The 144179-nt window shown below is 39.2% G+C and overlaps 1 protein-coding gene and 2 long non-coding RNA genes across 8 annotated transcripts in view; 1 reads left to right on the top strand and 2 right to left on the bottom strand.

Annotated features, from left to right (window-relative positions):
- Window positions 1–3438, top strand: part of LOC143854584 (uncharacterized) — a 4135-nt gene extending 697 nt beyond the window's left edge. The window contains exon 2 of the long non-coding RNA XR_013237550.1: window positions 2939–3438. This is a non-coding gene — a long non-coding RNA (uncharacterized LOC143854584). The remainder of the gene's footprint in view (window positions 1–2938) is intronic.
- A 26853-nt stretch (window positions 3439–30291) lies between these two features.
- Window positions 30292–114906, bottom strand: LOC143854189 (5'-AMP-activated protein kinase-like protein). Of its 6 annotated transcripts, none has more exons than XM_077364030.1 (12): window positions 114663–114905; window positions 114387–114521; window positions 103136–103281; window positions 102839–103048; window positions 77771–77912; window positions 64011–64078; window positions 63885–63955; window positions 63719–63772; window positions 62256–62375; window positions 61925–62049; window positions 58948–58999; window positions 30292–30560 (listed from the first exon to the last, which is right to left on the bottom strand). In XM_077364030.1, the coding sequence occupies exons 1-12, from the start codon at window positions 114818–114820 to the stop codon at window positions 30555–30557; spliced, it is 1287 nt and encodes a 428-aa protein (XP_077220145.1). In that variant the 5' UTR covers window positions 114821–114905; the 3' UTR covers window positions 30292–30554. The 6 variants fall into 6 exon arrangements, with proteins under 6 accessions (XP_077220145.1, XP_077220142.1, XP_077220143.1 ...); XM_077364027.1 differs by having other exon boundaries at window positions 30292–30619; window positions 114663–114904; XM_077364028.1 differs by having other exon boundaries at window positions 30292–30619; window positions 63885–63935; window positions 64027–64078; window positions 114663–114902.
- On the bottom strand, window positions 54181–58941 carry LOC143854191 (uncharacterized). Its single transcript, XR_013237452.1, has 3 exons — window positions 58108–58941; window positions 54831–54914; window positions 54181–54743 (listed from the first exon to the last, which is right to left on the bottom strand). It is a non-coding gene; the product is annotated as an uncharacterized LOC143854191 (long non-coding RNA).
- Window positions 114907–144179: the final 29273 nt, after the last annotated feature.

Raw genomic sequence — 144179 nt, 5'->3', positions numbered from 1 at the left:
GAAAACTTGAATTTTACATGAATTATCAAAACCCATTTAATTTGGCTTACAAAACCTCCATCTTTCAATTGATAACAACAGCCCCCACTCCAATTTGATAACAACAGCCCCCACTCAATCTCAAGAACCCAATATCCATACCCCACCTTGCCAAGTAGATAAAAACAACCCCTTTTTCAAACATCCCATTTGAATCTAATCTCAGGCCCATTCAAGCCATTTTTCATATTCACCGTCTTTTAATCACTAAAAAAATAAGAACTATCAAAAGAAAACATGGGGGTGCCAATATCATTCCCGTCATAGTGCTAGCTGTTAGACTTTAAACAGATTTTTCGACCTCTAAACAACAGAATCGTGGGAAATGGTTAACTACAAAGTCGTAGATATTTTCGTGCCGTTTCCAACGAGTATTCGTGCTAGATCAGACAGCGAGCGGTTAAAAAGTTAAGTCCAAAATGGTTGCGGCACACCTTTAGGCATTTCCAGTTTAATGTTGCTGTCCTTTTGTTTGCAACACAAATTCGAACCTCTAAATCACAGATTTACAAACAATGGAGAACTACAAAGTTGTAGCCCTATAAAAGATCTTTCCAACGCATGTTTGTACGTTGAATTTGGCCAAGCGGTTAAAGAGTTACGACAGTTTTAGTGGGCTGCATTTGTCAGATCTTTTAATGGTCAATGGTTTGTCGAATTTGTGCAATTGTCAAAACTTGGTTGTGTTAACGTCATTTTCCAAACCAAAATCGAAAGACATTAATCTAAAGTACATCCAACCTAAAATTAACAAAACTAAAATTCACCCATTTAAAATCCACTGATAAAAATCCGTTAAAAGCCATTAACCAAAAGACCACTAAAAATTTCAAATGAAACTAAAACCTTCTAAATAAACAACTTTAAAAGCTACCAAACACACTAAATACCTTCAGATAATAAAAGCTTCAAGAAAACTCTAAAAGTTTCCACAAACCCAAAAGAATTCGAGATTCCCAAGAGCCGGTGGATTCAAAATTCCTTTAGGAACCCTTAGAGCCCAATTTAGGAACACTGGTGTCGTGTCGTGTCGTGTCCTAAGTTTTAGGGAGTCTTAGGTTTTAGGGAGTCCTAGAGTCAGGAGTCCGGCCTCATCACGGACGCTTGCTATGTATAGCAACCGTGCCATAGGTCTAGTTACACTAGTCACCCAATCTTTCCCTAGGACAAGCCTAGTAAACTAGGATGTAAGGCAAACCTGCATTAGTCTAAGGGACCATTTGCATTTAGATGAGAATCATATAGCATCTTAGATGAAATCCTAAGATAATAAAATCTTCAACTTGAATTAAATAACTTCTCCTAAAACTGTTGAAACAGTCAATCCCGTCTAGGTCGGTGTCTTAGTTGAGTTAGGCATATGTAACTTAGCTTAGGTGCACCGAACTACGTCGACTCTGATCCCAGTGAGGCTTGGGTACGTAGGCAGCTTGGATGTCTGATGGCATACCACCCGCGAGTCGGCACCACAAACAAATTGTGGTGTTTTGTATATTAATTTTCTTGTAAATGCTTAATCAAATCACTTAGGACTTTCCATGAAATTAGAATTTTAGGAGAACTTTCACTTAGATTGAATCCAGACAAATTAATAAATCAAGATACACATTTAGGATTCACATTGAAATTAGATCATAGGATGCATGTCACTTAGTTCGCACATTAACATAGAGTTGAATGAGCCATTTAAAATAAATTTAAAAGAGTTAGCTTTTGGAATCGAAGACCGATTATCGGGCAAGAATGGTGCATGTGGTGGATAACTCCCCATACCTTCCATTCTCGTAACCAGGTAGCGAGTCTAGATTTCTGGTTAATTACGGGTCCTAGATCCCACATCTAGGTGGCGACTCTGTCAGTCTCTTTCGTGTGGAATTCGGATTGCCTTAGTGATCCCAAGTTCACAGGAAAGATTAATTCAAATCAATAATAAAATGCACACGCCAATCGCGTGGATACGAGAGACCAAGAGAGAGAGAGCGGCGGCTCGCGCCCCACACCCCTCTCGCGGGATCAGGGTACCACAGTTTGGCGACTCTGCTGGGGACCACCTAACTTCATTAAAATTTCAAAAGATAATTCATTTGAATTTAATTTAACTGGCTCATAAAAACTCTATACTTGTTAGATTAGTTTGTCTTGTTTTATTTTCTCATCACATTTTACTCGAACTTAACCTTACAAAACCTGAGGGCATCATAGATTGCGCAAACATATTGCACACACTTACATCACTTGCATCTAAACTCTTGCATCTCACGTGCACACACGTCCTATTTTAGGAACCCGGAGTGTTATCTAGCATGGTTGACTGGGATTTCATCACCTGGTGCCTCTGTGCTAGAGAAGCATTCCACCCTTAGCCTAGTACCTTTATGGTACGTAAACGGATCTCTTGTTCACGTACTGATACGCCGGACACTGGTACAGTATATCGAACAGGGATTCGCGCTAAGGGAACTCTTGGCCTTACCCCTAGATTAACCCACACATGCATGTAGTATACGAACACATGTGCATCATGTGTGTGAGCCTAGTTTAGGATATCCTACCCATTGGTGTCTAGATTAGGCCGTGGTCCATCTTCAAATGGTCACGATCGGTCCTTAGATACACGAACAAAGTCATGAGTCGAGATTCTCTCTCCACTCCGATAGATTAGGATTAGGGTTGATGCCTTCAGGTAACACTGATAAAATGTGAAAAAAAATAAAAAATAAATTTCCCTTTGGGTTAGGATATAAATCCCATAATTTTCAAAGATCTCATAGGATTAGTCATTCATGATCTATCCGTTGAAAGCAATCTTATGCTATCTCATCTAATCTTTTGATCGTGCGTCTTTCGTTCTTCTGTCATACGATTCGATCGTATCTTCATGCCATCCCCTAACTGGCAGATGCAGAATCTCACAATCTTTCGATTATGCGTTCTCATGATCTGATCATGCCTGGTCCAGATAATCCAATCTTGCTTGTACCCCTGGTCTGTTCCTCCTCTAGGGGCTACCTTTTTCAAGATTATTTTGCTAAGTCCTTCAGAGTTCACTCTCAGAATCATTGAGCTAGGGGCATTTCCCTATGCGAATCAGTCATCATTGTCCAAAATTGAAAGTATCAGCCATGATGATGTTCAGAACGAACCAGCCTTCGCCGAGCCTTCAACGCCAAACAGTTGCAGCAGTTAAAGTTTTAGTCACTTACTATTTTATGTTGAGTCAGTCATCATGGTCAGTATAATTGTTGAGTCCGGTCTTACAGTTAAAGGTCAATGCCTAGTCCAGGCAAGTTATCTTCTGTTTCCCTTTCTTATTTAGAGTTGTGAATCCTGAGCATGTTCAGGATAGGTCGTCTGATGTAATAGCTTTTGTTTAAATAAAATTTCAGTCAGTTCCAAAAAGTTCACTTGTGTCTGTTCTTAAGTGTGCTTCTGATCTTAAAATAAGACTCCCTCTTCAAATGAGGACAAAATTGACGAAACTCCACTTGAGTCACAGCAATTACTTGAACGAGAGGAGGAGCGCCAATCCCAACCTTTCAAAGATGAAATTGAAATGATAAACACTGGCACTGAAACTTTGATTCAGTGAATGCCGATTGAAAATACATTACCCTCTAAAGAGTGTGAAGAATTGATAAAATTATTTCAAGAATAAGAAGATTGTCTAGAAAAGCTACAACCGATACCAGGGGCAAGACATAGATGGAAAGCTCAAAGAAAATGAAGAAAGTGAGAAGATATATGCTATACAAGGGGCATAGAGTGGAAACAACTTTCATATTTCCAATCAATGACCTTGGTTCTCAAATTCATAAAGCCAACAAATTCAAGATGAAAAGTTCAAAAGCAAACAATGAAAAGTGATCATCAGATATCGAGAGTACGAATCCATAGATGGAGGATGTCAAAGAACAAGTTTCGCTCTATGAAAGTCAAAAGCACGTATTAGAATCTTGAAAGAAGAAGATCCATTATCTCTTACCTGGAAATGCCGTCAAACTCCGCGAAAAAAAAAAAAAAACAAAAGAGAAAAAAAAATAATCAGTACCAGAGGGACTCTAGTAACCTAGATCGATTCCCAATCTGAACATCGAAAGGCCTCCTTTGGCCGATTAAATCCCAAAATCAAAACCCAATGTCAAAAGAATACCGATTTGCAAACCCTTCGAGCCTAAATCAAATTTTCTTGAAAACCCATCAAACTTGGGGCATTCCCCCGAACTACGCGAGACCTGATCCCTATACTGGGGTACGTAGGCAACTCGGTTGAACCGAGTTCGGTCGATTCAAAAAGGAAAAGAAATTCAATCCTTTCAAAAAAAAAAAGAGAGGGACAAGTTCCAAAAGAAGAGAAGTTAATTGTTCCAGAAAGAAAAGAAAAAAGGAAAAAAAATCAAACAATTTATCTTCAAACTAGGGGCATTCGCCCTGAACTACACACGACCTGATTCCTACCTTGGGATATGTAGGCGACCTGTTCACAGGTTCGGTCGAAATCTTTGTTGAGCCTTAAGCCATTCTTTGAAAAGCCCTATCCTACCTATAAAAGTCCTTCTGGTGTTCAGAACTAATGAGCTAGGTCCTGAGATACAATAAAAAAATGAAATGATGATGAATAAGAAAAATAACGGAGTTTGAAGATCTGCTAGACTGAAAACCTGAAAGGGCGGTCTAGGCAAAATTTAAGATCATTCCCTTGCTAAGTTGAAAACCCGAAAGGGCGGCTTAGGCAAAAGCTAAGGGGATAGCCTGCTGGATCGAAAACCTAGAAAGGTGGTTCAGGCAAAAGTTAAGGCTAGCGCGGTCCGCCAAGTTAAAAACCCTGAAGAGGTGACTTGGTCACGGTAAGAGAATCAGTATAAGAAGGCAACAGCCGGTATCAAGACTGAAGATCAACTGAAGTTCAAGCAAATTCAAGTGATATCCTCAAAACTGGGGGCATTGAAGCTAAGCAATCTTAGGGGTCGTAATTAAATTCTTGAGGCATTACTGTTTCGAGGAAGAAGTCCGGTGTTTACCAATTGAAAAACTATTCCTTGAAAGGATAGACTTACCAAACAAAACATTAACTAAGTCAGAAGCATCACTATGTTTGTCAGTATAGTCAGTCAATCTTTATTATTCTAAGTTCACTCCTTCAGGGCTGCTCAATCCTTTGAGTAGTGCCTTTCATCTAAGTTTTCTCTTTAGAAAGAGTCAATTGTCGTTCCTATGTCCAAATGATGTAACTGTCTTGGTGAAGGAGGCCAGGCCTAGGCAGCTCCCTGCAATTATACCTGAAAGAGCTCGAGAATTTAGTCAAACAACTTCATTTCAAAGAAGATCAGCTCAGAAAAATTCAGAAGTAGAAACATCAGAAAGCCCAGCTTCCGTAAAAAGATCATACCCCAGGAAGGCACCTTAAGCTTGGAAGAACCTCAGATGCAATGGTGGTTGAGCCAATTTCTCAGAAAGATGAACCATTCAAATTCATAATTCCCTTCCGGTTAGTTATCCTGGTCAAGAAATGTTTATCTAAACACTTGTCAAGAAGCAGATCCCGCTTTTCCATGTTAATATCCAAGAGAGTCGTTGTTCTAAATTACCAATCTCAAATGTCTTGTTCAAGGTTTCAGTTATCAAAATCCCCAGAAGACAAGACCAGCAGTCTCTTTGAGAAAAATCTTGTTGAAGTTTCATAAAAATGTTCCTAATCCATTCTTGCTAGTAATGGTTCTTCGTTCCAAAGGTTTGCCGTTTCATCATTCGTCAAAGTCCTAGTTTCCAACATCTTTGTCGGGCACGATCCATAATATCCCCGATTTCATTGAGTTCAAAAAAATAAAAAATTCATCAAATCCAATCTTACGTCAAATTCAAGTTCATGGAAAATCTCTAAATTCTTCGAGCCCGTTTGTGAACGGTACCTCTTTTCTCGAGCCCATTTGCAAATGGCCTCGTCTTCTCCTTGAGCCCGTTTGTGAACGGTGCCTCATCTCTCGAGTCCATTTGTGAATGGTTTCGTCTTCTCCTTGAGCCCATTTGTGAACGGTGCCTCATTTTCTGAGTTCATTTATGAATGGTCTCATGTCCTCCTTGAGCCCGTTTGTGGACGGTGCCTCATTTCTCAAAAAATCAAAAATTCATCAAATCCAATCCCCAATTCAAAAAATCCAATCCTACGTCAAATTCAAATTCATAAAAATCTCTAAATTTTTCATTGTTGAATTCATCAATCAAAGCTATCTTGTGTCGTCGAGCCCGTTTGTGAACGGTGCCTCATTTCTCGAGCCCATTTGTGAATGGTCTCGTCTTCTCCTTGAGCCCGTTTGCGGACGGTACCTCATTTCCCAAAAATAAAAATTCATCAAATCCAATCCCCGATTCAAACAAATCCAATCTTACGTCAAATTCAAGTTCATGAAAAATCTCATGTCCTCTTTGAGCCCTTCTGTGAAAGGTGCCTCATTTCTCGAGGCCGTTTGTGAATGGTCTCGTCTTCTCCTTGAGCCCGTTTGCGGACGGTACCTCATTTCCCAAAAATAAAAAATTCATCAAAACCAATCCCCGATTCAAACAAACCCAATCTTACGTCAAATTCAAGTTCATGAAAAATCTCATGCCCTCTTTGAGCCCGTTTGTGAACGGTGCCTCTTTTCTCGAGGCCATTTGGGGATGGTCTCGTCTTCTCCTTGAACCCGTTTGTGAACATGTTTCTCATTCTCTGAGTCCATTTGTGAATGGTCTCATGTCCTCTTTGAGCCCGTTTGTGAACGGTGCCTCTTTTCTCGAGGCCATTTGTGAATGGTCTCATCTTCTCCTTGAGCCCGTTTGCGGACGGTACCTCATTTTCCAAAAATAAAAAAATTTATCAAATCCAAATCCTTAATTAAAAAATAAAAATAAAAATCCATTCCTACGTCAAATTCAAGTTCATAAAAAAATCCCTAAATTCTTCGAGCCCGTTTGTGAACGGTGCCTCATTTCTCGAGTCCATTTGTGAATAGTCTCGTCTTCTCTTCGAACCCGTTTGTGAACAGGTGTCTCATTCTCTGAGTCCATTTGTGAATGGTCTCATCTTCTCCTTGAGCCCGTTTGTGAACGGTGCCTCATTTTCTGAGTCCATTTGTGAATGGTCTCGTGTCCTCTTTGAGCCCGTTTGTGAACGGTGCCTCATTTCTCGAGTCCATTTGTGAATGGTCTTGTCTTCTCCTTGAGCCCGTTTGTGAACGGTGCCTCATTTCTCGAATCCATTTGTGAATGGTCTCGTCTTCTCCTTGAGCCTGTTTGTGAATGGTGCCTCATTTCTCGAGTCCATTTGTGAATGGTCTTGTCTTATCCTTGAGCCCGTTTGTGAATGGTGCCTCTTTTCTCGAATCCATTTGTGAATGGTATCGTCCTCCTTGAGCCCGTTTGTGAACGGTGCCTCATTTCTCGAGTCCATTTGTGAATGGTCTTGTCTTCTCCTTGAGCCCGTTTGTGAACGGTGCCTCTTTTCTCGAATCCATTTGTGAATGGTCTTGTCTTCTCATTGAGCCCGTTTGTGAACGGTGCCTCATTTCTTGAGTCCATTTGTGAATGGTCTTGTCTTCTCCTTGAGCCCGTTTGTGAACGGTGCCTCATTTCTCGAGTCCATCTGTGAATGGTTTTCTATCCTCCTTGAGGCCGTTTGTGAACGGTGCCTCATTATCCAAGTCCATTTGGGAATGCTTCTTATCCTCGTTGAACCCGCTTGTGAGCGGCGTCTCATCTCCTTCTAAAAACTGTTTGAGAGCGATCTTTGTCCTTTCCCTTCAGAATCCATTCGAAAATGATATCTCATTCTCTAATTGCCCGTTTGTGAACGGCGCCGCATCGAGTTTTTATTATTATTCAAGTTCTAGGGTTTCATCTAAGGTTTTGCATTATGTTAAGGTGCGTTGTATCTAGAGAGTCCTTTGTCGATTAAAACTACGCAAAATGGTTCTGTCATTTTTAACTTTGGTATTCAATGACTACGTCATCTCTACCAAAGAGGGGCATCTGTAGACACCCCATTTTGTTTTGTTTTAATCAACAAATAAATTAGTGTGTTAAATCCATGTGAGAACCCCCTCTATCATTGATTTATATGTTTTAGGTCATTAATATCTTGATCTGACTTTACGGATCATCAATCGGGACAAAATAAGCTAGGGTCACTTCATAGCCCGGACCCTGATTCCATTCCGAGACCCGATTTCCGTAAATCGTTAGATCAATGGCAGATCATGACCTGGGTCTAACCATCCAAAACCACCTAACCTCTCCTCTCATCCTAACCATTCAAACCTCACCTAACCTCACCTAACCTCTCCTCCCATCATAACCATCCAAACCTCACCTAACCTCACCTAACCTCACCTAACATCACCTAACCTCACCTAACCTTACCTAACCTCACCTAACCTCACCTAACCTCCTATCCCATTCTCCTATAAATACCCTCTCATCTCACCAAAGAAAAGGAAAAAAAAAAAGAAAAGAGGAGAGAACCCCTCTCTTAGAAAATTCAAGCCCTCTCTCTAGACCAAATCCCTCTTCTCCATAAGTTTGCATGGAATATCGTCTACAAAAAGGTATGTCTTTTGGAATTTTATTTTCTTTTCTATATTTGTAGGATTGAGTGTTGTTTTGCGTATATTTTGGTTGATGTCATGTTTAATTTTGTACTAGTTTGGCCTTGGTCATGTTCTCACTTATGCTAAATATAATTAATGTGTTAGGGTCATTAGAACCTATTTGCAATGGGATGTTGAAATCATTGGCTTGTTAGGGAATTTAGATTTCTTTTGGGAAAACAATTCATTAAAAATTTTGAACATTTACAAGAAAGAAAACTTGAATTTTACATGAATTATCAAAACCCATTTAATTTGGCTTACAAAACCTCCATCTTTCAATTGATAACAACAGCCCCCACTCCAATTTGATAACAACAGCCCCCACTCAATCTCAAGAACCCAATATCCATACCCCACCTTGCCAAGTAGATAAAAACAACCCCTTTTTCAAACATCCCATTTGAATCTAATCTCAGGCCCATTCAAGCCATTTTTCATATTCACCGTCTTTTAATCACTAAAAAAATAAGAACTATCAAAAGAAAACATGGGGGTGCCAATATCATTCCCGTCATAGTGCTAGCTGTTAGACTTTAAACAGATTTTTCGACCTCTAAACAACAGAATCGTGGGAAATGGTTAACTACAAAGTCGTAGATATTTTCGTGCCGTTTCCAACGAGTATTCGTGCTAGATCAGACAGCGAGCGGTTAAAAAGTTAAGTCCAAAATGGTTGCGGCACACCTTTAGGCATTTCCAGTTTAATGTTGCTGTCCTTTTGTTTGCAACACAAATTCGAACCTCTAAATCACAGATTTACAAACAATGGAGAACTACAAAGTTGTAGCCCTATAAAAGATCTTTCCAACGCATGTTTGTACGTTGAATTTGGCCAAGCGGTTAAAGAGTTACGACAGTTTTAGTGGGCTGCATTTGTCAGATCTTTTAATGGTCAATGGTTTGTCGAATTTGTGCAATTGTCAAAACTTGGTTGTGTTAACGTCATTTTCCAAACCAAAATCGAAAGACATTAATCTAAAGTACATCCAACCTAAAATTAACAAAACTAAAATTCACCCATTTAAAATCCACTGATAAAAATCCGTTAAAAGCCATTAACCAAAAGACCACTAAAAATTTCAAATGAAACTAAAACCTTCTAAATAAACAACTTTAAAAGCTACCAAACACACTAAATACCTTCAGATAATAAAAGCTTCAAGAAAACTCTAAAAGTTTCCACAAACCCAAAAGAATTCGAGATTCCCAAGAGCCGGTGGATTCAAAATTCCTTTAGGAACCCTTAGAGCCCAATTTAGGAACACTGGTGTCGTGTCGTGTCGTGTCCTAAGTTTTAGGGAGTCTTAGGTTTTAGGGAGTCCTAGAGTCAGGAGTCCGGCCTCATCACGGACGCTTGCTATGTATAGCAACCGTGCCATAGGTCTAGTTACACTAGTCACCCAATCTTTCCCTAGGACAAGCCTAGTAAACTAGGATGTAAGGCAAACCTGCATTAGTCTAAGGGACCATTTGCATTTAGATGAGAATCATATAGCATCTTAGATGAAATCCTAAGATAATAAAATCTTCAACTTGAATTAAATAACTTCTCCTAAAACTGTTGAAACAGTCAATCCCGTCTAGGTCGGTGTCTTAGTTGAGTTAGGCATATGTAACTTAGCTTAGGTGCACCGAACTACGTCGACTCTGATCCCAGTGAGGCTTGGGTACGTAGGCAGCTTGGATGTCTGATGGCATACCACCCGCGAGTCGGCACCACAAACAAATTGTGGTGTTTTGTATATTAATTTTCTTGTAAATGCTTAATCAAATCACTTAGGACTTTCCATGAAATTAGAATTTTAGGAGAACTTTCACTTAGATTGAATCCAGACAAATTAATAAATCAAGATACACATTTAGGATTCACATTGAAATTAGATCATAGGATGCATGTCACTTAGTTCGCACATTAACATAGAGTTGAATGAGCCATTTAAAATAAATTTAAAAGAGTTAGCTTTTGGAATCGAAGACCGATTATCGGGCAAGAATGGTGCATGTGGTGGATAACTCCCCATACCTTCCATTCTCGTAACCAGGTAGCGAGTCTAGATTTCTGGTTAATTACGGGTCCTAGATCCCACATCTAGGTGGCGACTCTGTCAGTCTCTTTCGTGTGGAATTCGGATTGCCTTAGTGATCCCAAGTTCACAGGAAAGATTAATTCAAATCAATAATAAAATGCACACGCCAATCGCGTGGATACGAGAGACCAAGAGAGAGAGAGCGGCGGCTCGCGCCCCACACCCCTCTCGCGGGATCAGGGTACCACACATTTAAGTTAAAGGCTCCTTACTCTTGAATCTGCATATTATCAACCCTCTTAGTTAGTTGTTCCAACTTTTCCATAACCGACTTATCAACTGGCAATGAGACCGGATTGTAGTTCTCTTCACCATATTGTTCTTCATCAGTAACATCAAATGGGCCATGAGGAATGGGAATCACCATAGGCTTAGGATGAAGCTCTAACATGACAGGGTTCATGGGTTCTTTGCCCTTTGAAGGTGAAGGAAATGATGAACTAAACTTTTCGGCGAATTGGGCTTTAAGAAACTGATTATCTTCTTTGATTCCTTTAATTTTCAAGGAGTGCGGCCATCAAAACTTCAAGGTTATTGGCCTGAGGGTTCTCAACGTGTTCTGCCATGGGTGTAGATGGAGAAGCTTCCAAAGGAGATGGGGGAGGTGACTTCCTTACCAGACGAGAGTCTATTCGAACCCAAGTTGCTTGAGCGGGATCATGGTGACTGCTCCTGACATGGAAACAATAAGTACAAGGTATAAGATTGAGATTCAACATGTATTTCTTCTCAATGATTAGAAATGACTGTAGCCTTTGCAAGCAATGGGATGACAGAATGAATCTTGAAATGAGCAAGGTATGACAATTGCGACATGATAGTAAAGGGGAATGCCACTAGTCTAAGGACTATGAAAATGAACACTCAATTATTAAGAGAGAAGATTTGAATAATGCTCTTAGTGCAAAGTAACATAATCCTATACTAGGAATGCAATGAGCTCGAACTCGGGTGTCATGGAATAGACTTTCTTAACTAGAATGAGACCAATGAGTTCTTCTAATACAGCCTTAGGTATGAGAGACAAATAGACAGACAATTGAGAGAAAATGATAACCGTGACAATGATCCGAACAAAGACTGATGAGGTAATGGACCGATGAAATGGGCTTTCTAAACCTCAAGATAATGAATATTAAGCAAGGGAAATTTAGAAGATGAAACTAATGAAAGCAACGAGATCAGATTTAATGGGATCATGAATATGGAGACAAAATCACCGTTCTTGATAGATGAATCATAAATGAAGAATGATACAATTAAGATGATATCGTACATAAGGGATAATCTAAGAAGATAACATATGAGATCTTGGAAAATGATGAGATTTATATCCTAATCTCAAAGGGGAAGTTTTTTAATTTTTTTACATTTTATGCAATGTAACCTGAAGGCATCAGGTCCTAACCCTGGTCTAGCGGAGTGGAGAGAGGATCTCGACTCATGACTTGTTTGTGTACCTAAAACTGATCGCAACCATTGGAAGATGAATTACGGCTTAATCTAGACAAAAATGGGTAGGATATCCTAAACTAGGCTCACACACGTGATGCACGTGTGTTCATATACTATATGCATGTGTGAGGTGATGGGGTATAAAAATAGCAGCCTATTAGCTGCCGACACGTGGCCAGAGGATGGCCCACCGCAGACCCCGCGTCAGCAGGGGTAGTTTGGTAGTTACAGCAGAGTAGGTGAGCTCGAACCTATAGCTGGCCGACACCTGTCCTGGAGTAATAACTCCCCAACTACCCCAGTTTTCCCTCTATAAAAGGGCTTCCAAAGCTCATAAAAAGGGTATGCAATAACTTCTCACCCACCACTCTTAAACTCGCTCTGCACTCCTGCTCATACTGACTTGAGTGTCGAAGGGTCTGTCCGGAGTAACACTCTGGGTTGGTCATTCTGACCTCGTTTGCTCTTTACGCACGACTCAGCTACTCAGCTCCCTCACCTCGGCTTCTCGGGTCCTCCAGCTCGGCTCTTACGTCACTGTCATATCTGTTACCGATTTTAGGCCTAACAGATTGGCGCCATCCGTGGGGCCGCAAACTAAAAGCTATTCGAATCCCCTTACAAAATGGCAGGACGAAGGACTGCTCGAGTACCAATTGCACGGACTGCCCGCGCAGTGCTACCTCGCAGGACCCGGAGTGAACGAATCGCCTCACAAGTGGTGGCTACTTCCGCTACAGCCGAACAGAGCCCGGCTCGTTCGGACCATCTCAATCCTACACCAACTCCGGATCAAGTGCAAGCTCTCTTTCAACAGATGACGGCCCTTGTCGGTCAGTACCAGCAACTACTCCAGGCGCCTCCCCAACCTCCTCCAGAGGCTTCGCAACCTGTCCAAGAAAGGTCGCGCGCTTATAGGGGAGAGTCAGCGCGCCACGATGAAGACCGGACTCACCACTCCACCAGGTGAGTCCATCACTCCAGAACAAGGCACGCCCACACAGGACCTCACAACCGCCGGAGATCGCGGTCCCGTTCTGCATGAAAGCATCGAGCCCAAGAGGACCTCGCGCTGCAGGAAAAACTCCGGCCTCATCGTAGGAGTCCGGAAAGTCAGTCCGGCTTTGCGGCGAGCCAATCGGTGGAGAGAAGTAGGTCACCAGACAGTAGAGCTGATCCGATGCTACAGAGGATGGAAGAAATGGACCACCGAATAGAAGAGCTGGCAAAGGATCAGAGCCGGCCCGCTTCGAGGGCGTTCTCAAGCAGAACGCTGTTCATCGACAATGTCATGGGTGCCCCAGCGCCCAGAGGATTTAAAATGCCAACTGTCCCGCATTACGACGGGACCACTGACCCTGTGGACCACTTGGAGACGTTCAGGACAATGATGCTCCTCCACGATGCGTCAGACGGCTTCCTTTGTAGAGCCTTCCCGACCACACTGACTGGTGTGGCAAGGGACTGGTACTCAAGGATCAAACCGAACTCCATCAGCAACTTCGATGACTTCGGGGAGGATCTGGTCCGCCACTTCATGAGCAGCCGTAGGCCAAGGAAAACAACAACATCCTTGATGGCCTTGCGGCAGGAGGATAATAAACCTCTGAAAGCCTTCGTCAGCCGCTTCAACAGGGAGGCACTCCAAGTACCGAATCTAGATCCCTCAGCCGCTACAAATGCGCTTCTCGCAGGTGCTAGATCTAATGATTTCCGCCGAGCAGTGGCCCGCCGGAATCCGCACTCTCTAGCAGATCTAATGGACGGGGCAGAGGAATATATATCAGTGGAAGAGACACTGGCTGCCCTGGACTCAAATCGGAGGAGAACCTCTGAAGACAAGAACCCTACTAAACAGCGTAGGGATGACAAGGCCGTCAGAAGAGAAAAGTCCCCCCAGAGGAGGGAGGAAAACTTCACCCCTCTTAACACCCCCCGGAGACACATACTGGCCGCTATCAGTAGAGAAGAGTTTGTGCGGTGGCCGACCAGAATGATCTCCAAGGGAAATAGAAGAGACAAGTCAAAGTACTGTCGGTTCCACAGCGACCACGGTCACGACACGGACGAATGCTGGCAGCTCAAGGAAGAAATCGAGCAGTTGATTGGCCGGGGCTATTTGAAAAAAAACGTCCGAAGTGACGGCCACAGAAGTGAGCGCAAAGGGAAAAGTCCCCAGGGCCGGAGCCCTCGGCGGTCACCGCCGCCCCCTGCCCGTGGTCAATCTCCTCCGCCATCCAGTACGCAACCAGAGGCACCGCGATCCCAGCCAAGGGGGGTCATCGGCACAATTATGGGCGGACCGGCGGCTGGGGACACATCATCTGCTGCAAGAAAAGCATATGCACGTCGAGTCAACCCCGTGCACACATGCAACAAGAAGATGAAGACGGACAATGAGATCTCCTTTTCAGACGCGGACCTCGACAACCTGATACTGCCACACGACGACGCTCTGGTCTTAACCATGCTCGTCGCAAACTGGGAGTTGAAGAAAATCCTGGTCGACAATGGGAGTTCGGCCAATATTTTGTACTATCATGCTTTCGAGAATGATGATAGGTGACGACCGCTTAAGGCCGGCGAACTCAGATCTGTTCGGTTTCTCAGGAGAGGTCGTCAAAGTGGAGGGACAGATTGAACTCCCAGTCCTCGTCGGAGAGCCGCCCTGCCAAGCTTTCGCCATGGTCAACTTCCTGATAGTGAGGGCCACTTCGGTCTATAACACTATCTTGGGACGGCCTGGCCAAAACATGATCCGCGCCGTCGCTTCAGCGTATCACCAGAAGATGAAGTTTATTACGCCTAACGGCGTGGGAGAAGTCCAGGGAGACCAGCCCCAGTCCAGGGAGTGCTATGCCATGGCACTCAAAAGGCAAAGATGCATCAGAATCCTTGCCGATTGAACTACTTGATCTGAGAGACGAAGCACAGGTGACTGAACCCGCCGAAGACCTCAGAAAATACTATCAGTAGTAGGCTACGCGGCGTGAAAGTGATTTTGTAAATATACACTGAATGTGAATGATAGAAGCTCTTTTGCAAATCTCTTCGTACAACTCAGAAACCCAGTTCGCTAAAACTCGGGTACTCATTATTTGGAAACCCAGTTCGCTAAAACTCGGGTACTCGCTGCTTGGTTCGCCACGGCTCGTCTCCGCAAAGATCGGGAGCCCACTCCTGGTCCGGAACTGGCCCGGATGCAAAAACCAACGCCGCTCGGAAACCCAGTTCGCTGAAACTCGGGTACTCTGGAAACCCAGTTCACTAAAACTCGGGTACTTGCTATTTGGAAACCCAGTTCGCTAAAACTGGGTACTCGCTGCTTGGTTCGCCACGGCTCGTCTCCGCAAAGATCGGGAGCCCACTCCTGGTTCAGAACCGGCCCGGATGCAAAAACCAATGCCGTTCGGAAACCCAGTTCGTTAAAACTCGGGAATTCTGGAAACCCAGTTCACTAAAACTCGGGTACTTGCTATTTGGAAACCCAGTTCGCTAAAACTGGGTACTCGCTGCTTGGTTCGCCACGGCTCGTCTCCGCAAAGATCGGGAACCCACTCCTGGTCCGGAACTGGCCCGGATGCAAAAACCAACGCCGCTCGGAAACCTAGTTCGCTAAAACTCGGGTACTCTGGAAACCCAGTTCACTAAAACTCGGGTACTTGCTATTTGGAAACCCAGTTCGCTAAAACTGGGTACTCGCTGCTTGGTTCGCCACGGCTCGTCTCCGCAAAGATCGGGAGCCCACTCTTGGTCCGGAACCGGCCCGGATGCAAAAACCAACGCCGCTCGGAAACCCAATTCGCTAAACTCGGGTACTCTGGAGACCTAGTTCACTAAATCTCGGGTACTTGCTATTTGGAAACCCAGTTCGCTAAAACTGGGTACTCGCTGCTTGGTTCACCACGACTCGTCTCCGCAAAGATCGAGAGCCCACTCCTAGTCCGGAACCGGCCCGGATGCAAAAACCAACGCCACTCGGAAACCCAGTTCGCTAAAACTCGGGTACTCTGGAAACCCAGTTATCTAAAACTCGGGTACTCATTACTTGGAAACCCAGTTCGTTAAAGCTAGGGTACTCGCTGCTCGGAAACCCAGTTCGCTAAAACTAGGGTACTCGCTGCTCGGAAACCCAGTTCACTAAAACTAGGGTACTCGCTGCTCGGAAACCCAGTTCGCTAAAACTTGGGTACTCGCTGCTTGGTTCGCCCCGGCTCGTCTCCACCAAGACCGGGAGCTCACTCCTAGTCAGGAACGGGCCCGGACAGAAAACCAAACCCTTACGAAAACCCAAGTTCAATAAAACTTGGTCATCCTAAGCCGTTCAGAACATCTCCAGCCAGACTGGATATAACGCGTGGGTAAAACTTAACTTGAAGAAGGTTCATCCATCATCTCCAGCCGACCAGGATATAGCGCAGTGCGCTACAGGACAAAACTCTAGTCATCTAAGGCCGACCAGGACTCGGTGCGATTCGCTATAAGACAAAATTCAATTTCGTCTTTTAGCAGATTGCACTATATTCAGTTCATCTCAAGCCAAACTGGATATAGCGCAAAGCGCTACAGGACAAAATTCAGTTCATCTCAAGCCGAACTGGATATAGCGCAAAGCGCTACAGGACAAAATTCAGGTCATCTCAAGCCGAACTGGATATAGCGCAAAGCGCTACAGGACAAAATTCAGTTCATCTCAAGCCGAACTGAATATAGCGCAAAGCGCTACATGACAAAATTCAGTTCATCTCAAGCCGAACTGGATATAGCGCAAAGCGCTACAGGACAAAAATCAGTTCATCTCAAGCCGAACTGGATATAGCGCAAAGCGCTACAGGACAAAATTCAGGTCATCTCAAGCCGAACTGGATATAGCGCAAAGCGCTACAGGACAAAATTCAGTTCATCTCAAGCCGAACTGGATATAGCGCAAAGCGCTACAGGACAAAATTCAGGTCATCTCGAGCCGCACTGCTTTTCCAGGCCGGACTGACGGCTTGGCCGCACTAATTTTCCAGGCCGAACTGACGGCTTGACCGCACTGATTTTCCAGGCCAAACTGACAGCTTGGCCGCACTGATTTTCCAGGCCGGACTGACGGCTTGGCCGCACTGATTTTCCAGGCCGGACTGACGGCTTGACCGCACTGATTTTCCAGGCCGGACTGACGGCTTGGCCGCACTGATTTTCCAGGCCGAACTGACGGCTTGGCCGCACTGCTTTTCCAGGCCGAACTGACGGCTTGGCCGAACTGCTTTCCAGGCCGAACTGACGGCTTAGCCGCACTGCTTTTCCAGGCCGGACTGACGGCTTGGTCGCACTGCTGAACTGACAGCTTGGCCGCACTGCTTTTCCAGGCCGAACTGACGGCTTGGCTGCACTGATTTTCCAGGCCGGACTGACGGCTTGGCCGCACTGCTTTTCCAGGCCGGACTGACGGCTTGGCCGCACTGTTTTTCAGGCCGAACTGACGGTTTGGCTGCACTGCTTTTCCAGGCCGGACTGACGGCTTGGCCGCACTGAATATGACACGTCCGCTAGATGAGAAAAATCAGATTTTCCGGGCGGAACTGACGGCTTGGCCGCACTGCTTTTCCAGGCCGATCTGACGGCTTGGCCGCACTGATTTTCCAGGCCGGACTGACAGCTTGGCCGGACTGGATATGACGCGTCTCGCTACACGACAAAAATCAGTCCGGCCCAAGCCGGACTGACAATTTCCGGACTGATTCCCAGGCCGGACTGACAAATTTTCGGACTGACTCACAGGCCAGACTGACAAATTTTCGGACTGACTCACAGGCCAGACTGACAAATTTTCGGACTGACTCACAGGCCGGACTGACAATTTCCGGACTGATTCCCAGGCCGGACTGACAAATTTCCGGACTAACTCCCAGGCCGGACTGACAATTTTCGGACTAATTCCCAGGCCGGATTGACAAATTTCCGGACTGATTCCCAGGCCGGACTGACAATTTCCGGACTGATTCCCAGGCCGGACTGACAAATTTCCGGACTGATTCCCAGGCCGGACTGACAAATTTTCGGACTGATTCCCAGGCCGGACTGACAATTTCAGGACTGATTCTCAGGCCGGACAGACTCCCACCGATCAAAGATGTAACTCACCACACTTCCCCAAGTCACCATAATGACTTGGAGAACTGGGGGCAACTGATGGGGTATAAAAACAGCAGCCTATTAGCCGTCGACTCGTGGCCCGAGGATGGCCCACCGCACACCCCGCGTCAGCAGGGGTAGTTTGGTAATTACAACAGAGTGGGTGAGCTCGAACCTATAGCTGGCCGACACCTGTCCTGGAGTAATAACTCCCCAACTACCCCAGTTTTCCCTCTATAAAAGGGCTTCCAAAGCTCATAAAAAGAGTATGCAATAACTTCTCACCCACCACTCTTAAACTCGCTCTGCACTCCTGCTCATACTGACTTGAGTGTCGAAGGGCCTATCCGGAGTAACACTCCGGGTTGGTCATTCTGACCTCGTTTGCTCTTTACGCAAAACTCAGCTACTCAGCTCCCTCACCTCGGCTTCTCGGGTCCTCCAGCTCGGCTCTTACGTCACTGTCATATCTGCTACCGATTTTAGGCCTAACATGAGGTAATCTAGGGGTAAGGTCAAGAGTTCCCTTAGTGCGAATCCGTGCTCAATATACTGTACCAGTGTTCGACGTATGAGTACGTGAACAAGAGATCCGTTTACGCACCATAAATGTACTAGGCTAAGAGTGGAATGCTTCTCTAGCACAGAGGCACCAGGTGATGAAATCCCAGTCAACCATGCTAGATAACACTCCGGGTTCCTAAAATAGGATGTGTGTGCATGTGAGATGCAAGGGTTTAGATTCAAGTGACGTATGTGTGTGAAATAAGTTTGCGCAATCTATGATGCCTTCATGTTTTGTTAGATTAAATTTGAGTATGATGTGATGAAAAAATAAAACATACAAACTAATTTATCAAGCATATAGGATATAAGATAGAGTTTTCATGAGCCAATTAAAATTAATTCAAATGAGTTATCCTTTGAAATTTTAATGAAGTTAGGTGGTCCTTGGCAGAGTTGCTAGTCCGTGGGACCCGATCCCGCGAGAGGAGCGCGACGCGTGACCTGCCTCTCTTGGTCTCTCGTACCCACGCCAATGGCGTGTGCCGTTTTTTATTATTGATTTAATTCATCTTTTCCTTGAACTTGGGATCACTAAAGCAATCCGAATTTCACGCAAAAGAGAATGACAGAGTCGCCACCTAAATGAGAGATCTAGGACCCATAATTGACCAGAAATCTAGATTCGTTATCTGATTACGAGAATGAAAGGTATGGGGAGTTACCACCACATGCACCATTCTTGCCTGATAATCCGGTCTTCAATTCCAAAAGTTAACTCTCTTGAATTTCTTTTAAATGGCTAATTTAACTCTATATTAATGTGCGAACTATATGACATGCATCCTAAGATATAATTTCAATGCATTTCCTAATGTGTATTTTGATTTTCTAAATTCGTTTGGATTCAATATATGTGAAAGTTCTCCTAAAATTCTAATTTGGGAAAAAGTCCTAAGTGATTTAATCAATTTTAATTTAAAGTTTTAAATGATGAAAGAAAATAAAAACTACCCTAAAAAACCCCACTGATTGTGTGTGGGGCTTACTCGTGATTGGTATGCCATCAAGCATCCAAGCTGTCTACGTACCCAAGCCTCGCTAGGATCAGAGTCGACGTAGTTCGGTGCCTGAACTACGCTACATGCCTAAGACATCTAGGACACCAATCTAGACTGGAATGACTGTTGAAACAGTTTAAGAGAGATTATTTAGTTCAAGTTGAGTAGATTTTACTATCCTAGGACTCCATCTAAAGATGCTATATGATCATATCTAAGTGCAAGACATCCCTTAGACTAATGCAGGTGAACCTACATCCTAGGTAACTAGGCCTGTCCTATAGGAAAAAAGGGTAATTAGTGTAACTAGATCTATGACTCAATTGGTAATAATAGCAATTGGTCGTGATGAGGCTGAACTCCATAACTCTAGGACACCCTAAAACCTATTACACAACGTGACATAAGTGTTCCTAATTGGTTTTAAAGGTTCCTATGAAGTGATACCGTTATCCAACAGTTCCAAAAGCATGGATCAAATGATCTTAATTTATTAAGTTAATGATTTTTAATTTTTCAAAGATTTTCGATTCCTAACATCTAAGGAATACCAATGACTCTATTATTGGCAAGTTTCAGCTTCGAGTTGCATTCATGGAAGAGAATCGTGCTTTCTACCCGTGCATAATTTAACACGTAACTTATAGTATGTTATTGCCTGTCATATTTCTCAGGATTTCCATGGAGAGTGGACCTTGGAGCCAACAACATACTATAATTTAAATGCTCAAATTATTAAGGGTTGATCACAATTAAGATACGATTATGAACGCTATCTTGGCGATTAAACTATCATAGCATTGCAAATTTACAAAGGAAATCAATGATTCCAAAGGTTTCTGTTTCAATAGTTTAAAGATTGAATACATGATGTGGTATTAGAATTCTCTGAAAATTTTTATAACAATTTGAATTTATTTCGATTTTATTAAGGATTTCAAAAATTTCAGTTCAGATTATAGATTTACACATCAACTTATAGCAAATCTATGCGAATTAGGCTGAAATGTTTACAGTAGCTTTTGCTTGACCAGAGAAGATTACTGTAAAATTTTCATAGATTATAAATATGTTTTGCTATCAGTTTTACAATGTTGAAGAGTTATGTCCAGATTATTGATTTAAACAATAACTCATAGCAAATCTAATCCAAATAAGTTCAAATTTTTACAGTAATTTGATCTTACCCAGAGAAGGTTTCTGTATAATTTCTATGAATTGTAAATGTGATTTACTATCAATTTTTTATTTTAAAAGTAATTGTCCAGATTATAAAATTTCAAAGAAACTCATAGTAAATCTAATCAAAATAGGATGAAAATTTTACAGTAGATGCTCCTGGACCAAAGAAGATTACTGTAAAAGGTTCATGAATTTTAAAGATGATTTACTATCAATTGTCGATTTTAAAATTATTTGTCCAGATTATGAATTTACAAAGAAACACATAGTAAATCCAATTCAAATCACTCCAAACTTTGTGAACACTTGTACTTACAACAGTAAATCTCAATAAAATATTTTCAAAATTTTCAATTGCAATTTACTATTTTTTCCGATTTAATATGGCATGCTTGAGTTGGCATAAAAAATCATAAACAAGTATCTAACAGCAACCAAAAATCTTGAAAAATTCAGAAGAGATTAGGTGAAGTCTTAGTTACTTGTCATTCAAATTTCATCACCGGAGACTACATATCTTTCGAAAATAAGTTTTTTCCAAAAATACCTTTAGGATTAAATAATTTTTTAAACCCCTTAAATTAAATCCAAAATTCTTCAAAAAACTCATACTGTTTCAAAACTTTAAAAGTCTATTATGTTTAAATTTTCATTGATTTTTTATCTGTTTTGACATCTTTTTAAATTCGATCTTGAGAATTTTACCCCTTTAAGGGTAAAGTTCAAAACGTCAAATCGTGGTCAAAACGGAGTCAAAATTTTTGGAAATTTCAGATTTCTATGCTTCTTAATACACCAAAGACTCAGAGATTGAAAAATTCAATAAATTTCAAAGGTTTATTAAAGTTGCTTTGTAAAGTGAATTTAACTCTCTTAATTTCAAAATTTAGATTTTAATATTAAAAAACATATTTTCAAAGAAACATTTTAGAGTATGAAATAACCTCAACCTGATTTCATCTCCTGAAAATTTCACATGAAAACAATTTCATATTCATAGCTTTTCAAAGAAAATCATAAATTCAATCTTAGCATGCTTCTAGTTTAAACTACATGAAAGAGAGTTTTGGAAGACCAACCTTGCTAGCTCTCCTAGTCTCTAGGGTAAGTAATCCTTAGATATACGCTTTGACTTGCCTTTTTAATCGCAAAAGAAACCCCAAAGAATCATAAATTAGCCTCCAATATGTTGAATGTATTGAATATGTGAAAGCACTTTGTGAAGAACCAAGTGGAAGAGATGAACACCAAAGCAACAAAAGAGATGAATGAATTCCAAGGAGGAAGAGAGAGAGGGATGAATTTTCTAGAGAAAGGCCAAAGGTTGTGCTTGCTTTGTTTTTATAGGAAAAGTTAGGGTTAGATTGGATTTGGAAATTTCCAATGTGAGAGCTCCCTTCTTTGGCTTGTTTCCAATTTGTGCTTTGACTTTCTCATCCTTTGATTTCCATATTGAACTTATTTATTGCCCTTATTTCTTGCAAGCTAAGCAATTGTAAATTACACAATGGAGATTCTTAAAGATCAATCTAGAAGCTTTCTCACATAGGAAACTAGCTTTTATGAATGATTTTCGTCAAAAAGGGATGCCCGACGTTTGAGCTTATTTTTAACCTATTTAAAGGCTGATTCAGGAAAAGTCATAAACTAGAAAGTTGTAGATCTTTTCGAGACGTTCGAAACAATTATATTTTATAAATTTTTTGGACGAGAAGGTAAAACGTTATGGCCGTTTTAGTGACCTAATCATACAAGCCCTTTCTAATTATAACTCTTCCTTTCTTTATTATTTTTACAAAAGAAATATGATGTCACCAACCACCTCATGCCATGTTGCACATTTTTGCAAGTGGCCTTCTCATGTGGGGCGTTGTGGGACCCGATCCCGCGAGATGGTCGCGAGCGCGCGAGGCGCCACGCTCTCTCTTGGTCTCTCGTACACACGCGAATGGCGTGTATTTTTTATTATTGATTTTAATTACCCAACCAAACAGGCAGCAACCAAGTTATAGGGTACAAACAAACGTGCAACCCAGTACCCGTAAGGGCAGGGGTAAGCCGTCGAGCCTAGCAAGGTGTGATTTAATTCATCTTTTCCGTGAACTTGGGATCACTAAGGCAATCCAAATTCCACGCAAAAGAGAGTGACAGAGTCGCCACCTAGATGAGGGATCTATGACCCATAATTGACCAGAAATCTAGACTCGTTACCTGGTGACGAGAATGGAAGGTATGGGGAGTTACCACCACATGCACCATTCTTGCCCGATAATCGGTCTTCAATTCCAAAAGTTAACTCTTTTGAATTTCTTTTAAATAGCTCATTTAACTCTATATTAATGTGTGAACTACGTGACATGCATCCTAAGATCTAATTTCAGTGTAATTCCTAAATGTGTATCTTGATTTTCTTAATTTGTTTGAATTCAATCTAAGTGAAAGTTCTTCTAAAATTCTAATTTCATGGAAAGTCCTAAGTGATTTAATTACTTTTAATTTAATGATTAATGTACAAAACCTCACCACTTATGTGTGGAGCCGACTCGTGATTGGTATGCCATCAAGCATCCAAGCTGCATACGTACCCAAGCCTCACTGGGATCAGAGTCGACGTAGTTCGGTGCACCTGAACTAAGCTACTTATGCCTAACTCATCTAGGACACCGATCTAGACTGGATTGACTGTTTCAACAGTTTTAAGAGAAATTATTTAATTCAAGTTGAAGATTTTATTATCCTAGGATTTCATCTAATATGCTATATGGTCCTATCTAAGTGCAAGACGTCCCTTAGACTAATGCAGGTTTACCTACATCTTAGGTAACTAGGTTTGTCATAGGGGAAAAGTGAGGTGACTAGTGTAACTAGATCTATGGCACGGTTGCTATCCATAGCAAACGCCCGTGATGAGGCTGGACTCCTAACTCTAAGACTCCCTAAAACTTAGGACACAACGTGACGTAAGTGTTCCTAAAGAGCCCCAACGGCTCCTACGATAGGAGACCGTAATCCAACGGCTCCTAAGACACAGATCGAGTTAATTCGATTTGCATTGTGGCTTATCTAATGGACGGTTTGGATCATCCTATTGTGGTTCTTAGTTTAGATGGCCTAATACTTGTGAGAATGACTGTATTTATATGGTTTTAAACACTCAGAAGTACTCATTATACCTAGGAACTACTAATTATACTTAGGAACCACTAATTATACCTAGGAACCACTATTTATCATTATATAGTGGTTCCAAGCTATAAATAGTGGTTCCAAGGTATAAATAGTGGTTCCAGAGTAGAAATATTACTTCACACAATTTAATAGTACTTCATTGGGTGTCAATGTTGCAATGAATTTATGAACAATGGGTTAAATAGTTTTCTAAACACTCGGATGTCATGGTGGTTCATAGTTTAGATTGCCTAATACTTATGAGAATGACTAATACTTATGAGAATGACTGTATTTATAGGGTTTTAAACACTCATTATACCGAGGAACCACTAATTATACCTAGGAACCACTATTTACCATTATGTAGTGGTTCCAAGGTATAAATAGTGGTTCCAGAGTAGAAATATTGCTTCACACAATCTAATAGTACTTCATTGGGTGTCAATGTTGCAATGAATTTATAAACACCTGTATGACGGAATGGTGGAAAGGTCAACCTTTTCACATGTTTTACACCTGTCTAACGGAATGGTGGAAAGGTCGACCTATCAAGGCAAATTCCCACATGTTTGTAGATATGCTATAAAGGTTGACCTATTATGGCAAATTCGCACCTGTTTGCGAAGAATGTAAAAAAGTCGACCTTCAAGTGTGACCCGTACAATACTATTTGCATTGTATTTCATTAGATCACCTTGTGGAAATGATTTTTTAGGCACAACCTATTTGCATTGTGGCTTATCTATTGGACGGTTTGGATCATCCTATGGTGTGACCCGTACAATACTTTTTTGAAAAATGCTGGAGTATATGGGTTTACACCATATAAAAACTATTTCTCATGAAGAAACAATATAGGTCTTCCCTACCACTAAGTCAAAAGCCAAAAGTATTTATGTAATTGAACACAATTTGTAGAAGGGCAGTGAAAAATCCACCTCGTATTTTTCAAAATGGACTATACAGCCCACACCATAGGATGCTCCAAACCGCCCAATTGATGGGCCACAACATAAATAGGCTCTGCCCCAAAAATTATTTCCATAGATGATCCCAACAGTCCAATCTATAGAAGTTTCCATAATCTAAGTCCCTCTTTAGATCGGATGGTTAGAATAATCCTATGGAAATGATTTTTGGGGCATAACCAATTTACGTTGTGGCCCATCAATTGGGTGGTTTGGATCATCCTATGGTATGGGCTGTATAGTATATTTTGATAAATATGGGTTGAATTCATCCTAGAAGGGAGTTGTACAATGGAGTTTTACCAAAGGCAAGACTTTCAACACTTGGCATGGGGAAGAAGAATTTAAAAAAGGTGAGCAGGGTTTGTGAAATGCATTGGGATCCGTTTCTAAAAAATGTAGAGGTAAAAGCAACTCAAGAGCATTCTTGTCTTTAAACATACCTTGGGATGCGTTTCACCCCTTTTTGAGAATTTAGCCAACTTAACCATTTTTTGAGATTTTCAATTAAAAATCACATTTTTTTGAGAATTTTCCCTAAAAAATTTAAAGTTAAATTAATTTATTTTATTTTCATATAAAGATTTAGTATTATGATTGAAAAAACTCAAAACATGTGGTAATTGTAAAATGGGATTTGCTAGCGTCCATCGCAAAAGGCATTTCGAGGCTGGTCTGTCGCATGTCAGACCATCCACCTCGTGAATGGAGACAACAGCGGTGTCCATTGCAAAAGGAATTTCGCGGCTAATCGTTCGCATGTCAAACCACCCACCTCGTGAATGGAGACATCGCAAAAGGCATTTCGAGGCTGGTCTGTTGCATGTCGGACCATCCACCTCGTGGATGGAGACAAAAGCTGTGTTGTCTCCATTCACGAGATGGGTGGTCTGACATGCGAACGATCAGCCGCGAAATGCCTTTTGCGAAAGACGCTCGCAATTCTCTTGTAAAACTATGGTTGTCGTATTCAGAAAAGGGATTTTGCTAAGAGCCATCGTGGAAGGCACTTCGTGGCACGGCTGTTGCACCAGAGAGAGAGAGAGAGAGAGAGCAGACACATAGGCTCAGATTTTGTCTTAATCATTTAATTCATCCGAGGTGGCTGCTCTCTGATGCAACAGTCGTTGTGCGAAAAGCCCTCTGCGATGATGGTCCCTAGCAAATCCCTTCCGGAAAAATAGATAATAGAGATAAAAAGAAGTGTCACAGAAAATCTTGACGTAGAATCCATGTAACATGACCGACAACTATTACAGTTATCACTTATACAACAATGAAAACCAGGGAAATGATATTTCCCCCCTAGCAGCGAACCACTCTCACAGAAACCGTTCAAGAGGGGGATTTTATCCGTTCATGGGGGCGGGGGAGTATCAGTGCCCTGAAAACCAATCAAAAGGATTTGGGTTCGGAGAGTGCTGGAGGAAGAATACCTGTCCTGCAGATCTTTGGCTCCCCTTCGGGCTTTTGGCTTGAAACTACTGTTGCTCCTACAATGGTTTTAAATTTCGTCTTAAATCTGAAATTTTGGATTTCGGTTCGGACCGAAACCAAAATTTCGGATTTCCCAAATTTTGGAAAAAAATGAATTTTTTTTTAAAAATTTACTATTATTCAGAAATTTTGCAAATTTCGCCCGAAATTTAATTAATAAAATAATACTTTTCTTTATTACTGGATTTTGGCCGAAACCAAAAACCAAAATCAAAATTTAAATCCATTGCTCCTACCACTAACCACCATCATCACCATAAGATCACCATTGAATCAAGCAAATTTGTACTATAGGTGCTAGATATCCAAGTTTTGTGTTGGGAAAGTTGCCTTATTTCCCACCAATCATGGGTTACTTGGGTGGGAAGGCAAGAGGCATAGAATAGAAATTGCCTTTTGGGTTTTTTGGAAAACCCTAGTATAGAGAGAGGGTTTTTCTCTCTTAGGGTGTGGCAAGAGAGTGTCGGGGTGTGTCGGCTGCCTCAAAGGAGAGAGAAAAAGAGAGAGAGAAGTAGAGGAAAATAGAGAATTAGAAGAAGAAAAGGGTTTATTCTTGTTGGGGTTCCTTCTCGGGGTTTTCTCTTGGGTTTTCTCTTGCGGGTTTCTCTTGGGTTACTCTTGTACGGTCTTGGGTTTGAGAGAGCAAGGAAAGGGTTGGGGGTTTGTGGGTTTGAGATTAATCCATTGTAATCCTTGTATTTTGTTTTTCTCATAGTGGAAGATCGTGTTTCTCGCCTGTGGAGTAGGCTTTGCCGAACCACGTAAAATCTTGGTGTTCATCTTGTGGCTTGCTTGTGTTTATTTTAATTTTCCGTTTAATTTGTGCACGATCGGATTGGATTTGCCCGACGGATTTTCTCAACAAGTGGTATTAGAGCTCAAGTGGAGCGATCGTTGAGGGAGTGATCGTCGAGGCCGGGTGGAGTGATCGTGGATGTTGTGGTAGGATCGCGGTGAGAGCGACTTTTTTGGGGTGGAAAGATTGCCAAAGAAGATTCTTGTTCGAGGTGGAACGATACACCGAGAAGTGAGAAGTAATTTGAGATGGCGGTAAAATCGAGTTCTACTCAGTTCAACATCGACGGATTTGACGGAAAGGGTAGTTTCACCCAATGGCAGATGGGGCTGAAGGACATCCTAGTTTAACATGGATTAGCTAAGGCGTTAAAGGAAAATGATGGGAAGCCGGAGAAGATAACGGGTGCCGAGTGGGAAGACATAGAGTCGAAGGTGGTCAGCACGATTCGACTATGTCTTGCAGATAGAGTTATGTTTAACGTTATGGAAGAAGAAGATGTGCCTAAATTATGAGAGAAGTTGGAAAAGCTTTATATGTCAAAAAGCTTGGCCAACCGGTTGTATCTAAAGCGGCAATTGTACGGGCTGAAGATGCAGGAAGGTGGTGATCTTCTGGAACACATCATGGTGTTCAACAGGCTTGTGGATCAACTCCACAATGGTGATGAAAAGTTGAAGGAAGAAGACAAGGCCCTACTACTTCTTACTTCACTTCCTAATTCGTATGACAACCTGGTGACGACTTTACTGTATGGCAAGGATACGATAAAGTTGGAGGAAGTTACGACATCGCTTTTATCAAATGAGATGTACAAGATACATGTTCTTGGTGTAAATGAAGAGCATGGGTTGGTTGTTGATGGTGGGAATCAAAGAGGAATGTCGTCTGACAGGAGATCTGGTAAAGGCAGGTCAAGATCCAGGATCGGCGGAAAGGGCGTGCAGTGTTACCGTTGCAAGGAATATGGCCACATCAAGTGGGATTGTCTAAAGCGAGCTGACCAAGCCGACAATGGTGCTATGAATACTGTGGTGGCGACGGATGAGCAGAGCGAAGTGTTTGGAGACATTCTAATAGTTTCCTCAGGTAATCACACTTCTCATGATGAGTGGATTCTAGATTCAGGTTGCTATGTTCATGTATGCTCCAGGAGGGAATATTTTGATATGTTTCAGGAGATAAAGGCAGGCGTAATGTCCTTGGGTGACGGGTCTACTTGTGACGTCACGCGAGTTGGAACGGTAAAAATCAAAATGTTTGATGGAGTGGTTCATACTTTGGGTGGTGTGGCGTATGTCCCAAAGATGCGAATGAATCATAGTGTCTGTTGGCCGGTTAGACTCCAGGGGTTGCAGGTATTCAGCTGCAGGTGGAGCCATAAAAATCACACGTGGTTGTATGGTTCTGATGAAAGGAGAGAAGTGTGGCGGATTATATCGTCTGGTTGGGGACACGGTGACTAGTGTTCCCAAGATCTCGATGGTTAGATGGAAACAGAGTGGTAGCGCGTGCACGAGTAGGGTCTCTTTTGCAGTTGGTGCAGAGACATGTTTCCAGGTTGCAAATAATTGTGAGAGGATGACAGTACCTGCGTTAGAGAGGATGGATCGAGATCCCTCTCCAAGGTTGACTAGGTGAGTCAACGGGTTGGTAGTTACACATGTGCATCGGCCGTATTGATCGAATCGGAACGAGTCAGAACCAGGATGATTCGAGGGTGTGTAGCTGGTACTTCGGAAGGCCAATGGTGGTTTGCGACGAAAGCGGACCTGTGGCGACATCGATGGAAAATCTTCAGATGGCTGGAAAATAAGCCAAGGTGGAGATTGTTGGGAAAGCTGCCTTATTTCCCACCCATCGTGGGTTACTTTGGTGGGAAGGCAAGAGGCATAGAATAGAAATTGCCTTTTGGGTTTTTTGGAAAACCCTAGTATAGGGAGAAAGGGTTTTTCTCTCTTAGGGTGTGGCAAGAGAGTGTTGGAGTTTGTCAGCTGCCTCAAGGGGGAGAGAAAAAGAGAGAGAGAGAAGTACAGGAAAATAGAGAATTAGAAGAAGAAAAGGGTTTATTCTTCTTGGGGTTCCTTCTCTTGGGTTTTCTCTTGTGGGTTTTTCTAGGGTTACTCTTCTACGGTCTTGGGTTTGAGAGAGCAAGGAAAGGATTGCGGGTTTGTGGGTTTGAGATTAATCCATTGTAATCCTTGTATTATTTTTCTCATAGTGGAAGATCGTGTTTCTCGCCCCTGGAGTAGGCTTTGCCGAACCACGTAAAATCTTGGTGTTCATCTTGTGGCTTGCTTGTGTTTATTTTACTTTTCCGTTTAATTTGTGCACAAACGGATCGGATTTGCCTGGCGGATTTTCTCAACATTTTGCATTAAATTATAGTTTGCTATAGGTGCCATATATTTAAGCTGTATAAACATTACTGCTGAGAAAAAAACCCAGACATGCGTAGGTGTGATTAGTGGTATCGGACCCATGTTTTCTCATAATCTACCTTAGACTGTCTCCTGACCCGTAGGTCCTGACAAATGATAGAATTCTAGCTGTTGTTATCTCACTGATGGCTCGGGCCCCATCGCAGAGGCGCCTTGTTTCATATATTTGAATTAGCCAAGAGAATTGAAAAAATAGGGGATCGGAGTATATTAGATGCCATTTTAGAAGATACCCATGAGATCATAATTGAGCTTCTGTAGTCTCACATCTGCATAAGCCCCTTTCTGTAATGAGGATGTTGTGCAGAAGAAATAAAAGGAAAACATTGCAAAGAATATGTAGCACCCATATCTAAAAAGACTAACTATTTGATCGAACAACATATATACAAGGAAATGTCAGAGAAGCTTAGACAGTGAATTATCAGTATCGATGGCCAGCTGTTTTGATAACAGTAACTTCGTAATGGACTGAATAGATGACTCATATCCTTCCTGAATTAGAGAGCCTCAACCCATTCTAGACGTTTTAGTAGTTTGGTTACCTCAGTAGCAAAATCTTTAAATCATCAACCGTATCATCTGCTGACTCTGAGAATATTGTTCTGTATGTTATCCCTGGTAATCAACTCTCTCTTAGGATCAATTCTCCAATGACCATCAACAATGAATTTTATCTGGTAGTAGATGACGAGGTCAAACACATAATTGCAATGACATATAGCATGCCTTCTGATATATTCATTTAAAGATTAAATTAAGTAATAAAAAACACCATACACCTAACACTAGAATGAAGGTGGAAAATATCAAACAGCACCATGAGTTGCAATGTGTACCCTGATTAAAATGGTTCAATAAAGACACGAGTTTCGGAAAGTTAAATAAACATCAATAAAAATGCTGGATAGACAAAACAATAGTTACCAACTTGAGAACAATGATGATCTATCGTCCATCAACTCATCCATTCAAAAGTTCAATTGTAAACAATGACTACGATGGAAGTATGGTTGGCGAAGAAATGACAGATTGATCAGATTTTTATTTCTATGAAACAATAGATTAATATGGTTTTGATTTCTCATACATCCGACATAATTAACAAGGAATATGACCTATTCCATTATTGCCAAAGTTTCATGTTTTGGATTCCGTATGCGTTTTGGATATGATGGAAATGAAAATGTGTCAATTTTGGATGGAAATTTGTGTGAAAATCATGTAAAATTATGGAAACGAATGGAAACATATGCAAATGATGAACATTTAAGACGAAACTTCCCAAAGTGCAAGAATAAACACATATACACACTAAAAAAAGCATCACATAAGCAAAACGACAATCTATAATGGCTCAACAAAATCGAACAGCTAGTGACATGCACATGCCTGATAATTTAGTATATACCACATTTCACACATAATTCATATAAATATTTATAATTTTATATACAGACCATACAACACATTTCACATGCAATTCATATAAATATAATTACGTAATACACACTTGTATAATATACCACGAATACACTCGAAACTATGGTTAAAATACTTCGGTCAGGTCCTACAAGTTAAATTATCAGCAGACCATGACCATTGTTTGGCATATGCATCCGTAAAAGTCATTACCAAAGATTGGAAGAACCTGCCACCATTCATTAACTTAAGATAGATGGTAAGAGCATTTTAGTGGAGGTTAAGATTGCGCATGAGGATAATGGCATTAATGAAACCTCATATATTGATGTCACTATGCCCAGCGAGAGCATTCAAGGCGATGAAGGCCAGAGGTCTGGTGAGAGGCAACTAGAGGAAAACCCTTTCCAGGAAAAGGAAAGGAAAGGAAAGGAAAATCAATTATCTCGCATGGACAGGAAAAAGAATTCCGACCCTTGCTCCAGGACAAATTCAAAATTAAACCAAGGCTTGACTAGCCTGAGATGTCATTGGCTGGTATGTAGAGGTCCCCAACTCAAGAGGAAGGCCGATTATTTAATTCAAATAAGCACGTCGTCTTTAATGCAAGGACACGTGTTAATACTGGAATGGATTTCCAAGTATCGAGGGGAAGGAAGATATGATGGTCAGACGCCTGCTGCCTCGAAATGAAGGAAGAAATTAAGTAGCTCAAAAGTATCGACTTGGAATACAAATAGAAGAAATTTGGAGAGAAGATCTCTTGATAACAAACATGTCAGTAATAATAAGAAGCCGAAAAAGGTTCCGTATAGATAAAGGAAACTCCATGCACAACCGCTGGTATTATCGAAAACATTATGACAGGCTCACAACCCTAGAGTCTTCTAAGGGTGGTTTTGCACTATATCCGAGGCTTCGAGCTAGGCATTCTATTACAAGCAGAGAAAAGATAAGGAGAAACATACTAACCAAAATCGGATTGATAATGGATGAATTTGAGAAGAGTGGAGACTCGGCCCCCTCAAATGAAGGTGGGAGAACTGACTACAAAGGGAAAAGAAAAGTAGAATGCTTGGGGGTAGAGAAGAAAGGGACTTTCTAAAAGAGTGGATATGAAAAGAACAGGGCAAATACTGGATCGGCAATGAAGAGTGAGATTGCAATGGAATATCTAAAACATCAGTGGAACAAATTCGAAGAGGAGGCAAAAGGAAAAGAAGAAGAACTATTTCAATTGAAAGGAAAAAGGTCGATTGAAGAGGTGTGTATTCCGGTGTACAAGCTACCGTTTTCCAAAAGCGTTTGGAGGATGAACGAAAGGCGCTCCGGGAGGCAAGTGGAGACGAAGAGGAGCATCAAGAAGAGGAAGGATCTGCTAATATAAGAGATTCGTTGGATAGGGATCTAAGAGGGAAGGTCAAGGATTGTCTTACAAGGGCGGAGCAGCTCCTTGAAGAGGAAGGGGAGAAAGTCTCTAGAGAGGTAGAGGTCACTACACAGGAGGATGTGGATCAATCTCAATCAGAATCATAAGGAGAAAGGACAGTTCTGGAGGAAGAGGAGCAAGCGAGTTCTGAAGAGTTCGAAAAATGGCTGAGATGGGAGACGTGTTGGGAATAGGCTAGAAGGAGGATGTTGAGGAGACGAAGAGAATGCTCTTTGAAATTGAAAAGAGAGATGTGGAAGAGAAAAAGGGCAAGACCCCTGGCCGTGGGACTCGAGCACTTAAATCTCTCAGGAAATGAAGGAGGGTCCATTTGTAAATATGTTGTTTTTGGGGTGTTGGTTTTTTTGGGAAAATGGTTATTAAGTTTTGTTAAGTTTAGGGTAGGCGATGGAATCTGTTTCTTGATGGAAGGTTAAGAGTGTTGGGGCTGAAGCGCAGGTTAAAAATTTCTTTGTGGAAGTTTAAGTGAAGTGTAGATGGTCTATCTGAGTGTGCTTGAGGGACTCGAATCTTCGCTGCTCAGGGGAGTTCTCTCCCCTAAATATCCATCCTACCTCTCAATTTACCAAGGTGAGTGAAAAAATGCTTTAGGTTCTTGATGTATTTCAAGACATAAAATTCCTTGGGTTCATTGCTAGTATCATCGTTGTGGAGGCCTCATGGCAATGCCTGGAAAGGTTGTTTCTGAAACGTTCAATGCAGAATTGATGGTATAAGTGTTATGTGAGGTTGTTCTGATGTTGAAAGCGTCCTGAGATGTGGATGGAGGAAGATTACATGCAGTTTTTATTTCTTATTTTATGTTTCTTTTTTGGGATTCAAGAGTATGCTCTTGGATAATCGGTATTCTGCTTCCGCACTTGATTTAGCTACAACTTCTTACTTTTACTTCTCCATGACACCAAGTTACCTCTAATAAATGTGCAGTATCCAGTAGTTGACCTCATGTCTGCTAGAGACTAAACCCCTCTAGCTTCTCATGACCATATTTCTTGAAACACAGACCTTCCCTGAGGTGCCTTTCAAATATTTAATGATTTAGATCACTGTTGCCCAATGAGAGGTACATGGAGAACTCATGAACTGACTGACCACTCCTACTACAAACGAGATGTAAGGACACGTGACGGTTAGATAAATGAACTTCCCAGCTAACCTTCTGTATCTACCGTGATCATCCAACAAGTCTCCTGATCTGGAAGAAGCTTTACATTTGGATCTATGGGTGTAGTTGCAGATTTTATCCCTAGCGAGCTTGTCTCCTCTAATATATCCAGCACATATTTCCTTTGTGGCAATGAAAGTCCACAACGAGAGTAAGCTACTTCAATCCCAAGGAAATACCTGAGAAGAACCGAGTCTTTAGTGCAAAACTCTCCTTGAAGGAAAGTCTTTAAACCCTGTATGTCGGTTTTGTCATTCCCAGTGATCATCGTATCATCCACATATACTATAAAAAATATACATCCAGCAGCAGACTAGTACCTGAAGACTAAATGATCAACTGCGCACTGCTTCATATTGAAGCACACAATTGCATCACTGAATCATCCAAACCATGCCTGAGAGTTTTGCTTAAGCCCATAAATTGCTATATGAAGACAACAAACTGAGGAGCACATCTCCCACTGAGCAATATGCCTAGGAGGTTGCTCTATATATACCTCCCCAGTAAGGTCACCATGGAGAACACATTCTTAACATCCAACTGATATAAGGGCCAGTCTCGATTAACAGCGTGGGAAATCAATACACGAACTGAGAGTATCTTGGCCATGGGCGAGAAGGTCTCTTTGTAATCTACGCCAAACGTCTGAGTATACCCCTTCGCAACAAGACGCGCTTTAAGTCGTTCAATAGCCCCATTTGGAAGGTACTTATGGTGAAGACCTAGCAACACCCAATAGTTTGAGCTCCAGATGGAAGAGGAACCAACTGCCACGTTGGATTAGAGTGGAGGGCAGCTATCTCGGCATCCATGGTAGCTCGCCACCGAGGATGAACAAGAGCATTTGAAACAGACTTAGGCACAGTGACATAAGACAAATTAGAAACAAAGGAACGAAATGAAGATAAGAGACGATCATAAGAGACAAACTGTGAAATAGGATGAGCAACAATACGAGAACGAGTACGAAAAGCAATAGGTAAATCAGATACAGGTGAATTAGGAGCTACAACAGGAGGTAAAGTACCTAAAGGTGAGCTAAAAGACTGGGGAGTAGGATCATTGGGTGGAGATGATGCCTCTGTAGTAGGATGCAGAATCTGTCGTGGTCCATGAGTATAAACCTGCTGTTGAGAAGTAGTAGTCTCTGGAGGAGCTGGCAGTTCAGAAGAGGCAGGCCATGCTCAGCAACAGGAGCAGGAGCTGCAACGAAAAAATAAGTAGACTCAAAAAAGGTAACAACCGTGGAAACGAAAGTTTTCAGCAAGAGAGGACTGTAGCACTTGTAACCTTTTTGGGTACGAGAGTAACCCAGAAAGATATACTTCTCCGCACAAGAATCCAACTTGTCAAGACCGGGAGCTAACTTTTGAACAAAGCAGGTAAAACCAAAGACACGGACAAAGGAAAAAGAGTCACCCAACGGATATAATACAGAAAATGGTGTCTGATCTGATAAGACAGAGAAAGGGAGACAGTTCCATGAGAAGCAGGCTGTGACAACCGCATCCCCTAGTATATACTGTGGGCACTCTCATCTAGAAGAAAAAGAGTCCGAGTCATATCAAGCAAATATTAAATCTTCCTCTCAGCAACTTCATTCTGCTGCGATATACATGCACATGAAGATTGATGGATAACACCACGAGAATCAAGAAACTGATGAAATCCATTACACATGGAGAAGTATTCCTCTGCATTACCAGTACGCAAGTAGTTAATTGATCGTTTAAATTGATTTGCAATCACATAATAGAATGAATGAAATGCATAGTCAGGGGTATCATCAGTTATCCCACAGATCTCATGTGCCACAACCATTATGAATTACATAACTAATAAAAAGAAGTGGTGCACCATTCTCTTCCTTTGTTCAACCTATGACACATAATCTAAACTTTCAGTTACGGATGTTGTGTACTTGGGATTTATGTAGGACTCAACTCAACTCAACTAAGCCTTTGTCCCAGACTAGTTGGGGTCGGCTAATGAATCCTTTAGAAAATTTTCATGAAGAAGGTGAAAGGATCTACCCGGCTCAAATTGACTAAGTCTAATCCTAACAGTAGTTGGGTTCGTCTACATGGATCATTTTCTTCCATTCTATCCTATGCAAGGTCATGCTCTCTGTTATGTTCCTAGCCCTCAAGTCTTTCCTCACTGTTTCTACCCAAGTTGTTTTCGGTCTGCCCCTAGCTCTTTTTACTCAATCAACTTGGCACGAGTCACTTCTTCTCACTGGAGCATCCAAAGGCCTACGTTGGATATGCCCAAAAGGGTTCTTCTTCATGAAGAAGGTGGGATTTATGTAGGACTGTTGTCCAAAAAATAAAAATAGAAAACTTATGTTATGCTATAGAGGGCATTTTCAAAAAAAAATTCTGGTATAGATGCATCCCATTTCCTTTCAGGAAATTGGCTATATCACAAGCCTAAAAAGATGTCACCAATAACTGTCCATGATTCTCCCAAACAGACCTGTGTAAGCCCCCGCAGTGTTGGCATATTAACCTCTTTCAACAACTGAAGAAATCTTCTACTCTATTGCTCTTGTCCTCCTTTAGATTCCATCTAATGATCAAGGCCAAAAGACCCATCACCCTGCTATCTCAACACTATACCTAATCACCACCCTCTTACTACTAGCCAACTGATGAAGGCTTGGGCAGACAACAAAATGTTGTTTCCTCAACCCCCCCTAGCAATACATCCTCCCAAAGCCTCACCTAACTCCCAACCTTTACCCTAAAGTAACACCTTCCTTCAAGCATATTTTCCAGGTTCACAATTTGGTCTGGCTTGGGATTAGTTTGAAGTTTGAAATTCGTGGGGGTGCCTAGTTAACCCACGAAAGTTGTATAGTTTCTTGAGAACGCAAAGCCGGATCAAAGTACAAAAGCAGTAAAAAAATAAAGGAAAATGAAACATAACAAGATTTGCTTGGTTAGACCATATGCCTGTGCCTATCGAGGAGCTGAAAAGAATTCCACTGCATATGAGATTAGGGTTACAAGCTTTTCTCTCCCTCACCACTCTCAAAGCCCGTACCTGAATTTATTTTTGGTATGGTAACCAAAAAGGACTACGCCCACTCCCCCAAAGAGAATAAAAATTTTAGATTGGTGTAAATTGTTAATTACTATCCCGGAGATCACTCACCAACAGAAGACAAGACATCAATCATTGGTAGTTAGTTGTAGGAATAAGATTAGACTTTCCATGTCTTGAGAAGTTTGAACAATTGAAGATGGAGACAAAACTTTAGCTTCATGTCATTTTTTTTCTTCTACTTGAATAGCCATCTTAGCCTGAGTAGGGACATCGTCCAAAGACTTGAATTGTGCAACAATTGACTATCTTGGCTTCATTGTTTGTGCCACTGATAGAAGGCAAAGATCATAACAGGTTTGGCATGATCTCATCAAGAGTCATGGACGAGCTTGGCCTTAGCCATGGTTTTAAATTTCAACTGAAATCCGACATTTCGAACTTCGGCAGGGACCAAAATTTAAAATTGAAACCGAAATTTAAAATTGAAACTGAAATTTAAAATTTCGGCCGAAATTATAAGATTTACACCAAAATTCCCACCGAAATTTACACGTTTTCGGCTGAGGCCGAAATCAAAACTGAAATTTCAAACCTTGGTAACAGCACAGTGCTGTTTGTGTTTACCTGAGAGGCAATCCTTTTTTTTTTTTCACTTTCTGTTTCATCGTCTTGATTTTTCTTTCGACTTGGACAATATGGTTTCTCCAGCATTAGCGGTACGCTTGATTGCTTTGAGGTCCGTTTTTTACGCTTATGGGTGATCTACCATCCTTCTTCAGTGGTCATATAATCAGGGCAGTCGGAACCCAAATCATACAGATTTGAGCACATCATAATCTCGTAGAAGGATGGTCTGCTTCATTAATGAGACGTTGAATTTTATTTTTGAGGATTTAGAAACCTCAAGAGTGTCGTTAAGCTGTTAACGGACCCAGTTCGGATCAGATCCACCTATGTCTATGTCACAATCCATTTGGATCCTAAATCGGTCGGGTCTGCAAACCATAAACTTTGTGTTTGTGTCATGGTCCCATTAAGAATCAAAGCTGCAGGAAGGGTTGTATGTAACCCCCGGACGAAATCGCTACGCACAGCAGAAATACAAATCGCGTATAACAAAAAATTTCTCGCCGATTTCGCCCGTTAAACCCAAGATCCTAGTGTCTAGATGATCTGATGGTGATTTAAATTAAAACAAAACATTAGAATTATTATCTTTGTGGCTATCCGCAATAATAGCCTCTGCTTGATCTACTCCTTCAAAGGCCACGGTTGATCTCATTGCCGCGGACCCGCAAGTTTAACCGATGGATTCTTTCAAGTTGTGCGAAGAGAAATTGAATAAGTTTTATTCAATTGTGTAAGCCGATTTTATCAGCACCTTTGGATGGGAAATATGAATTTTCTTGATGGAGCTTTAATGGTTTTTCCAAAAACTACAACTAGAAGTGGAGAAACTAGAAGAAATAGAAGAGAGAGAAGAGAGGAAAATTTTAGACGTTTGGGAACCGAGAACGTTTTTCCCAGCCAAAAATGTGTAGAAAACATTCTCAAATGTGTTTAAAAGTTTTTTTATTTCCTCCTTTAAAGTTTCCAATTAATTCTCCTTAAACTAGCTAATTTAGAAAACTAGCCTTTTATCTTTTTCACTAAATAGAAATAAGATTTAATAGGAAATCTTTTAATACTAATTAGGAAAACACCCTTTTCCCCTTTGAAAAACATTCCCAATTGGGTCAAATCAAATTCCAAAAAAAAATCTCCTAAAATCTCTCCGACATTCTCCCTCTTGTCACTTTCCCGCTGCAAAGCTGCTGGCCAAATTTTGACTAATAGATGGCCGAATTTGGAAAAGTCATAAACTACAAAGTTGTAGCCCTTTCAAAGTTGTTCGAAACGAGTATTTACACACTCATTTTGGCCAAGAGGTTAGAAAATTATGACTGTTTTAGTAAAACGAGTCTATAAGCTAAACAAAACACTTGTTATTTAATTTTTCTCATTAAATAAACTTATTTCCTCTCATCCAATGGGATAAAAGCTCAATCCATAATATTCTATAATTTCCAAAATACCCGTAAGCTAACAATTTACTCTTTGGGTATTCCAAATGCGTCCTACGGTGTGTATACAACAAAGGAACTGCGTAAAATCTTTTTCCTCGTATCAACTGCAACGAATCTAGTCCTTCCGTGCAATCTAGTAAATGTAGGATCCTTATCCAAAAGATATAAATGGGTCATTCGAGTTATGAGTGGGATCGTTAAAGGGATCCGACGATCGATCCTGCATATACCAATGATGGGCCCCACTGCGATCTTGCGCCGTAGTTAACAGCTACAATCGCATTGGATTAGTGGCCTCCATCGAGATGTAACCCTGAAGATGATTGTCAAATCATCATACCCCTAATCACATCTAATATGTGCAAATCCCTTCTCCATTCCACATCTACTGAGTTTAGGCCTACGGGGGGTGGACAACTACCAACCCTGGACTCACTCGTGGTATACCCTCCAGTCAAGCAGTTAGGGCTCGCAAATGCATTTGCAAAATCATTTCAAAAACATGTTTTAATAAAACATTTGATAAACCATTTATCAAATTTGCTTGGCCAAGCTATCTTTATAGGCCTAGTGCTCTAACCGAAACTATAGATGATATCCCCTTAGTTGGGGCAGAGAATTCCATGTCGGGTATCCTTATTAGCTTCGTGAGTTTGTCCAATACTCCAGTACTACCCTCAAGTGACCCATAGAAGGACCACGGTTAGATAGACCAATAATCTAGGCTGCGCCCACATACCAATATGACCCCTCAGGTCTAAGGACATGTAAAAGGGTCCTGTCTCATAGAATAGCCTTACAAACTCTTGTCCACAGGCTATTCTAGTGTGATCACGTTCAGTGTGTGATCCTATCATCGCACCCACTCATCTTGCTTAGGGTCCCACTACCCAAGTGACTGAGATAAGCCACTCCACGACACGTGCATGTAGGCAAGACTGAACTGGTTGTGTACGGAAAGAGATGTCCAATCTCGACCCCAACAAGGAACCTTTAAGGTCTGCAAAGAACTTGGATACCATATCTCCCTGCTCTCTAGGATCTGTGAATCCTTGAGCATGGTATTCCTACTTTGCTACCTAAGGGCGAATATGTGACGAATAACAAGCACATCACACATATTCAATCCTATATTATCCCTTAGATGTCATGAAATTAAACCTTTATTAATATTAAAGTCACATGATATATGAAATGTATTGGCTTTTAGGGCACTAACTCTAACAAAAGCATCTGTCAGAATGTCCTCTGTTGGATCCTACCGAACTGGGTATCCAATCTTGAAATAGCAGGCTCCCTCTCATGGATCCTCAGAATTTTTTTCCCAAGCCCAGTGGTGGGGGCCGCCCTACAATAATTCAGATGGGCTTCCTAGACAGACAGTCTCGAAACTTTGCACTTCTCATGGGCCCAATTGATACACCTGTCACAATTCCCAGATAATAACTTATCACTGGGCCCATCTTACCCTCTTCTTTAGAAATGTAGTAAAAAAAATTTGTTTTGTTGTTCCAAGAACAATATTTAAGGTCTATGGAAAATACTGGGAGGATATCTATTTAAAGTTAAGAATATATAACAATAAATAGTACAATATTTGCGTCATGGTATAATTATAGTACAATATTTAAAGTCTATGGAAAATACTATTATACTGATGAGTACATGAAAAATATTGTACAGATATTGTATTTGCGTCATCTATAAATTGTCATTGACGACAATGAAATAAACCCATTTTCAGAACCTAATGCTATAACTATATACTTCATACCTATTTACTTTTGTAAGAACCGGTAAAATATATATATATATAAATATAAAAATGGCCTCATAGGTGGGTAATCATCGGCCATTACTCATTTTCCCCAAGTTAATCGGGCATGAGGACATCTGGCATAATGGGGCGTACACGATTCGAACCCAAGTCTAAGCTAAGATTGAACGGCTTCCTACCACTAAGCCACCGCCCCAGATGTCAACAAAAACGGAATAGATATATATATATGTTAAAAATTTCCAATAGTCACTATTCACAATAGTCACTATGCGAGATTACTATGCAGAAATACTATGCAAGTTCACTATTGAGATACACTATTTAAAAGTATTATTCACAGTAGGACCCACCGAGTACTATTTACAAACGAGTCCCACCATCAGTAGGTCCCACATCAGCGGGCCCCACACCCGCAGGTCCCACATCAGCGGGCCCCACATCAGCGGGCCCCACACAAGTAGGTCTCACACAAGTAGGTCCCACACAAGCGGGCCCCACGACCAGCGGGTCCTACCACCAGCGGGACCCATCCCTAGTGGAAACGAAAATATCATCGCACCGACGAAAATAATAATAAAAAAATGCAAAAATACTATTGACCGACAAAATTAATAATAAAAAAATATTATTAACTATGCAAAATACTGTTAACCGACGAAAATAATATTTTAAAATAGTAAATAGTTTTTACTATGCAAAAGTACTATGCAAAAATACTATTGACCGACAGAAATAATAATTTAAAATAGTAAATAGTCTTTACTATGCAAAAAGTACTATGCAAAAAAATGTCTATAAATAGAGGAGGAGGAGGAGAAGAAAAGGAGAAGAGAAGAGAAGAGAAGAGAAGAGAGAGAGAGAGAGAGAGGAAGAGAAGAGAAGAAAGAGAAAGAGGAAGAGAGAGAGAAGAAGGAAAAAGAAAATCCACTACCAAGTAAGTCTTTTATAATAGTCTCTCTTTCATGGTTGGTTCTACCACCTAAAATTATTTGAAAGCAATGATCTCTTTCAATGGTTGGTTCTACCACCTAAATTACTTAATGATCTCTTTCATGGTTGGTTCTACCACCTACCTATATTTTATTTGAAGTAATGGTTGGTTTTACCACCTATATGGATAAAGTAATGGTTGGTTTTACCACCTATATACTTAACGGTGAAATGCTAGCATAGTAACCGTAAAGTAAACTTTATCAACTTATGGTGAAATGAATAGTGACATGATGAGGCCCACATGAATAGTGACATGCGGGGCCCACATAAATATTTCCATGATTTTTACTTTCTTTTGCTCGTAGCGACACGACGGAAATCGGGTCGTTACAGTTGTGGTATCAAAGCCCGGGTTTACGGAAACCCTGGTGCTTGTGGGTTGTGTCGTTAAGTAGGGTTAGATAGCTAATAGGTGACATATGATGTGTCACATTTCAAGGGTAAACTGGAAAAAAAAAAAAAAAAAAAAATTGATAGTGGTCCACCATCAAAGAACTTGTGCCCCCACTGTGGAAGGATTCACGTTGGGCAATGCTGGAGAAGAAGGGATTGCCCTAAGGCACCAGCCTTCATCCAAAACCGCCCACCTTCGCCACAATATCAACCAATGCAAACAAATCAGCAGAACCAGGGAAGAAGAAATCAGTACCGCCCTCTTACCCAAGATAAGAACGCACAGCCAGGAACTGAAAAGCGTTTCTTCGCCCTAATCAACGATGACAACGAGGTACAGGATGGGGCAACAGAAGGTCAGAAAACTTATTTATAAATTTTGGATTATGGGAAACAAGGGAATTCATAGGAGTCGAGGTACAGGATGGGGCAACAGAAGGTCAGAAAACTTATTTATAAATTTTGGATTATGGGAAACAAGGGAATTCATAGGAGTAAAATGTCTGCCTAGAATAGAAGATTAGTAGTATTTAAGAGGCAGTGCAGATTATGATGGATTTCACAAGACGTTAATTTCTAATCAAAATTAAGATTTACAAAGTAAAGGAGATGATCTTAAATTATCATGTGTCGAGATTCTGATTATCAAGATATCTAGGTTATGGGCGTAGGAATTTCGGGGACGAAATTTTTTTAAGGGGGGTAGAATGTAAGAACCGGTAAAATATATATATATATAAATATAAAAATGGCCTCATAGGTGGGTAATCATCGGCCATTACTCATTTTCCCCAAGTTAATCGGGCATGAGGACATCTGGCATAATGGGGCGTACACGATTCGAACCCAAGTCTAAGCTAAGATTGAACGGCTTCCTACCACTAAGCCACCGCCCCAGATGTCAACAAAAACGGAATAGATATATATATATGTTAAAAATTTCCAATAGTCACTATTCACAATAGTCACTATGCGAGATTACTATGCAGAAATACTATGCAAGTTCACTATTGAGATACACTATTTAAAAGTATTATTCACAGTAGGACCCACCGAGTACTATTTACAAACGAGTCCCACCATCAGTAGGTCCCACATCAGCGGGCCCCACACCCGCAGGTCCCACATCAGCGGGCCCCACATCAGCGGGCCCCACACAAGTAGGTCTCACACAAGTAGGTCCCACACAAGCGGGCCCCACGACCAGCGGGTCCTACCACCAGCGGGACCCATCCCTAGTGGAAACGAAAATATCATCGCACCGACGAAAATAATAATAAAAAAATGCAAAAATACTATTGACCGACAAAATTAATAATAAAAAAATATTATTAACTATGCAAAATACTGTTAACCGACGAAAATAATATTTTAAAATAGTAAATAGTTTTTACTATGCAAAAGTACTATGCAAAAATACTATTGACCGACAGAAATAATAATTTAAAATAGTAAATAGTCTTTACTATGCAAAAAGTACTATGCAAAAAAATGTCTATAAATAGAGGAGGAGGAGGAGAAGAAAAGGAGAAGAGAAGAGAAGAGAAGAGAAGAGAGAGAGAGAGAGAGAGGAAGAGAAGAGAAGAAAGAGAAAGAGGAAGAGAGAGAGAAGAAGGAAAAAGAAAATCCACTACCAAGTAAGTCTTTTATAATAGTCTCTCTTTCATGGTTGGTTCTACCACCTAAAATTATTTGAAAGCAATGATCTCTTTCAATGGTTGGTTCTACCACCTAAATTACTTAATGATCTCTTTCATGGTTGGTTCTACCACCTACCTATATTTTATTTGAAGTAATGGTTGGTTTTACCACCTATATGGATAAAGTAATGGTTGGTTTTACCACCTATATACTTAACGGTGAAATGCTAGCATAGTAACCGTAAAGTAAACTTTATCAACTTATGGTGAAATGAATAGTGACATGATGAGGCCCACATGAATAGTGACATGCGGGGCCCACATAAATATTTCCATGATGGGACCCACATAAATAGTGACATGCGGGGCCCACATAAATAGTGACATGATGGGGCCCACATAAATAGTGACATGCAGGGCCCACATAAATAGTGACATGATGGGGCCCACATGAATAGTAGCATGTGGGGCCCACATGAATAGTGAACACAGGGAACCTTATTTTAGGACATAAATGGACACAGAAAGGACAAGTGTTGTCTGTGTGATATTAAAAGGACCTAGACTAAAATAAGTTGACCTATTTCACTTATTTGCCTACAGGAGCCATCTCGTCCTACTGCGACTATAAGAAAAGGCAGGTGACAGCTAGACCTTGTCTTGTAATGGTATTCAATATAATTGTCTATGCAATGTAGCTCTGCTTATAAATTGCCTGATAAATACCTGCTTAGTGAATTTATACTCGCTTGCCTGGAATCAAATGAATTGAAATGAATGCTGGAATCAAATGAATTGAAATGAATGCAGGAAGAAAGGCAAAGGTAAGTAATTGCATACATGTTGCATACATGGGGGAGAGTGAAGGGGAACATAAGGGTGTGGTGGAATCATCCTGGGACCTAAGGTCCAAAGGCCAACGCGAGAAGCGTGTACTGCCTTTCGTTGGCAAACCAACCAAAAAGGGAAAGTATCCCCGAGGGATAGTATCCCCGGCTCGGCAAATGCGAGACCGTAATCCAAGTCCATAACGTCACTACCTTCAGACAGGGGTAGTGGTTAGCCGTGCGGCAAGGACACCGGCAGAAAAAAATAAAAGAAAATGAAAAAGTCAGAAAAGAACTGACAGAAAAAATAAATGGGGGAAAAGCCGGATGTACCTGGGGAATGTGCTGTCTCATTTTATAAAATTGTTGCATACATGCATACATAGCATACATTGAAATTATTGTCACTCCTTTGATTTATATTGCCATGGGCATTGTAATCTTTATTCTAAACATTATTGAAATGTGGATTTTATTGTATGCACTGTTATTATTGTCTCTTTTACTTTGCTCGGTCTTTGGATGACCCTGCTTTGACGTTGATTCCTCCACCACAGGGGTTGAGGCATTAGATGGCGGAGCATTTGCAAATGAAGGAACCATGGGATAAGGGACTGTGTGATCAGAGAGTTCGTTCCTGGAGTCCTTGCATTTTGACGTCTTACGTCATGTATCATTTTTAAGTTGTAATAAGATTCTATCGGGATCGTCGTTGATGCTTGTATAAAAAAAAAAAATATTTCCATGATTTTTACTTTCTTTTGCTCGTAGCGACACGACGGAAATCGGGTCGTTACAACTTTACACTTGGTTCAGGAAAATATAATTGCATGTAATACACAAGGTTTTAAATTTCGGTTTCGGTTTCAGTTTCGGACCTCAAGGAAATGGAAATATTTCGGTTTCGGTGGAAATCATGTAAAATCATGGAAATGCATGGAAACATATCCAAATGATGGAATTTTAAAATGAAACTTCAGGCAATGCTCAAACAAGCATAAATATACACTTAGAAACCATCACATAAGCAAGAGAGTCATCCATAATTGTTTAAGAATGTGAACATCTTGTGAGATGAGCTCATGTCTTAAAAACAGTCCACTATTTTCTACTTGGACAGCCCCTTATAGTGTAGGAGATGTCATTAATACACTAATGGGGGCTGTCCCAATTGAAAAACAAGGGCAGGTATAACACTTAATGGTAATTTTTGTTTTTTCATTTAGTGAAATCATATCAGCATAACCATGTATTAACGGTTGAACGGATAAAACACTTGCAGTGGTTGTGGTAATATCATTTCCCATCCCCTTTTTTATTTGGGACAACCCCCTCTAGTTTTAAACAATAGTAATAAATACACTTGAGGGGCTGTCCCAAGTAAAAAAGGACATATGGTTGTGGTGTTATCATTTCCCATCCGCTTTTTTTACTTGGGACAGCCCCTTCTAGTTTTAAACAATAGTAATAAATACACTAGAGGGGACTGTCCCAAGTAAAAACGGGGGCATATGGTTGTGGTGTTATCATTTTCCATCCCCATTTTTTTACTTGGGACAGCCCCTCTAGTATTAAACAAAAGTAATAAATATTCATTGGAGTGGGCTGCCCCAAGTAAACAATGAGGTTGTCCCAGTTACAGCTATAAATTTGGGGATTTTTTAAGAGATATGCACGCCCCTTTTTTTAACTTGGGACAGCCCTTTTTTGTGTATATGTGACCACTCTTTTACAGTAGAGGGGCTATCCCAGTTAAAACAGGGTGGATACAATCATTATAGTTAAGATATAATTAGATCAATGTCTCATGGCTTGGGGCAGAGAGATTCTGCCGAAACACAAGCTCTGTATTTGATTTTTGAAGATTTGACGTACGGGGGACAAATAATACACAAAATATCAGAGGGGTCTGGGTCTCTCGTAAATGACACATGGGGGTCAAAACCCGGTTTACGAAGATTGGCATGACGAAAATGCCCCTCTGGCAGAAACAGAAAAGCTGACAGTGATTTGACTTTGAAAATAAAAATACATTTCAGTTTTCCCTCCTCTCTTCCCTCTTCTCTTCGTTCGTCTCTGTTTTCTTTTCCTCCTCTCCTCCGACAACAGCGATCTCGACGGCGATCACGACGGTGAGGACGAAGGTGAAGCACGTATCAAACCTCCAAAACACCAAACCCTACCTGGTACGTCGTTTCCTTCCCTTTTTTTCTTCAATCTGTGTTTATTTTATTCAATCTGTTTTTTATTTTTTAAAAAAAGGAAAATCAGGTTGAGAGAGATGCAAAAGGGGGGGGGGGAATCCTTTTTTATTCAATCTGTTTTTTATTTTTTTCATTTCATATATATGTCAGTTACTGCATTTCCTCCTACAGAGTAAAATAGTTGTAAATGCTTGTAAATGCTGTTTGTTGGTGCTAGGGTTTTATGTTTTACATTAATTTGTGAAATGGAGAAATGTTATGCTGTTTTTTTATTCTATGGTTTTAATTTGTACATTAATTTGTGAAATGGAGAGAGGGGATTTCATTTCATATATGCGTATGTTACTGCAAATCCACCTACAGAGTAAAATAGAGGTGCATGCTATTTGTTGATCCTAGGGTTTTATTTTTTACGTTAATTTGTGGAATGGAGAAATGCGATTTCATTTCATGTACATATCACTTACCGCATTTCCATCTACAGAGTAAAATAAATGCAAATGCTCGTCTGCTATTTTTTTATGCTAGGGTTTTATTTTTACAATTTGTGGAATGGAGAAATGGGATTTCATTTCATATAAGATGTGGACAGAGGAAATCTTGCTATTATTTTTTTTTGTATGCTTTTCTGTGCCTGGAAGGAATGGCAATTTATATAAATGGCGTGAAGTAGATGTAAATGTTCATGTTAGAATTCTCATGTGGCGATTTAAAAAGAGGAAAAGAGCAGATTCAATGTGTAGGAGAAAATCACGATTTGAAGTCTGACGGTAATTCAAGTCATTTGAGATTCAGGAAGCCAAGTCTATGGTTCGCTTCTGTCAAAATAGCCAAAGAAAATATCCAGGTGGCTCGCGGCAATGCTCCAATGAAAAATATCCAGGTCCCCCTTTACTACTAGTAACCCAATTTAGGTAGTTGGAAACCCCTGAGTCTGAACTTCATGACCATGGTTTGTAGTTGATGGGCCCTCTATGGGGACTTCTTCTACCCCATTTAAAGGCCAATAATACCTTCTTCAATACCTTGTAGAGCTCCCCTATATTGCCCTTCAAAACCCTCTTTAGGTACTAGTGACCCCACCTAGGTACCTGAAAACCCTTTTGTGTGAACTTGAGGACCATGGTGGGCAGTTGATGTGCCCTCTATGGGGACTTCTTCTACCCCATTTAAGGACCCATAAGACCCCGTTAATACCATGTGGAGACCCATGTAATGCCCTACAGAATCCCCCTTTACCTACTACTAACCCAATATAGGTAGCTGGGAACCCTTAAGTGTGAACTTCATGACCACGGTTTGTAGTTGATGGGCCCTCTATGGGGACTTATTCTACCCCATTTAAGGGCAATTAATATCTTCTTCAATACCTTGTAGAGCTCCGTTATACTGCCCTTCAAAACCCTCTTTAGGTACTAGTAACCCCACCTAGGTAGCTGAAAACCCTTTTCTGTGAACTTGGGGACCATGGTGGGCAGTTGATAGGCCCTCTATGAGGACTTCTTCTACCCCATTTAAGGGCCAATAATATCTTCTTCAATACCTTGTAGAGCTCTCCTATATTGCCCTTTAAAACCCTCTTTAGGTACTAGTACCTCAATATAGGTTGCTGAAAACCCCTTTGTGTGAAGTTGAGGACCATGATGGGCAGTTGATGTGCCCTCTATGGGGACTTCTTCTACCCCATTTAAGGACCCATAAGACCTTCTTTAATACCATGTGGAGACCCATGTAATGCCCTACAGAATCCCCCTGTACCTACTAGTAACCCAATATAGATAGCTGGGAACCCTTGAGTGTGAACTTCATGACCACGGTTTGTAGTTGATGGGCCCTCCATGGGAACTTCTTTTACCCCATTTAAGGGCCAATAATATCTTCTTCAATACCTTGTAGAGCTCCCCTATATTGCCCTTCAAAACCCTCTTTAGGTACTAGTAACCCCACCTAGGTAGCTGAAAACCCTTTAGTGTGAACTTGGGGACCATGGTGGGCAGTTGATGGGCCCTCTATGGGGACTTCTTCGATCCCATTTAAGGGCCCATAATACCTTTTTCAATACCTTGTAGAGCTCCCCTATATTGCCCTTCAAAACCCTCTTTAGGTACTAGTAACTCCACCTAGGTAGCTGAAAACCCTTTTGTGTGAACTTGGGGACCATGATGGGCAGTTGATGGGCCCTCTATGGGGACTTCTTCCACCCCATTTAAGGGCCAATAATATCTTCTTCAATACCTTGTAGAACTTCCCTATATTGCCTTTTAAAACCCTCTTTAGGTACTATTAACCCAATATAGGTTGCTGAAAACCCCTTTGTGTGAAGTTGAGGACCATGGTGGGCAGTTGATGTGCCCTCTATGGGGACTTCTTCTACCCCATTTAAGGACTCATAAGACCTTCTTTAATACCATGTGGAGACCCATGTAATGCCCTACAGAATCCCCCTTTACCTACTAGTAACCCAATATAGATAGCTGGCAACCCTTGAGTGTGAACTTCATGACCCCGGTTTGTAGTTGATGGGCCCTCTATGGGGACTTCTTCTACCCCATTTAAGGGCCAATAATATCTTCTTCAATACCTTGTAGAGCTCCCCTATACTGCCCTTCAAAACCCTCTTTAAGTACTAGTAACCCCACCTAGGTAGCTGAAAACCCTTTTCTGTGAACTTGGGGACCATGGTGGGAAGTTGATGGGCCCTCTATGGGGACTTCTTCTACCCCATTTAAGGGCCAATAATACCTTCTTCAATACATTGTAGAGCTCTCCTATATTGCCCTTCAAAACCCTCTTTAGGTACTAGTAACCCCACCTAGGTAGCTGAAAACCCTTTAGTGTGAACTTGGGGACCATGGTGGGCAGTTGATGGGCCCTCTATTGGGACTTCTTCTACCCCATTTAAGGGCCCATAATACATTTTTCAATACCTTGTAGAGCTCCCCTATATTGCCCTTCAAAACCCTCTTTAGGTACTAGTAACCCCACCTAGGTAGCTGAAAACCCTTTTCTGTGAACTTGGGGACCATGGTGGGCAGTTGATGGTCCCTCTATGGGGACTTCTTCTACCCCATTTAAGGGCCAATAATATATTCTTCAATACCTTGTAGAGCTCCCCTATATTGCCCTTCAAAACCCTCTTTAGGTACTAGTAACCCCACCTAGGTAGCTGAAAACCCTTTTGTGTGAACTTGGGGACCATGGTGGGAAGTTGATGGGCCCTCTATGGGGACTTCTTCCACCCCATTTAGGGTCCCATAATACCTTCTTCAATACCTTGTAGAGCTCCCCTATATTGCCCTTCAAAACCCTCTTTAGGTACTAGTAATCCCACGTAGGTACCTGAAAACCCTTTTGTGTGAACTTGAGGACCATGGTAGGCCGTTGATGTGCCCTCTATGGGGACTTCTTCTACCCCATTTAAGGGCACATAATACCTTCTTGAATACCATGTGGAGACCCATGTAATGCCCTACAGAATCCCCCTTTACCTACTAGTAACCCAATATAGGTAGCTGGGAACCCTTGAGTGTGAACTTCATGACCACGGTTTGTAGTTGATGGGCCCTCTTTAATACCATGTGGAGACCCATGTTCATTGTTGAAGCAGTCATGGTTCACTTGTTTTATCTTGGATTTCATTTTTTTATTATTGGTCCAATGGTGGTCATTGAATTTCAATAGCTAGTGCTAATCTGCTTTCTTTCTCAAAAGGTCTGATGCCCATGTGGACCAAAATTTGTACAAACCTCCTAATCTATTTTGGGGGTTTGTCCTTGTTGTTGCTGTGCTTTGAGAAAAATCATATAGAACACTGATCTTTGCATTTATTGGTCAGCTCTTTTGTTTCTTGTTTGCTTTGTTTGATATCTAAGAAGCCAGACCTTAGAGGTTACAGACACGATACATAATTTCGGCTTAGTATGAGAATTGTAATAATTGTTGGTTTTCTTGCTAGCTTTTCTTCAAAATAGTAGTGATTGGGAATGAGTTTATGCTATGGGTTGGATTTTATTGATTTTCTTGCTAATTTCTTTTAGAGATGATGAGGATCAGAATTTAAATGATGGTCAGTATAATTGAGTTTTTGGGTTATGAATTGATCTTGGTGATTTTGATTTGGTTGTTCATTGCCATACAGTTTTTATCCGGTCAGGAGCCATTGCAAAGCCTTGAAAGATGTTGATGCGAAAAAGTGATAGACTGAAAGTAAGAAAGGCTCCAAGAAGGTCAGAAAGGAGTTTAAAAGGGGAGGAGAGGAAAATGGGAGCTGTGAAGAAGAGACGAACACATGTAAGTGTGTATGTTGTTAATTGTATCAATCATAGTAAGTTAATTCATTTACCACATATATTTTGGCGATGTAATTTGTTTTGCAGGCTCCATAAGTCCCAGCACGATGTTCTCCAGCTTCTTTCAAATCGGCAATGGACAGGATAAAGTTGAAGCCAGTCCATTCTGATGCCATAGAAAAGACTCATTTTCGACATCTGTTTGGCATGGAGGACATTATCATGCACAAGCCTCTCATAAGAGCTATCCACGATAAGTGGACTCCCGCCACTAAGACGTTCACGTTAGGGAGTATAAATGTCCCCTTCCTTCAAAGCGATGTTGCATTGGCATTAGGACTGCCACTTAGTGGAGAGAGAATGGAGGTGGTGAGGGTTCTCTCATACGAGTGGAGCCTCCAATGCAAGAACTAATAACTGTGCACACTTTCAATTAATCCACTTCTCCTCCTTCATCCGAGTGGAGCCTCCAATGCATTGTCCGTGGAGTAATTACGTGAAAAAAGGAGCTGCACAAGGTACACCCGACCTACAAACAGCACCACCACACCGAATAAGTATGGAATCGGGGAAGTTTGATACTACTTATTGACCTCCATAAATTACGTATGACGTACCTATTGAAAACGGGGGCAGAGGGTCCAATGGCAGTTTCATCGGGCAGTTGTCTCTCCATGGGAGGTTCTCAGCAAGTCCTTTTGTTGTGGCCAAGTTTTCCACAGATCGTACATTTGCGATGCACTCCACTCTGCAATTCGCGGTCAGATCTTCTCGTACGCGGCCGTCCAGGTGGTCTTTTCGCTATTGGAGGTAATACAGTGTTGAGAGGTTCTGGAGGCACTTCCCATTGAGTGTGATCTACTGTAGGATGAAGCACCTTAGAGTACGTTTCCCGATACATCTCTATACGAAACCATTTATGGCAATAATCGTACTCATCAAAATCCGTGATGGCAATGGCTGTCATGGATTGTCCGCACGATAGCCCAAGCGTTTGGAACTCACGACATGTACAGGTTTGTTGCAGCAAGTCTACGACATCATGATGATCACGGGACCTTACTTCAAATTCGTGCACACCTACTCGATAAGCATCATATCTGCGACCTTGCTTTGTTTCCCATTTATGGCCCATCGCTTGACGTTTCTGTATGTATTCAGAGCTCTTAAAACGAGTCAGCTCCACCGCAGCTGCAATCGGCAATTTTCTAGCATCCTTTAGCACTCCATTGTAACACTCCGATCTATTGGTCGTCAACACATCATATCTATCCCCCTTAAAGTAGAAACTAGCCCAGTTTTCCTTGGGAATAGCGGCTATCCAGTTGTGTGCATTTTCACTCCTCACCTTAATTTTTTCCATTGTGTCTATGAAAACACTCTCTCTCAAAGCCCTAGCAGCTCTCCAAAATAATTTCTTAAGTAAAGGGTCTTTGAAGTCGGTGTACAAATTAGCGGCGAGGTGACGCATGCAGTAGCTATGGTTTGCAATAGGCATTACTTTAGGCACTGCTTGCATCAACCCCTTTTGTCGATCGGAGCATAGGGCGAATGCGCCTATCCCCTCCAGCAATACGTGCTGCTTCACCAAATAGAGGAACCAACACCAGCTATCTTCGTTCTCAGTCTCGACAACTCCAAAAGCTAATGGAACTAATCCGTTGTTCCCGTCTACCCCAACTGCGATCAGTAAGATTCCAAGATACATTCCACGTAGATGCGTCCCATCGACCAAAACTATCGATCTGATTGTTCGCTGGAAAGAACGTATGCTGGGACCAAATGCCCAGAATAAGCGAGCAAATTTATCATCTCCCCCTGGACGTAGATCTCTCGCTCGAAAAACACGCATGTAGGTGCCCGGGTTTGTTCTCATCATCTCAACTATCAGTGCAGGCAGCAAGCGGTACGAGTCCTCCACATTTCCACACTTTATTTCAAGGATGATGTTCATCGCAAGGTGTGCTCTCCGGTAGGTCATGGTTATACCCCAGTGCGACTTGATGTACTGTCTTATGATCCTTGTCCCGACATCTTCTGGACGATCAAATAGGGGTAAGCATGTCTCGGCAACCCATGGTGATGTAGCTAGATGGTTATCATTGCCCTTTAAGTGAGATGTACACGTATGGTCGCTGACAAACTTCTTCACTAACACATAAGTTATACGGTTAATGCCTGATATACGCCACTTGCAACATGGTTCCTTGCATATAACGGCATACTTCTTGGGAGTTGACCGTGACTTCTTGAACATGAATCGCTGCCGAATTGCATACTCCTTAACGGCCTTCTTGAACTGCTTCATATTTGGATACATAGCCCCAACAGTTAACTCATCAAACCCAAGATTATCTGCATCTACCTCATCAGCCCCAACATACATGTTGTCTACTTCGACTGACCGACTTGTGCCAGCAGGTAGAAATGGCCGACCATTGCCGGTAGGGGGAACCACTTCTATTGCCTTAAGGTTTTCACCAGAATCTTCGTCGTGATTTTAATTTCCATTATAATTTTCATGATCATGGGCGGCCTCATCACCCTGCTCATCCTGAACCTCAGCCTCAGCCTCAGCCTCGTCATCATCCTCATCATCATCCTCTGCAGGATCATCATCATTGTCATCTTCAGTTCTAAATTCTTCCAAATCACAGCCGAAGACATGAAAATCATCCTTGAAAACATTAATATGCTCTAACGGCACATCTGCATCCTTCCCGGGGACAATGATATCTTCGGAGATATGGTTCCCATACATATCATCCGAGAAGTTTTCATTTAGGTCAACTCGAACCCTACACAGTTCAACAATATAAAATCAGGATAGTAGATTGAGTACTTGAATATAAATAAAATTCTACAAGACATATCTTGAACTAAATTGTGCCGAGTCACCTCCTATGCTTGTATTACCCAATTCTGTTTCATATTCTCTTTGTAAGTCTACTTCAAAACGAGAGTCGGGAGTGACAGTTACTCGTTCCGGTGGATATCTTAGGTGTGTAATCGGTGGAACGGAAGTAGGAGGTATGCTGCATTATGAGAGGGATTTTGAGAGGGAATCGGTGGTACAGAAGTCAAAGGTATGGCCAGGTTATGAGAGGGAGTTCGCGGTGAAAAGGAAGTAGGAGGTATGACATTGTTTGGGGGCAGAATAGAAGAATACGATGAATTTAGGCCATTGTCAATTTTTGTTATGTATAGCATCACAGAGTTGAAAGTATCTTTCTCAAGCACCTTAAACAACGTTTGGAAGATATCATTGCTATCGACTTCGATTAGAGTGCTTATGTATGGATCAACAACATATCGACATTTGATGGATAGTGACACCCGTCCTCTAATACTCCCAATTCGACTGTGGATTAGAGCCTCCAATTCTTTAAGATTCATTCGGGGACTTACCAACAAGAATTTCTTACTCCCACCAACATATTCCCAATTAACTTCATCCTTCAGTATGCCATCATAGTGTAACAGTAGAGAAAGCATTGTGCGTGCCAGTTTACGAAGACCTGCAAAGGGCCGACAAGATATCATAAGAACCACTACGTAAAGGGGGCTTCTCAAGGCGAATAAGTAGAGGCCGGCTTAACCAAAACCTTGGGAGGCACACGTTGAGGAGGTGAACCAGACAACTCTGGTTCTGAAAGAAGAAAATATGAGCTTCCTGATTGAGAACTTGTCTGCAAAAGGATTATATGATATGGTTAAGACTTACACATGACAAGAAGATGATAACATTTTTATTTAGAGTACATTTAATTTAGAGTACATTTAATACCAGACTAAGGCATGCAAATAATTGCACATAACTGAACATTGCATTTCAAGTATACAGGTCACAGTACCAAATCTAGATTAAAGACGAAATCTACCAGAAATTAGTTTAACATGTTAGATCTGGCAAGGATATAATATTTTCTTAATTAAATGACACCAGAAGGGATTATGGGCCCTTAAATGGGGTAAAAGAAGTACCCTTGGAGGGCCCATCAAATCCGGAACATGGTCCTCAAATTCAAACTCACGGGTTTTCAGCTTCATAAATGGGGTTACTAGTACCTAAGGGGGGCTTCTCATGGGCAATAGAGGGGAGCTGTGCATGGTATTACAGAAGGGATTATGGGTCCTCAAATGGGGTAGAAGAAGTACCCTAGGAGGGACCATAAATCCAGAAGATGGTCCTGAAGTTCAAAGTCATGGGTTTTCAGCTACAAAAATGGGGTTACTAGTACCTAAGGGGGGCTTCTCATGGGCAATGGAGGGGAGCTGTGCATGGTATTACAGAAGGGATTATGAGTTCTCAAATGGGGTAGAAGAAGTACCCTTGGAGGGTCCATAAATCCAGAAGATGGTCTTCAAGTTCAAAGTCATGGGTTTTCAGCTACAAAAATGGGGTTACTAGTACCTAAGGGGGGCTTCTCATGGGCAATAGAGGGGAGTTGTGCATGGTATTACAGAAGGGATTCTGCGCCCTCAAATGGCGTAGAAGAAGTATGTTTGGAGGGTCCATCGAATCCAGAAGATGGTCCTCAAATTCAAACTCAGGGGTTTTCAGCTACATAAATGGGGTACTAGTACCTAAGGGGGGCTTCTCATTGGCAATAGAGGGGAGCTGTGCATGGTATTACAGAAGGGATTATGGGCCCTCAAATGGGGTAGAAGAAGTCCTCATAGACGGCCCATCAACTGCCCACCATGGTCCCCAAGTTCACACTAAAGGGTTTTTAGGTACCTAGGTGGGGTTACTAGTACCTAAAGAGGGTTTTGAAAGGCAATATAGGGGAGCTCTACAAGGTATTGAAGAAGGTATTATTGGCCCTTAAATGGGGAAGAAGAAGTCCCCATAGAGGGCCCATCAACTTCCCACCATGGTCCCCAAGTTCACACAAAAGGGTTTTCAGGTACCGAGGTGGGGTTACTAGTACCTAAAGAGGGTTTTGAAGGGCAATATAGGGAAGCTCTACAAGGTATTAAAGAAGATATTATTGGCCCTTAAATGGGGTAGAAGAAGTCCCCATGGAGGGTCCATCAACTACAAACCGTGGTCATGAAGTTCACATTCAAGGGTTCCCAGCTATATTGGGTTACTAGTAGGTAAAGGCGGATTCTGTAGGGCATTACATGGGTCTCCACATGGTATTAAAGAAGGTCTTATGGGTCCTTAAATGGGGTAGAAGAAGTCCCCATAGAGGGCACATCAACTGCCCACCATGGTCCTCAACTTCACACAAAGGGGTTTTCAGCAACCTATATTGGGTTACTAGTACCTAAAGAGGGTTTTGAAGGGCAATATAGGGGAGCTCTACAAGGTATTGAAGAAGGTATTATTAGCCCTTAAATGGGGTAAAAGAAGTCCCCATAGAGGGCCCATCAACTGCCCACCATGGTCCCCAAGTTCACAGAAAAGGGTTTTCAGCTACCTAGGTGGGGTTACTAGTACCTAAAGAGGGTTTTGAAGGGCTATATAGGGGAGCTCTACAAGGTATTGAAGAAGGTATTATTGGCCCTTAAATGGGGTAGAAGAAGTCCCCATAGAGGGCACATCAACTACAAACCGTGGTCATTAAGTTCACACTCAAGGGTTCTCAGCTACCTATATTGGGTTACTAGTAGGTAAAGGGGGATTCTGTAGGGCATTACATGGGTCTCCACATGGTATTAAAGAAGGTCTTATGGGTCCTTAAATGGGGTAGAAGAAGTCCCCATAGAGGGCACATCAACTGCCCAACATGGTCCTCAAGTTCACACAAAGGGTTTTCAGGTACCTAGGTGGGGTCACTAGTACCTAAAGAGGGTTTTGAAGGGCAATATAGGTGAGCTCTACAAGGTATTGAAGAAGGTATTATTGGCCTTTAAATGGGGTAGAAGAAGTCCCCATAGAGGGCCCATCAACTACAAACCATGGTTATGAAGTTCAGACTCAGGGGTTTCCAACTACCTACATTGGGTTACACTAGTAGTAAAGGGGGACCTGGATATTTTTCATTGGAGCATTGCCGCGAGCCACCTGGATATTTTCTTTGGCTATTTTGACAGAAGCGAACCATAGACTTGGTTTCCTGAATCTCAAATGACTTGAATTACCGTCAGACTTCAAATCGTGATTTTCTTCTACACATTGAATCTGCTCTTTTCCTCTTTTAACATTGCCACATGAGACTTCTAACATGAACATTTACATCTACTTCACACAATTTATATAAATTACCATTCCTTCCGGGCACAGAAAAGCATACAAAAAAAAAAATAAGAGCAAGATTTCTTCTGTCCACATCTTATATGAAATGAAATCCCATTTCTCCATTACACAAATTGTAAAAATAAAACCCTAGCATAAACAAATAGCAGACGAGCATTTGCATTTATTTTACTCTGTAGGTGGAAATGCGGTAAGTGATATGTACATGAAATGAAATCGCATTTCTTCATTCCACAAATTAACGTAAAAAATAAAACCCTAGCATCAACAAATAGCATGCACCTCTATTTTACTCTGTAGGTGGATTTGCAGTAACATACGCATATATGAAATGAAATCCCATCTCTCCATTTCACAAATTAATGTACAAAATAAATCCCTAAAATCAAAAAACAGCACAACATTTCTCCATTTCACAAATTAATGTAAAACATAAAACCCTAGCACCAACAAACAGCATTTACAAGCATTTACAACTATTTTACTCTGTAGGAGGAAATGCAGTAACTGACATGTATATGAAATGAAAAAAATAAACAAACAGATTGAATAAAAAAGGATTTCCCCCCCTTTTGCATCTCTCTCAACCTGATTTTCCTTTAAAAAATAAAATAAAAAACAGATTGAATAAAATAAAAACAGATTGAATAAAGGAAGGGAAGGAAACGACATACCAGGTAGGGTTTGCTGTTATGGAGGTTTGATACGTGCTTCATCTTCGTCCTCACCGTTGAGATCGCCGTCGAGATCGCTGTTGCCGGAGGAGAGGAGGAAAAGAAAACAGAGACGAACGAAGAGAAGACGGAAGAGAGAAGAGGGAAAACTGAAATGTATTTGTTATTTTCAAAGTCAAATCACTGTAAGCTTTTCTGTTTCTGCCAGAGGGGCATTTTCGTCATGCTAATCTTCGTAAACCGGGTTTTGACCCCCATGTGTCATTTACGAGAAACCCAAACCCCTGTGATATTTTGTGTATTATTTGTCCCCCGTACGTCAAATCTTCTTGATTTTTTTTATTTTTGTGGCTTGCATTAAATGGTGTAAATCATTTTTTCATTATTTTAAATATCAAATTGCTTTGGGCAGAGATCTCTGACGAAAAGCAGCCTATTTTTTTTAATTTTGTTTGACTTTTGTGGCATGCATTGAATGATGTAAATCATTTTTTCCCTATTTTATATATCAACTGGCTTTGGGCAGAGATCTCTGACGAAAAACAACCTATTTTTTAATTTTGTTGACTTTTGTGGCTGCACGGAATGCATTTCAATACTCCAAATTTACATTTCCGATTCAACGAAATTTCGGCCGAAATTTGCTGAAATTGCCGAAATTTCGGCGACACAATGTAATATTTCGAATCCATGTACTTTCGGTGTTGGACTTGAACGAAACCGACACATTTCGGCCGAAATTTAAAACCATGGTAATACATTGGTGAAAGTGACTATGATTTCAGTCAGTTATAGAACTAGATCATTATGAAAAGCAAATCAAAAGTTATATCAGTGCACCTCATAAATCCCGGGATAAAGCCATAAGACCACTGACCACAATGAGGATTTCCTGCGACATATGTTTTAAGTGTGAGCCCATAATTGTATCAGTTAGTTCTTTTATGAAAATAAACAATGCCAGTTCAATTTATAAGAGAATGGAATAAAAGAGAGAAAGTTCTTCAGAGGTAGTAGTAACATTATTAAGCGGAAAAAATAAAGATATCAGCAACTCAGATTTGTTTCGTGTCGAAAAAATATCCAGGCTTGCTCATAAAGTATAGCCATAATCTCCACTTTCCGACCAAAAAACTTGAACAGTTACTAATTTACCTTACAATGCTTGCCACTTAAATCTCACTTAATCAACACTCCAAGATTAGATGACAAGATTAAGACTCATTCATTTTCTTTTCCTGTGATAGGTGAGCTGCTATTGACCAAGAAGGTAGATGTGTAGACTAGTACAGTGAATGAGGATAATTAGGCAATGAGGAAATGACATAATAACGGGAAGCAGTGGCATCCATAGGCATTCAATGGGTGAGATCTTTCACATTGATATAACAGGTGTGGTGAGTAAGAACAAGTACCAAAATTTTCTCCATCTACCATGACTTGCATGAATGTCTTACACAATGGAGAAGCCACGAATAATTTTCTAGCTAGAAAATTGTGCCACTGAAATCCAATGAGTTCCCATCACGATCAAGACAATTGTTATATTTTATGCTATTTACTGTTTTAGCCTTTATTGTAGCGAGTAACACACGGTATTTTTTACTTTATGTTTACCTTTCCTACTGTTAAGCACATGTGGCAATGATCTGGGCCGAACGGATCAAGTGGATTCAGTCATGAACAGGGAATCCTCCCTGTCAGATAGGGTATGGATACACCTTATGGATTGGGTGCATTTAAAAAATCTATTTCTTCATTGTTGGCTTCTGTGTAAACAGATTCAAAACAATGATGTATAGACAATGTAAACCACAATATTTCAATATTGCATGCAGCCTATTGGACCCTATTCTTATTTTATAGTGAATAACAAACTATGATGATTTGATAACAGATTAAAAAAATTAAATAATGAGTGAAATCCAGGATGGTCCAATCAGAATTCGAGTCAGATCAGGAACAAGCACATTGGATGTGATCCAATGAGGATTCCATTAAGATATTTACCCAAAAGAAAAGTCGCTGATTTGACTTTCTCTCGGGCTTTTGCCATCCCTACCATTAAGAGTTCAGAGTTCTATTTATTCCACTTATGAGCTTTAATGTAATTTAATATACAAGTTCAATAAATTTAAGTGTATCATCCTCTCTACATGATGGGCAAGAAGAATTTTGAAAATTTTTCACGTCACCAGAGGCCAAGAAGCCCAACAACCCACTGCTCCTTGCTTCTTTCTGACTAGAAAGAATATCTATTTCTTTACTTCTTGCCTCTCATTATAATTATTTTATCCAATCCCATCTTGTCGTGAGAGTGTTGTTTGAGTTAATCCAAGGCAATAATGATAATGAGAGAAATAAGAGAAAATTGAGAACATAGTAAAATGAAGGGGTTTGAGTTGCATTTTTATGCCAAACAAGACCCAAACAACATAATCTGTCCAATTTCCATCAACATACTCTTTCAGGACTGTTTTGCGCAGAGTTTTTATTCTATTCATTGTTCTTGCTTGTGTTTTTTTACCCTCAAGTGTAGATCCAAACTAGATCTACATCAAATTTGGTATCGAGGCCCTAATTTCTTGAATTTCTGCATATTTTATTGAATTTTGACACATTTCTTGAATTTTTGCACATTTTCAAGAAAATTTTCCAGTCTGATCATGAAGTTCAAAGTTTCTCCTGCTTAGTCTACATCAAATTTGGTATCAGATACAGAGCCGGAAGACATTCTCATTTCTCCGCGATCCGAAGCTTTGAATTTCGTTTGAATTCTCAACACACTTGAGCGATTTCTATCAGATTCCCAATTTGAACGATCTTTGTTTGATCAATCATCATTTTGTATTGAATTCATGACTTTGTTGAACTCTCTCATTATGATGTTATGAATTTATGCTGGTTCCAGTTGTGGTAATGAGCCTGAAAAAGATTGCAAAGGGTTTGAGTCAGCCATTACTCTATACTGTAGAAGTTATTAGGGTTTGAGTCAGCCATCACTTTATAATGTAGAAGTTACTAAGTGTTATTTCTTTATATTATGATGAGAATTTTCATGCTATGGTATGGACTATGTTGGGGTAGATTAGTCATTAAAATTATGTACTTAAGTGGGGTCAAGGATGTAATATTTTCCTTTATTGACTCGTGAAACTCAATAAAAGGGGGAGCTGACCGCCTTCCCCCAATTTTGGATGCCCAAACGCTTTACCACTACTTCTACAATTTCTTTGTCTTGGTATCAGAGTAGATCCTAGATTTCAACAGGCTTGTCCTCCTCAAGATCTAGATGTCAGTAACCAAGATAAGCATAGAAGGATCAAGGATCCTTAACTAAGGTTTGGATCGAGAAATTCTTTTTATCTTCCATATGACCAGCATAAGCAGTCCTACAACCAGTAGATTAGATGTGTATTCGTGTTTGTGTTATGAATTTCCAGTATTACTGAATTATCAGGAAGGATATTCCTCCATTTTTTTTGTAATTTATGCTGTGTTAATCAATCCCTGTGACTGAGAGGTACCACCAATGACTAATCTCTCCCTCCATCCCCTCTGTCTGTCTTTATGTTTGTCTATCTGTCTGACAAATAAGTATTCTCGCCAGGCTATTAGGACATAAAGTAAATGGAAGCACAATTGCCATATCATAAAATTCAAATTAAATGGGTAGACCAGTAAGGAAACAAGCATTACCCCATAACATATAACAAGTACAATTTGCCTATTGAGAAACATGGAATTAAGAATGACTGCTATTAAACAAACGCACACAAAAAAATTATATAGAATGAAGGGAATGGAAATGAACAACCTCGACATTGTTGGTTTGATCATTTTAGATGAAGGATTTAAATCCATTTTAATTGGATGATGCCACCCATTGAAGCTACCTGCTACCTCCACAATTTCACCATTCCCCAAGTATTCTATCTGAACCTATTTCAATCAAGTAACCAAAATCACTCCATTAGCCGACAAATATAAAAACAAATGGCTATAATTTGGTGATATATGTTCAAAGTTAGCGTTATAGCATTTCAATACATTCTAAGCAACAATAGCATTTCAATACATAGAATATAGCAAAAAGAGTAGTTCAAAAAAATAGGATTCTAGACATGTAACTTAAGCAAAGAACTTACCTCTTTTAGTCCAGAAAGACTTTCTTCCACTGCTTGTAATTCTGCATCTTTTGCTGAAATTATTTTTTGCGAATTGCCAATCTCATTGTTTGCCTTACTTTGCAAAAAGGATAAGGCAAGCTGAAGGGAAAAAAAGGCTCAGCTTCAAATTAAGAAATGTGGCAACTGTAAATGGTAGAGCACTAGACTACAACAAGGGTGTTCTGAAATGTTTCAAAACTAATATTTTTTCAAAATATATCCCAAGTTTGACTAGGCAAAGATATGACTGTTTGAGTTTGACCATTGATAACTGGAGAATTTAACCATGTTCGACCTTTGCAAAAGAAGTGTCTTGAAAAATAGTAAGGTTTTCCCCGAGAGTCACCTAAATCCTATTGAAGAGTCACTTTGAGATTTGTGAATATAAGTCTGAGAAAAGTAAAACAAGTTCTTAAACTGCTTCTAGTTTAATCCATCTGGATGTGTTTAAAAGTACAAGGTTTCCAAACGTTGCATGTCACTACTACATAGCGTTGTCGGAAACATACTCGCTTGGGTTCAGATAAGGCAAGATAGATTGAATGGATTGGATTGAAGAAAATGAACTAGTTAAACAGATCGAGGGATGGGATAGGAAGACACAACTGATTGATAGATTGTATCCATTGAATGAAAAAATACAAGCATCCCATTCTTTTTAGATACCCTAAACTTAATGGAATTCATAGGCATTTATTCAAGCATTTCCCATTGGACAGCAATACCATACCCCAAAATCTCTGATGAACTAAATTCATAAATTCAAGTGAAAAAATGAATAATGGGTCACAGTAGAACTTGAAGCCATTGAGTTTTACTTTTCACTACTTGATCTCAGTAAGAGTTTAGCTAGAAAAGCATGACATAACTAATTAGCAAACATGATTGTAAACAAGCAAATATAATTCATGTCTGACTCTATCCATATGTTTCTAACAACTAGTGAGACCTGCACCAGCAAGAGATTGGGAATATAAGAAAATAATCAGTTCAAATGTTCAAAAGAAGATTAATGGCCATGAATCATGATATTCACCCCTCAAGAACTCAAAGTTACAAAAATGTGGAGGGGAAGGCTTTATAGGGAGGTAATTGGGGGTGGTTTCCGAATGAGAGCCTTTAGCTTTTTCCGGGGGTGTGGGGACTCGGAAAACCTGATGCCAAATTTAACTATCGGCTGAAGCCGAAAATTTTCGATTTTGGTGGTAGCCGAAACCGACATTAAAATCTTGGTCTAATCCGCTACTTGGTACAAAGTTTTAAAATGAAAAAAATAATTGATAGCTTTATGCATAATTGTGAAACAATTCTATTACATTGTATATATAAGCATATATGTCACATGCAGGATAGATAATGAGAAATAATAGGTATTTGTCTATTTTAGATGGAAAACATTATGAAGGATAATTCCAACACCAATACAAGAATAGCACATATACCTTCTCACTCTCAATTTGTTGTTTTAACTGAGACAGCTCCAATTCCTTTTGATGCTAAGCAAAAATGCAATTAAAATTATTATGATACTCATATAAGAGCGAAATTTATTGTGCGCAAGCAAGCAGAATAGCACTTCAAGCACCAGAGAGCAAATAGGAGATATACCAGCATTGCTTTTAGACGATCAATATTGATTTGATTGTCATTAGTGCTGCCCTGCAGTACAGAATAGCAAACTACACAATCTATAAATTATAAAATCAACATCTGAAAAAGAAAACCCAAATCGACCTTGTTGGATGACTACCACTTTAAAAGCCACGTCCTCACTGTTTGGCCCTTCAGATGGCAAACTATCCCTATAAATCATTTACAATAACAGAAGAAATGCAATTAGATTGTGACACAAACTTAATTGTATTAGTGCTTTATCCATATACTGCAACATGAATAAGACTATCTGCAAATGTACTAAAGAACAAGTAGCAAATAACAGAATATAATGGAAGCACAGTTAGCATTCCATTAAAAAAAAAAAAGGAATCAAAGTTCATGAAAAAGAGGGTCAGTCGAGATCCAAAAGTAATCACGAAAGTGAATGAAATATCATGCTAGTGATACCATTCAAAAAAAAATATCATGCTAATGTCAAGAGTTGGCCACATATAGCTCCATTTGCCACAAAAAAGTGGTGGGCTAGATCAATGGGATTTACAAAGATTTTCAGTGAATTTTTGGATAAAGTTTAAGTAGATTTTAGTGGGCACTGTGTCATGAAAATGTGAATAGTGTTTTTAGAGCAGCAACATCTAAGCATTCTTTTTTTTATTTTTGACTACTCTAAGATAGAAATTGGGCTTTATTTAGGTTGATATAAGGGATGAAATTGATCATATACCAATGTCTAGGATTAAACTAGTGTTTTAAAGTGTTTTGGGCCTATATATATATATATATATATATATATATATATATATATAGAGGAAACTGTTGGTGAGCTTAAGCTCACCAAACTTATGGTGAGCTAGCTTGCCCAATCACATGGGGGTCCCACTTTGTTAGGATGATCCAAACCATTCATTTGAAAGTCCCTTACATAGATGGGGGGTGTACCAAAAATCAGCTCCATAGGATCATCCTAACCCCTCCATTTGTGGAGGACAAAAATGGACAGACACAAATCTGCCCCATTTTTGTCCTCCACAAATGGAGGGGTTAGGATGATCCTATGGAGCTGATTTTTGGTACACCCCCTATCTATGATAAGGCCTTGCAAATGAATGGTTTGGATTACTCCCCAAAATGTGGGACCCATGTGATTGGGCAAGCTAGCTCACCATAAGTTTGGTGAGCTTCAGTTTCCTCATATATATATATATATATATATATATATATATATATATATATATAAAGAGAGAGAGAGAGAGAGAGAGAGAGAGAGAGAGAGAGAGAACGGTTCCTACACACTTGTGTAGATAAGTAATCTACGCACTAGCGTAAAATACAATGGGGGCCCACATTGTTTGGGTGATCCAAACCATTCATTTTAAAGGCCCTCACATAGATAGGGTGTCCACAAAAAATCAGATCCATAGGATCATGACAACCCTATGTTTTGTGGAGGTAAAATGGACGTCTTTAAACCTTCACAAATTAGTCCATTTTTTGCATCCACAGTTTGAATGGTTAGGATGATCCTATGGATCTGATTTTTTGTGGACACCTTATCTATGTGAGGGCCTTTAAAATGAATGGTTTGGATCACCCAAATAATGTGGGCCCCCATTGTATTTTAAGCAAGTGTGTAGGTAACTTACCTACACAAGTGTGTAGGAAATGTTCTCTCATATATATATATATATATATATATATATATATATATATATATATATATATATATATATATATATATATATGTAGGAACTTTTGATGTTACTTTTTAGGAGGTTGATGAATGTCAAGAGTGTTCCCTTTCGAGGATTTTGGGTTCTACGCTAAATTGATCTTTTGTTGATCACGTCTGTTTTTGTCTTATCTCTATCTAGCTTGTTATTGAAGATTTATTGATTTTTTGTGTAGACATCAAAGTAAAGTAGAAGAGAGAAATGGAGGAGAAGAAGAAGAACAAGAAAGGGGAGAAGATAAGTTGTGAAATAGGATTAAGCTTTCCTTCATGGAGCATCCCTATTTTATTCATATTAGTGAAAATGTACTAAACATATAAATGCACTTAAGTGAATAACACATGTAACACATAAAGAAGCCAACGAATAAACACGAAAAATAATATATCTTACAAAACAACAATTGGATTAGTTCAGTTGGTCAGAGTGTGGCTGTTCTAGTCTTCAAAATGCCATTATAGAAAAAATCATACAACATTCCACCCGCAAATTGGTGCATACATGTAAAATTGTCTAGTTTGCAAAGTGCATCTTGATGTTGACCCCAAGAAACAGTTGGTGAGGATGTCAGAAAGGAGACCTTATGATCTCACACAGGCAATGAAGCACGGATACGGGTACAACACGATACAGGTACGTGGATACGTGATTTCTTAAAAAAATAGGAAACGGGTACGTTGGGGGTACGCTGAATATAATATATTTTTATATTTTATTATATACTTATAAAAATAAAAAATAAAATATTTTGTTAAAGAATTCAAACAATTTAATTGGAGAACAATCAAATAACAATAACATCACCAAAATCTAATATTACTTCACCAAAATCTAATATTACTTCTAAGTTGTTAGGTTTTTAATTATGGGATATATATATTATAGATATTTTGATATATTCAACCCCTCTTTTGGACACAACCCATATATTGTAAATCTGTAATTTTCGATTTAATTTGAACCGGGTGCGCACCCAATACGTACACAAACCCGGGTGCGTACCCGGTACGCACCCAAAGAGTACCCAAGAGCACCCGCACCCGATACGCACCCGACACGGGTACATGGACCTCCGGAGAGTACCCGTACTTCTTAGCACACAGGGAACAATAATAATCTCGGCATCCACCTTTACCCTAACTGTTAGAAATGGGAATTAGGTTAATGAGGAAGAAGAAGAGGAATCGAGAGATGGAGTATCCACTAGGGAGCTCCTCATATAAATGATGTATATATAGGCCCCAATTAGGGCAACAATATACAAAGACTACAATACCTCCTAAACTACATGTAATGCCTAAACTACCCTTACATGTTATTCAACACTCCCCCTCAAGCTGGAGTGTATATACTATGGAACTCAAGCTTTCTACAAAGAAACTACAACAAACAACTAAAAATAATAAAAAGTACAATAAGCTCATACTCATCCAGCTTGGTATAACACTCCTCAAGCTGGTGTGGTGAATACATAATTAAAGCATAATAAAAGATAATGGCCACCATGAGAGTACAATCGTTGAGATCAGCGGCCACAAAAAAGAAACAGCTCCCCCTGAAGCAGCACTACGGCAAGAACGATAAGAACAAGGCCTCCCTCTGAATGAGAGCTCGACGAATAAATCTGTAAACCACGAAGGTAGAATAGAGACACCTCAACAGGGAAATATTAGTGATCCAACGAGCAAAAAGGGCACACCAAAGGCGCGCACACGAGTAACGGCGAAGCACCCCGAGTGGGAACATCAGCTAAGCAGCACGGCGCCAATAAAAGAATAATAATAATCGGAAAGGTGATCGGAACCAACTCGCGATGGGGAAACCATCGTTTGGTGACAAGGTCGACGGCACGAACATTGTCGCCTGAAGAGAACTAATCAACGATGGGGAAACCATCGTCTGGTGATAAGGTCGACGGCATGAACATTGTCACCTGAAGAAAACCAACCGACAATGGGGAAACCATCGTCTGGTGAGACAAGGTCGACGGGGACACTGTCGCTTGGAGAGAACCAACCAACGATGGGGACACCTTCGTCTGGAGACAAGATCGACGAGGACACCATCACTTGAAGAGAACATCGACCAACGACGGCGGAAAGCACATCGCTAGGGGCAAATAAGGTCGACAGCCACGCTAACGACTAGGCATATAGCCGGACAATGAAAAGTGGATTGCAATGCAAATCACGATGAACACGTAAAACTACGCCAAGAACATGAAGGAACAACGAACAATGCGAAAAAATAACTCACAATACGAAGGACTGGCAATGAAAAAAAGAAACCAAACAACCGAAGAATGGTGAAATACAACAAATAGAGAAGACAACACGACAGACGAGGGAGAATAACCACCAACCAACCACAATAAGAAGGACGAAGAACATAAAGGAATCACCAACAACACTCCCCTCGGGCGAGACTACATGAGGCAGGAGACAACAAGTTAGGAAAAGTTAACAAAGAAGACAATACCAAGGCAATAACAACAAGACAACAAGAAAAGAATACAAGACAACACTAGATAACACTGACAAGACTCCCCCTCAAGTTGAAGGCCGAATACCTTCAACTTGCAAAGAAAAGAAGACTTTCAAGGCACAAAATTCCTCTTAGACATTTCATCAAACACTTACGGTGGACATTGGAGTTGGAGATGAAGACAAAGGCACAACAAAAAAATATATAGAAAAGATAAAATATGGGATTTGTTGTGGAGATTGGGAATGGAAAAGGGTCTAGAGGAGTAGATCTAAACCAAAAAAATATAGAAAAGAGAACGGATAGGGTGGAGTTTTGGGATGACAAAAAAGGATTTGGGAAGAAGTTTTCTTCCCAAAGGGGATGGTAGTGAGAAAGTATGGAAAAATAAGAGATTTGGGGTTGAGATTTGAAATTCAAAAGAGAAAGAAAAGAAGGAATATGAGATTCGGGGGGGGGGGGGAGGAAAAAGGGATCCATGGCAAAGTAACGGTCTCCAACTTGTGCAAGTGTGAGAGAAATCAGGGAGCTGAATGGAGAATGGAGAGTTGTCGTAATGGGGATTGACGCAAGGGAGAGAGAGAGAGTTTATGGAAAAAAAGAACAAAATGGTCTTGCGAAAGCCACAGAATGTGGTTTACGGAGAGAGAGAGAGAGAGAGAGAGAGAGAGAGAGAGAGAGAGAGAGGAGCAAATAAAGGGAGAGATATTTTAGGGATGTGAGAGAGAGAAGGAAAATATGGCAAAACTGAAAAAGGGTTAGCGCATTTGCGGAAAACACACAATACGGTGAGAGATTTTTGAGAGTTTCTTTTCTTTTTGTGATTTGCGGCAACAGAGAAAGACAAAAAAGAGAAAAAAAAGAAGCAAGGGATAGGGGAATTACGCGCGAGAGAAAGAGAGAGAATGGTGTGATGGAAATGAGAGGATAAAACTCTTCTTTTCTTTTTTCCTTTCCCTAGGATCTGCCATGAAAACTGAGAAATACCTTCTGGACAAGGATAAACCACGATGTGCAACAAAAAACACCAAAAGAACGATGCAAAGAAACACAATCACACAAGAAACACAAGATTTATGTGGTTTGGCACTGCCTACGTCCACGGAGGAAGATTTACGTGGTTCGACACTAGCTCGATCTGCGCATGCCTCGCGCACATTAGCCCGTCAATGGTCCTGTATAATGCCAAAATACAAGACATCTGCACAAACAGAAATGAAGTTAGGGTTAGAGAGGAAGAAGAAGGGAATGGACGGATGGAGAGTCTCCACTTGGGAGCTCCTCGTGTAAATGATGTATATATAGGCCTAAATTAGGGCAACAATGTACAAAGATTACAATACCCCCTAAACTACATGTAATGCCTAAACTACCCTTACATGTTATTATATTCAACACTAACAAAGTGACAATCAACCCCTATATGTTTGGTTTTCTCATGGACCGCAGGGTAATGGTTGTTTTGATTGTTACAGTAGAGCTTCATAACAGTGTCATTGAGCAGTGTTTGAAGCCACATGAGCTTAGAACTCGCATGAGCTATAGAATCTCTACTCCTATCTCTCTGAGAAGTGTTTGAAGTCTTACTTTTCCAAGTGACTGGATTACCTCCAACAGACATACAAGAGCCCATACTGGACTATCAATCATTATCTGCGCCAGCCCAGTCTACATCAGCATATCCTTCTAAATCCATATGTCCCGCTTTGCATATAGGACTCCTTTTCCAGAAGCCTCCTTGGGATATCTCAAAATTTTTTGAACCAATTCTAAGTAGAATGAGATCAATGCATAAACCGTCTAACTATGCTTGCCGTGTAGACAATAACAAGATGAGTATTCGTAAGGAAAATGAGCTTTAACAACAGGCCTTTGGTAGGATCCCATATCAGCGATCAACTCCCTCTGTCAGTCTCGTAGTTATTAATTCTGTTTTGTTTCGTCCAGGATGGAAGAAATGTTTCGCTGCATTTCAAAAAACGGAAAAAAAAAATGAAAGGTTTTGCTCAGAATTCCAGTCTAACCCGATGCATTTTGTTCCATTTCGTTCCATTCTGTCCGTTCGATTGAAAGCGCGTAAAACAACCTATTTTGGACAAAACCGCATGAAAAATCCAATTTCATATTTTTGTGGTATACTTATTATTGTTCTTTTTTTTACCCTCATTAATGAATGTTTAATGAGTGCTTGAAGGGCATTTCATGCCTTTTAAACACCACTCCCGACCCAAAAAAAGAAAAGAAAAGAAAAACACATAAAAACCATCATTATGTACTTTTGCAGAACCAATTTCTTTCCTAAAAACCTACTCTAAGCTTGAAGACAAGGCCTTTTCGCCATTTTGTCATACAATATCTAAGCAGTGATTTTGAAAGAGGTCGTATTTTAGCGTTTTCTTAGACTCATTTCGGGTTTTTTGTTGTATCTTCCATTTTCATTTATTCTCTTCTCAACATGAGTTTGGGACCTTCCAAAGGAGCATATTCCAATTGTTCTGCTCCCGTTAAATTGGATGATTTGGTATGGGCATATTGTTCATTGGTTCTAGGTTAACGAAATAAAACGATTTGCTTATTTTGGCAGTAAAGTTATATGTGGGTGGATGTATCACTTGATTAAATGAACATCTGGTGGGCCTTCTTGGCAAAGTAACGACATTTAAGAAGGTTTAATCGGATATAACATGACGATTTATGAAGCTTTAGGAGGATTTTAAAAATGAAAAATCTAGAAAGAATATAGTTATGGCAAAGATTGGTGCGTGAGGGGAAGAAATGTTGCAAAAGGTAGTGGAAAGAGGAAAATGTATCAGAAGAAACAATTTTTTGCCCCTTGGAACAACTGTTGGAGCTCACCTAGGCATAAAAGGTCCTTTGGCTATGAAAAAAACAATAGATCGGGCTGAAAGGGCGGTTGGCATGCTCTACTATGACGCCAATATCCCTTTCAGTGTTACAAATTCTCCTTATTGGCAACAATGTTTGATGCAGTTAATGCAGTGAGTCAGGGTATAAGGAACCCAATTTCCATAACTAAAGGGGAAAAATAATGAAGAAAACGGTACATGAGATAAATAAATGCTTAGCCAAGTTCAAATTATTTTAGATTGGCAGATGGTTCAACGGACACACAACAACTCAACTCAACTCAACAAAGCCTTTGTCTCAAACTAGTTGGGGTAGGCTAAATGAATCCTTTAGAAAAATTTATGTTGTTTTTCTTTCTGTGGATGCATCTAGCATAGTGTAGAATGTCGTTGATTTATTTTTTATTTGATCGTTACAAAACTTTGTCCAGAGAGTATCGTATATAACTGACAATGATCCTAGGTCCAAACATGCAGGGAAGATGCTGGTGATGAAATATGGAACTTTCTACTATACCCCATGTGTGGCTAATTGCATAGATCTTATGCTAGAAAACTTGGTCAAATGGAAGATTTTCCAATTATTGCTAGCATGATAGAGAGCTCGGAAGATAACCAAATTTATATATAACCATGAGTGGTTGTTTCTCTTGACGTGGAATGAGTTTAAAAAGGAGAGATTTGTATTGTCTTGGTTGAACGAGGTTTACAACAAAATTCTTGATCATACAGTCTTATGGTGCATATGAAAACTTTGTAGCAAATGTTTGGCAATCAAGCTTAAAAAGCTAAAGGATAACTTGAGGGAATGGAATAAACTTTCTTTGGAGATGCCATACAAAAGTTGGAGATGTAAAGAATTTAACCAACCTTGTTGAAAGAACAATATGATATGAATCCTTCCAATGAAAATGACAACAAATTGGTTGATGCCAAGCAAAGATTTGAACAAGCTCTTCTAATCTTAACGAAAAAAACACCAAATTCTTCCATGCTTCCATTAGCCACGGCAGAAAGTATAGCTCTATAAGGAAGATCTATAGTAATGACAAGTGCATGGAAGACCCCCATTCAAGAGGTTGCTTATGATTTTAGGAAGTTATGTTAGAGGAGGGGGGTCATTGAGGATGATGAGTTGTCGGATGCCATTCCTACGTTGATTAGTGAAGAAGAAAACAAAATGCTCCTTAGTATGCCGAATGAGGATAAGGTAAAGAAGGTCGTATTCAGTCTTCCTGAGGAATCACTCCATGAAATACGGGTGTGACAACCCAGGGGGGGTGAATTGGTCAATTAAAAATTTTGGGCTTAATTAAATGGATTATTAACATTAATTTACTAATTAAGCACTTATTAATCTAACCCTTATTCAAATATTCAAGATAATGAAATTTAGGGTTTAGATATTACTTTAAGCCTATTTACCCTAACCCTTGTTTTAATAAAACATAAATACAAGAAAGGGTAGAGATTACCAATCACCACAAAGCGCAAAGAGAAGGAGGAGAGAAAGCAACCACAAGGCACAAGATTTACAGTGGTTCGGTCTATCACAAGACCTACTCCACTCTTCCAAGTTTACCTCCTTGGGGCGCTCCACTAAAACAGTGAGATTCTTCAAAAGGCGAATCTCGAAGCCGTACACCCGACTCCTCTAACTCCAAAGGGAACAAACCCTTTCTGTACGAGGCCCTGACGAAGGGCACACCCTCTTACAATGTCTTCTCCTTTCTTAACGGGCTGAAGAGTAGACCCTCAAAATGTCCTCACCTTTGTTACTGGGCCGAAGAGAAGACCCTCAAATACAAATGAAGAAATAAAAGAAAAACTCTCTTGCCACTTAGATAGGCAGATTACAAACTTTGATAGCTCACCAACGCTCCAAGGAAAGATAAAATGTAAAGCCAATGGAGTTCCTTTTGATAAAATGTAAAAATCAAGTTCAAAGAGGTTTAGCTTTTGATAGAAGGTTTTAGCTCAAAGGAAAATGAGATTTGATCTTTCTAAAATGTTCAAAAGCTTGTTTAGATAGGTTTTAATAGTGTATATATAGTGTATTTGAAAATATGACTGTTTGGGGGTAAAACTGTAAATAACTGGGTTGAAAAAGTCAACTTGCAAAAGCCCCAACGGCTAGTTTGCCCGACCGCCGCGGTCGCCCGCCCCTATCGGGCGCCCTTTTATATTTTCAAATTTCTTACCGTCGCGGTCGACCGACCCCATGGCGGTCGCCCTGCGAGGGCTACCTGTTTGCTCAAAAATTCGGCTCATAAAACCTATCTCGGTCGACCGACCCACGGCGGTCGCCCGCCCAAACCCATGACATAATGGTTCTGTATCAACAGAATGGTTCTGTATCAACAGAACCCATTCCGCGGTCATCCGGATTGACCCGATCGACCAGCCCGTTATTTTTCCGCAAGTGCTGGAATTCCAACAAGCTTGCAGCGGTCGCCCGGGAGACCCCCGGTCGACCGGCCCTGGTTAAAATTCCATTTTTACTTTAAAGCTTAGGGGCTTTTGGGCCATGGTCTTTGAGCTTAAGTCCTAGGTTTTCCAAACACATTTTTGGGTGTGTGTATGGTTTTCAAAGATGTAAAAAGTTAAGTATGAAAACCTTTTGAAAACCTTTTGAAAGTGCATTTAATATAAAATCAAGAGGACTCTAAATACATTCTAAAAATAATAACCTTGAGTCTTTTTGGAATGTATCAGCTCCTTTGCACTTCCATGGACTTCTTCGGCTTGAGTGAACATCTTGAACTTGATTCGGCTCTTGTGACTTGTCTTCCAATCTTCAATGCATGTTGAGGTACATGAGGTGTCACCATGGCATGTTCAACTCCAAGCTCCTTCTTGACACTTGTTGGGAACTTGTGGAATCTTCATAATGAGCTTCTTGATTTGAACATCTTCAAATGATGATGTCTTCACTGTAGGTGCAAGCTCTTCGTTCCTTTGCTCCTTGATTCACAAGCCATGTGTTGTGAAGGGTTGTGTAATGGCGATTATGACATGAAATTCCTGTACACAACACAACACCTCAAAGCAACACATTAGTCCATAAATGCTAATCAATTTGGTTTGCTACCATCAAAACAAGAAGGTAAGGTGAATGATTGAACTCATGGGAACCCTTAGGCTTACACTCCAAGACTAGATGGGTTTGATGGTTTTTTATCCAGACATTGGTTGAATAGTATCAAGGATGGCCTTGTGAAGTGATGAGGACCCCATCACTGACATGGCCAACTGATGCAGGTGCATCCCTCCAGATCGCGCCGAATGATTGACAAGATTATCAGATCCCTGATCAGATTTTTCAGAACCCTTGGATCAACAATCAGGCAATCCAGATCGTCAATCAATCTCAAGATTATGGTAAAGAAGTTCCATTCATTGCCTGATCATCAAAAGATCGTAGATCAGAACACCGACCAGATCAACGACTCATGTTGATCAAACAGTTAAATAGAGTGTCTTTTCTTTATATTTTAATTTGAAATTTTGTTTTATCAGGACTCTTGGACGAATTTTATATAGAGTTGGTTGTCCAAGTAATCCAAGATTTTAGGGAGTTAGAGTTTAGGAGTCTGGGTTATTTTGGGCCAATCAAAAGAAGCCTTGTTTTAGGAGAGTTCTACAAGTTATAGGAAAAGTAGGAGTTAGGTGTTTCTTTCTTTCAATAGGATTACGAAAGCTAGCAAGTTCTACAAATACATGATTGTAAAAGAAATTCATGAAGCTTTTGATGAAATAAAATTTAGATTTATAGGAATTTATATTCCTCGTCCCTCAGAATTGTTGCCGGAAAAACAAGCCACCCGTTGCTTGTTGTTGCCCATCCGCGCAAGGCACCTGCTGCTTGCTCGTTGTCGTCGAAGTCCCTCGATGTTTCCACCAAAGTCTTTTTCAAAGTAAGCACACAATCAGCCCTTATTGTTGTTGTAAACCGATCCCAAAATCCAACACTTTGTTGAACCCGAACCTTCTCCTAAAACCTACCCACAACCATGGTTTGAAATTTTGGTTTCGACTAAAATTTCGGACTTATCCGAAACCGAAATTTAGGGCGAAATTTTGTACACGCTCACGAAATCCCGGATTTTTTGGATGAAATTTTGATCGAAATTACCGAAATTTCGGGCTCGTTCGAAATTCTTTAATGCATTAAAATATTATTATTTAAATTTCAATTTCGACGAAATTTCCGAAATTTCGAACGAAATTTGGTAAATTTCAAGAATTTCGGTTTCGGTACGTTTTTGGTTTCTGTCCTCACCGAAATTCGAAATTTCGGTCGAAATTTAAAACCATGCCCACAACCCAATCCCATAGCCGTAGGAAGCCATCAAACCCAGATTCTAAGTGTGGCTGAGAACTCCACTTTTAGCAGCCCTTAACCTGTTATTCTCAGACCTTATAATCAGCCTATCACCATGTTGAAGCCATCCTTACACCTTCGAATTTCAGCTACTGTCCTCTAAATTTTAGGCAATCAAAACCAGTATGTTCTGGATTTTCTTGGCCTCTTTCAACCTATTAAAACCTAGCGCAAAAACCTTAGCAATTAGTCTCCAAGACTTCAGCCACCTTAGTTAGTCGACCACCCATTGCTGCCTTCTCTCGTTGATTCAAATAAATAAATAAATACACACAACTTGCAACCTGTCTTTAATCGATTAACACCCACAACCTTACAGTAGCATATCGGCCACCTCTTATCTCTTTCTAACTTAGCCGATCACCCCAGCGCAGACAACCCCTTCATAAATCTTCCACCCCATTAACTCTTTCATCAAGCCATTCAAAAAACCTTCTTGAATCAAGAATCCAACCACCAATCGTAACTACCTTCCTTGAATCTTTAAGCAACCGGATCAAGAACACCAATAACTTCCATTCTTATACTTGTAACCACCTTCCACCTTTAACTAATTACCCATATAGCTTCCTTACACAACAACATCCTTCCAATTAAGATTTCTCTTAGTTTCAACTCTTTTGATACCCTTTTCAACCCTTCCAACGCCCTTTACAATTTTTCTTCTCCTTTCCTTAGCCTTTCATCCCTTTTCCCTTTACCCCTAAAGCTTCCGCCCGCGTATCAACTTGTATCAGAGCATTCCATTATCTGCCCCCTCATTATTTGGTATCAGAGTATTCCGCTATCTGCTCTTGCGTCATTTGGTGTCAGAGCACTCCGCTATCTGCTCTTGTTACCAACCAAGTAGAGGACGATGTTCTGAGTAGGCTTGATCATCCTAAAGCTTTAAGGAGATCAGCTAGACTGAAAGAGAAGGCAGCTAGGGGCATGGACAGGGAAGGTAAGGACATGGCACAAATGCAAGAAGGAGTGGTATCATTTGTAATTTTTTGTCTTAGTAGAATGTATTCGTAGGAGGGGCATACTTGTAATATGAGTGAACTTGAGGATCATAGTGAGGCCTTTTAAAATTGGGAGGGATATGGAGTTGGAAGCCCACTACAAGTAGGATTTTCATTTGAATTTTTAGGACTTTTGCTGATTTTGAAGAACTTGTAGACCCTAGCTTGGGGAGAGAGAATTCCAGTTTGTAAGAATAACTTTGAAGCAAGGTTTTAAATCTTGGTTTCAGAATGCATTTCGGTCCTCACCGAAAGCGAAATTTTTGCCGAAATTTCATTCGAAATCCATCGAAATCTAAAAAAGCAATATTTATCTTCCCAGAAATTTCGGGCGAAATTAATCAAAATTTTGGCCGAAATTTCATTGATTTCGCCCGAAATTTCAAGGAAATATTGAATAATGAATTTTAAGGGATTTTCCTAAAATTTCGGACCGAAATTTCGGTCGAAATAAAGTAACGTTTCAAGTTTCCCCAATTTTGATTTCGGTATCCACCGAAACCCGAAATTTAAAACCTTGCTTTGAAGGTGGTTAGAGAGGAATTCCTGAAATTTGAAGGCCTTCCACCTATTCTTCTTAGCATGATTTCATCACTATGCCTGAGTATCTTCTTGTTGTTTCCTATTAAAATTTAAATAAAATCTCAATTTCCATTCATTCTCCTCCTGTTTTTCATTTGAATTTCAGCTCAATTACAGCACATTACTGTTCATACTATGTTTTGAACAGTAATTGACTGTTTTAGGACTGTTCTTGCACAATTCTTAGTGTTCTTTCTTGTTCTTGATGTTCGTGATTGTTTGTTTAATTATCAATGTTCTTTCTTGTTCTTGATGTTTGTGATTGTTTCTTGATCAAATTCTACATTTCAAAGTTAGATCTACCTCTGATCTACATCAAATTTGGTATCAGAGCAAGGATTGGAATAAATTCTCATTTCTCCACGAGCCTCAAATCAAATTTTCGTTTGATTTTCACATCGACTATGTAATCTATACAGGATCCCTATTTCGGACAAATTTAATTGATGAGCATATTGCATATTTTTCCAAGTATGCTTTAGTTTGCTTGTCAATACTTGCCAGCATGATTCAAGCCAGTTAAAAAGTTCCTAAATGGCAACATCATCTCATAAACTTCACAAACGTAGAGGTTTATTATCCACAACAGCATTACTTTCCCTGGCAGGTCCTAATTTACAAGCAAGTTCAACACTTACTAATGATACCATGGAGGAAGCTAAGATAAATTAAAACAAGTACATCGAGCACGATTATAAAATATTAGAAAAATCTAAACTAATCCACTGGACTTAAAAAACGCAAGCAATTTCTCTGAGAAGTCCTTTATAGCCCCATATGTGCCTTCACTAAAAAAAACCCATATGCGCTTCACTAAAACACCAACCTGTGAGGGTGGTGTTCCATTGATGGAAGAGCAGCCTGTCCAGAAGTCACTGATGTTTCATTCAAGTTTGAATAAGTATTATTCCCAATTGCCTCACCTGTTGGTTTCCCGTTGCTGACGCTTCTATATTCACCCGAAGCACCTATTAGAAACTGATACTTCGTAAGACAACCCACAAAATTGAAGTTTCAGCTCATGAGATGCAAAGAAACACAATAGACTGATTAACAAATCCTTTTACAATTTGACAATGTTCGAAGAAATTGCAAAAAATGAAAAAAAAAAATATATGGGCCAATAGACTGAGAAAACAGACAAAGGTCAGCAATCAAAAGAAGTGGCTATTAGGCATTATTTCCTTCAACGTGTTGAGCATTGACACATGTGCAAGGACATACTTTTCAAATTCAAATTCAAATTCAAATTCATACTTTTTTTCCAAAAAAAAAAAAAAAAAACAATATATGATGTAGGAGCGTAAATACAAAGACGTAATGAATTGCATGAAATAAAACAGAAGAATCAAGCATATGTTACATAGTGGGTTCATCAAGCTTTGAGGTAGAACCAATAAAAATAGATGCAAGGATAAAGCTCAGACAGTATTTGTTCACTTTTCTTTCTATCAGTTACAAAAATTTGTATTAAATTTAGAAAATTAAAGTTCAAATTATGGTAAATCAGGATAACAAGAATGAGATGCTAAAACAAATTAATGGTCTCCCTAAAAAGCAAACAGGCCAATGAACTTGTTTCCAGATGAACATGTAAGGACACATGTAGAATGCTACACAAATATAAATTTATCTTGATTGGGTTACCAAGTTTCCAAGAGAGATTCACGCCCTTGCTAGCTCACCTAATAACTTATTGTGTCGGCCTCTATCTTAAGCAGTCTGGAAATATGAAATGAGAGCTTTGACACCTCATAAAATGGTAGCAATGCATATACCTTACATACAGTATATGCATATATCATAAAAGTAGCAAGCTTCACAATCGGACTAAAGGCCATAATCAAGTTGAAATCGGGGTGATCTGTTACGTGACCAAATGGGTCCCACTTGGCTGAAATAAATCAGTTTAGATTTCTGTTATTTTTAGATTTGCTTTCTAGTATTTTAGGATAAGTAGGAGTCTTATTGATAAGGGTTAGCTAGATTAGAGATTTTCAATAAATAAAATGGACACAGCCTTTTTAGAGGAATGAAGAAATTTGTTACAGAAATTGTGTTTTGTGCACAAAGGAGGATTGATCCTACCCTCGAAGTGGATCAAGAGGCTGATCTTCCCTCTAAGAAGATCAAATCTGGGGTGAATTTCAGGTTCGTAACTAGTGCTATCAGAGTCGTCGATCTTGCGTCATGGCTGCGTTCCGGGAGATTTTGGATTCTCTACATGATGATTTTTGAAGGATCAAGGAACTTGTATTGAAAATGATAGAAGGGCATAGATGGTTTGCGGAAGGTTTGGATGGAATCAGTCTAATGATCGAGGAAATGTGCAATGATGAAGAAAAGCGGAATGATGTTCGGGTCAAGGAAGCTGCAAGAATTGATGGCGACAAGGCTGAGTTAGTTGAACATATTACCGAAGAACATATTGATTTTTGCAAAGTTACATGGTATATTAACTATGGTAGCAAAGGAGAGAGAGAGAGAGAGAGAGAGAGAGAGAGAGAGAGAGAGAGAGAAACAAGAGAGATAAAGGGTGAGAGAGAACCAATTGAGAGAGAATAGGCGTGCGTGTGGGAGAGAACAAAAATTAGTTCTCTCCCTCACGCACGACTAATATTTATATATTATTGTATATACCCAATATGCCCTTACATATATAATGTATTTATTCCACACTCCCCCTCAAGATGTAATGTATATATCATACATTCCAAGCTTGTTACAAGAATCTTTCAGTTTTGCTGATCCTAACTGTTTGGTAAACATATCTGCGAGCTGGTATGTAGATCGAGTAAAAACAGTGCGAATTCCACCTTTCTGAATCCGATTACGAATGAAGTGACAATCTACTTCAATATGTTTGGTGCTTTCATGGAACACATGATTTGTCGTAATATGGATTGCAGACTTATTATCACAATATAATTGTGCTGGAGACATTGATGAGAACCCAATCTCTGATAAGAACGAGCGAATCCAGATTAGTTCACCACTCGTGTAAGACATAGAGTGATATTCCACCTCTACACTTGACTTGGAGACAACGTCTTGCTTTTTGCTTCTCCATGACACCAAATTTCCTCCTACAAATGTGCAATATCCAGTGGTTGACCTCCGTTCTGCAGGAGATCCTGCCTAGTCGGCATCACTAAATCCTTCTACTTTCTCATCACCATGTTTTTTGAAACACAAACATTTCCCCGATGTACCCTTCAAATACCTGATAATCTGAAAAACAGCAACCAATGGGAAGTACGTGGAGAGCTCATAAAGTGACTAACCATACCAACTGCAAATGATATGTCTAGGCGAGTAACAGTTAAATATATCAGTTTTCCAACTAGTCTTCTGTACCTACCAGGATCATTCACCAACTCCCCTTGATCCGAAAGAAGTTTAACGTTCTGGTCCATAAGGGTAGATGCAGGTTTCACTCCCATTGAACCTGTTTCGTCTAAAAGTCCAACACATATTTCCTTTGTGACAAGACCATAATGAGAATATGCTACCTCAATATCGAGGAAATACCTTAAAAGACCCAAATCTTTCGTAGAGAATCCTTCTTGGAGAAAGGATTTCAATCTCTGAATACCAGATCTATCATCTATTGTGATTACAATATCATCAACATACACTATCAGAAAAATATGCCCAGCAGTGGACTTGTGACTAAAGTCCAAATGATCAACAGCTTCAACAACAACCACCAGTAACGAACGACGATAACCCCTAGAAGAAACCAACAACACACCAACAAACAAAATTCATATGCGACAGAATCAGCAATGAACAACGATAACCCATAGAAGAAACCAACAACACACCAACGAGCAAAATCCATATGCGACAGAATCAGCAATAACGTAAATGAAGAGAAGGGAACAACTCACATTACGAGAGGACAGCGTCAGGGTTTGGATGAAGGGCTCCGGAAAGTGTATAGATTGGAATAGGGGGTGCGGTTAGGGTTATGGGTGTGAATAGCATGTGCGGATAGGTTTTGGGTCATGAATAGGGGTTCCGGCTAGGGTTTTGGGTGTTGGGGTGGTGTGGCTAGGGTTTTGGGGAGGTGCGGCTAGGGTTTTGGGGACCTTGGTTTGGGCGGTTGGGTGGGGAGGGGTAATAGGAGGTTGTGAGGTAAGAGGATTGATGATTAGGGTGTAGTTAAAAAACCCAAAACAAAAAACTTCAGTCACAAAAAAAGGCTATTAGGGTTAGGGTTTAGGGAAAGAAGAAGGAAAAACCTACCTTTCTTCACCCATTGCTCTGATACCATGTAAAGTAACATGGTATATTAAATATGGTAGCAAAGGAGAGAGAGAAACGAGAGAAATAAAGGGTGAGAGAGAACCAGTTGAGAGAGAGAATAGGCGTGCGTGTGGGAGAGAACAAAAATTAGCTCTCCCTCACGCACGACTAATATTTATATATTGTTGTATATACCTAATATGCCCTTACATATATTGTGTATTTATTCAACAATTTTTTTCAACTATTCCATCGTTCTATCATTTCGATGCGATGCCAAGAAAAATCGTATTTCTTTCCAACTTAGATCACATCGGATTTTGAAGGCGGGGTTTGAATGATCACGGTCTCTATTTTTTAAGAACTAACCAATAGGATTTGGGATCCCGGCGGAATAAAGCATTTTCACCATTAATCCAACCTTGAGAGGGCAAGGTTGATTCCAAGGGGTGTGGAATGATACGTGACCAAACGGGTCCCACTTGGCTGAAATAAATCAGTTTAGATTTCTGTTATTTTTAGATTTGCTTTCTAGTATTTTCGGATAAGTATGAGTCTTATTAATAAGGGTTAGCTAGATTAGAGGTTTTCTATAAATAAAATGTACGCAGCCTTTTTAGAGGAATGAACAAATTTGTTACAGAAATTGTGTCATGTGCACAAAGGAGGATTGATCCTACCCTCGAAGTGGATCAAGAGGCTGATCTTCCCTCTAAGAAGATCAAATTTGGTGCGAACCGATTCATGTTCGTACCATGATGTACCTTATTATATATTCTGAGGGTGATTTAGTCAGTTAATTCTTAGAGTAGCATTAATTATTCCTCACTACAAAATCAAGGTTTATACTTTAGTGTAATTTTTCGACTATAACTAATGCTTATCTCTCTAAGGCATGATGTGATGGGACCATCGTAGGGTCATATTTTAATGTTTAAGTGTGTTTTAGGTGTCTTTTAAGTCCTTTAGGTTATAGTAGGGGTATTGGAGTCTTTTTGCATCAAAATAACTTATGTTATGTGAGTTATGGTTGTTTTAAATTTGCCCCACATATGTATTTCGGGATTTTAAGTGGGAGCATGCCTTTAAGTCATTAGAAAAGGGTAGTTTGGTCCTTGGGGTTTTCTATTTGGTTTGATATGAATACTTTATGTTGGGTTTGTAAAAGAGAACACTTCTTTCATTTCGCTATGAGATATGGAGAGCTTCTTGGAGAAAAAGGGTTTCATCTTCTTCTTCATCTTCTTCGGTGAGATGCCAAGGATTCTTCGGTGAGATGCGAAAGAAACTCATTGTGTGAAGCCTTGAGATAAGTAGCATACTTTTATTACTTGTCATCTATTGATTTACTATTTTCTCTCCTCTTTTAGTTTTTCTCCCATTACCCATCTTGCCAAAACCCTAAACCTATCTGCTATTTTCTTTGTTTGCCTACCTTCTACCCCAAACCCCTAAAATATCCGTTAAAAAAATTCTCAACCATAGAAATATCATTCAAATCCCTCCACATCCCGTGTCTCTCTCGTTTTGTCCCAAAACTTATTTTACACCTTCCCAGCACCATTCGAAAACCTCACGGCATATGTCTACACCACCCCAAATCTATCCTAAACCCCGTGGAATTATTTACACAACCTAATAACTTATTTTAGGAGCCAAAATCCTATTTTTCACCCTGCATCAGATTTGGTATAGGAGAGAAATATGAGTTCAACATTCGATCGTCGAGCTTCAATTTGGTATCATCAGGGCTCAAGGTGGAAACATGTCCTTTAGGTGCACTGAAGATCGAATAGTTGAGATATTGGAAAACTTAAATGCAAAATTTGATGGGTTGCTGTCACTTGGATCGTATTCACCAAGATTTTTATGCACCTCTTCTAGCCAAGACTCCACAGGTTGCACAGATTCAGGAGTTTGTGTCATATTTTAACTGGGGGAGAATGATGGAGACCATCATAGGGCCGTGTCTTTTAAGTCCTTTATATTATAGTAGGGATACTTAGTCTTCTTACATCAAAATAGCTTAAGTTCTTTGAGTTATGTATGTTTTAAAGAGGTCATACATGTGTATTACGAGATTTTAAGTAGGAAGCAAGTAAGAGGGTAGTTTGGTCAAAACGTATTGGCTTTTTTTAGGATTTGAGAAAGTTTTAGTTCTCTTCTTCTTTCTTATATATTGTAAGCCTAAGGGCACTATAAAAAAAAAGAATGCTATGTCATGTTATGAATGAATGAAAAGATTTGAAGTTTTTTCCTCTTTTGTGGATGTGATGTCTACGCCTTGCAAAGGTGCGATGCCATGATCTTCCCTAAGGCGCGATGCCTAGGAACCCCTTGGTGTGATGCCTTGGGTTTTTGGTTTGTGAGATTCCGACCTTGCTATTTATCTCATTCATGTTTCTTTTTTCTAGTTTTTCTCATAAATCACCTTCCCGGGAACCCGAAAACCTCTCTTGCATTATTTTCGCTTGTCCTCAACACAAAACCCCTAAAATAGCCATTAAAAATATTTCTCAACTGTACAAACATCATTCAAATCCATCTCTATCCCGTTTTTCCCCAAAACTCAATTTACAACTCCCTGGCATCCTTCGAAAACTACCCGGTTTTTGTCTACACAACTCGAAACCTACGCTAAACCACGTCAAATTTGGTATCAGAGCGAAATTTTGGTTCAACAGTCTATCGTCATGCATCAATTTGGTATCAGAGCTCAGGGTGGAAACATGTCGTCTAGATGCACTGAAGATTGAATAATTAAGATATTGGAAAACTTAAAGGCCAAATTTGATGGGTTGTGTTGTGGCCAAAATCAGGGATCTATTGATGTGGCAACAAATAATAGAAAGATAGACTAGAATAGTAAGTTTTTTGGGATCCGAACCCCTCTCTTTGAGCATTAGGAGGCTATTTAAAGTAGTAGGCTGAAGAGGGGTTAGGAGTGAGATTACCTTAATGCCCCTGGACGAGTGTCGTCTAGTGATTGGGCAAGGGCTTGGTCTAGAACTTTCCAAATTAGGTAAAATTGTGCACATACCCTTTGCCACTTGGCGGCTTATGATTGGACCATTATTTTTACCCCCATCAGTTGCCCCCCGATTCCTCAGGTCGAGTTTCGAGCTGGGGAAGGAATAGAGCGTTGACGGGCTAATCATTTATGGCTGGTGTTGGTTTGTGTGTCTCGTTGCATTGTTTGTGCTTCAGAGGGAGTTCTAGTCGTAGTTTTAGTCACATTGGGACTTATAAGATTTTCACTTTCCTTCTCCACTAGTGCCCACTATGGGGCTTGGCTACCGTTTTGTATGAATTGTGCTCTGGCATTTTTTTCATATTTTTTAAGCATTTAAGCTCTGTAGGGAGTTCGGATTTCATTTTTGTATGAACTATGCGTTTGCATTTTCGACAAAACTTTAGGTACAAAATGAGGTAAAGTGAGTTCAGCTTGCTCTAAATAAGAGCTACGCCTTAGCATTTTTGAGAAACTTTGGGTTCACATGCTCACAAAATGAGCCAGGCTCGCTCCTCTTATGAGCTAGTGCTTGCAATTTTTCACGAAATTTTGGAAGCAAACGCCCTTAAGTGAGTTCGTCGGGCTCTTTATATGAGCTACAACTCTTGATTTTGACATTTGCATCTTTTGTGGGGCTGTGAGCTTTTGATGTTTTCACTCTTCATTATTAATTAATGTTTCTATATTTATACAATGCAAATGTCTGTCTTTTGTGATATTTCCACCCCCCAAGGGGCCATAGTGAGATCGGCTTGTGTTTTTGCCGAAGTGCATTTTATATGCTTTGGGTGTTTTTTGATATCACCACCCTCATGTTTTTGTAACATGTTTCTTTTGCTTTGAGTTTTTGATATTGCCACCCTTCTAGGGGGCCATATTGAGTTCTGATGTCCTTTTGCCTAAGGTGCATTTTGAATGCTTTGGGTGTTTTTTTATATTGCCACCCTCATGTTTTTATAACATGTTTCTTTTGATTTGAGTTTTTGATACCGCCACCCCCCTATGAGGCAACATTGAGTTCAGCTTGTGTTTTTCCGAAGTGCATTTTGCACATTTTTGGGCTCTTTTTTATATTGCCACGCCTCATGCCTTTATGATATGTTTGTTTATCTTTGAGTTTTTGATATCGCCACCCTCCTATGAGGCAACATTGAGTTCGGCTTGTGTTTTTGCCGAAGTGCATTTTGCACATTTTTGGGCGCTTGTTTATATTGCCACCCCTCATGCTTTTATGATATGTTTGTTTATTTTGAGTTTTTGATATCGCCACCCCCCTATGAGGCAACATTGAGTTCGGCTTGTGTTTTTGCCAAAGTGCATTTTGCACATTTTTAGGCGCTTTTTGATATTGCCACCCCTCATGCTTTTATGATATGTTTGTTTATTTTGAGTTTTTGACATCGCTACCCCCTTATGAGGCAACATTGAATTCGGCTTGTGTTTTTCCCGAAGTGCATTTTGCACATTTTTGGGCGCTTTTTGATATTGCCACCCCATAAATCGTACCAGTGGTAGATGAGGACAGGATTTTGGCTGGAGAAGAGTCGATGGGGGGGGGGGAGAAATCAAGGGAGCATACATGTAAGAATCGGAGATCAGATAATCAACCATCTTGAGGAATTTCTTATTCCTTTTGATCGATTTCTTCTGTACTTCCAACCCCTCTCTGTCGGAGTACCTTTTAGGGTTTTTCGACATCTTCATCCTTTTTCGCTTTTTAGCTCACTGCTCGAGCTAGGACTCCAGGGCATTAGAAGCGAGGTTTGGCCGTATCTTCGAGCTAAGTTTTCGTGGAGTTCTCCAGTGAATCTTAGTGATGCTTGAGAGCTAAGTTTTCATCATTTTGAGCTCAACTTCTCCTTTGGGTCGTGATTTAGGGCATGAGATTTCGAGGGTCGTGCTCCTTATATGAGCTAGAATTCGCAATTTTCCACAAAATTTCTGCCTCAATGCTAAAAAATGAGCTCGGCTTACTCCTTTCATAAGCTATAACTCGCAATTTCTCGCGGAATTTTGGAACCAAACGCCCTCAAATGAGTTCATCAGGCTTTTTATATGAGCTACAACTCGTGATTTCTTGTGAAATTTTTGGGCTCAAAGCGCCCTAAAGTGAGTTCGGCGGGCTCTTTATATGAGCCGCACCTTGTAATTTCTTGCGGAATTTTGGGCTATAAGGCCTTAAAATGAGTTCGGAGATCTTTATAAGAGTTGTGTCTACATCTGAGACTCTGGTTGAGGAGGTTGTTGTTCCTCAGGTAGAGGGGGAACAACGACCTGAGAGGCTAAATGTCGCTCCTGGTGATCGTTTCTAGGAGCGGACTTAGCGCGCTAAGCTGTGTTTGTGCACGCGCTCTTCCGAGCAGCTATGCTAAGATCAACTAACGGTTTTTTGTTCGAGTCCCACGGATGGTGCCAATATGTTGCGGCCAAAATCAGGGATCTGCAGATGTGGCAACAGATAATAGAAAGATAGACTAGAATAGTAAGTTTTTTGGGATCCGAACCCCTCTTTTTGAGCCTTAGGAGGCTATTTACAGTAGTAGGCTAAAGAGGGGTTAGGTGTGAGATTACCTTAATGCCCCTGGACAAGTGTCGTCTTGTGATTGGGCAAGGGCTTGGTCTAGAACTTTCCAAATTAGGTAAGATTGCGCACATACCCTTTGGTACTTGGCGACCTATGATTGGACTATTATTTTTACCCCCATCAGGTTTTACCCCCATCAGGTTGCTATGTCACTTGGATTGTATTCACCAAGATTTTTATGCACCTCTTCTAGCCAAGACTCCATAGGTTGCAAAGATTCAGGATTTTGTGCCAGAACAATCATTCCCAATGCCTTTTATGAAGAGCGCGCAATTAAAGCAACGGACCAAAGCCGTAATCGTTATCCAAAGCCAGTTCCGACGTAAATTAGCTCATAAGTATATGTTAGAAAGGTTGAAAAAACCGAGCAAAATCGCTACACGTGACAGAAAAATAAACTGTCTAGAACAAAAATTTTGCTGTAACCCAGAATTCCTAAAGACAATTGATTTTATTGTGATTTAATAAACACAAATATAAATACCTTTAGTTGCTGTAGAAAAGAACACGTCCGCTTGATCTATTCCTCGAAAATCCGTTGGCGATCTAATCGACGCGAAATCGCAATTTGAATCGATGGATTCCTTCTGTTGCGCAAAAGATATTGTGTACAACTCTTCGTTCACTTTATAATATGATCTGTATCAGATTATAATATGAGAATATATGTTTAGATCAATGGAGCTTAGTTGGATGATTGTCTTTGACCTTCAAAAGACAAAACTAGTTGATGGAATTAAGAGAGAAGAAGAGAAAGACTTTGGGGTGTCTTTACCAATTTCCAGCACATGGAATTATGGAAGAGCTATAGAAAACTCCAGCAATGTCTTGTATTTATAGAGTTTTCAAATTCCATAGGTATAATCCAAAGTTTCTAGAGAAATCCCCCAAAAACTAAGGAAACTAGTTACAATCAGAAGCTCCAATTGGGGAAACAAGCCACCCCACAATTGGAAACCCACATGGGGTGTCCCAAGGGGGATTGCTTGCTGCCGAAGCAACCTTGGGTTGCCTTGTGTGGTGTTCTTTGTTTCCGATTTTGTTTATTCAATGTTTCTTCTCTCTCCCATTCCTATTCCATCATATGTGTGGCTTTAATTAGTCAAAACAAATCAAGCAATAAGAATTCAAATATTATTTGAACTCCAAATTGATAATGGCACACCACATGGGGCGTGTGGGCGGCGTGTGGGCATGGGTCCCACCCAAATTCGTCCCATGTGGGTCCACTTATCCAATTCAATACTCCCATTGCATTCTTTATTTAATTCCTAATTAAATTAATGCAATCCAATCCTATCCAATAGGACTAAAGCTCCAATATAATTTATGATATTCCCAAATACCCTTATGGTTAATACTTAACCATTTTGGTATTCTCAGTGTATCTCATAGTGCATATACACTATATACATTGTGTAGATCCTTTCAATGCATCCAATGGCACGAAACTAGTTCGTGTAAGCAGCTAAATAAATGTAGGGCCTCTATCTAATATATTCTAATAAGTCGATCGAGTTGTGAGTGGGATCGTAGCAGGGATTTAACGGTAGATCCTGCAGAACCCACAAGAGGGCCCCACTGCGATTATTGCTCCGTAGCTAATGCTACACTCGCATTGAGTCAGTGGCCTCCATCGAGAAATAACCCTGAAGATAACCATCAAATCATTATACCCCTAATTACACCAAATGTGCAAGTATTTTCTCCAAGTCCACATCTACGGAGTTGAGTCCTACGTGGGGTAGACATTAATTACCCCCTGGGCTAAATCATGGTATACCTTTCAGTCAAGCAGTGTCGGCCCACAAATCCATTTGCTAAAGCCATTTCAAAACTTATTTTGTGAAATCCTTTTGATAAACTTCTCATCAAATCCACCTGGCCAGGTATTTTTCTAGGCCTACTGCTCTGACCAAAACCGTAGATGTTATCCTATTAAATAGGCAGAGAATTCCATGCCGGGTATCACTATTGACCTCGAAGGTTTGTCTAACACTCTAGGACTACCCTCTAGCAACTCCAAGAGAATCACGGTTAGATAGACAAAAAATGAGAGACTCGCCAACAGACCAATATGACCCCTCAGGTCAAAAGACATGTAAAGGGTCCTGTCTGGTAGAATAGCTCAACTGTCTCCTGTCCAGAAGCTATGCTAATGTGATCCAATTCAGTATGCAATTTCATTGTCATACACATTCTATCTTGCTTAGGGTCCACTACTCGAGTGATTGAGATAAGTCACTCCACATCTCGTGCATGTAGGCAAGATAGATGCTAGTTGTTACAAGAGGAGGTGTCCAACCTCAACCCCAACTAGGAACTACTAAGGTCTGCAAAGAACCGGAATCTCATATCTCTTTGCTCCCTATGATCTGTGAACCCATGAGCATGGATTTCCTACTTCGCTACCTAATGACAAATATGCGTCAATAACAACATATCACACATATTTAACTTTTAGTAGCCATTAATTGTCATGAAAAGAAACTTTTATTGATTAACATGCGAAATATACTGGATTTTAGGGCACCAACTCTAACAGTCTCCCACTTGCCCTCAAAGCCAGATGCATATATCTCAAACCCATCCCCTCAACATGCCTGTCAAACACTTTTTGACTAAGAGGCTTGGTAAAAGGGTCCGTCACGTTATCCGCTGAGGCAACCTTTGCAATAGCCACATCCCCTCCGTCAATGATTTCCTGTATCACATGATACTTTCGAAGTACATGCTTGGACTTCTAATGAGACCTTGGTTCCTTTGCTTGAGTAATCGCTCCGCTGTTATTACAATACAACGTAATGAGTCTCTCGACAGAGGGTACGACTCCAAGGTCGTCCAAAAACTTTTGCAGCCATACTGCCTCCTTCGCTGCTTCACTTGCAGCGATGTACTCAGCCTCAGTCGTGGAATATGTTGTGGGTCTTACTTGCAACTTCTCCATTACACTGCCCCATTCACTAACGTGAGCACAAAACCTGATGATGATTTCATGTCATCAACGTCAGACTGAAAGTCTGCGTCGGTAAAACCAGAAACGACTAACTCATCTGCACCTCACCGTAAACTAAATAATAATGTTTAGTTCTCCTAATATACTTGAAAATATGTTTAATTGATGTCCAATGCTCTAGACCTGGGTCCGACTGATATTTGCTAACCAGACTTACAAAGTGGCAGATATCTGGTCTTGTACATAACATAGCATACATAAGACTTCCAAAACCAAAGCATAGGGAATGTTATTAATAACCCGCTTATCCTTTGGTGTTTTGGGAGACATCTTCTTGGATAGCTTGATTCCATGCCTGAAATGAACTAATCCCTTTTTGGAATCTGCCATGTTGTACCTCGCCAATATCTTATCTGTGTAAGTTTCTTGTGATAGCCCAAGCTTCCTATTCTTACGGTCCCTAAACAATTTAAGTCCTAGAATGTATGAAGCTTCTCCCAGATCTTTCATAGCAAACGTGCTTGAAACGCATAACTTTGTACTTGATAATATTCCTACATCATTCCCAATGAGTAGAATGTCATCTGCATATAGAACCAAGAATGTTACCGTGCTCCCACTGACCTTTTTATAAACACAAGCCTCATCGACGTTTTGACAGAAGCCAAACTCTTTGACTTCTTGATCGAAACAAAGGTTCCAACTATGGGAAGCTTGCTTCAATCGATAGATGGATCTTTGCAACTTGCATACTCTTTGACTACCCTCTCCAGCAGTCTCAAAACCCTCCGGCTGGACCATATAAATATCTTCCTAAATGTTTCCATTCAAGAAGGCGGTTTTGATGTCCATCTACCAGATTTCGTAATCATAGTGTGCAGAGATGGCTAGTAAAATTTTAATGGACTTTAGCGTGGCTACTAGTGAGAAGGTTTCCTCATAGTCAATACCAGCCTTTTGACTATAACCCTTCGCCACTAGCCTAGCCTTATAGGTCTCCACCTTTCCATCAGGGCTTTTCTTCCTCTTGAGCATCCATTTGCATCCAATGGGTTTAATACCCCCAGGTGAATCAACCAGAATCCAAACCTTGTAGGAATATATAGGGTCCATTTCGGATTTCATAGCGTCCATCTATTTTCCCTCATCGATGTCTAGCATCGCCTCTTTGTAGTTAAGGGGATATGTATCTTATGTATTCCCTTCACCCAAGTAGACAAGTCTATCAGGTTGTCTGACCTCCCTACTACAACTTCGGAGTGTTGGAATAGGTTTAGTGGGTACTTGCTCAACGTCCTCTTCCTCATATCTCTTTATTGGATTTTCGGGTTGCTCTTCAAGCAATCCTATCATTTCCGTTCGCGTCTTGAATGAACTCTTCTTCTAAGAATGCGGCATTCTGGCTCACAAAACAGTTTTGCTCGCCAGGGTTATAAAACATATAACCCTTTCTTTCCTTAGGATATCCAATAAAGACACTTATTGGTTAGTGCCTCCAACTTTTCAACACCTATCTTTTTAACATGGGCAGGACAACCCCATATCCTCATATGATTCAATGTGGGTTTTCTACCCGTCCATGTCTCATATGGAGTTCTTAGTACTAATTTAGTTAGTACTCGATTAAGGTTGTAGAGCGTCATTTCCAGGGCGAATCCCCATAGAAACAGAGGTGCCTGTGCAAAGCTCATCATAGATCGAACCATGTCTAAGAGTGTCCGATTTCTCCTCTCTGACACACCGTTTAACTCTGCTGTTGCAGGTGGAGTCCATTGAGAAACTATTCCATTTTCTTTTACATAGTCTTTAAACTCATCCGAGAGGTACTCTCCTCTCCTGCAGGAACGAAGTGTCTTAATCTTCTTGTTTAACTGGTTTTCTACTTCACTCTTGAACTCTTTGAAGTTTTCAAAGGTTTCAGACTTACGTCGCATTAAGTACAGGTAACCGTACGTTGAATGGTCATCCGTGAAAGTCACGAAGTAGACAAACCCTCCTATCGCAGGATGAGAAAGAGGACCACATACATCGGTATGTATCAATCCCAATACACTTTCACTTCTTCCACGCTTGCCCTTGAAGGGAATTTTAGTCATTTTTGCCTTGCAAACATGGCTCACAAGTTGGAAAGGGTTCCACTTGGATTTAATCCAATGGACCATCTTTCACTAACCTTGTGATCCGCTCTAGTCCAATGTGACCTTATCGAAGATGCCAAAGATATGTTGGAATTATCGTGTCCCTTGCCATTTTGAGGTTTGGAACATCAACACTTGGAATATTCTCAACATTACATGCGTTCTCTAAGGCGCTAATTAAGTATAGGCCATGACTCATTGTACCTTCCACAATCAAGGAATTTTCCTTTTTAATGAAAACGGAAGTTTTATTAAAACTAATAAAATATCCATCATCAAATAACTTTGAAACTGAAATTAAATTCCTTCTTATTGAAGGTACATAGAGACAATCCTTTAATATTAGATAACCGCCTAAGAACGTCAAGACGTAGTCTCCTACAGCTTAGACCGCAACTGTTGCTTCAGTTCCAACCTGTAGGGTGAGCTCGCCCTCAGTCAACCTTTTGATTTTCAGGCAACACACCTGGAAAATACAGGACCAATCATATTGGTTTCAGCAACAAACACTTGCAACATACTTGAGGTAGGCTTGTTGCCCTACTTGGTAGCTAGATAGCTCATGCAGTTCCACTTCCAATGTCCAGTCTTTCCACAATGGAAGCAACCATCGTTGCCCTTGGTTGACTTTTTTTTAAAGTTCTTGCCACTGACATATTCTTCTTAGAGCCTTGGCCTTTTGCTCTTCTTTTTCCTTTACCTTTCGGCTTAGTTGCTGAGGGTACACTACCCTCTGCTAGGAAGGCACTTTTCTTATTACTCTTTTGCAGATCCTCAGTTGTCTGAAGTTGATTCATTAGCTCTATGAGGGTCATTATCATTTTGTTCATGTGGTAGGTCATAACAAACTCTTTGAGTGACCCACATAGGGAAGAAAAGACAATGTCGATCTGCGTCTCAGCATCCATGATGGCTCCCAAGATGTCGAGATCGTTTAGATAGCCCATCATATTTAGCATGTGGTCTCTAACTGGGGTTCCCTCTACTATCTTGGTGGATATTAGGCCTTTAATCGCCAACAGCCTAGTTGTGCGATATTGCTCTCCAAACATTTCTTTAATATTTAGCATTATATCTGAGGCCACTGCCATTCCAATATGTTACAGATGTAGCACATTGGACATAGAGCCAAGGATGTAACACTTTGCCATCTCATTATCCTCAAGCCACTTAGACTTTCTATCGTGGTCTGTTTGAGGCGCATCGGGACCAGGTAGGTCAGGCTCCTCAGTGGTAAGAACCCAATAAACTTTAGCGGCTGTGAGCACTAGCATTAGGTTCCTTTCCAGTAGAGGTAATTTGCACCAGTTAACTTATTTTCATCTAGAATCTTAGTTAATGGGTTGAATAAAGCTATGGTATCTACGTGCAAAGGAAAGAGGCATAATTAGCAAAACTACCATTTTAGTTAATTTCATGACATATCCATCGGATCCGAAATTTTGATCTACGATGGAACCGCCCACTGCACGTCTCATTCACAGACCCCTCAACCTCGTGAATCAAGAGAAATGCATAATTTCTCCAATGAGCATTGGAAACTTATTCAACAACTTTGAATAAGTGGATTCACCTAATCCTATGAGATCCGATTTATGTTCGGCCTCCAAGCATTGCAGTATGTATATCCTTTGGGCGTCAATAACCTTTGCTTGGTTAAGTTATACCTACCGCCTGGGAAAATTATGCAAATCTACAATAGCTTCTGCTTTGGCATGTGACCAATGTATCAGGTGCATTCTCCTTATTCTAGTTGGAATCTAACGGTTACTCTAGTCAAGAAACATGATCAGCTTCTGCTTTGGCATGTGACCGTCCTATTTCTTAGACTAGCCAACGGTTAGATGGCTATGGAAGGCCACGAGATCTTGTCCTATCTACTTAACCCCGTTTATCAACTTAATATTATTAAGAGGGTTATTTAATGTGGGAGTAATAATTATCATTGTGTATGTTTGATTAGGCAACCATTGCATAAAAGTAAAACATACATAGCAAACCAAACCATGCCATCCATCACATGAAAAGCAAACAAACCATGGAAATAAAAACACACCATCCAAGAAACCCAATTTGGCATCTTGGATCATAGAGATTCTCCCACTAACCTTACTTGAATAAGGGAATCCCTACAACACCATATTGCCAAATTGAGGGTGAATTATAGGCAACTTTGTACGACGGCACAAGGGGAAATTCGCTGACCTCAAAGCGAATTCCCAAAGGAGTGTAATCAGATTTGCCTCATTATATGAAGCATAATAACATCAGCAACATCAGCAGTTGCGTCCCTCTTTTGTTGGATCGAATCTGCCTCCATCTGCCAGTCAATCTGGAGCATTCCTATGCCGTAGTATCCACGATCCATCGATTGAGTTCCAAGAGAATGATTTCATCCTCAATTGGTCTTGGACAAATAAATATAAACTACCCTAGTGTCATACACTAGCCTAGATAATCTATACATCATCATCAATTTTCATGGGAAACCAGTCGCCCACCCAACTGCCCAAAGGGAGTACTTTAAAAGCTTAAATTATTAAATTATACTGTGGACTTTAATATTACAAACCATAATATAAACCATCAAATCATAAAATCATGCATCTCATGCATGAAGTGAGGTCCAATCTCCCTTTTGCCGATCTTTCACAAATAGCGATCAAGTCGCACAAAAACCGAGTTAATTCAATTTTGATTAACACCCAACCATTCTGATTTTAATTAGAAATATCATAAAACACTTTTATATGGTCTACTAAATCAGCGTACAAAATTTTGCGCGAAAACAAGATCGTTTGATTTGTGAAAAACAAAATTGTTCCATAATAGGAACACAATCCGGATAGCATAACCATTCGAGTAACTTTGAGTGGGATATAGTTACTCGAATGCTTTCTCAAGGATCAGATCATGCTGCATACACCCCAAGACATTATTTGAAAAATCTATGCCCGGGTTATAGGCTTTTCAAATCGTTTGGGGTGGAGAAACAAAAACCCAAATCAATTTTCAGAATTAATTTCCTGAATTCTAGCAACTTGTACCAAACTTTGAAAAATCATATCTCTTAAACCGCTTGTCGGATTTTGATGATTCTTAATGCGTTAGAATCGTATTCGAGTCTACTTTCCAACCATGTAAAGAGATCGGTCCAGAAATCCACCATGCGATTCAGTTTTGCTGTTTTTCAACAAACAGTCCTATGTCTATTAAAACACACAAAGACTAGGAACCTAGGATAGCCGGGATAAACGTCTGAACTCACAGTAGATCACCGCATGATCTATCTTTAGTTCGTTAGCCTCCTAATTTATTCCCTAGTTTGCTCTGATACCACTTGTTAGAAAGGTTGAAAAAACCCGAGCAAAATCGCTACACGTGGCGAAAGAATAAACTGTGTAGAACAAAATGTTTGCTCTAACTCAGGATTCCTAAGGACAATTGATTTTATAATGATTTAATAAACACCAATATAAATACCTTTAGTTGCTGTAGAAAAGAACACGTTCGCTGGATCTACACCTCGAAAATCCGCCGGCGATCTAATCGACGCGAAACCGCAAATTGAATCGATGGATTCCTCTTATTGCGCAAAGGATCTCGCGTACAACTCTTTGTTCATTTTATAATCTGATCTAAATTAGATTATAATATGAGAATATATGTTTAGATCAATGGAGCTTAGTTGGATGATTGTCTTGACCTTCAAAAGACAAAACTAGTTGATGGAATTGAGAGAGAATAAGAGAAAGACTTTGGGGTGTCTCTACCAATTTCCAGCACATGGAATTATGGAAGAGCTGTAGAAAACTCCAGCAATGTCTTGTATTTATAGAGTTTTCAATTTCCATATGTACAATCAAAAGTTTCTAGAGAAATCCCAAAAACTAAGAAAACTAGTTATAATTGGAAGCTCCAATTGGGGAAACAAGCTACCCCATAATTGGAAACCCACATGGGGCGTCCCAAGGGGGATTGTTTGCTGCCAACAGACCAATATGACCTCTCAGGTCAAAGGACATGTAAAGGGTCATGTCTGGTAGAATAGCTCAACTGTCTCCTATCCACAAGCTATTCTAATGTAATCCTATTCAGTACGCAATCTCATTGTCGTACCCATTCTATCTTGCTTAGCGTCCACTACCCAAGAAATTGAGATAAGTCACTCCATATCTAGTTGTGTACAGGAGGAGGTGTCCAACCTCAACCCCAACTAGGAACTACTAAGGCCTGCAAAAAACCGGAATCCCATATCTCCTTGCTCCCTAGGATCTGTGAATCCATGAGCATGGGTTTCCTACTTCGCTACCTAAGGACAAATACGTGTCAATAACAAGTAACACATCACATATTTAACTTTTAGTACCCATTAATTGTCATGAAAAGAAACTTATTGATTAACATGCGAAATATACTGAGTTATATGGCACCGACTCTAACAGTATTACACCAGGATTCAGAAAGCGGTTGTCATCCTTCAAAGCTGGTTCCGACAAAAGTTAATTCGTGAACATTATATGAGAACCAAGAGAGCAACAATTGTCATACAAAACGTTTGGAAAAGGAAAGTCGCCCGTCGTAGTCATCAGGACTTCAGATTACAACAAGAAAGTCATCGATCATAATGTTTGGACCCTTGCCAAATTTTTACTGGGTCGAGGATACACAAGTAGAAGCCTGCAGACTTAAGGAAGCGGAAGAACCGAGTTTCTCTTTGCCTAAGCTTACACGTCATCAGGAATACATCGAAAGCGCACATGGTTATCACACTACTTCAAACCACGACATGACTGCTTAAAGATGCTTGTGCATTGGAAGTACATAGTTAGTTCGAAAGGACTACGTATACGACAAGTGCGAGGCTTCCAGTTTAGGAACTCTTACTCAACATGCCAATCAGTTTATTCGACGGGGTTAAATCTTTTCAAGAGGAGGGGAATGACGGGGACCATCGTAGGGCCATATTTTAATGTTTAAGTGTATTTTAGGTGTATTTTAAGTCCTTTAGGTTATAGTAAGGGCATTAGAGTATTTTTGCATCAAAATAACTTATGTTATGTGAGTTATGGTTGTTTAAATTGGTCCCACAAATGTATTACGGGATTTTAAGTGGGGGCATGTCTTTAAGTCGTTAGAAAATGGTAGTTTGGTCCTTAGGGTTTTCTATTTGGTTTTGTTGAATAATGTATTAGGTTAGTTTAGACATTACTTGTATTAGTTAGGGGTATTGTAGTCATTGTATGTTGTTGCCCTAGTTTGGGCCTATATATACATCATATTAATGAGGAGCTCCCTAGTGGAGACTCTCCATCCTTCACTCATCTTCTTCTTCCTCTCTTCTAACCCTAATCTCATTTCTAACATGGTATCAAACCCAATGGGCTGATCCTTCAAGAAGGAAAGAAGAAGAGTATCTCCCTCCATGCCATCATCCCTTTCTCTCGTATCTCTCTCGTATCTCGTTTTCCTCTCTTTATCTCTCTATAGTTTCTCCCTCAATTCTTCTCCTCGCTCGTGTCCTTCTCTCCTCCTCCTCCTCCTCCCACTGCCCCTTTTCCCTTATCCCTAACGCCTCCATTCCCTGCTACAGTAAGCCACTACAGTAACTGCTACAGTACCGCTACAGTAAATCGCTACAGTAACCTGCTACAATACCCAAATAAATAAATAAACCATTTCTATACTCTAGAAATCTCACTCTTTCTCTTTCATTTCATCAAACCCATTTCGTTTTTAACCCATTTTCCCTCTATCGTATATCTCAAAACAAAACAAAAATCATGTTTGTATTACTTGTGTAAACCCATTTTGGGTTCTCCTCCACTCCAAAGCTCTCTTTATTTTCTCTTCTCTATAGCTTTTTTGGCCTATGGCCTTTGTCTTTCTCATCTCATCTTCAAGGTGCACCCCAAGTGTTTGATGAAATGTCTCATAGGGATTTTGTGCCTTGAAAATGTTCTTTTTGTTTCAAGTTGAAGGCCTTTGGCCTCAACTTGAGGGGGAGTGTTGTCTTGTATTGTTTCTTGTTGTTCTCTTGTGCTTGTCTTGTTGTCGTCTTCTTATCATCTCTTTCTTTCTATTACCTTCTATGTCTTTTATGTAGTTCTTCAAGGCGCTATTACCTTCTATGTCTTTTGTGTAGTTCTTCAAGGCGCGCACCAAGTATTTAATAAAATGTCTAAGAGAGGTGTGGTGCCTTGTTTGTCATCTTTCCTTTGTCTTCTTCTCTACGGCGCACACCAAGTGTTTGATCAAATGTCCGAAAGCGGTGTAGTGCCTTATTTGTCTTCTTTTCGTTGCAAGTTGAAGGTATTTGACCTTCAATTTGAGGGGGAGTGTTTTCATTTAGTTCTTTGTGTCTTTTCTTAGGAGTGTTGTCCACTTTGTTGTCTTTTCTTGAGGGAGAGTGTTGTTAGTGTTGTCTTTGTCTTCTTGAGGGAGTGTTGTCTTGTTTTTATGTCTTGTTTTTCATGTCTCTTCGTGTTGTTCGGCTTTTTGCCTTATCCCTTCATGTTATCTTCTTCCTCCTTTTCCGGGCGATGGCTTCCATATCCATCGTTAGTCGGCTCTCTTACAGGCAGTCTTTTCCCGTCGACCTCTACTTTCCGGGCGATGGTTTCCCCATCGTTGGTATGCTCTTTTCAGGCGACGATGTTCATGCCGTCGACCTTGTCTCTAGGCGATGATGCCCCCATCGTTGGTTAGCTATCTTCCTCTTCTTATCTTCAGGCGACGATGTTCATGCCGTCGACGTTGTCACCAGACGATGGTTTCCCCATCGCTGGTTGGTTATCCTCTTCCTGTCTTCTTATCTTTTCAGGTGACGATGTTCATGCCGTCGACCTAGTCTCCAGATGATGGTTTCCTCATCGTTGGTTGGTTATCCTCTTTCTCTCTATCCCTTCTCTCCAGGCAATAGTTTCTCCGTCGACCTTGTCTTCGATGGTTTCCTGTCAGTTGCTGCCGTCGACGTTGTCACCATCGTTGTCGACGTTGTCACCAGACGATGGTTTCCCCATCGCTGGTTGGTTATCCTCTTCCTATCTTCTTATTTTTTCAGGTGACGATGTTCATGCCGTCGACCTAGTCTCCAGATGATGGTTTCCCCATCGTTGGTTGGTTATCCTCTTTCTCTCTATCCCTTCTCTCCAGGCAACAGTTTCTCCGTCGACCTTGTCTTCGATGGTTTCCCCATCAGTTGCTATCCTCTTCACTTAGCGTTGTGCTGCTTCGCCAATGTTCATTGTGCGCACCTTTGGTGTGCCTCTTTTGCTTGCTGAATTGTAGCTGTTCTGGCCATGACGCCTCCATTGCCCTCGATATGCGGTTATGTTCGTCGTGCTCTCATTCAGGGAGAGGCCCTATTTGATTGCTCTCGTTGTTGTGCTACTTCAGGGGAGCTACTCTTTTGATGGACATTGATCTCGATGCTGTTCATGGTGGCCTTTGTTTTTTTTGTTTATGTTTTTCATTATGTATGTACCACACCAACTTGAGGATGAGTGTTATACCAAGCTGGATGTGCATGAGCTTCTTGTACTTTTTTAGTTGTTGACGAAGTTCTTTGTAGCAAGCTGGAGCTTCATAGCATATACACTCCAGCTTGAGGGGGCGTGTTGAATAATGTAATAGGTTAGTTTAGACATTACTTGTATTAGTTAGGGGTATTGTAGTCATTGTATGTTGTTGCCCTAGTTTGGGCCTATATATACATCATATTAATGAGGAGCTCCCTAGTGGAGACTCTCCATCCTTCACTCCTCTTCTTCTTCCTCTCTTCTAACCCTAATCTCATTTCTAATAGGTTTGATATGAATACTTTATGTTGGGTTTGTAAAAGAGAACACTTCTTTCATTTCCTATGAGATATGGAGAGCTTCTTGGAAAAAAATAGTTTCATCTTCTTCTTCTTCTTCTTCTTCTTCTTTAGTAAGATACCAAGGATTCTTTGGTGAGACGCCAAACAAACTCATGGTGTGAAGCCTTGAGATAAGTAGCATACTTTTATTATTTGTCATCTATTGATTTACCATTTTTCTCTCTTCTCTTTTAGTTTTTCTCCCATTACCCATCTTGCCAAAACCCTAAACCTATCTTGCTATTTTCTTTTTTTTCACCTACCTTCTACCCAAAACCCCCAAAATATCCATTAAAAAAATTCTCAACCGTAGAAATATCATTCAAATCCATCCATATCCCGTGGCTCTCTCATTATGTCTCAAAACTTATTTTACACCTTCCCGACACCCTTCGAAAACCTCTCGGCACCCTTCGACAACCTCCTGGCATATGTCTACACCACCCCGTGGAATTATTTCCGCACCCTAATCACATATTTTAAGAGCCAAAATCCTATTTTTCACCCTGTATCATCAGATTTGGTATAGGAGAGAAATATCAGTTCAACATTCGATTGTTTAACATTCGATCGTCCTGCATCATGAGGATTAGTTGCCTTATTCTAGATTGTGGATTGCTAAACATGGTAGCAGAGCACCGTGAATCTTGAAAATAGATCTATTATTTACCCAAAACAAAACAGGGGAAACAAACTTTCATCTGTCAATGGAACTGTTCCAAGTCTTATTACAATCCCATAATAAACCAGTTTTTGGTACTAGGAACCTTTACAACCATGTTGAGTGTCTGGAAGCTAGGAATTTTTTTTCATGATAAATTAGTGTCTCCAAGTGGTGAGAGAGGGTAGGGAGGGTGGGAGGAGAAAGATTTGAGGGGGCACGATTGAGATAAAGGTGAGAAGTGGCTAAAAATCAGGAAATAAAAAAGTAGTGTTTTTTGTTTCCTGATTTTTAGCCACCTCTCACCACTTGGGAGACACTAGTTTATCAACTCAACTCAACTCAACAAAGCCTTTGTCCCAAACTAGTTGGGGTAGGCTAAATGATTCCTTTAGAAAAATTTCATGAAGAAGGTGAAAGGAATCTATACGGCTTTAATCCTGGCTCTAGTTGGGTTCTTCTACGTGGATTATTTTCTTCCATTCTATCCTATCCAAGGTCATGTTCTCTGTTATATTCCTAACTATCAAGTCTTTCCTCACTGTTTCTATCCAATTTGTTTTCGGTGTGCCCCTACCTCTTTTTACTACATCAATTTGGCACGAGTCGCCTCTTCTCACCGGAGCATCCAAAGGCCTACGTTGGATATGTCCAAACCATCTTAAGCGGTGCTCTCTCATCTTTTCCTCAATTGGCTCCACCTCCACCTTCTTACGAATGTCTTCATTTTTAATTCTATCAAACCTTGTGTGGTCGCGCATCCATCTAAGCATTTGCATCTTCGCTACACTAATCTTATACACATGCTGCTTCTTGGTAGCCCAACATTCTGAGTCGTACAGCATGGCTGGTGATGGCGGGCGTCGGACAACTACTCTAACGGTGAAGAGAATACACAAAGAAAAAGCTAGAAAGGTTGTGAAGGTTGAGAACACTTCACAGATTTGGAGGAAACTCCAACAGTTGAGAGCAAAAACTCTTCACAAAATCTTTGGATGGTCCATCCACATCGTGTAAGCCTCTGCAATCCGATCATACGATCCTGCATTAGCTGGCGTCACAGCTATCGTATAAAACTTTCCCTTCAACTTGGTAGGGATTTTACGGTTGCTTAGAACTCCTAAGGCAAGCTTCCACTTCAACCAACCTGCTCTTATTCTATGGTTAACATCCTCTTCAATTTCTTCCTCCTTATGTAGAATTGAACCAAGAGAGCGAAAGATATCCCTCTTAGGTACCTCCTATCCAGTCATATTTATTACATCCTCGTCCCGCCTCCTTACATTACTAAAATTGCACTCCATATACTCTGTCTTAGTCTTACTCAGTCTAAAACCTTTGGATTCCAAAGTAGTTCTCCATAACTCTAACTTAGCATTTACTCATGCTTTGGTTTCGTCGATTAATACAATGTCATCTGCAAATAACATACCACGGCACCTCATCCTGGATACCCTCCGTAAGCTCATCCATAACTAGCGTAAAAAGATAAGGGCTGAGAGCTGATCCTTGGTGCAGTCCTATTGTCATTGGAAACTCACTAGATGTGACATCCGTCGTTCTGACACTAGTTACTGCTCCATCGTACATATCATTAATCACATCAACATATTTAGTAGGTATTTTTTTCCTTTCAAGGACCCACCACATAACACTCCTAGGAACCCTATCATACGCTTTCTCCAAATCATGGAGACACTAGTTTATCATGGAAAAAAAATCATGGTAGCCAAATGTGTGCCCTTACATTCATCAATGATTAAACTGTACAGCTATTGCATGTTTTCAAGCTAAAGAGAGGTGGTCTATGGGACAGCATGAATGCCTTCATACAAAGTAATGACATCTCCTCCCAAATCACTTATAAATTTGCCCCTTCCTATGCGTAAAATGTATTGAAAATCAAGGGTCTTTAGGAAGAAAATAATAACAGGATTTTTTATACGAGTAACCAAGAGACAAAGCATCTCTTTTCCCGGTCGCTAAGCTGGGTTGTAGTGGGGGCCTAGTACAAGGTTAGTAACATAAAAACAATTACCAGTCAACTACAACATATCGAGTGTCCTACATGATTTTAGTGAACAACCAACAGGAACAAAAGTTGTTCAAACTTCTAAGCCATTAAAAACAAATTGTAAAAGCCAGAAAGCAGGAACCGAACCCAGAATAGAAATTTCACCTAAAAAATGCAGGCATAATACGAGAGAGGATCATTTTAGTGCCAACTTTGAAGCAGAAATATATTGACAAGAAACAATTACGGTCAAGTAAGGGCCAAAGCAACTTCCTACAATTAACTACTTAGAAAAGAAAACCCATTTATCATGAGAAAAAAAAGGTCAAAAGGAAAGAGAAATGCATTAATTAGATATGACCTTCAAAAGGAAAGAGAAATGCATTAATTAGATATGACCTTCATTTCAGAATTACCTTCAACTATATCCAACTCCCCATTCCGAATAAAGTTCGCTGCCATTTCATGCAAAGATGGACTTATCGAAGATTCTACCGACTCATAAATTTGGATGCCAGAGTTAGTCAAAACATCATTTGCACTGGAAAAATGCATTTCCACCATGGAAGCTTTGGCTGAAAAGAAAGCATCTTCAGACAATCCATTCATTTGTTTGCCATGATCTTCTATAAATGGATGAAGCTATCAAGAGAAGTCTCAGAGTCATTGTACAATGAGAAGCTAATGTATGAAACTATAAGAGAAAGAAAAACCTGATGATTCATTTTCACAACTACTGCTAACATCTTGATTTTCATCTGAATTTCTCTCTGTATTGTTCTCAACTTTAATTGGGTTCATGAGAAGTTCTGCTATTAGCTTGTATCCCCTCCGCCTCACAATGTTTGCAAGATCTTTCCTACGAGAAAAAACGACATGAATTGAACCTTAGACAGGCTGCCAAAAAAGAAGGGTTACATTAATCATACATGATAAGGAACTTAATTATTAAGTGCACAACCAAAATTCTTAAAAACGGTTCCAATAACTTGTCTATAGTATCTATACTACAAATTTATAAAATTTAAATGCAGGGAAGGGTAATGATTGAGACTTGAGAATCACCATCGGCACAGATGGAAGAAAAATGGGCAATCAGTAAAAGAAAAAATATCGAAAAATATCCCTACGAACCTTGAATTTTTTTTCAAAACTTGTAATGAATAAACGGTAGCAGGAATTGACTCGTTTAAGTATCCAGAATCCAAACTTAACCAACCCAAGCATAATATGTGAATAAGAATATACGCCATTTACAAGAAGAATAAGATCTTGAAAGGGATTAGTCATATTTAATATATAATAGAACAGGACAAGCTCTAATAGGCTCACTACATTCTAATTACATTTGTTATATTCCTAAGAACTACTGAGCCAAAATTATCCAAACAGACACTCCTACAAACATACCCGAGGCGGCAACGAAGCCTAGTGTCCATAGTTGGCTAGCTTTGATAATTAAAGTGAACAGTGGGAATCCAATCATTTCTAACCTTCAAAAATGCTTCTCTTCAACAAGCTGGATCCTTGTGTAATCTTTTCTCACAGATTAGGAGATCACTGGCTAGAGAAGATAGTTTTGCAACCATTAAAAAAAAGAGTGAGAGTTTTGCAATAGCTCGGTCTAAGAAACTAATGTGGATGATGACCTTTTCAAGGAGAGTAGCGAATTTATTGGTTGATGATTCTCAATGCCTGCAACATATTTGAGTCAGAGTTTAAAATTTCAACCGAAATGGCACGTCTCGGCCAAAATATTTCAGTTTCGTCCAAGCCCGAAACAAAATTCACTATGAACTGGATTTTTACAAGAGTTCGCCAAAATTTCTTTTTCATCCTTATTTACAAAAAATTCTACTTAAATTTTAAGGATTTCCCCTGAAATTTTAAAAATTTCCACTGGAATTTAAAGATTTCCACCAAAATTGCTGAAATTTTCACCAAATTTTAGATATTCCATGAAAATTTTAAAAATACCAAAAAATTTAACCTAATTTTACATGATTTCGGTCAAAGTTTCCACCAAAACCAAAATATTTTTGTTTCGATGGTGGGTGAAACTGACACCAAAACAGAAATTTAAAACCTTGTTTGGAATACTCCTAAAAAAGATGGGAGCTTAGACAAGCATAAACGGAATCTCAGGCCGCATTAAACTCGAAAATATTTACTTTTTCAATTTGAATCTCCCAAATACCATGTTTTGATATAAGTAGACCCAAGTTCAGCCACTAACAAGCTTGAAAGAATTTAGTGATATCCCCAAAGGAGTGGAATATGTCTTAATAGGAAAATAATGTGCCAACCAAGGAGAAGAGTACTAGGATTTAAGAGGTCTAATGGATTTTGATACTTCCTAGGTTGCTACTGATGAATATGACTTGTGGATTGCCATCATCAAACGCTAAAAAGAATTGTTTGAGATCTGCTAGCTTCATCAAGTAGGCAGAGCAACTAGACCCAATATGGTGGACTTGAAGAGATAATTGAAATCCCAATAGGCAACACAAGAGGGGGGTGGGGGGGTGAATTGGGTTATTAAAATTTTTGCCCTAATTAAGTGTAATGTTAAAACCAATTTTAACACTTAGCAATTATAAGTTCAATTAGGGGATTTTGAAATCAATACAAGTCTAAATCTAACCCTTGTTCAAATAATTATAAACACAAAGAAAGGTTAGATATTACCCATCACCACAAGAAGAAGGAGAAAGAAGATAGGAGACGACGCAATCATGTATAGTGGTTCGGTCACAAACGAACCTACTCAACTACCCAAATACTTGGTCTTTCCTTGGGATTTTCTTTCACTATATGAGATTCCACACGCTGAATCTCCTGGCTTTACAATCAACTCCGCCAAGGGAACAAACCCCCTTTATATAAACCGCGTCCAAGGAACAATCCCTTTTCGCGAAACCGCCTCCAAGGAAATCACTCCTCTTTGCAAACCGCCTCCAAGATAGTGATCCCTCTTCGCAAACCGCCTCCAAGGAAATCACTCATCTTTACAAACCGCCTCCAAGGTAGTGATCCCTCTTCGCAAACCGCCTCCAAAGGAAAAGCTCATCTTCGCGAGTACAATGAATAATAAGGAAGTTTAAGCTCTCTCAAGCCTCTAAATAGGCAAATAATACAATGAATAGCTCACCAATCACTCCAAATGATTACAAATAAAAGCTATAAGGAGTGCCTCTTGACAAGAAGTAAATGCAAGAATAAGGGCACAAGAGGAAGAAGAAGTCATTTTGATTTTCAAGAGTATAAGCTTTAGGGTTTGAAAAATGATAGTTCAAAAGGCACTTTGGAAGGTCTTGAATGAGGTTTAAATAGCTCAAATGTTTTTATGACAGTTTGGGGGCAACACTGTAAATATTTGACCATGAAAAAGTAAGTCGCCCAAGCCCAACGGCTAGTTTTCCAGACCGGGCAGTCGACCGGGGTACGGCGGTCGCCCGCCCTTATCGAGCGCTTCTTTTTAATTTTGAAAGTTAAGCTTCCGCAGTCGACCGTGGTTATCGCGGTCGCCCACCGAGGGCTTCCTGTTTGTTTTATTTTTTCATTCAAAACCTATCCGCGGTCGACCGAGCCAGTGGCGGTCGACCGCCAAGACCTTTCTGGATTGCTCCAATAAATCTAGAAGCATATCCGCGGTCGACCGGGATGGCCTCGGTCGACCGACCAGCTTTCGAAAGGTGATTGCTGGAATTCCAGCAACCCTTCCGCGGTCGCCCGGGGGACCCCGATCGACCGGCCCTGCTTTGAAATTTAGTTTTACAATTTAAAACCATGGGGCAATGGGCTAAGGTCTTTAGGCTTCTTTTCTATGTTTTCAAATACCTTTTTAAGATTGTCAAAGTATGTTTGAAAAAGGTTTTGAAAACATCAAATCATGCAAATAACTCAATGTCAAGAGTACTCTACTAAACACTAAAGCCTAATGAACCTTAAGTCTTCTTGAATCTTCGTCTTCTATGTACTAGCATGAAGTACTCACTTGGAAGAGTCTTCTATCTTGCTTCTGTGCTTGTGGTTTCCTTGAATCTTCAATGGTTGTAGGATGACCACCAATGCTTGACTTCCTCCAAGTTGAGCCATTCTTCTCTTTGCTTGGCATGTTTGTAGGATCATTGACTTGAGCTCTTCCGAGGATGATGTTTCCAATATGTGTACAAGCTCGTTGGTTCATCGTGCATGTTAATCCGCAAGTCATGTGTTGAGTTGTGTTGTGAAAATGGCAATATAACATGTACAGTTCATGTCTAAAGCACAACACTACGAAACAACACATTAGTCCATAAAGACTAATCAATTTGAGTTTGCTAGCATCAAAACAACAAGGTAAAGAAGATTAGTTGAACCACCCTTGGGCTTACAATCTCCCCCTTTTTTATGATGGCAAACCAAATCGATTAGGAGGCAGGAGATATCAAACTAATAGACAAATACACATCAAAAGATATAAGCAATGAAGCATTGCTCCCCCTCACTATATGCACAAATGTAATATGGCAACATAAAGCTAGAAATGCATATAGACTATGGACTACCTAATCAATTCAAAATTCTCCCCATTTTGGCAGCAGCAAAAATGAAGGTTTTAACAGTGAAAGTTCAAGATATAGTGCCAAGCAGTGCAATAGCTACTCCCCCTATCTACTTATCATGGATATGAGATGATTCAAGTGAAATATGCATGATAAGAGCAATCAAACATAGAGATATAAGAAATCAGTGTAAAACATTCCTATGTTTGGTCTCAGGTAGAGCTATGTGGATGGGCATAGGTAAAGGATGTCAAAATACGAAAAGCTACTTTTATGGCCCATGAAACTAATGATGATATGACATTTAAGCTCATCTAATGCTTATCAAAAGGGTTTTACAAGTATCATACATCATAAGCAGTTTTTTTTTTTTATTTGATCTATAAGATGCAGATGTTAAGCACAACAAATGGGGCAATGGATATTATGAGCACATCACTATGGTCTATATAAACACAAGGATGAAACAATTTGGCTCTCCCCCTATGTATTTGTCATTGGCCTTTGGTAAACTTATAAGGCAAGGCATGACAATACAAACTGGCTATGGATATGACAGTGAGTGACTAGCCAGAGAAACTTATCATGGAAATTGGGTGCAAATGACTTATAATGCACATGATACGTGTATTAATTCATAGGAAATGAGATGATCAACTGAAGCACTATCCTATGAATGGGAGTTCTAGAGAGTTTTCAGAATTTGAACTCTAGAACAAGATACTTATCACTGGAAGAGATGATACATATGAGTTCATCCAAGATAAGTCTAAATCCTAAAATGATGTGACATTGAGGCTCAGGCTAAGGGAACTTGTCATAAATGAGAGCTGATCTCAGAATAAAGGCATGAGATAAGACCCAACTACGACACAAATGGAGCAATGAGGCTCCAAATGAGTATACTTATCATATGTAATGTAATACCCATATCAAACACATATGATAAGACAGAAAGAACAGATATTACATATATAGCTCCCCCTTTGTTAGTGACTCATACAGTGTATGAATCCAAAGGGCTGTCCAACATAGAGTCACCAAGGGTTTGAGAGGTGATTAGTTGAAAAATAACCCTTGGGCTACAATTACATGTTTGCTAAAGATGCTCAAATGATATCAAGTGTGGTGAGATATCGTAGGAACACATGCTCCCCCTTACTATGTGCATATAATTTATATATAGCAATTCAAGACACACATGACTTATCATGGTTAAGATGCTGGCAAGAAGCCAAAGTGGTTAGATGCATTAATTAAAGTGATGGTACCGTTCCTTCAAGAGAAGGCATGAGCACCTATTGAATAGCTTTTAACTTTAAAATTTAACATCTTTATCATTCAGCTAATACCATACAGGGGGTGGTAAATACATATAGAGTGTTATACTTTTTGTCACATGAACCACGCACCTAGGAAAATGAATTCGACCATCTAAACATGTTATCGTAGGACAAGCAACTCTATCATAGTGAGCACAACTAGTTCTTTTAAGATTTTCTATAAGATGCAAACTAGTTTGCATCTAAGTAGAGGAAATATCTAATTATATGAGATTTCCAAGGTTTGGATTCAATTTCATCTATCCCTCACAAGTCTTTCCAATGTGTTTTAATGGATTAAACTTTATTAACACAGCACATTTCATTACAAGTTTTCTTTTTAAAGCCAATTATATGCAAATCTTATTTTTAGCACACTTTTGGCTTTTTAGGCATAATCTCATAATTTTAATGATGTTCAACTTGCAATAAAGTCATGAGATACAAGTTTGAGTATATGATGGAAGTTCAAATAACTCAAACTTACAGTGATCTAGCTTGGGAGTCTTTACTATGATATACATACATCTGTAACTTTTTTTTTTTTGAATGATTTAAACATTGAAGTACAATCAACTAGAGTCAAAGAGATCAATTTACTTTAAAAGTATAGCATCTAGCATCCGAGATCACAAAATATATAACTTTTACGCACAAAGTGACTAGATACAAGATTTTTTTATCACAATCAAGTGCAAGGTATCTAGTAGCATGTATAAATGATACAACATTAAAGTATAACCCCTAAATCTACTAATGATATGAAATTGTTCAAATAGAGGGTTTTGGAACCCAAACCAACTTGGTTCCAACAAGGTTTGTTCTATGCAATGAGTTTTTTTTAATCCAAACAAACCTATATGATTTTACAAATCTAAACTAACATCTAGATTTGTAATGCCCACAATAATCATATGATAAGAAGCTAGTAGATGAAGAACAAACATCACTACAAGAATATTTATGAGCACAAGCATGTTTAGTACTTTCTTGTAGTTTGTGAGCTTCCAATAAAAGATTTTCATTTTGAGCTTTCATCTCTTCAAATTCGTTTTTCAATTTGTTCACTTCAAGAGATGTGTTAATTTTTAATTCTTCTTCTTTCATTCTCAAGGTGTAAAGATCTGCAATTATTTTCAAATTTTCTTCTTCCTTTTTACTGGATAGCTTGAGTTTGTCATTCAATTCATAGTTTGTAATTATTAAGTGCTTATTTAACTCAAGCAACTTGATTTCCTTGATTTTGTATTCTTCCAAATTTTCTTCCAATTTCTTTATTGTGCATAACATAGAGTCAACGGATTTTTTTATTACTAAATCCTTTTTGTTTCTTTCCATTAAATCTTTATTTAGCTCATCATACTTCATTTTAAATTACTCACTTTCATTTATGATATTTTCAGTGTTTGGTGAGACAATTTTACTTGTATTGTACTTGTAAAGATTTTCAAGTGTGTTCCACAAGTCCTTTGCATTTTACATGAAGATACATTATCATATACATTTGAATTTAATGCACAACATAATGTAATCATAGCTTTACAATGCAAGGTGAAGTTTTTGATGTCCTTTTCATTTGGCTTTTTGGTGTTGAGAAAAGTATATCCCTTTTCTATTGTTTGTCAAACACCAAAACCTAAACTCTTAAGATATGTCATCATACGGATCGACGAAGATCCATAATCCGAACCATCAAATATGGGTAGTCTAGATGCCATTGGTTGCCTTGGATCTTTTACTCTTGAAGGTTTTCAAAAGAAAGCCTATGTAAGAGCCTTAGCTCTGATACCAATTAAAATCCCAATAGGCAACACAAGAGGGGAGTGAATTGGGTTATTAAAATTTTTGCTCTAATTAAGTATAATGTTAAAATCAATTTTAACACTTAGCAATTATAAGTTCAATTAAGGGATTTTGAAATCAACACAAGTCTAAATCTAAACCTTGTTCAAATAATTATAAACGTAGAGAAAGGTTAGATATTACTAATCACCACATCAAGAAGGAGAAAAAAGATAGGACACAACACAATCATGTATAGTGGTTCGGTCACAAACGGACCTACTCGACTAACCAAGTACTTGGTCTTTCCTTGGGATTTTCTTTCACTATATGAGATTCCGCACGTCGAATCTCCTGGCCTTACAATCAACTCCTTCAAGGGAACAAACCCCCTTTATACAAACCGCCTCCAATGAACAATCCCTTTTCACGAAACCGCCTCCAAGGAAATCACTCCTCTTTGCAAACCACCTCCAAGGTAGTGATCCCTCTTCGCAAACCGCCTCCAAGGAAATCACTCTTCTTTGCAAACCGCCTCCAAAGTAGTGATCCCTCTCCGCAAACCGCCTCCAAGGGAAAAGCTCCTCTTCGAGAGTACAATGAATAATAAGGAAGTTAAAGCTCTCAAGCCTCTAAATAGGCAAATAATACAATGAATAGCTCACCAATCACTCCAAATGATTACAAATAAAAACTCTAAGGAGTGCCTCTTGACAAGAAGTAAATGAAAGAATAAGTGCACAAGAAGAAGAAGAAGAGTCCTTTTGATTTTCAAGAGTATAAGCTTTAGGGTTTGAAAAATAATAGTTCAAAAGGCTCTTTGGACGGTCTTGAATGAGGTTTAAATAGCCCAAATGTTTTTATGACCACTTGGAGGCAATACTGTAAATATTTGACCAAGAAAAAGTAAGTCGCGCAAGCCCCAACGACTAGTTTTCCAGACCAGGGTGGTCGGCCGGCGTATGGCGGTCGCCCGCCCTTATCGGGCGCTTCTTTTTAATTTTGAAAGTGAAGCTTCCACGATCGACCGTGGTTGTCGTGGTCGCCCGCCGATGGCTTCCTGTTTGTTTTATTTTTTCATTCAAAACCTATCTGCGGTCGACCGAGCCAGTGGCGGTCGATCGCCAAGACCTTTATGGATTGCTCCAATAAATCCAGGAGCATATCCGCAGTCGACCGGGATAGCCTTGGTCGACCGGCCCGCTTTCGAAAGGTGATTGCTGGAATTCAAGCAGCCCATCCGCGGTCACCCGGGGGACCCCGGTCGACCAGGCCTGCTTTAAAATTTAGTTTTACAATTTAAAACCATGGGGAAATGGGCTAAGGTCTTTGGACTTCTTTTCTATGTTTTCAAATACCTTTTTAAGATTGTCAAAGTATGTTTGAAAGAGGTTTTGAAAACATCAAATCATGCAAATAATTCAATGTCAAGAGTACTCTACTAAACACTAAAGCCTAATGAACCTTGAGTCTTCTTGAATCTTCGTCTTCTATGTACTTGCATGAAGTATTCACTTGGAAGAATCTTCTATCTTGCTTCTGTGCTTGTGGTTTCCTTGAATCTTCAATGGTTGTAGGATGACCACCAATGCTTGACTTTCTCCAAGTTGAGCCATTCTTCTCTTTGCTTGGCAGGCTTGTGGGATCTTTGACTTGTACATCTTCCGATGATGATGTCTCCAATATGTGTACAAGCTCGTTGGTTCATCGTGCATGTTGATCCGCAAGTCATGTGTTGAGTTGTATTGTGTAATGGCAATATGACATGTAAAGTTCATGTCTAAGGCACAACACTACGAAGCAACACATTAGTCCATAAAGACTAATCAATTTGAGTTTGCTTGCATCAAAACAAGGTAAAGAATATTAGTTGAACCCATGGGAACCCTTGGGCTTACAATAATTGAATTAATAGAAAAATAAAAGTATGAAGCAACATCAGCAGGAAAGAGTGTAAATAACTATTTCTTATATTATCTTAAATAAATCTAAAAAACTTTTGAAATCTATAAACCTACCTAAAATTTACTTAAAAATATCACTTGCTTTTGCTAGCCTAAAAAACTTAGTCAAATATCTCTAATTGCTAAACTCATTCCTCATAACTATAGAGACACAACATTACCCTATCTAACAGATCTATTCACCTTTTTTTCAAAATAAAACATAAGCATCTAAAACAGGAAAACTCCCTCCTGCTCTCCCTTTCTCTCACCTTTTTTAGAAACCATCTCTCTCTCTCTAAAAGTCAAAGCTACTCCCCAACGTCCCCCTCTCTTTCTCATCTTCTTCTACAAAACGGACAAAAACAAAAGAAAGAAAAAACTGTGTCCCATCTTCTCCTCCCTCTCCTCTCATCTCATTATCTCTTATAAGTTATAATAAAGAGACAACAACAAAAAAGAGGCCAAAGCCCTCAAGTATTACCATATTTTTCTTCTCATTTCTTATACAATCTCAAATTGGGACAACACATTGGATAGCGCATCCACAAGATCCTCACACTGGGCCCCTGCGGGACTCCACACTCCTCATTCACATCAACGTTGAATCCTCCATCAGCGACAGTTATGGCAGAATGCAAGGATCAGGGAAGCAATAAAGCCCTTTTATTGATTTATTTTATTATTAGTATTTGTGTACGAATAGTTCCTTTGATTTTATATATTTGGTTCAAGATTTAGTAGTTCACCATTTGTTTCGCAATTTAGGGTCGAAGCTTATCTTGATCCAGAACAGGCACGATCTGTGGACGATCATAGGTCAACTGCAAGATATCGCACCTTTGTCGTAAGAAATTTGGTCATATGGAGAATTACGAAATAGTCTATGGTAGCCAAATCAAGTGTCGAAGCAGAGTACAAGGCTATGCCCCATGAAGTAGCAGAAATCCTTTGGTTAAAGATCATGTTATTACATTGAAGGTATAATTAGGCAGTACCATGAAGCTTTACCGTGACAAGAAGGATGCTAGAAGTATAGATCACAGTCCAGTACGGCTTAAACACTTTGAAGTGGGCCAAGATTTTACCAAAGAGGTAGATTCTCAAGAAGTGTGTCTGTTGTACATGAAGATTGGAGATCAGTTGGTTGATGTAATGACAGAAGGGACGATAAGATCCAAGTTGGAAAATGTTTTGGGCAAGCTGGGCAGTTCTTGAGAGCGATGTTGACTTCTATCATATTGTAGACCTATGGGGGCATTTTAGTCTATTGTGTACGACTCAATGAAGTAAAAGAAGTAAAAAAGGGTTAAAGCCCCAAGTCATGTTTGACAAATTTTTCACTCTTCCTCTCTTCCCTTCCTTTTTTCTTCTTCCTTTCTTCTCCGAAACCCTTTTTTTATAGGTAAGCTGGGATCAAACCCCCGATCTCACCCTTTTTTTATAGGTAAGCTGGGATCAAACCCCCTGACCTCACTGTGAAAGAACACAGTCTTTACCAACTGAGCTAGAGGCTCAACCCGTTTAATTTTTTATTATTTTGATATTGTGGTATGCATTACAAAGCACGAACAAACCCTTGTAAACCAAGCTTGAGGAATTTTTTCTTTTCCTCACTTCCTCTCTTCCCTTTCTTCTCCTTTTCTTCTTCCTTTCATCTTCTTTGATCATCATTCACACAAGTTTCAATCATTCACACAAGTTGCAGTTTTCAACTATATGTACTGCTGAAGCAGGCTCTAACCTACAACACAATTTTTACTAAACACTCCTCAGCAGAAAAGCGATAGGCTGGCCTAGTAGGGTTCTAAAATATTCTATACAGCTTCTTCAGCACCTAATCCATCCAAAACTTGTGAACCTCGGTTTAAATCATTGTCCAACCAAAACCCATCATCTGCCTATTTTTGTTGGCCATATTCATTATGGCTGCAGGGTACAGTGAGTCCCCAAAGTTCTCATTTAGGCCCTGTTTGAATTGCAAAAAAAAGAAACATTTCTGAGCGAAAAAAAAAAAAAAATTCCTTCTACAATCTTGAGGGAAATGAGATCATTGTGGTTAATTTAGAGGGATGCCATCATAAATTGAAGGTCCCTCTAGATTAAATTTGAATATGAATGATTCAAGTTATCTTTCGTCAAGTGTAAATAAAGTAGGAAATTTTAAAAACATGTTTCCTTTCCAAACTTTTCCAAAAAATTCATGCCATCCAAACAGGGCATTAGAACAGACAACCCCAAAATTTTCACTAAAACCAGGAGAAGAAGGACAAAATATATAAATGTAACTACATATAAAATAGCATATTATAAAAATGCAATGAGCAGAAATATGATGCAACATAGAAGCAAAGATAGTAATCAACCAACCTTCCATGTTTGGATAGCTCCTTGAGCGAAGGGGCGCGATTTTCTGGAAGCCCATTCATGGATATGAATTCTTTGAGATCATTGCAAAGTTCTTCATTGCTTTTAATAGGCCTAGTTCTGGATTTCTTGCTTTCCCTTTTGCCCAAATACCATCAGAACATAAGACAAAAAATAACAAAAAAAGAAGAACAAACAAAACATAAAGACAAGCATCTTGGCAAGTAACTTTGAGAGAAAAGAAATGACTTGGGTTGAATAGAGAAAGATAAAAAAAACCTGGAATTGTTGCTTGAACAAGCAATGATTAGGTTTCTGCAAGATGGGATTTGAAGGGTTTCCCATTTGGGCTGTTCTTCTACCTTGAGAAAGGGGCCAACAAAGTAAGAGAGCCTATGTGAAATACATGAAAAGCTTGAGAAGTGACATAGGGCCATGTAAGAGACGAGGAGAGTAGAGTGGAACTAATACATAAATGTAAAGGAGGCGAGCTTTCTCCAATCTTTTTAGTTTTGAGGCTGCCGTCTCTCTTTTTTCTTTTGTTTTTTAGTGATCAGTAGCAAAATGATACTGTCTTGATGACCAAAAAGTGGCATTAGCCACCGTACACGTGGCATACTGGTTTACTCTCGTTTAGTGATCTGGATCGTTGATCTGGTGGGTCAACAGGGTGCTCATTTGTTAGAAGGAATGGCATTTTCATGATTCATCAACCTTGATTAGATGGCAAGGACCATTATATTTGACCCCCTTTCTTCCCCAGGCCACCCCTTGTAGGGTAAAATCTAGGGGTGCAACTTGGGTCGGGAAAACCCGACCCGCATCAACCTGACCCGAAAATAGCATGGGTCGGGTTTAGAAATCTTGGGTCCTGGATAGGGTTGGGTTTTAGTTTAAAAATCCGGCTCAATCTTGGGTTTAAAGAAAAAAACCCGAAATCCGAAACTGACCCGACTTATGTTGGTGTACTACGACATTTTAATTCATCTCTTGAATAACATAGCAAATTACTTTTCAACATATTGATATAATTGTTTTCATTGAGGTGATCATTAGGGCTTCAACTCGGGTCGGGCGGGTCGGGTTTTGAAGAACCCAACCCTACCCGAGAAATATCTCGGGTCGGATTTTTTTCCAGAAAACCCACGATTCCCAAACCCGGCCCTACCCATGATAAATCTAGGGTCGGGTCGGGTTTTTTTCATTGACACAATTTTTTAAGGAAAACTTTTGTTTGGCAAGGCAATTCAACTCATAGAAGTAGAAAAACTCAAGCATGGCAAACTCTTTAGTGCATTAACTAATAACTAGTCCAAAGAGAATAAATTGATGCATTACCAAATGAAAATGATTACACTCATATGAGATAAACAACAAACTATTTAATGCATTAACTATTTAGTTGAAACTTGAAACCCTAGAGCTAAAGGGGGGAAACGAACAGAAGATGGAAAGAGTCGTTGTGATTGCGTGTGTGCGTTCGTGAGTTTTCACTTTTAAAGTAACAAAGTTTTAGAAAAAAAAATACATACTATAACTTAAGTAACTCGAGTCGAGTCGAGTCGGGTCGGGTCAGGTCGGGCCCCTTCAAACCCGGCTCGACTCGAGATTCATGCGGGCTTTTGGATCATAAACCCGGCTCGACCCGAAACCCGAGAAACATGAACCCAACCCAAGCTATTTTTAGGTCGGGTTGATGCGGGTCGGGTAAAACCCGACCCAAGTTGCTGCCCTAGTGATCATGTTTCCTTCTTAAATTTATATACTTAGATTACATTAATTAAGAGATTTTTGGTGTGAGGATTTGTTTCTTTTTTCTACAATGCGTCAACGTGAAAAAACCCGACCCGACTTGACCCGACCCAAGAATTATCATGGGTAGGGCCGGGTTTGGGAATTGTGGGTTTTTCGGAAAAAAAAACCCAGCCCGACCCCACCCGAGATATTTCTCAAGTAGGGTAGGGTTCTTCAAAACCCGACCCGCCTGACCCGAGTTGCACCCTAGTAAAAAGTGTGGTCATAATTCATAAATACACTAAAGTGGGTGGTCGGGGGAGAAGAGAAAGCGAATATATCACTTACCTTTTACTTAATAGTGATTTAAATGAATAAGGCATTTCTCTTCTTATTATACAACAAGTGTCTTGATCCTTTTAAACTATCACCATTCTCATTAGGTGGAATGGTCACTCTTTTGCATGATCCCATCCGATGTACGTGGTATCTAGCACCTTCCAGGATGTCAGGAAGAACCAATCACCCTAGTCGAGCTTCGCGAAGAAAAACCTATTTTTCCATTCCTGGATGGAGCTCGGTGGCCCCATCAAAACACTTAACCCAAGGGCGGAGCCAGGAATTTGCTCCAAGGGAGGGGGGGGGAGGGAATGGTTGTTACAAAATGTTGGGAAAATCCCAATAATTCTAGAGATTTTCTACGCAGCATGCGGGTGGTCTAGTATTTTTCAAAAAAAAAAAAAAAAAACTATGAGGCCCACTTCATTAGATGCTCCAAACCGCTCATCTGTTTGGCCATAACATACATAGGCTGCACCGCGTAAACCATCTTCGTAGGATGATACTAACACTCAACCCTCACATATGTAGAGGTCTCTATAACAGGAAATAAAAATATAGATGTAAGGGTTAGGATCATCCTATGGATGATTTACAGGGTGCACATTGTGGCCAATAAATGAACAGTTTGGAACATCCTATGAAGCCATTCCCTTTTTGAAAATTACTAGTAAAAGGGCACATGCGTTGCACGTGTGACTTGGGTATTTTACAACATAAAATTGCAAAAAAACATATTTAATTTACAACACAAATTCATGAGACATTTTCATAGTGGCCGGGCCGGGCCGGGCAGCAGCCATGTAAACATTAAACAAATATGGGGTGGTCAATACCCTTGTGAAAATTCAGGAGTGATACATTCATAAGGTGTTGTACCCTAATAACTTCACATTGAGCTCGAAAAAAGTTGTCAAACTGCATTGCAATTTCTTCTTTCCATCAAGGAAGCATTGGCTCTCCAAAGACTCCAAATGCTGCGACTTTTACTCCATTGTGTCATCCAACAATCTGTCACCTTGAAAGGCCATAATCCAGAGAACACTAATAGACCACACAAAAACATGTCTGACAACATAAACTCATTAACTAACTAAAGAATGATTAATTCATATATGTGATTCGAAGATAAACATACAGCCATCAATAGTTTTTGTCTTGAATCATATGGTGGTTATGATCTTGGGACAATAAAACTAATCACAAACACTATCACTACAACAGAAGACTGGCATGCAATGGCACTAGACTATATGAATGTTAGTAATTTTTATGAATATTGTCCAATATTTTTAAAGAAAATGACTAATTTTTTTAAAAATATTAAAAATAAATGAAAATTAATTGTTCTATCTTGAAGAAAAAAATCCAGGTAAATATCAAGATGTTTTGATATCATAGACATCTATTGAGATCTCTCTAGCTGACTTCATTTTGTTTACTAATAGAAATTTTAATGACAAAATAATATAAAAATAATATAAACATGTAGTGAAACTTACATACAAACAAACCAAAACTAAGAAATACTCAGATCTACAAAATCGCCAAGAAGCAATACAGATAGAAAAGTAACTACAATAGCAACCATAGGTAGTTTATTTGCAAAATCCTACCATGAATAACTACAATAGCAACCATAGGTAGTTTATTTGCAAAATCCTACCATGAAAAACCCATTTGACTGGAAAGAGAAACTTTTCGCCTGTATTGGAAAATAAAAGAACATCTTTTCCAATAAACATTTTTAATATTTTTAATGGCAATACTAGCTCCAGTAAATATTTCAACCTTGTGGACAAGTTTCCTGCCATAGAAAAGTGAGATGTAAGGATCCTGAAGTAACATTATCATGTAACATTTTATGGGAGCTAATCCTGCTTGCGATAAGCATGCTTAGGAATCTCCTTTTTTTTACCGTGAAAAAGATGCACTTTCGTATCGTACAGGCTATCAATAAGTTAACGGTATATAAGATTTCAGTAGGGGTATAGTTTATATTATGACATTGTTTTTTTATCTAACTCCTGTATGAAAATATGGCATATCCTCAACAATTGATTATATTCTTCCTCGAACCTGCCCACTTATCTTGCTCTTTCCCATGCTTGCTCCCATCAGTAGGGCAAAGTGACTTCATAACCTTCACTACTTATGCGAGATTTGATTGATGCCTCTTCCGCCATAATGATCACCGGAGAAACTTTCTTACGATCTAATTTCCTTTTAAATCAATAAAGAATGTGCATATCTGAATGCATATTGTGCTCTTACAAGTTCTAAAGGATAAGAGTCTTGGAAAGTAATCACAGTCACAGCATCAAATTAAGTTGTAAAAACCTAGTTCGTAATGCAGCTAGTGCTCAATCTTCACTAACCTACTAAAAGAAAAGAGTTGTGTTTCTGCAAAGAATTTTGATATGTAAAAAAATATTGTGTTCCTATAGATTAAAATAACTACTCAATCTCAATTTGTTTGTATCCCATTTACAGCTTGCTCCTATATCTTTATGGATGCTACATATTAAAACCACATTATTACAGACACAACGGGCAACTGACTTAGCATAGTAATCAACTATTTTATTTTAATGACAGATTAATTTAGCAATCAAGTGAGGTAAAACAAACATCAAATGTATCCAATTTTGCGAAAACTACAAGCCCACTCAAAGACCTCATGTTTCAGCAAAACAATTGAAATAGAGATTTTCCTCTTCTCAAGTCTAAAATAAATTTCAATACAAAAGGGTAGCAAAATAACCTATTATTTAAAGCTCTATGTAATCTAGAAAATTCTAAAGCTCATGAAAATAACCAAATAACTGAAATAGGCAATATAAGGCAGTCATTCGTCAAGCATATCCTAATTTTGTAGAACTTGTGTGTGCATTCACATAATTGACATCATCTTCGTTTACACCCGTCTCTTGCAAATCCTCCTCTATACTAAGAAGGACTATGTCACTTAAAAGATCATGATCATCAGCAGGTCAAAAGCATAATAAGATAAAGTGATAAAAAAATTTCATTAAAAAAAAGAGAGAAATTTCTTCCCTATAAGTTCATCAAACCTTTTGGATGAGGTTGTCATGTGATAAGCATCACATGTCATACTCCCTCCAAGGAACTCTGCATATATTTTAACTCCCTTAGACTGATAACCATTTAATCGTGTTCCATGAATACACTTTTTATTCAACATAAAACTATAGGGAAAAAAAGATAAAGTATGCTAAACAGAAGATTTGGAATAAATTTTAGGATGGTTATAAAGAACCATGTTCCAGTTCTTCCAAAAGGAGCAAGTTTGCTCCCTCTCCCATGAGCCATCGCGATCCTCGAGAAGGTAATGATCATCATTTATCAGTACAGATCAAAGTTCCAAACCATAATTCTTCTTTACTAATAAAAAATATACAGTAGAAATATGCTAAGAGGAGTTAACTAAAACCGTTAAAAGATATAGAATGATAAATGTAGATTCTACCATGTCCCCTTCTTTTCTCACAATTTCCTTCAACAACATCTAAACAGACATTTAGGCTATGTGCCTGCTACTATTTTTAGTATTGATGCTAATATTAAATTAGCAATGAAGATAAGAGGTAACATGAATGCTCTTTACTGCTGGCTTATTGAGAAGCTTCAGCTTCCTCTCCACTTTCAAATCCTTTTCCATCGTGGATTCTGCACTCCCTCTCCCATTTACACCATTGCCCAAAACCATAAAATATCATTGCCACCAAAACCATGTTCTATTTAAAGGAGAGACTTGCAAACCAAAAACATATTTAACCTTTGTAACAAGAATTTTGTGACAAAGCTTGCAAACCAAAAACATATTTCTTACACTCCCTGTGAAAAAAAAGAATTGTTTAACTTACACCATAGGATGATCCAAACCGTCCAATTGATAGGCCACATCGTAAATAGGATGTTCCCAAAAAACACATTTCCATGCGATGATCCTAGCCTTGCAGTCTATAGAGGAACGACATATTTAGGAAACATGTATTGATTAGAGGGTTGTAATTGTCCTATGGAAATGAATTTTGGCACACAACCTACTTGCATTGTGGCCTATCAAATGTACGGTTTGGATCATCCTACGATGTAAGCAATACAGTACTTTTTGAAAAACAGTACTCACTATAAGGACTTACACTATATATAAAAACTCTCAGAATCACATCATTTCCCTCTAAATCACGGGGAAACGGGTCAAATGGGCCGGGTCAAACAGACGCGGAAAATTTTACGGGTCATCGAGCTTGGACCCGCACCCGGCCCGCGGGGCAACCAGATTTTTGACGTATGTTTTTAAGAATTTTTTTTATAGGGATTTGCTAGCCACCTTCGCTGAGCGTACTTGTCTGCTTGTTGCCCATCCTTTGCTGCAAAGATTGGTAGAAGTACGATTTGTGCAAAGGTGGCTAGCAATACATAATAGCAATAAATAATAATCATGCGGGTACTAAGTTTTAAATGAAAAATTACAGGAAAATCGAAGCAAAGCAGAAAAATTACGAAAAAAATACCGAACGAAGGTACTAAAATATGACTATTACGGCCAAAATTGCAAATAAAATTGAAAAATTATGACAATTACGGAACAAAAAAGGCATAAAAGGAGACATCTTGCGTCTTTTTTTAACTCATGTGCAAGGGCATATGAGAAGCAGAAATGACGAAAAAGAAGTAGTGAAAAAGGACATACGTGGGAGTTTTACGGAAATTAAGGCAGGAAAGAAGGGGAATTAGAGAAGAAGAAGCCCAAGATTTTTTTACTCATTCAGGCTTTAAGAGTAGTAAGGAAGGATAAGGATAAGGATTTGAAAAATAATGGATTTTAAGTACACACAACATGCCATTCCCTTGCCTCGTTATGTAGGGGGACCCTTTTCTAGAGAGAGAGAGAGAGAGATTAGAAACCAATTAAAAAATACCGAATTTAAAGGAGAGAGAGAGAGGGAGAGAGAGAGAGCTTACAATTTTACAAACAACAAATAATTAAAGATACCGAAAATCCCGATTTTAAAGGGACAGAGAGAGGGAGAGAGAGAGAGTTTAGAAATCGATTTACCAAAAAAAAAATCAATTTTAAGGGGCAACTTTACCGAAAATAAAATCATACCTACCTATTCAAAAAAATCCTGAATTTTAGGGGGGCAATTGCCCCGCTTGCCCCCCCTCCCTTTGGCTCCGCCACTGACTTACCCCCACGACAATGTTGGAAGTACCACCAACCCTTCTCCCTCAAGTGCCTCTTCAGCATGAAACACTCTCGGAATAGTGGAATACAAACGTTGACAACCGTCAGTTTAGTTTGTGCATCAAGACGACAAAGCCAAGGAGATTGCCAAGAGTTCGGCAAGAACTGCACAGGCACGACTACATAGTAATTGAGTACCCACAAGAGGCACGAGCTTGTGGAGGGGAAACCCGAGGCCGGACTTGAGTGCATCCTCATAAATGCATACCTCGCCCTCACCTAGGGCTCTACAAGCTGTCTCATCGGGATGAGGAAGCCGGCAGATGACCGAATTCAGAATGAAATACTCACCCCTAATCCTCTCTCAGTCACTCTCCCTTAGATCGCAGAGCTCGAAGATGGCACCAACCAAGTAGTCTGGTGCATGGTTTGGAGGTGAAAGGGTCGTGCGGAGCTCGAGCTGAGATCGCGGCTGAACCATGATTGGAACTTCGATTTGAGACCATGGCGGGCTCGCGATCTGAGCCTTGGGGAGAAACCTCGCGGTCCGAGTCCTCAGACGAGGTCTCGGTAGAAGCTTTGGAGGACTCTCCCAAAGAGCCCTCCTCCGACAAAGCTTCGGAGACCAAGTCCTCTGCATAGACTAACTCTTCTTTATTCTGAGAATCTGACTCACTTGACATCTGGAAGAAAAGAAGTAAAGAGAGGAGGACTTACTGAATAATGGGAGAGGAGAGACACTGAGCTGAGAAGAAGAACCCGACCTACTTACGCACACCCAAACTTCCATGCTCCAACCAGAATCTCCCTAACTCTTGAAGGATGGGGATTGCAAGAATTGAAAAGGCAGAGAGATTTCTCCTACATATAGGCGCGCACCTCCTTCGCACGCGCGAAGTGTCTAGTCTCTTCGCATTTTCGGCCACCGACACGTGGCACCACCATATTGGCTCTACCGCCATGAAAAGTGATGCCATTATTTCCTCCAAATGATACCGCATAATAGTGGCTGACACAAATATTTGAATTTTTCAAAACCCACCACAGTTTCCCTCCACGATTAACTCGAAACCTAGCCACGCCAAGTCGGAAAACGGTTTGAGAGGACCTGGTCGGATCAGAGCTGCTGAACCTAAGGAATAACGTCATCATCGACCTTGGACAAGTCGACCCTAAGTTTGTGCCAAAACTAACAGAGCAAACACCCCGGCTCGACCAAATCCATCCAAGGGGAACAATCACAGAGCTAAACTGGATGGAGTCTCGAGAATGGATTACAAAGATCGACTTATGGTAAGCTCAACCCCCTGCAAAGGGGAACATCAGCACAGGTCGATGAGTTGAGATGAGAAATGTAACCTAGCAAGCCAAAAGACTACTTACTAAGCCTAGAATGACCCAAGGAAGTGGGGGGCATTATGTTAGTGTAAAAATCCAATCTCAAATGAGAGCGTGACACGTTGCACTGATCTATTTGGAAACTTTGAATCCTCAATATGGCAACTAAGGGCAGGAAGGTCTTTCTGCAACTTCTCCATGAGCCCCAATTTTAGCAACCACCTTTCAAATTAGCAACCTTGTTGACGCTAAGGATAAGAGTGAAAGTCGAGCTTTTAGGAAAGCCAGCCAATGAGGAAATTCCAAATCCAGGTGAGTTGCCTAAACCCTGTAAGACTCTCCATCTACGAAAAGGACCCCGAAGCCTAAGGTATGCATCTAATTCCTCAGAATCACACTGAAACTCTACTCCTCTTTTTTTCTACTGTTGAGTGTGATCTGACTTGAGAGTTTGAGGTTTCTCTGTAGTTCAAACTCTGGGTCTCCTTATGGTCTGTTCCCTTAGCGCAGGTCGTCCCACAAGCACTAGCCTCGACATTCTACCAACACATCTTTGTTATTGTCCGGACCTCAGGATCAACAAATTCCACATAGCGGGGCATTATGTCATGCCCAACGGAGATCCTTCCTAGTTCTTTAAGAGTGATAAAATGAACAATTCAAATGAGCTTGTTTTAAAAAAGATACAGAGAAAATAATAGCCAAGATATTCTTCTCCAACACCAATCTATAGTGGGATGTTTGGTCTTTAACTATTATAGACCACTTGGGTACCCAAATCTATATCTATATCTATATAGCAAGATCGATCTCACATGGGTAGCTTGCGGTCCTTCTCTCTCATCTCTTTTACTACACAATCCACCCATGAATTTTAAATTCCTATCACATTCTCTCTCTCCACGAGACATTTTTCCCCTCCTACGTCTCTCTCTTTCCCTCCCTGACGTGTCCCTCTCTACCCATGCTTCTCTCTCCTTCCCCGAAATGACACCTCCCCCTTTTCTTCTCTTTTTTGAAGTTTGGTTAAAAAAGAGAATCAATCACCTCCTCGACACTAATTCCTCCTTCCAGGAGCTCTCCCAGGCCATGAAAATTTTGCCCTTGCATTGTCTAGAGTCCAAGTTCTCTAGAATTCAAAATCCAAAAAACCCACATATATAAACAGCAAAAGCAATAAATTAGTGGGTTTCTTCAACTCCCAGATAACAAGAAATGGGAGGAACATAAATCTCAAAGAAGCTGTTAAAGTCTGAGATTTTCTATTAATTTTTAATGATTTTCACTAACACTAATATATGCTTAAATAAGCACTTTCCGTTACAGATAAACAAGCAAATAGATAAATATATAAATTATTAAAAACATAAACATAATCTAAACTATCCTACCTACCTCATCCAATACTTAATCCACCGGTCAAGATTTGACCGTATCTGATATGATAAATCTTAACATGCCCCCTCATATGTTTGTCGATTGAAAATACATATAAGTTTGGTTACAGTGAAAATGCCCCCAACAGATTACAATATAAAATATCCCCAAACAATTAGCTTCATGTCGAACCATCTTGTGTAAAGCACACTGTCCAAACTGATGATGAAGGTCAACTGATATTGACAGATGCTTCTTTCCGAATGTCCATGTGTGTCGGTTGTCGAAATGAATATCGTTTGATAGCAAAGAGCGACTCAAAGCCTCGATGGGCGAGTCTACATGATGTGGGTCACTATAGATCAATGCCATAATTGGAGAGAATGAACCTAGATTATTATAGATTATTAGAAAATTATATGAATTTTCATTAAGATTTGATATCAATTTCCAATTTCTCAAAATTCAAATCAGTTCATAGATTAACACAGTAACTTATAGCATATCAATTTCAAATTAATCCAAACTTTCACAGAATAAAGATAATCATGAGATTGGACTACGGTATGACTTTCATGGACTTTTATTACGATTTGATATCAATTGAAATTCACAAAAAAATCGGATGAAACCAAAGAATTACTTAAAAAGCAAACCTAATAGTATCCTAAAATCAAATAAAAAATTTCAGTAGATATATAACAGATTATAAAATTTTCTATCAAAATTTCAAAACTTAAAAATTAAATCTCCTCCATAAATTCAATTTTTAAATAGAAAAGGGGAATTTGTTTCCTAGGAATTGAAGCCCATTTATTAAAATAAATTACAAAACCATATTAAAACTTTGCAAAACCAATTAAAATTTTTTATCTAACATTCCAGTAACCAAAGTTACTGGTTTGTAAAGAAAAATTTTAAAAATTTACTAATTTAATACGAAAATGAATTATGGCACATAAAACGAAGAAGCGATTAGAAAATAAATTAGAAAAACCTTTTTTCGAAAAAAAAATTACATGAGAAATTCAATTTATTATTGAACATTAATTCTGGAGAGTTTCATCAATTTGTAAAACATTCTGATATTTATTAAAAATGGCCGAAATTTAAAATAATTTAAAACCGGATTACATAAATTCAAAAAAATTCGAAAGCTTTTGGGTGTTCTGGAAATCAAAACATTGGTTTGGAAACAATATTTCACAAATTTTGGACATGGTTTGATATACTTTTGGATTCGTTCATCAAGAAATCACCCATTTCGGGGTTATTGTTTGAAAAATAGAATAAAAATTAAAACGACCAAACCGCGATTGGAAATTAAGTTTCCAGTAGTATTTTATTTTATAGAAATCCCAAAAAATATCAGTTTTTAAAGAAACCCACGTTTTCTAACACTTTCTTTGATAATCCGATTTAAATCCATATTGAATAAAAAATGAAAGAAAATCATTAATAAATGGAGGAAATTTAATTTTTTGGTGAAATTTTAAATTTTGAAAACTTATAATTTATATTATAACGTACTGGAATTTTAAGGAAAAATTCATTGATTTGATCTATCAAAAGTAAAATCCTAGCCTGTTTTTCTACTTTTGATATTACAAAGATAAAGATCCTACCGTTGATCGCGCTCCTTGTCTCTAGGGTGCATAGATCCGATGTATACGCTTTGTCGCACCCTTTTATATGATGAAAATGACCCAAAGATCCTTGATGTGTGACTTGTTGAAGAAGAAAATGGATTTTAAGAATCCCTTTTGTGAAGAACCCTTGAGAGATATGAACATACTTCAAGAGATATGAATCCCCAGCAGAGTCGCCAAACTGTGGGATCCGATCCCGCAGGAGGGTCGCGACGAGCCGTCTCCCTCTCTCTTGGTCTCTCGTACCCACGCGAATGGCGTGTGCTTTTTATTATTGATTTTAATTACCCAACCAAGCAGGCAACAACCAAGCCATAGGGTGCAATCAAACGTGCAACCAAGTACCCATAAGGGCAGGGGTAAGCCGCCGAGCCTAGCAAGGTGTGATTTAATTCATCTTTTTCGTGAACTTGGGATCACTAAGGCAATCCGAATTCCACGCAAAAGAGAGTGACAGAGTCGCCACCTAGAAGAGGGATCTAGGACCCATAATTTACTAGAAATCTAGACTCGTTACCTGGTTATGAGAATAGAAGGTATGGGGAGTTACCACCACATGCACCATTCCTGCCCGATAATCGGTCTTCAATTCTAAAAGTTAACTCTTTTGAATTTCTTTTAAATGGCTCATTTAACTCTATATTAATGTGCGAACTACATGACATGCATCCTAAGATCTAATTTCAGTGTAATTCCTAAATGTGTATATTGATTTTCTTAATTTGTTTGAATTCAATATAAGTGAAAGTTCTCCTAAAATTCTAATTTCATGGAAAGTCCTAAGTGATTTAATTACTTTTAATTTAAGGATTAATGTACAAAACCCCACCACTTATGTGTGGAGCCGACTCGGGCTTGGTATGCCACTCAAGTATCCAAGTTGCCTACGTATCCCAGCCTCACTGGAATTAGAGTCGATCGTAGTTCGGTGCACCTGAACTAAGCTACTTATGCCTAACTCATCTAAGACACCGATCTAGACTGGATTGACTGTTTTACAGTTTAAGAGAAATTATTTAGTTCAAGTTGAGTAGATTTTACTATCATAGGACTCCATCTAAGATGCTATATGATCCTATCTAAGTACAAGACATCCCTTTGACTAATGCAGGTGAACCTACATCCTAGGTAACTAGGCTTGTCCTATGGGAAAAAGGGGTGACCAGTGTAACTAGATCTATTGGCACGGTTGCTATCCATAGCAAACGACCGTGATGAGGCTGGACTCCTTGAAACCTAGGATACAATGAGACGTAAGTGTTCCTAAGGGGCCCTAAAGGTTCCTACGATAGGAGACCGTAATCCAACGGCTCCTAAGATGCGGATCGAGTTAATTCGATTTGTTAAACTTAATAATTTTTTATTTTTGAGGATTTTCGATTCCTAAACATCTAAGGAATACCAAAGGCTCTATGGTTCGCAAGTTTCGGCCTCGAATCGCAACCATGGAAGGGAATCGTGCTCTCAACACTTGTACAATTTAGCACGTAAATTATAGTATCTTATTGCCTGGCATATTTCTCAGGATTTTCGTGGACAGTGGACCTCGGAGCCAATATCATACTATAATTTACGCACTCCAATTATGCAAGATTTGTCGCAATTAGTATACGATTACGGTTGCGATCTCGGTAGTTAGACTATCGCGGTATAACGAATTGACAATGGAGATCTATGAACCCTAAGTTTTATGTTTCAAACAAGTTAGGGATTAAATTCATGATATAAAGTTAAGATTTTTTTGAGGTTTTTACTGACTTTTGTGTTGATTTGCTATTAAATTATTATTTATTAACATTAAGACCAAATTGCTAAGATTACACAGGAACCCTAAGCAATCATACCTCAAATCAGCTGAAACTTTTCCAGTAACAAGATATGGATGATTGTGGCTTACTGAAAAATTTTCATGAATTACCATTAAGATTTGATATCAATTTCTGATTTTTCAAAATTTAAATCAGATTATAGATTAACACAATAACTTATAGTATATTAATTTCAAATTAATCCAAACTTTCACAGAATAGAGATCTAGATTATTATAGCTTATTGGAAAACTTATATGAATTTGCATTAAGATTTGATATCAATTTCTAATTTCTCAAAATTCAAATTAGTTCATAGATTAACACAGTAACTTATAGCATATCAATTTCAAATTAATCCAAACTTTCACAGAATAAAGATAATCATGAGATTAGACTACGGTATGACTTTCATGGACTTTTAGTAAGATTTGATGTCAATTTCAATTCACACAAAAATTGGATGAAACCAAAAAATTACTTAAAAAGCAAACCTCATAGTATTCTAAAATCAAATAAAAAATTCCAGTAGATATATAACAGATTATAAAATTTTCTATTTAAATTTTAAAACTTAAAAATTAAATCTCCTCCATAAAATCGATTTTTAAATAGAAAAGGGGAATTTGTTTTTTAGGAATTGAAACCCATTTATTAAAATAAATTACAAAACCATATTAAAACTTTGCAAAACCAATTGAAAATTTTTATCTAACATTCTAGTAACCAAAGTTACTTGTTTGTCAAGAAAAATTTCAAAAATTTACTAATTTAATATGAAAACGAATTATGGCACGTAAAACGAAGAAGCGATTAGAAAACAAATAAAAAAACCTTTTTTCGAAAAAATAATTTCATGAGAAATTCAATTTATTATTGAACATTAATTCTGGAGAGTTTCATCAATTTGTAAAATATTATGATATTTATGTAAAATGGCCGAAATTTAAAATAATTTAAAACTGGATTAAACAAATTCAAAAAAATTTGAAACTTTTTGGGTGTTCTAGAAATCAAAACATTGGTTTGGAAACAAGATTTCACAAATTTTGAACATCGTTTGATATACTTTTGGACTCGTTCATCAAGATGTTTGAAAAATAGAATGAAAATTAAAACGGCTAAACCGCAATTGAAAATTAAGTTTCCAGTAGTATTTTATTTTATAGAAATCCCAAAAAATATCAGTTTTTAAAGAAACCCACATTTTCTAACACTTGCTTTGATAATTCGATTTAAATCCATATTGAATAAAAAATGAAAGAAAATCATTATTAAATGGAGGAAATTTAATTTTTTGGTGAAATTTTGAATTTTGAAAACTTATAATCTATATTATAACATACTGGAATTTCAAGGAAAAATTTATTGATTTGATCTATCAAAAGTAAAAACCTAGCATGTTTTTCTATTTTTGATATTACAAAGATAAAGATGTATAGCTAACATGTGAATAAACATGTATAGCTATACAAGAAATATAACTATGAAATAAACAAACAAAATAAGTAAACACACTATGATGTAGCTATGCAAGAGATAATAACAAGTACCAGACCACAGACCCCTAAAACTCTAAAACACTAAAAAATGTGCAACAATATGATCTGGACCTGGATGGCCGTCCAAGCTGCCACGTATCCAAGCCTCTTTTGGAATCAAGTTCAATGTATTCTAAATTACGTTGCCTATTTGTGCGTAGACCACTAAACTAGACTTGACCTATGTTTAAAGCTTATTGAATGCAATTGTTTAGGTTAAAGTGGATTGTAGATCTTTAGGACTCTCTTTATGCCTTAACTAAATGCAAGTTTTATCCTAAAGTAATGCAGGTGGGCCCTACATCCTATGTATAACTAGGCTGTATCCTAGGAAAACAATAGGCTGACTAAGTGAATCCTATTCTAGCCATCAGTTTAATTATGCACCAAACCGACCGCACAGAGGCTCCTAACTCTAGGACTCTCCTAACTTTAGGACAAACTCCTAACTCTAAAACTCTCTATACATCTAGGACAGACTCCTAACTCTAGAGGAAGATTTTTTTGAAAAGATTTATTTAAAAGTTTTGTCTAAAATATTTTTGTTTTAAAGGTTTGAAAAGATTTATTTACAAAGTTTGATTGGACTTGGGATGAAGATCCCAAGCTGCCTACGTACCCCGTGAAAGAGATCAAGCCAACGTAGTTCGGAAACAGACTTTCCTAATACGCTCCTAAAATTTTTGACTTTTTGAATGTTTTGATTATTTTTGAAGTTTTCATGTGTTTTTGCTCTTTAAAATTTCTGATGTTTTTGAATTTTAAAATAATTTTACCTTTTTAGCCAAAGGGAATATAAAAAACAACACACTGGGCAAAATCCCTAGGGCTAAAGGGGAAATCCTAAACAAGTGAACTTGTGTCCCAAAAATGAAAAAGATAAGATCCCAAGTAGGTAAGCTCTAATAAGACTGACATAATCTCTAAAAAGGAAAGAGGAGGGTCTAAACTAACAGACAACCTCCTATCTAATGGGTAAACTCTATAGCTATAGGGCTGATTCGTAGCTAAAGACAGACTCCTAAACTATAGGATAAATTCCTAAACCAAAGGGTGGTGACTCCAAAACTAAAGGACACACTCTTCACACTAGAATAAACTACTAGTCTATGAGATGGACTCCTGAACCAACAATTCTATAGAGGGAGTGCTAATAAGACAAAACTTGTCTCATAGAAAAAGGGAAAATAAATAAGGCAAATGAGACAAAGCATGTCTCTTATGAAAAAGCAAGCAAAGCTAATGAGACAACGCCTGTCTCCAAAGGAAGGGAGGACGATCAAAGCTAATGAGACAAAGCCTGTCTCCTAAATGAATATGAAACAACTACCACTAATGAGAGTGTATTTCTCCTATAGAAGGCTCCAAGTAACCTTATCATAGCCCTTGCAATGATAAACAGGGAAAAGAATGTCTAAAAGACTAAGTTAGTCGTTAGCTTAATTGGGAGTGCAACTTGTGAGACTTGGATAATCTGCTAAAAGAGAGTACTTTCTAATGACACAAGACTTGTCTCCTAAAGATGGGCTATGCTACTGAGACAAAGGCTTGTCTCTTACAAGGGGAGGCTCCAGATAGCTCCATCATAGCCCTATGCTATGATAGGAACAAATGGCTAAGGTACATGTCTAAAAGACTAATAAAGTCTCATAAAAGGGAAGAAGGAAAAGGGAAGAGGGGTTGCTACAAGGACTGAGCAAGTCCCCTAAAGGATAGGCTCTAGATGATTCTTTCATTGCCCATGCAATGATAGAGGGAATTACCGTCTAAGGTTCATGTCTAAAAGACTAGGAAAGTCTTCTAAAAGAGAGGGGGAAATGCTACTGGGACTTGGCAAGTCCCCTAAATGATAGGCTTGGGATAACTCCTTCAACTCCCCTAACATTGGTAGTCTTGGGGAACATTTTTATTCATTTTATTTGTTTTTACGGTTTCCTTTCGGAAGCAATGTTCGACAGTTGTCTACTTTAAATTTACACATCAATCAAAACCTACAAGTTAAAGCCAAGTTAAAGCTTTTTATAAGAATGATTCCAGTATCGAACACACCAAGTTAGTAGTTTAATGCACCAACAGATAGTCGTCAGTTGAACAATTAATGAGAAATGCAAGTGTACTTTGATATTTGAAGTATACTTTAGAATGTGTTGCAACCATAAGCTCTCCACTACTTCTCTGTTCATCTACCATTATACATCGACCAGCTACTTAACCCTCAAATAAAAAAAACTCACTGAACATGATCACCTTTTCTCTTATGATACAAACCTACCCCCCTTCCTTCACAACTATCAAGTACAATACCATTACCCCAACTGCATGCCGGACACCATTGTACAACCATATTCAGTGTCCATAATTATCAACTCATTGAGACACACCATGATCTAAACACCATCGACACCCTGAATTTCATTCAATACCACAAAAGACTAACCTCATCTATACCCCTACTAATTCTACCTAACAAAAAGACCTCAATCAAACTCAACTTCTTCCCAACTGTAACTGCATTCACATAATTTTCTTCTCCTTGAAATTCCATTTCAATAAATCCACACCAATACTCCCTCCTCTAAATCCTTTAGAACCCTAACATTCTTATCTGCAGGCAATCATAATTCAAGAGGAATTTATGAATGCGAGGTGAATTAGTATTAAGGGAGCAAGCTGAAGAGATGATGGACAGTGTAATGTAGGCGAGATATGTTAGAATCATAAGGGGCTGCCCAATGACAATTATGGTTCTCTAAAGATAAATTTTATAACCGACTAAAAAGAAAAGCAGGCTGGTGGTATACTTCCACCAAAGCAAAGTGGGGCTGATAGAAGATTATGGGTTCACTAAAACAAGATTATTGCCATGGACAAATTCTCTGAACTCACCAACTCATCTTACCCCAAGATTAAAATGACCACTGTTACTAACTCCTAAGGAGACAAATCTAGCATATAGGAATTGATTCAATAGGAGTTTTGAAACATAGTAATGCGGGGTAACATGAATACTGATACAAGTGCACTGCTTCATTTTGGTAATTGGGCAAAACCCTATTTCATTTTTTCATTATTTACACGATCATGAGGGTTCACCACAATGACACAAATTGAATTTCAACAAAGTAAAATAAATCAGAGCATTCATTAAAGCACAATTATTTTAAGATCAGAGCTAAAATAAAAGAGGCAAATGAGTTTCTTCACTAACCTTTATCTAAAATTTGAGAGTTTGGATCAACAGAATCCAACCTCTTAAATTTCAGCAATCAGATACTAAAAGATATGATGTTCCAATCAACACTACCTCTAAATAGAATCACAAACCCACATTATAGTAACCAACAAAATCTATTCGTTAACCATGATTTTAAGAAAAACAGGGAAAAGAATTACCTGGGTAGAAAACAAACCATTGCAATCGCTGCTGGATGCCCATCATTATTCGGTAATGGCGCAGAGACAGTGGTGATCAAAGTTATGTGAAGGCGGCCAGGGTTGAGGCCGAGGAAAGTGGCTACAAATTCCTTGTTCTTTCTTTTTCTAGATTTAAAAAAAAAATCTTTCTGCAACTCTACTCCCAATCCAGTCCTAAAAACTTGAAACCTGCAAACCCATATTATAGACTCCCCACTCCCAAACCCCAAATGATCAGACCTCTCTACTTCTTTCCCTTAAATCCTAGTCGATGATGGTGGCAAAGAAGAAAGGTATGGGAATCAAGGTCAAAATCAACTGACGAGGTAGTTGGAGATTGAACCTGTGACCTTTTGCCCCGCAATTTATTCTCTCCCCTCCTATTCAGAGCAGCCCCTGAAGAAAAAAACCTCCTTTCTAGCCCCTTTAGACCCTATTGACTGAAGACCCGAGAGTGATTGAGAGGTAGAGTGGTGAAGAAAATGACGATGGTAAATGTGAGAGTAGAAGATGAAATGGAGATGTAGAAGGTAGACATAATGGATCTGGTGAAGGTAAGGATGTAATATAATAGAAGATGAATTTAGGTAGAAGTTAGCAACAAGGTGAGATGATCGAATCAAGATAGGGGCTGAACTCTCTTCTTCTTCTTGTTTTAAAAACTAATGAAAGTGAAGGATCGAATGGAATTCACAAAGATTGCTCGAATATTTAAACCGAATCAGAGCTCGATTAGAACTTGCGATAATTCGCCAGAGATTATACCATCAGCAGGGCTTCGAAGTTTGAAATTGTTAGACCAGGCGAACTAAAATCCAGTATATTTCGCATGTTAATCAATAAAAGTTTCTTTTCATGACAATTAATGGGTAACTATAAGTTAAATATGTGTAACATGCTACTTGTTATTGACACGTATTTGTCCTTAAGTAGCAAAGTAGGAAACCCATGCTCATGGATTCACAGATCCTAAGGAGCAAGGAGATATGGGATTCTAGTTCTTTGCAGACCTTAATAGTTCCTAGTTGGGGTTGAGGTTGAACACCTATTTTTGTATACAACTAGCACAAGATGTGGAGTGACTTATCTCAATCAATCAGATAGTGGACCCTAAGCAAGATAGAATGGGTATGACAATGAGATTGCGTACTGAACAGGATCACATTAGAATAGCTTGTGGATAGGAGATAGTTGAGCTTTTCTACAAGAGAGGACCCTTTACTGTCCTTTGACCTGAGGGGTCATATTGGTCTGTTGGCGAGTCTCTCATTCTTGGTCTATCTAACCGTGATTCTCTTGGAGTCACTAGAGGGTAGTACTGGAGTGTTGGACAAACCTTCGAGGTTAATAGTGATACCCGATATGGAATTCTCCACCTCTTTTATAGGATAACAACTACGGTTTTGGTCAGAGCAGTAGGCCTAGAAAAATATATGGCCAGGTGGATTGGATAAAATGTTTAACAAAAGAATTTCACAAAACAAGTTTTGAAATAATTTCAACAAATGCATTTGTGGGTCAACACTGCTTGACTGAAAGGTATACCGTGAGTGAACCCAGGGCGTAGTTGATGTCCACCCCCTGTAGGACTCAACTCAGTAGATGTGGACTTGGAGAAAGGATTTGCACATTTGATGTGATTAAGGGTATGATGATTTGACGGTTATCTTCAGGGTTACGTCTCGATGGAGGCCACTGACTTAATGCGATTGTAGCATTAGCTACGGAGCAATAATCGCAGTGGGGCCACTTGTTGGTTCTGCAGGATCTACCGTTGAATCCCTGCTACGATCCCGCTCACTACTCGATTGACCTATTATTATCTATTAGATAGAGGTCCCACATTTATTTGGTTGCTTACACGAACTAGTTTTGTGGCATTGGATGCATTGAAAGGATATATACAATGTATATAGTGTATATGCACTATGGGATACATTAGGAATACCAAAATGGTTAAGTATAAACCCTAAGGGTATTTTGGGAATTATAGAAAAACATGGATGAAGTTTTTAATCTTATTGGATGGGAGAAAATATGGTTATTTAATTAAAAGAATTAAATAAATAATTGTAAGTTTAGCTTATAGACTAGTTTTACTAAAACATTTATAACTTACTCATCTCTTGTAAAAACTTAATGTGTAAGTACTCATTTCGAAGGATTTTGAAAGATCTACAACTTTGTAATTTATGATTTTTTTAATTCGATCATTTACTTGTCCAAAAATGAGGTCTAAATTTGACTTACAGGCTTATAGCGGGAATGTTGAAAAAGGAAACAATTAGTGAGATATTTTTGGGATTGTTTTTATCCAATAAAGCAACCACATTTTTTACTTGGAAAAAACTCAATTTAGGGATTTCAAAAAGTCCAAGAATTTCTAAAAACACTCCTACATTGTTTGATTTCTATTTTGAAAAGCGAACTAGCTTGTTTCCAAATTTAAGCTTCTAATTGTGGCTAGTTTCAATGTTTTGTGAGATTTCTCTAGAAGCTTTGGGTTGTGTATATGAAAATTGAGAACTCTATAAATACAAAACAAATGAATAGAGTTTGTAAGAGCTCTTCCATAATTCCATGTGTTGGAAATTGATAGAGACATCCCAAAGTCTTTCTCTTCTTCTTCTTCTTCAATTCCATCAACTAGTTTTGTCTTTTCTAAGTCAAAGACAAACATCTAACAAAGCTCCATTGATCTAAATACATATTCCCACATTATAATCTGATTTAAATCAGGTTATAAAGTAAACAAAGAGTTGTTTATAAGATCCTTTGTGCAAAGAAAGGAATCCATCGGTTCAACTTGCGGTTTCGCATCGATTAGATCGTTGGCGGATTTTCGAGGAGTAGATCACGTAGACATTTTTCTTTTCATCAGTAAAATAAGGTATTTATATTTATGTTTATTAAATCACATTAAAATCAATTAGTCCCTAGGAATCCTGGGTTAGAGCAACATGTTTGTTGTACACGGTTTATTCTTCCGCAACGTGTAGCGATTTGGGGTTTTACTACCAATCTAACATAAATAAGTCACCCGTGATTATGAAGATTGCATAATTTGCAGAGTGAACATCAGAGGTAAAAATAGAATTTTAAGAAATGGATTCAATTAAAAATTTAACAATGAAGAACCTGATGATAGAGAAATCGACTCCGGCGGGATTGCCGGAGAAGAAAGCCTTAAAAAATTTCATTCTCTCGCGTTGACCAGAGATCCAAACCCAAAAGACAAGCAATACATAAATTATAAAAATAGCAAGCTTGAATTTCGAACCTAAAGAGATAAACAACTCAGAAACATAAATTTATTTTGAAAGTAATAAAATGCAGAGCATGTCATAGAACTCTCTTTCTTGTGCAATCAATCAACAAATCATGTTAAACATTCAAAAATCAAACAGAAAACTAAGACAAAAAGTTAGCTCTCTTTGAACCAGTAATTGTTAACTTCTTCTTTTTCTTTTCCTTTTCCTTCTTTGATTTAAACTACTATCTTCTTTCTCGATTTGCTCTTTTGTTTTTCTTGATAAATCTCTTGAAGCAGAAATGGTCAATTCTCCACTCTTTTGTAGAAATTTCACCAGCTTACAATTGCAGAATTTAAAAGAATCCCTTGTTTTATGCATAATTTGAAAAGCCTATAATTGATTTGAAAGTTTTGTTTATCCACCTCGAACGATTTGAAAAGCCAATAACCCATGCATAGACTTTTCTAATAATGTCTTGGGGTGTATGTAGCATGATCAGATCCTTGAGAAAGCATTCGAGTAACTATATCACACTCAAGGTTACTCGAAAGGTCTTGCTATCCGGATTGTGTTCCCGGTATGGAACAATTTTGTTTTCACAAATCAAACGATCTTGTTTTTGCACAAAATTTTGTACTCTGATTTATTAGACTATATAAAAAGGTTTTATGATGTTTCTAATTAAAATCAGGATGATTGTGTGTTAATCAAAATTCACTTAACTCTATTTTGTGCGAATTGATCAGTATTGGTGAACGATGGGCAAAAAAGAGATTGAACATCAATTCATGCATGAGATGCATAACCTTTTATGGATGTTATGATCTGATGTGATGATTTATTTCATGGTTTGTAATATTAAAGTCTGCAATGTAATTTAATTATTTCAGTTTTTAATTACTCCCTTTGGGCAGTTGGGCGGACGACTGGTTTCCCATGGAGATTGATTATGATGTATAGATTACCTAGACTAGTGTAGGACATTAGGGTAGTTTATATTTATTTATCCAAGACCAATTGAAGATGAGATTATTCTCTTGGTGCTCAATCGACGGATCGTTGATATTACGGCATGGTGATGCTCTAGATTGACTGGCAGATGGAGGCAGATTTGATCAAACCAAAGAGGGACGAACTTGATGATGTTGCTGATGTTATTGTGCTTCATATAGTGACACAAATCAGATTACACTCCTTTGGGAATTCGCTATGAGGCCAGCGAAGTTTCCCTTGTGACGTTGCACAAAGTTGCCCATAATTCACCCTTAATTTGACAAGATGGCGTTGTAAGGATTTCCTTATTCAAATAAGGTTAGTGGGAGAATCCCTACGATCCAAGATGCCAAATTGGGTTCAATGGATGGTGTGTTTTTATTTCCATGGTTTGTTGGTTTGCTTTTCAAGTGATGAATGGCATGGTTTGGTTTGCGATGTATGTTTTCCTTTTATGCAATGGATGCCTAATTAAACATACATAATGATGATTGTAACTCCCACATTAAATAACCCTCTTAAAATATTAAGTTGATAAACGGGGTTAAGTCGAAAGGACAAGACCTCGTGGCCTTCCATAGCTATCTAACCGTTTGCTACTCTAGGAAATAGGATGGTCACATGCCAAAGCAGAAGCCGATCTTATTTCTTGACTAGAGTAAACCATTAGATTCCTACAAGGATAAGGAGAATATGCATGATATATTGGTTACATGCCAAAGCAGAAGCCATTGTAGATTGCATAGTTTTTCCAGGCAGTGGGTATAACTTAACCAAGCAAAGGGTATTGACGCCCAAAGGATACATACTGCAATGCTTGGAGGCCGAACATAAATCGGATCTCATATGATTAGATGAATCCACTTATTCAAAGTTGTTGAATAAGTTTCTGATGCCCTTTGGAGAAATTATATATTTCTCTTGATTCACAAGGTTAGGGGCCTGAGGGGCTCGTGAATGAGACGTGTAATGGGCTCATTCACGAGCCCCTAAGGGTCGTGAATGAGACGTGCGATGGACATGTCATGAAATTACATAAAAATGTAATTTTGCTAATTATGCATATTTCATTTGCGCGTAGAAACCATGGCTTCATTCAACCCATTAGCTAAGTCCTAGACGAAAATAAGTTAACTGGTCCAAATTACCTCAACTGGAAAAGGAATCTAATGCTAGTGCTCATGGCCTCTAACGTTTATTGGGTTCTTACCACTGAGGAGCCAGAACTACCTGGTCCTGATGCGCCTCAAGTAGACCACGATAGAAAGTCTAAGTGGCTTGAGGACAATGAGATGTCAAAGTGTTACATCTTTGGCTCTATGTTCAATATGCTGCAGCAGCAACATATTGAAATGGTAGCGGCCTCGGATAAAATGCTAAATAAGAAAAGTGCATTCCTAGCAGAGGGTAATGTACCCTCAACACCTAAACAGAAAGGTAAAGAAAAAGGAAGAGCAAATAGCTAAGGCTCTAAGAAGAATAAGCCAGTGGTAAAGAACAAGAAGAACTTTAAAAAGAAGAAGGCAACCAAGGGCAATGACAGATACTTTCAATGTGGAAAACTTGGACATTGGAAGTGGAAATGCAGGAGCTTTTTAGCTACCAAGCAGGGCAACAAGCCTACCTTAGGTATGTTGCAAGTTTTTGTTGCTGAAACCAATATGATTGGTCTTGCATTTTTCTGGTGTGGTGACACAGGTGCAACCTCACACATCTACAATATGTTGCAGGGGTTTAGGAAAATCAGAAGGTTGACTGAAGGCGAGCTCACCCTATAGGTTGGAACTGAAGCAACAATTGCTATCCAAGCTATAGGAGATTACATTTTGAGATTCTCAGGCGGTTATCTAATATTAAAGGATGTAGACACCCCGAACCCCAAATAACTTGGTTCGATTAGAAACCCTATTATAATAGTATTTAAGAGTCCCAAATTGTGCCTTAAGATAGGTTAGAGTCCTAATTAAGTCCCTGTAAAATTTCGTCAAAATCCGTCAAAAAATGCCTAATAAGACGAGCCGAGTTAGAATTGTAGAGCAAAAGGGAAGTGAAATATCCAGTAAACAAGCCAGTTTTTACACTAGAGTAGAAATGGGGGTGATTTAGGTAATCATACTAAAAAAACTTAGCTTATGATGTAAGCTACCTTTAAAGGGGAGTGAATTATCCCACTTTAATTTTTAACCCAATTTCTTCCTGAGACCACCTTTATTCGGTAAAACCAAGTGTAAAATACATAGGAGAGGGTGTCTAAGGGTAACCGAAGGGGATAAGATTATGTTAATTTTTCACTTAAATGTTTCCCTCTAGACCACCCTTTTGCAATCAAAACCAAAGCAAATTTTTTTAAAAGGGGTTGTCCTATAAACTAATGGGGGGTAAAAATTAAGAAAAAATTCTATAAATAGAGCATTAGGGCTCTCATTTGAAAAAAATTAGAGTTCTTAATCTAATTTTAGAGAGGGAGAGAGAGAAAGCTTTCTAGAGAGAGAGAAGATTCTAGAGAGAGCTTTCTAGAGAGAGAAAATTCTAGAGAAAGATCCAATAGAAGATTCAAAGAGATGCTAGAATTTGAAGTTTCTCATACAAGGTTAGTAGAGTTTGAGTTTTCTTTGAAAATCTAACCTAAAATGGGAAATCTAAATGAAAAATGCTTAAAAATGGTTAGATCTAGCAACCTAGGGCTAAAATCTACCAAAATATGTTTAAAAATATGTCTCATATGAAGATCTAAAGCAATTCACCACAGATTTTAAGTTCTAGTTGAATTTCGATGTGAAAATAGCAAAAAAATAGGTGCTGGCCAGATTCTTTTTGCCATTTTCATCAATTTTTGGTTGGAATATGTGGAAATTTCTCACGCAAAGTTAAAGATCTCGTTAAGATCTTCTATTTGGCGTATAATGGCCCAAAATTGGCCAAGAAACAAAGAAGTTATGCCAATTTTAAGATTTCAGCTGAAAATTTAGGTTAAAATGATGAATTCTTGGATGATTTTTGTGAAAATCTTTAGATCTGATCTGTTAGGCTTTGGAATTCAAAAATATATGTGTTAATATGTGTGTGATGTGAATATCTAGTGAAATCCATGATAGATCTAGGGTTTTGATGTGAAATGCTCTTGTAAGATGATGAAAACTTCAAAATACATGCTATCTAGATCTGTTTTTTGAGTTTTTCACTAAACTTCTGTTAGAACTGAGTATTGTACTACACATAAGAGTTGTAGAGCTTGTCGAGATCTTCGATTTGGCATACCAAATTTGGCCAGAGGATGAGAGAGTTATGTTCTTTTTAAGTTTCTGCCGTTATTTTTTCAATTTTTGGAAATTTATTGCGTCGAGTAACTTCTGGGCCGCTTCTGGCTGGATTCGGCCGGGGTCATAAAAGATAAAGTTGTTCGCCACAAGATTTTCTAAAACTTTGTCATTGTGTTCATTTTTTTAGAAACAATGTCTGGTTTGTTAAAAATCACTTTTAAAATTTCAGTTTTTTGGAAAAATTGTTTGCTGTAACAACATATTGTCGGCTATTTTTGGGGCGCTTCTGGCTGGATCTGGCAGGACCCGTAGGAGTCAAAGTTGTTCTCTGACGGATTTCCTAAAACTTTGTCATTGAGTAAATTTTACAGAAATGATGTTTTGAGTGTCAAAACGGAGCACGAACTTTCAGCTGAAACACTAATATGTCTTTTAATGGCGATGGAGGCCATTTTCTGGCCACTTCTGGCCGGATCCAAACAAAGTGTTCAACTGAGAGAATGTCATTCATGCTGAGATCTACAATTTCGATTAGTAGGGTTTTGATGGTTTTGATGTTTGAGGGGTTCAAAATTCAATGCAAAGTTGTATTTTTTACACTATATGACATAACTATGCAATTTCTTGAAAATCATGGACAAAATGAGCTTTAACCATTTTTAGTGGTTATTTTTAATGTTTTGAGATTGGTAGCAAGTCATGAATCATCTTTTAGATATTTGTCATGATTTACTTGTCATTTTTGGGACATTTTTGTGAAAATTGCATCTTTAGTTGTGATTTTGCCTTTTATTGCTTTTCAAGACTATTTTGGGCTTAAATCACTTTTAATGCTTGTAGTTGGATATGATAAGCGTGCTTACAAGTTTTAAATCATATATTGAATGAGTTTCATTAATTGTTTGGCATTTTTTACCCTTTTTTTGTGAAAATTACATGTTTGGTGAAAATTTTGCCTTTTCTTCTTTTAATGTTGTTTTGAGCTTAGATTAATTCAAATGGATGAAATTGATTATGTTGAGCATACTGGTAGATTATAAATCATATATAGAGTAATTCTTATAATTTATTTTGAATTTTTGTGCATTTTTAGTGAAATTGGCATGTTGTGTTGTGTGCTTTCAATGCCTTTTCAATGCTAAGTGATTGAAATCAATGATGTATGCAAACAAATGATTTAATCATGATCAAATCTGTAAGCCCAAAGGTTCCCACCTTGGCATTCCCATCTTCTTTTGATGATTCCAATACACAAGTGATTTTATATCACTAGTGTGTTTGTATGTTTAAGTTGTAGTTCATGATTGTATTAAGACAAGATTGCTTGGATTAAGGCCAAAAAGCTCTCATTGGACCGCATTAAGAAGGTCAAAGACATCAGAGATCCAAGACGCATGAAAACTTGAAGCATCGCAACTGAAGATCGAAGTCGTTTTAGAATGTAAAGATCCAACCCTAGTTTAGATTTTAAGAGGCATAAATAAGTATCCACACACCATAAATGCTTAAGTGGTTGTCCTTGTGGTGTTCCAACAATTTGGAACCCTCATAACAATCCCACTTGGTGAAGATTTGGAAGCCCAAAACAAATATGAAACAAGAATTGAAAATCTGCTGGAAATAGGCTTCTCGGAACTCCGAGAAATTCCTCGGAGCTCCGAGATTTGGTCCAGTAACATTTTCTTATCTTCTGTTTCATTTCCCCGAGAATTTCTCGGAACTCCGAGAAAATCTGTCGGAACTCCGAGACCACTAGTTCGGGAACAAAATTATAGCCGTTGGGGTTTTTGCCAGAATTACCACTATGCCCCCAAACGGTCATATTTTGGATTTTCTATATATATGGGTATTCTAAACTTCCCAACCATCAATCCTAACACTCCAAAAAACCTATTGGCATATCCTAAGAGTGTATTAAGCTTGTTTATGCCTCTCATCATCTAGAATTAGGATTTTGATCATAGGCTTCAATTTGTACATCTTCTACAAACCTTGTAAACCCTTGTGAGGGATTTTTTGTTTTTTCTTTCTTGTTCGAACGATTGTATTTGGGCGAGTATTCGGAGAAGCGAAGCCCACTCTCTGTGATGAGGATTGCCACCAAGGTTAAAGGCAATTGGAATTGTAATTGGCACCGATCTTCGCCTAAGTTAAGAAGATCAACATAGTGAAGCCATCAACGGGTTTGGTTGGTGGAGTGGAGTAGGCCTCGCGTTTTGAGGACCGAACCACTTTAAATCTCGGGTGCACTCTCTCTTATATCTTGTTTTATATTTGCATTGCACTTAGGATTTAACTTGTGTGCTTAATTGCCTTTTTTATCTCTTAAATCTTCAAAATTGGGTTAGATTTTTCAAAAGCTTAAAACTTGTTTAGGAACCTAATTTTTCCTCCTCATAAGTTGCCATTAGAATAGTACTCGGGCCTACCCTTGGAATTTCACTTGGTATCAGAGCCTTGGCTCTTAAAAGATTTTCTTTTCTTAAAATCTTTGGTAAATTTTTTTTTAAATTTTAACAAGGGAAAGATTATAAGATCATTGGCAACTTTCTAATTGTGAAATGGCAAACATAAATGGAACTGGACTTCCGGAAGGCCATTCCACAACTAGACCTCCTTTCTTTAATGGGTCAAACTATGGACATTGGAAGACAATGATGCACATCTATCTTCTCTCTATAGATGTGGAGCTTTGGCATATTGTTGAAAATGGATACACTTTGCCTTCCAAACCATTTGAAGAATGGAATGTAGTAGAGAAAAGGCATGCAAATTTAAATTACAAAGCTATAAACTCTTTGTTTTGCACCTTATCTACGGAGGAGTTTAATAGAGTAGCTCTTTTTTATTCCGCCAAGGTTATTTGGGATACTCTTGCCGTTACCCATGAGGGAACATCACAAGTCAAGGACTCCAAAATAAACTTGTTAAAGAGCAAATATGAAATGTTTAGAATAGGTCAAAATGAAAGTATTTCCGAAATGTATACCTGATTTTCTAAAATATCAATTGAATTAGCTAATCTTGGTAAATCTTATCCTACTGATGAGCTTGTGGGTAAGTTGCTTAGGTCACTTCCTCCACATTGGGATCCAAAGGTCACCGCCATACAAGAATCAAAGGATCTCAAGACGCTAACTATGGAGGAGCTTGTAGGATCTCTTTTCACTCATGAGATGCTCCTCACTAGTCGACAAGAGGAGAAGAAGCCAAAAGAGAAAGAAAAAGAGAGTAGATCCTTAGCACTCAAGGTGAAAGCAGACTCGTCTTCCTCAAGTGAGGCGGATAGTGATGAAGAAGAAGCTTTGAGAAAATTCAAAAGCTTATGGAGAAAGAAGAAGGATTGGAAGAAGAACAAGGGTCTTGTAGCTGCTTGGAATGCTTCTAGCACTTCGGGAAAAAGCTCAAGTGAAGGGGAAGCTAATAAGGATGATCTTTGCTTCATGGCACTCACCCATGAAGATGAGGTAAATTCTAACCCTTCTTGTAATTCATCAAGTAGTGATAGTGGAAACATATCTTATGATGAATTGTGCATTACCTTGCATTCTCAAATTTCAAAAAATAAAATTCTTAAAAAATCTATTTTAAAATTAGAAAATGAACTTGATGTTTTGAAAAATGAATCTTCTTCTTCCAAATCTCAAGCTAAAGTAAAAATTGAAAATTTTAAACTTGAGATTGAAACCCTTAAGGGTAGTTTGGATGATAAATCTTGCCAAATTGTTAAACTCCAAAATGTGGCAAGCTCTTCCAAATCTTATGAAGATGACTCTAATGATTTTTTAAATCAAATAACACATCTTCATAATGAAAATGAAAGGTTAAGATTATGTCTCCATGGATTCCTAAATGATGTTAAAATTATTGACAT

Source organism: Tasmannia lanceolata, unplaced genomic scaffold (genome assembly GCF_043159265.1).
Source record: "Tasmannia lanceolata isolate RefF3 unplaced genomic scaffold, GAP_Taslan_0.1 ptg000020l, whole genome shotgun sequence".
NCBI lineage: Eukaryota > Viridiplantae > Streptophyta > Magnoliopsida > Canellales > Winteraceae > Tasmannia > Tasmannia lanceolata.
The sequence above is the reverse complement of the archived record's forward strand: the minus strand, read 5'-3'. Positions and strand labels throughout refer to the sequence as shown.

What these genes read in the sequence shown, in the direction of transcription:
- LOC143854189 (XM_077364027.1), bottom strand. Translation starts at nt 114,820, where the DNA reads ATGGCCCTATGTCACTTCTCAAGCTTTTCATGTATTTCACATAGGCTC. An exon ending in GGAGTTGGATATAGTTGAAG is followed by an intron (nt 77,913 to 102,838) that starts GTAATTCTGAAA and finishes AGTTTCTAATAG; the next exon opens with GTGCTTCGGGTGAATATAGA. An exon ending in AGTGGTAGTCATCCAACAAG is followed by an intron (nt 63,956 to 64,010) that starts GTCGATTTGGGT and finishes TAGATTGTGTAG; the next exon opens with TTTGCTATTCTGTACTGCAG.